Genomic DNA, 144,179 nt, shown 5'->3' with positions numbered 1-144,179 from the left:
CTATTACCGAGGTCTAAACGAAATCACGATTAAAGACAGTTACCCTTTGCCGTTAATCTCGGAACTGTTGACCGGCTGCAAGGGGCCAGATATTTTCAAAGCTTGACTGAAGGGGGCCTACAACCTCATTTGCATTCGGAGCGGTGATGAATGGGAAAACAGCCTTCAATACGCGAGACGGCCACTTTGAGTATCTGGTAATGCCCGTTCGGGTTGTGCAATTCACCTGCCATTTTCCAAAAATATGATGAACGACATCTTGCGGGATCTGCTGTACAAGAACGTTGTGGTCTACCTGGATGATATTCTCATCTTCTCCCAGGATTTAGATGCCCACATTGCAGACGTTAAACAAGTACTTCACCGTCTCCACGAACACCGACTGTACGCCAAACTCTAAGGCTTCCAAATGGACTCTCACAAACTTGAAAGTATCAAGAATTGGTCCCAATCTACCAGCCTGAAGGCTTTAAGGAGATTCCTGGAGTTCACCAACTATTATCGAAGCTTCATAAAGAACTACTCTTCCTTAACCGTACCCTTAACTGCAATGACCCCGCAAGGGTGCCAACACTTCAAAATGGTCAGCAGAGGCCATTTCCGCGTTCGAGAACTGAAGACTGCCTTCTCCACAGAACCATGCTTGCAGCATCCAGACCCCAATAAGCCCTTTATCATCGAAGTTAATGCTTTAGATGTGGGTGTAGGGGCTGTGTTAGCCAAACAGGAGACTTGAAAGCCTTATGTCCCTGTTCATTCTTCTCATGAAGATTTTCTCCTGCCGAGAAAAACTATGGGATCCGTGAAAAAGAGCTCTTGGCTATAAAGCTTGCATTTGAGGAATGGCGGCCTTGGCTCGAAGGCGCTCAACAATCAAATAACTGTATTCACGGATCACAAAAATCTAGAGTATCTCCGTCACACACAATGCCTGAATTATAGACTGGCCAGATGGTCCCTATTTTTTAATAGGTTCGTCTTTGTGCTCAAGTTTCACCCTGGAGATAGAAACACCAGAGCAGACGCTCTGCCATACTCTTTTCACTCGGAGGATGCGCCTGATGAGCCACAGCACATAATTGACCCAAAGAAAATCCTCTTGGCATTCACCCAGTTCTGTGCCCGCTGGTAAAACCATCATTCCAAAAAGTCTCAGGAAGAAACTGCTCTTTTGGGCGCATGATTCCAAGCTGGCTGACCATCCTGGCCACGCCGTACCCTGCTCAAGATACAGGAGCTATATTGGTGGCCTACTATCAAAAAGGATACCTATTCCTACGTGGCATCCTGCATCAATTGTGCTAAGAACAAACCTGCTTCTGGACAACCGTGGGGTCAGATGCAACCACTGCCAGTTCCAGATCGGCCCTGGTCGCACATCGCTACTGACTTTGTAGTCGATTACCTACTTCCGGGGGAATGAACACCATCTGGGTGAGAGTGGATCGAGTTAGCAAGATGGCACACTTCCTGGCACTTTCTTGGCATACCTTTAGCCTTGGAGCTTGCAAAGCTCTTCATGAAGTACATATTCCATATCCATGGCCTACCTTCACACATCATATCTGATCATGGGTCCCAATTCACTGCAACGATTCTGGAAGGCCTTGTGCAAGTTGTTCGACGTCACTCTAGACTACACTTCAGCCTACCATCCGCAGTCGAATGGCCAGACGGAACGGATGAATCATACAATGAAGCAGTTTATTTCGAGCCCTTGTCACGTCACAACAGAACAACTGGGCCGAATTGCTTCCATGGGCTGAATTCGCCAACAACTCTCATTCAGCATAAACCATTTGAAGTGGTTTATGGACGTTCCCCAACACTGCTGCTTCCACTGAAACTCTCAGTGACGTCCCCAGCAGCCCAATCCACTGCTGATGATATCCATAATCTGTGGGTTCAGACAAAGGACATGCTAATCAAAGCAAGTGACAGTGCTAAAAAGTACTATGATGCGCACCATTCGCAAGCTCCAGTCTCCAAGCAGTGACATAGGCTCAACCAACACCTCAGACTTAAACTACCCTCAGCTCGATTTGCTCTTCGCTACGTGGGACCATTCCCCGTCCTTCAACGTATTGGCAATGTCACCTACCGTCTGAAACTACTGCCCGGGCTCAACATTCATAACGCTTTCCATGTTTCACTTCTGAAACCACTCATACTCAGCGATTTTTCTTCCAGACATCAAGATCCTCCTGTCATCAATGCAGAAGACGACTTAGAATTCAAGGTTGAAGAGGTCCTGGATGTTCGTAAAAGAGGTAATAGTTTTGAATACCTTCTGAGTGGGAAGGTTTCGGCCCCGAAGAAAACTCTTGGGAGCCTCGGACCAATATTCTGGACAAAGAGATGCTTCGTCAGTTTCACCTCACGCATCTTTCAAAACCCCAGCGTGGTACCCACAGAGGAAATCGCCCTTTGAAGGGGGGTACAGTTGCGACCATCGCTGCCCAACATCTCCACTTTGCCAACTTACCGCTTTGGCGACTCCCTCTTTGCCTGTTGGATGTTTGGCCACCGCGGCGTCCTCCTGCCATCCTCCTCTAGCGTCCCCAGACTGCCTAGACGCTGCACACCACCATGTTTCCTCAGAACGTAAGGGCGTGCACGCGGTGCGGCCCCGACTGATGTACCAGTAGTGGCACGAACCTCAGGGACGTCCCCCTGAGGTGACGTCATCCGCACCGGATATATAAGGTCTCTGAAATCGCTAACTAATCGAGTTAGCAAAGGTTATGGTACACGGGTTACTCTACCTAAGCTACTCTGCCTCCACAAACTTACCAGGGGTACCTGCTCCTCGGGGGCCTCATTTCTCTTTTGCTTTTCAGATTGCAGTCTGGAACTGGTACTCGCTCCTCGAGGGCCCTCGTTCCCGGAATTGCTACTGAGTACCACTTCTGCCAGGAAGTCATCGCTGCCTCCAACATCAGTGAGTTACCTTCCCTCTCTCAGAGCGTTCCCTGGAACCAGGTACTCACTCCTCGAGGCCCTCTTCTCCCAGACCCTGGGCTGCTTCCAAGAAACTATTGTGTGAGTGTTACCATCAAGGTTCTGTTCCTGAACTCTGCATACCCTGCCTACTCACTATATTCAGTTTCTCTACAGCTCAGTTATCCAGGATCGCTGTTCCAGTATCTGAAGGACTACAGCCCAGCCGGGCACTTCAGCTCACTACTGCCACCTCTGGTGGTTCAATATACTGTTTAATAAAAGAACTAGTGTGTGTCTGTCTCCATACTCTGAGCCTGACCGGTGGTCCCTCTCGGGATTTTCCCCCGGGGGCGTGGTCATCTGCTACCGGCCCAAGGATCCACCCACAACTACCTCAAACACTAACACGAGCTTCCGATACTCGAACCGAGTAATCTTGGAAAAGGCATATCACGTGAGTCTCATAAATGACCTTTGGCTGTTTCCGAGAGGCAAGCCAAATTTTTTGTTTATGTTGATAATTTAAAAACTTAGCAATGACAAGCCTCAGTTTGTTCAGATTCACACGTTTGGCACCAGTTCGATGAGCCCTTTCAATGGTTACGCAGCCCTTTAAATCCGGAAGTTGTAGCGCATTGGGAAACCAAGTTTCTAATATATTCTTTAACTCTCTGTCTTCTAATGTCTTGGGGAACCCTAGGAACCGGATATTTGAGCGCCATTCTCTAAATCTTCCAGTTTATCCCGGAGTTCCCCTATTATTTTCTCATGCGCCACCATTTTCCCCATGCTAGCGAGGGAATCGTCTTCCAGGAGGTGTATTCTGCCTTCTGGTGCTCAAGTCGCAGGCTTAATTCAGCCAGTGTGTTTTTAACTTCGGTAATTTGGGTCGCAATGTGTGCTAAGTTTTCATCCAAAGCGGCGTGAATTACCTCTTTAATGTCGGCGGGTGTTGCAGCCGCATTCTGACTCCCCTTTGCCGAGTCAGTAGTAGGCGCCATCTTGGGCTTGGGTCCTCGCGATTTTTCTTTGTCTTTTTTATTTCCCTTGGTAGTGATAATGGGTGAAGTGCGCGGCATGTAGTTCCCTATGGACATATGACCCTTGATCTAGGATGTCCAAATTAAAAGATTCTGCACGAGAGACGTAGGATTTCTGGTGATTGTCGGAGCTGGCCCTCAGAGCTTGGAAAAATCCCACCTTCCCAGCTCACCACATCACGTGATCTCGAAGTCACCTTTTTATCATCCCCGCCACAGAGTCTGTTTCCAAAGGAGCAAAGTGGAACCCCGGCTACAGCTGAATTTAGGGGTTGGTAATGTCATGGACTCCCCCAAGAACATGGAAAGGGAAGGCAGGAGCTTCTGAGGGACATGTAGGGCGAGGCAGGTGTGAAATTTAAAATCCTGACTCCAGCCTGCAAGGCCTCTAAGGCGATGTCCCCACTCTGCCTCAGCAGTCACTTCATCCCACGTCTGCCTTCCTTCCCTCTGGTCTCACTGTCAAAAGCCCGGCTAGCTGCTCCAGCCCTCAAGGAACTACACTTCGTAAGCACCAGAAAGAGGACCTCTCTAATGTTCTCTGGGGCCCGGAGAGGTGTGCTCTCCCATTGGTCACCTGCCCCTGTCCTGAAAGCTGTTTCTGCTGTGGCCCCACCATTGACCGCTGCCACCAGCCCACCACTAGGGACCCAAGCTCTTTCAGCCTGTTCTCTCCACTTTGTTTCCTTCTTTTTTCATTATCATTTCTTCTACTTTCCATTCCATTTTCCTCTCTCCCGCACGTACTACTGCTTAACAATTCTGTAGCGCTACACAACATAGGCTGAGCTGGACAACCACACAAAAAAAAGACAGTCCCTGCTCATAGAGCTTACAGTCTAATAAGACAAACATATTGCACAAGAGACTTGGGGGCATTTCATAAAGTAAGACAATGATTGAAAAAGAAAAAGGAAGTTACTTAATGGGATTAAAAGCAGACAATCAGGCCTAAGATTTAAAATCTGCCTCAGAGCATAGAAGGAACAGTGCTTTCGAGGTTCAGTCCCAACCCTATGGAGCTCTCTACCAACAAATATCAGAACAAACCCCAGACTTACTAGCTTTCAGAAAACTATTAAAAACATGGTTCTTTCAAACAGCAGTCAGCTTACAGCCACAGCCTTAGTTGTAATCTAAACTCCCTGCTGACTACTGCTCCTGACCTGAGGATGACCTCTTTCCTCTTAATGTACTGATGCCCCCCCCCCCCCCCCCCCCGCTCCTGGAGATGTTGGAACTGTGTTTTTATCCGTTTATGAAACTGTACCGTCACTAGCTCACGAATACACCCATGCTATTAGAACCACGATCATTGTCCTATGCCTTCCCCAGCTATTTTGTGGAGCTCTAAATGTATTGATGCTCCCTCTGCCTTTCTTAACAAGGCTATTAGGATGGCTGCCAATATCCTGTGTCACACTGCACTGTGAATGCAAACATTAGCCTGCTGTAGCACGCCTCGAACACTTTGGCCGGAAAAGCGTGAAATAAGTGCAGGAGGCTGCTGCCACTGCTGATGGCAAATACTCCTTGTGCAGGTGGTTCAGGGTTAAACATAAGGTACATCAGGACCCTTTCAGCATACGCACATTTGGTTATTTATTTCAATGTTTACATGGCACCTTAACCAGGGCAGTAACAATTAATTTCACACAAGCACACTTAGTGCCTGCCCTGAAGAGTTTACAATCTAAATAGGCTCTTGGGGCAATAGAGAGGACATAAAAAAGGCAATTTTCAGAGCCATTTACTTGAGTAAAAAGCGATTTACCTGTGCAAATTGGCTGTTTGGAAATTGGAATAGGCAAATAACTTTCTTTTTGAAGGGAGAAGAGAGCGGTATACCTAAGGGCAGCCGAGGATATATATCTGCCAGTGTCCTCCCCGTGTGGGGTCTCAGAGTGCATATACTTTAAGACACATTTAGAAGACATGCTCCTGGTTGGAGAGGCATTGGGGGTGTGATGTGGTGTGAGGAAAAGCACACATGTAGGTCGGTCGCATTTTCAACTCTCCACTAAATTCCACCTGCACAAAAAACAGATAAAAGTGACCATGGCTACAAAGTACCTGTGGTAAGTTTCAAAGCACAAAGAATGGGTATACTTTTGCTTTGAAACGAGGCACAGTCCTTGGATAAAGCATACCCCATGGATTTTGTTGCAGAATGGATTGCTTTAAACTTGCCTGAGGTAGCAAGCGGTGTCAGTGGGAGAAACATGGACTGAACTCCGCCGTGCTGGATCTCCACTCCATTATGCTGACCACTAGGATCACTCTCTCCGCCTGACCTCTTTACCATCTTTCGGTGTGGTATGTGAATCTTTGGTAAATTGGTGCCTTCCCCAAGAATAAATGCCTTCTTTGCTTGGTCCATGTAGCTTATATCAAAAGGACCATGAAATAATACACAAACATGGCGTGCACTTACCGAGGTTCTTTCACTGAGACTGTCTCCGTCACAGCTCCCAGGGCTGTGTGATGGAACGGCTTGACCTAGCCCTGGATTGCAGAGGATATTCCAGCTCTGTGCAAACACGTTGGAGTAGAATTTCTGGTTCTTCCTAATCTCTTTCTCCTCCTTTGCTGGGAGATGCCCAGGAAGTGCCAGTAGTAGGCACACACCCAGCCACCAACCTAGCTCTCCTCTACTCCTAAATTAAAAAAAGACCATTTCCTGAACAGGAAACATGCACTGTCATGTAGCTTCCTCACGGGGAGAAGAGAAGGTTCTAGTGGGAATAATCCCTGAAGGTCTTTATCACCAACCAACAGAAATCAAATACTGTGAAAAATGTTTTCCTGGAAGGAGAAGCTTCTTACGTGCTACAGGGCTGTCTCTCACTCAATCTCTCTCTCATCCCCTCATTTCTTTGCTGTTTCCTCTTCTGTGGTTGACAACCTGATGAGGAACTTAGAGGATGATGACACACTTGTGATGCATATGAATTTTAAGTAATCAAGAAAAGCAAACTTTCCAAATTGAAAATAAAACAGAGCAGGAGAAGATGGAGGAAATCCTCCTGTTGTGTTCGGCAGTCCGCGGGCTAACCCAATGAACCGCCACCCTCACCTCTCCGGCCGGGCCCCCCAGACACATCAACGGCATTCTTTGCAGCAGGTCGCCACTCCTTTTCACGGCAACATGCTGCCAACTTATCTCATGGTCAGATGCCGCTGACTCCGTACCACCACGCTCTTCCTTAGGCATGTGCGTGCCAGACGCTGCAGAATTTAAAGGGCCCGACGGGAAAAGCCCAGCGCTGTATTCTGATGAGCTCACTGTTGCGACCGTCGCTGCCCGATGCCTTCACTCCGCCCTCTTTACATCTGTGGCGACTCCCTCCGGGGTTGAAGGACGGCTGGCTGCCGCGGTATCTCCCTGCCGGATTCCTTCGGCGTCCCCAGACCGGCTCGACACTGCAAATCCGCCATGTTGCCTGAAGCCTAGGGCGCGCGCGCTCCAATTGATGTACCAGCAAGGGCGCGAACCTCAGGGGCGTCCCCCTGAGATGACGTCATCCGCTTCCGATATTTAAAGGTCTCTGATATCGCTAACAATCTGAGTTAGCAAGGATTGGGATGGGATTGACTTCGGTCTCGCTTGTCTTTCTAATCTACTCTGCCTCCTCGGATTTACCAGAGGTACCCGCTCCTCGGGGGCCTCACTCTCTCTTTGCTTTTCAGGTTACAGACAGGAACCGGTACTTGCTCCTCGAGGGCCCTCATTCCTGACTTTCTGCTGTTTCTTTTCTGCCTGGAAGCCATCACTGTCTACATCATTGTGAGTTGCCATTGCTCTCTCAGAGCTTTCCCTGGAACCAAGTACTCGCTCCTCAAGGGCCTACCCTTTCCAGCTGCTGAGCTTCTCCGAGACCATTATTGTGAGTGTTGTCATCTAGTTCTGTTCATGAACTCTGCATACCCTGTCTACTCACTGTCTACAGTTTCTCAACAGTTCAGCCATCCTGGGATCGCAGTTCCAGTATCTGAGGGACTTCAGCCATGCTGGGCACTTCAGCTCACTACTGCCACCTCTGGTGGTTTCAAAAACCTGTTTAATAAAAGAACTAGTGTGTGTCTATCTCCATACTCTAAGCCTAGCCGGATCTTCCCCCGGGGGCGTGGTCATCTGCCACCGGCCCAAGGATCCACCCACAACTAGCATCAGAATTATTACAGAAATAACTCCTCTATCTGATTGCTTCTCCCATCAGCATAGCGGATTATTACACTCACACAGTTAGGCCTATAAAAGGCCCTCTTAACCTCTACTTCCTTGTCTCAGCAACAGGGCCATCTACTCCCATAGTAGTGCATGTTACTCCAGTTCTTCAGTTCCAGCATACTTATCTTCAGTTCTTTTGCTTCCTCCTCATTGCCCGCCTATTTTCTCCTCGCTTTCTTGCCCTTCCTCTGCGTCCCTCCTTTCCCTTCAGAAGGCTACCTGATTTGACCACTGCCTGCCATCGGATACGCTTGACCACTGCCTACCTTAGACAGCTGCCTGCCTCCAGATATGTTCCTGTGTTTGCATTTATACTTTTTCAAGTTACTTGTATATATGACCAGTTCCCTGTAAAGCGTTACTATGCCAAGTTCATGTTTTATGTAAACCGATGTGATACTCAAAGTGTATGTCAGTATATAAAAATCTTTAAGTAAATAAATAAATATGTCTGACCTCCGTTTGCCTCGATCCAGCTACCCTGTGACGACCTCCTCTGCCGTCAGCAGAGGGCCCTCACCTAAGACCTGCCGGCCAAGGCACCAAAAGGCTCAACCCGATGGGAATAAGGGCGGGTATGGGCGGCGCTTCAGCTGGGCCTGTGCTTCATCCTGCTCCACCTGCCAATGGTGGGAACCCGCAGGGCTCCTCCCTGCAGGTTGCGCCAATCCTGCCTCGGCCCAAGGATTCATGAATACAACACCTCCCTGCTGCATGATCTTGTCGAGAGTGCTCTGTGACTGCCTGCATCAGCTCCTTCCTGGAAAGGGACTAGATGAAGTGGGTCATATCTTTTTCTGAACTTTATTCACAAACAATAAGATGACAATGGATGTCAAAGGCTAAGATGTCCATGGGCATAAGGATGTACAAACAGCAAGATCAATGAGTGTCTGCAGCTCTCTAAGACAGGGGTTCCCAAACTTTGAGGGAACACAGACCCCTTTTCAGCGTCTAAAGGTTTCACAGAAACCCCCCCCCCCCCCTTACACTTTCATTTTTGCTTGCCATTCATAATGTTTAAAACTTTGATCTAAACTCTCATGAGAGGCTTCTACAAAAACTAAAAAGTCATGGGATAGGAGGCGATGTCCTTTCGTGGATTACAAACTGGTTAAAAGACAGGAAATAGAGAGTAGGATTAAATGGTCAATATTTTCAGTGGAAAAGGGTAAACAGTGGAGTGCCTCAGGGATCTGTACTTGGACCGGTGCTTTTCAATATATTTATAAATGATCTGGAAAGGAATACGACGAGCAAGGTTATCAAATTTGCAGATGATACAAAATTATTCAATGTAGTTAAATCACAAGCAGATTGTGATAGATTACAGGAGGACCTTGCAAGACTGGAAGATTGGGCATCCAAATGGCAGATGAAATTTAATGTGGACAAGTGCAAGGTGTTGCATATAGGGAAAAATAACCCTTGCTGTAGTTACACGATGTTAGGTTCCATATTAGGAGCTACCACCCAGGAAAAAGATCTAGGCATCATAGTGGATAATACTTTAAATTCATCAGCTCAGTGTGCTGCAGCAGTCAAAAAAGAAAACATAATGTTAGGAATAATTAGGAAGGGGGAATGGTTAATAAAACGGAAAATGTCATAATGCCTCTATATCGCTCCATGGTGAGACCGCACCTTGAATACTGTGTACAATTCTGGTCGCTACATCTCAAAAAAGATATAGTTGCATTGGAGAAGGTACAGAGAAGGGCAACCAAAATGATAAAGGGGATGGAATAGCTCCCCTATGAGGAAATCTGAAGAGGTTAGGGCTGTTCAGCTTAGAGAAGAGATGGCTGAGGGGGGATATGATAGAGGTCTTTAAGATCATGAGAGGTCTTGAATGAGTAGATGTGACTCGGTTATTTACACTTTCGAATAATAGAAGGACTAGGGGGCATTCCATGAAGTTAGCAAGTAGCACATTTAAGACTAATCGGAGAAAATTCTTTTTCACTCAACGCACAATAAAGCTCTGGAATTTGTTGGCAGAGGATGTGATTAGTGCAGTTAGTGTAGCTGGGTTCAAAAAAGGTTTGGATAAGTTCTTGGAGGAGAAGTCCATTAACGGCTATTAATCAAGTTTACATAGGGAATAGCTACTGCTATTAATTGCATCATTAGCATGGGATCTACTTAGTGTTTGGGTAATTGCCAGGTTCTTGTGGCCTGGTTTGGCCTCTGTTGGAAACAGGATGCTGGGCTTGATGGACCCTTGGTCTGACCCAGCATGGCAGTTTCTTATGTTCTTATGTTCATAGGGAGGGCAATTTCGAAAGCTATTTAAAAATTGCCCTAATAACTAAAGGTTGAGGCCATTTCACCTTCGAGTCCAGCTGCAATGGGGAAAAGGAAGCAAGTTAGTAAAGCCCCAGGTTGTTAACTTGGTGTGACCTAATGGAAAATCAGCAGACCTGCCATCTAATATTCAAAGGGAAATTGCTTGCGGAGTTTCCTTTTGAAAACTCAAGTCGATGAGTATTTATATCTCTTTAAAATGTAATAACTGATTATCATGATGAAATATGATTATGATACACTTAGGGGCGGATTTTCAGAGCCCTGCTCGTGTAAATCCGCCCAAAACCGGGCGGACTTACGCGAGCAGGGCCCTGCGCGCCGGGAAGCCTATTTTACATAGGCCTCCCGGCGCGCGCAGAGCCCCGGGACTCGCGTAAGTCCCGGGGTTCTCGGAGGGGGGCGTGTCGGGGGCGTGTCGGGGGCGGGCCCGGTCGTCGCAGCGTTTCGGGTGCGTGTCGGCAGCGTTTTGGGGGCGGGTACGGGGGCGTGGCTACGGCCCGGGGGCGTGGCCGCGCCCTCCGTACCCGCCCCCAGGTCACGGCCCAGCACGCAGGAGGCCCGCTGGCGCGCGGGGATTTACGCCTCCCTCTGGGAGGCGTAAATCCCCCGACAAAGGTAAGGGGGGGGTTTAGACAGGGCCGGGCGGGTGGCTTAGGTAGGGGAAGGGAGGGGAAGGTGAGGGGAGGGCAAAGGAAAGTTCCCTCCGAGGCCGCTCCGATTTCGGAGCGGCCTTGGAGGGAACGGGGTAGGCTGTGCGGCTCGGCGCACGCCGGCTATACAAAATTCATAGCCTTGCGCGCGCCGATCCAGGATTTTAGTGGATACGCGCGGCTCCGCGCGTATCTACTAAAATCCAGCGTACTTTTGTTTGCGCCTGGAGCGCAAACAAAAGTAGGCTATTCGCGCGCCTTTGAAAATCCGAATAGCCTACTTTTGTTTGCGCTCCAGGCGCAAACAAAAGTACGCTGGATTTTAGTAGATACGCGCGGAGCCGCGCGTATCCACTAAAATCCTGGATCGGCGCGCGCAAGGCTATGAATTTTGTATAGCCGGCGCGCGCCGAGCCGCGCAGCCTACCCCGTTCCCTCCAAGGCCGCTCCGAAATCGGAGCGGCCTCGGAGGGAACTTTCCTTTGCCCTCCCCTCACCTTCCCCTCCCTTCCCCTACCTAACCCACCCGCCCGGCCCTGTCTAAACCCCCCCCTTACCTTTGTCGGGGGATTTACGCCTCCCAGAGGGAGGCGTAAATCCCCGCGCGCCAGCGGGCCTCCTGCGCGCCGGGCCGCGACCTTGGGGCGGGTACGGAGGGCGTGGCCACGCCCCCCGGGCCGTAGCCACGCCCCCGTACCCGCCCCCAAAATGCTGCCGACACGCCCCCGAAACGCCGCGACGACCGGGCCCGCCCCCGACACGCCCCCCTCCGAGAACCCCGGGACTTACGCGAGTCCCGGGGCTCTGCGCGCGCCGGGAGGCCTATGTAAAATAGGCTTCCCGGCGCGCAGGGCCCTGCTCACGTAAATCCGCCCGGTTTTGGGCGGATTTGCGCGAGCAGGGCTCTGAAAATCCGCCCCTTAGTGAATACCTAGTCACACTGTTACTTGCAGATGCTATTATTTTGATTCTCACATTAATGATACAGTCTGAATTGATGCTGTTTTATTGCTCCATAGTTGCTGTTCTCTGTTTTTTATTTATTTAAAAACTTTAATATACCGTCATTCTAACAGTCAATCATGATGGTTTACAAAATGAACATTAAATAAACTTAAAGAGAATTACAATTCAAATATAAAAGTAATAGTAAAATCTTTCAGATTAATTATAAAATAAATCATAAAACAATAACTTTGCTTTAAAAATTGAATATAAAATAAATCATAAAACAATATCCTATAAGTAGGAGTGGGTAAAAAGAAGAAAACAGGAAAAAGAAAAGGAAAAAAAAAGAAGAAAAGAGAAAAGGAAAAAAAATAGATACCTTCATACCATCCTACCATATGTATTTGAACCGCTGATATACGTTGGTAATTTAATGGTCAACTAAGATCTTTAAATGCCTTCTCGAATAGCCATGTTTTTGTTTTCGAAAAACTTTAAAATCTACTTGCATTCTTAATTCTATAGGGATTGAGGTTCGCAATAGCACTTTCTCTGACCTCACTAATGGGGTTATTTTCTAAAGCTTTATCGCATGCATTAAGGCCCTAACGCATGTGATAAGGCCATATGGCAAATTATGGGGAGGGGATGAGTCTGGGCGGGGAAGGGCGGAGTCGTGGTGGCTTCGCTGCCAGCGATAATGTTACTAGCATTATTGTCGGCAGTAGCTCGCCAAATAGCACCACCTTTCACGGTGGCGCTATTCGGTGCAAAAGATGGCAGCCGGCGCACTGTGGCCGGCAAAATTGTACCGCCGTGGTACGAAGGCTGCAGGCTTTCGCAGGCCCCCCCCCCCCCCCGTTGTCGCAGGATTCTGCATAGAATGATGAATCCAGGTCTAAGATGGGCTGTACGTATATCATTCAGCCTGTTTTATCATTGTTCAAAACCTTATGTAACAAACACAAGACCTTAAACTCTATCCTTGATTTAATAGGTAGCCAATGTAGTGGGCTCAATATAGGCGTTATTTGATCGAATATTCTCGCTCCGGTTAACAATCTAGTGGTTGCGATTTGTAACAGTTGTAAAAGTCTTAGAGTACCTGTTGGGAGGCCTAGTAGCAAAAGATTACCATAATCCAGGCTAGAGAAAAGTCAGGTTTGGAAGACTTATGCAAAAGTGCTCCTGGTGGAGTAGAGGTTTTAAGCGCTTCAGTATGTGAAGTTTATTATAACCTTCCTTAATTTTTGTGTTGATGTGTGTCTTCTCATATTTAACTCATTATCTAATGTAATTCCTAAATCCCTAGCATGTGCTGATAATTTGATTTTTCCATGTGCGATGTGCAACGACAGATTGATAGGTTTTGAATTATTATTTAACAGAATGATTTCAGTTTTTTCAATATTGAGAATGAGTTTCATATGAACCAGTAGACTTTTTATTGCAGAAATCTATATTTCAACAAGTTTCATAGATTTATCTAAACATTCCTTAATAGGAACCAGAAATTGGATATCGTCAGCATACAAGTAATGAGCGATACCTAGGCCTGCCAGCAGGTGGCATAACAGTAACAGATATATATATTTATATATTAAAAAGAGTGGCTGATAATGAGGATCCTGTGGTACCCCTGAATTGAGTTTGCTTTTTTTCTGGGATAACATTGCCAACTTTCACTTGAAACGAGCGAACTTCTAAAAGTGATTTAAACCATTGTAGAGTAGTATTAGTCAAACCTATTTCTGCTAACCGCTGTAAAAGAATCTGATGATTAACTGTATCAAATGCTGCTGATAGGTCAAGTAAGATGAGTAGATAAGACTGGCCAGTGTCAAATCCTCTCAGTACTGTAGCAGTTAAGGCAAGTATGAGAGCTCAAACTCAAATTTACTGATAGGTTGTAAAAGTGAATTGATGGTTCTTAAAACCTGAATTGAAAATAGCAGCCAGCTGATTTTACAAGATGAATTTTAAATACATTTATGATCTTACTTCTACAGCAAACAATTCTTCTACTACTTTAGCCAATCCCTTTACTAATTTGACTCTACTTCTCCTCACTTCGGGGCCGATGCAGTAAGACGTGCGCTCAAAACCGGCACGCATATTGAGCGCCTGCTATCCTAACGCACGCACAGCCACATCCCCTGTGCACCCTATGGGGTATTTAAATGAGAGGGAAATTGGAGCATCATAAAAAAAGGGCACACTAAGGGGGAATTGTGCATTTGTAGCATCAAAAATTATATTGCATCGGGCAATTAATACAGCAATGGGCACTAAATATGAGCATCCGTTTTGATTGGGCTTGTTTTTGGTAATTTTGCTGAGGTGCGGAAGTTTATTATATCAGGCGCCCATTGCTCCGGGCATCTAAATTATACGGCCATAAGAAAAGTGCCTTTCTTTTTTATCACATCAATGTACATATATTTTTCTCCATTGCAAGCAGTAAATTCAAAAGTCAGAATGATACTAAGAAGGAGGATATATTTATCGCAACACAGAGAACCATATTTTATAATGTTTCTCGTGAGCCCTTGACTATGGGTTAACTTTATTCATGTCCAGAGCTGAAGTTAAATTCCCCATGTTAAAAAGTGTGCCTTGGGCATCCAGCCATTGGGCACGCTTTCCTGCCTTGGGCAGTAATAGCTAATTTCCTATTCTACATGGAATTTACATGTGATGGATGCTATCCAGTACATGTTTGTTAGAGCATGCATTTTGGATGCGTTAATCTCCTTACTGCAGCAGGTGCTAGTCTTGCACAACCAAAACGTATCTCCAACCATGAATAAACCCACGCACTAGGCTGGGCATACTTCATTGCATTGGCCGATTTGTCATTTAATCTCAGATCCTCCCATGGAAATGGGAAGGAAAAAATATATCCCAATTTACTTTCAGAAGTCACAGAAAGTCCCATTTCTCACACCTTTCCTGTTCTCTTCACTATTCTCCTTCTCAGCTTTATTTATTTATTTATTGGCTTTTATATACTGATAGCTGTTTGCACATTGTATCGGTTCATAGGTAACATTGCGCCACAAATGGCTTAACAAATACATGGAACGAATGGAAACAATAGCATAACCGGGGCATAACAAAACAGAGGCATAACAAGAACATGTAATGGATGGTGGCCATGCAGGGTAGAAGGTAATAAATGGAAAAAGATTAACGTATGCTAAGGGAGCGGGAATAACAGGGGATGTGAAGAACTATGTACAGGATGAGCAGAAATTATGGGGGAGAAGGAGTAGAGATAGGGTAAAGGAGCGTTAGAGGAAGGCCTGCTGGAACAACCATGTTTTTAGTTTCATTTTGAATTTCATAGTGCATGATTCTGTGCGGAGGTCGGGGGGCATGGTGTTCCACGTACTGAGACCTGCTTTCGAGAATGCTCTATTCTTTGTGGAGGAGAGGTGAGTTAGCTTGGGGGAAGGTATGTGGAGGGTTCCTTGGTACGCAGTTCTTGTGGGTCTGCTAGAGGAGTGGAAGAGGAATGAGTCGTGTGGCCATTGCATGCTTTCCTTGAGTAGGATTTGTGCATCAGGGAAAGGCTTTTGTATAGGATTCTCGAGGTGATAGGTAGCCAATGGAGGTCTCTCAGAATAGGAGTAATGTGGTCGTTCTTGCGAGTGTTGGTTAAGATATGAGCAGTGGCATTCTGTAAGAGTTGTAGGGGTTTGATGGTGGAAGCAAGGAGGCCTAGGAGGAGGGAGTTACAATAATCGATTTTGGAGAAAATGATGGTTTGGAGCACAGTGCGGAAGTCTGCGAGATGTAGGAGGGGTCTTAGTTTCTTTAGGACATGTAGCTTGAAATAGCAATCTTTTAAGGTGGATTTGATGTGTGGTTTTAGGGTCAGTTGGTTGTTGATTATGATACCTAAATTCCGTGTATGCAGGGAAATGGGTATGGGGAGGGGGTGGGTGGTTTGGAGAGGTATAGGCATTAAAGGAAATGACAAGCAGTTCCGTTTTGTGGGGGTTAAGGGCAAGGTTCATCTTAGTGAGGAGTTTGTTGATGGAAGTGAGGCAGTTGTCCCATGTTTGTAGAGCTTTATGTACCGAGTCTGTGGAAGGGATGAGGATTTGACTTCATCAGTGTAGATGTAGTGGGTGATGCCTATGTTTGAGAGGAGTTTGGAGAGGGGTAACATATAGATATTGAAGAGTGTGGAGGATAAAGAGGAGCCTTGGGGAACACCATGGTTGAGGTTAATGGGATCACATTCATGATTACCTAACAAGACCTTGTAGTGTCTGTTTTCTAGGTAGGATTTTAGCCAAAGGAGTGCTGATCCAGTGATGCCGATATCAGAGAGAAGGGTTAATGGAATGTTGTGGCTGATAGTATTGAAAGCAGATGAGATGATGTTGAGCAATGCATAGCCAGGAGAAAAGAGTGACCATTATCCATTCCTTTGAGTATGTTGTCAGTTAATGATATTAGGAGCGTTTCTGTACTGAGGTGTTTACGAAAGCTGAATTGGGCTGTAGATAGAATCTTGTGATGGTCTAGGTATTCAGAGAGACGGGTGTTGACTATTTTTTCTGTGATTTTAGCAAGAAAGGGGAGGTTAGAGATGGGTCCGAAGTTGAAGAGATCTGAGGGGTCAAGGTTGGGTTTCTTGAGAATGAGTTTGACAACTGCCTGTTTTAGAATGGCAGGAATGATACCTTGAGTTAGAGAGCAGTTGATTATTTCTGTGATGGGCTTGGCTATTATGTTGGGAATGGATAGGAGGAGTTTGTTGGGGATAGTTTCAGAGGGATGAGAGGACGGTTTAGTTTTTTTTAAAGTGGATTCTATTTCAGATGACGAGGTGGGTTCAAAGCAGTCGATTGATGTGATTGTCCTGATGGGGAAGAAGTTGGAGTAGGCGGAGTCAGGGGGAAATTTTTTGTAAGGGTGGAAATTTTGTTTTCGAAGAAGAGAGCTAGCTCGTTGCATTTATTTTTGGAGTAGAGGTCTAGTGTGTGGGTGGAGGGAGTTTGGTGAGGACAGATATGATGGAGAAGAGGGCTTTGGCATTATACTGGAAGTTGTGAATTTTGCGGTCGTAGAAATCCCGTTTTGTTTTTTGGATGGAGATCCTATAGGCATGCATGGAGGCACTGTAGGAGGAATTCAAAGGATACCTTATCGCACCTCTTTTCTCTGATGATTGTTACTGACATTCCTAAAAGTCTTGCACCATCTCCTGGACATGCATATGAGGCCATCTCTCCTTGATGACACCACTTCCTCTCAGTCCTTCTAGGGGAAAAGTACTGTATCCTCGCAACAGCAACATCTGAGCTTCTGGGCTCTAAGGTGCTCAGTGACACCAAAAGGAACAATCTTACTCAAATGGGAGCAACTAATATAGAGGCAGGAAGGGTGGAAAGAATTTCCTCCTGTAGCGACTAAAATGGTTACCAAAACATGGGCAAAATTACAGGGAACAGGAACTCTGTCTCCTTACTTTTCCCAGTCTCTGTTTAGAGAGACCCCAGAGTCCTAACCCAAGAAATTAATGAACTGGGAACTGCATATTGCATGCTGTGCTTCGAAGACTAACTCAAGAAATCCGACTCAAAAATCCATGTTCTGAGACAGTGGCAGGGGATTATAAAGGCTTTGAACACACCATCTGCTTCTGTCACATAGGGAAGTAAAACCCAAATCTCCCTCCCCAGGAATTTGGTTCAAAAACTGCAGACAAAAGACAAATGAGATTTCATTTCCACGACTCAAAGAACAGGTGTAAAAGCATTGTGTGGAAGTTGCACATTCATCGCCTACAAAATATTTATTTGTGCGCGTACTTCCAAACCCCACCCTGGAACACCCTCTTTCTTACATGTGTAATCCCTTTGCTGATTTATCCCGGATAGTGGATCCAGAGGCCATATCTCAAATGACAATATTTGGTGGTATACTTTCCTGGATAATAAATTACTTTAATCTGCAAGATTCTCTGAGCAAGGAGAAAGATAACCTTCAAGGCTCTGGGCATTGCAATCACTTAAATCCCAGGCCACAGTTCCCAAGTCTTGTATATGGCAGTGATGATAACAGCACTAATAAATGTCAAATGTCTCTAGGCAATAAAAAGCACACTGAAAGCTGACTTGGTTTCCAACACTACTTTTACTGAGATGTTTTTTAATGATGAAAATTGTCTTTACAGCTGTTTGATTCACTTATCAATGTTACAAGTGTTTCTAAATATATTTGTGACTTCTCAAAACCTTATTTAAAGTTTAAGATGATAAAGTCTTTAATCTGATTTTTTCCCATCCCATTGGCATAGGGCAAGTTTAGTGCTTCCCCCTCAATATAGGTGAAATATTAAGGATTAGAGATGTGCATCGGGTGCCCGATCGTTTCCGCTTTTGGGTTCGGGTGGCCGCGGGAAAATTTCGTATTCCCTCGAATCAGCATTTTCTTTTTCGCGATAAATCATTTTTCGGCTTAGTGCGTGCTAACAGGAGTTAGCGCACACTAACTCCCATTACTGCGCACTAACAAAAACTAACAAAAACTAACAAACACTAACGTTTTTTTGTTAGTGTGCACTAATGGGAGTTAGCGCGCACTAAGCCGAAAAACGATTTTTTACGAAAATTTGGGGAAAGTGCAATCGTTTTATCGGTTTCCTGATCCATGACGATTTAGCAAATATCGTACGAATTTCCTAATCGTCAAAAAATGATTGCACATCCCTATTAAGGATTGAATCCAGTTTTAGATGTTTAGTCAAATACACCGCCATGTATCTCCTATCTCTTCATGCTGTCTTCTCACACTCCATAGTCTCCTCACAGTACCTGAAAGGCACCAATTATTTTCCTCTTCTCCCTTTTAATATCAGAGTGATTATTATTATTCTTCTCCAGAAATCTCCTGTCCCACCCAGGCCCACCCGTGGCTACACCACTGAGCTCTGTCTGTCACTGTATGATGGTCTCAGGTGCAGTCACATCTCCTCTAGTGATGGATCTTGTGGTCTTCCTCTGTCAATGTCCACCTCCAAGCAGAGTACCTATTCCTATCTATAAGAAATCAATAATAAAAACTGTCTCCTGGCACCAAGTATCTTCTGCAGACCTAAGATCATTCTAGTTGGATGTCTGGCAGCTTGGTGGAACTGGGTATATCCCGCTATGGAAAACAAAATATAATATACAATTTCCTGCCTTTAATTTCAAGTAAACTGTATTTACTTTTTCAATCTTAAAATCTTCACACTCCCCTCTAATGTTACGGGACCAGGCCGTGCCCCGGTCCCTCCACTCACCTCGGGGCCGGCCTGGCCTGCGCGATGCCTTCTTAAGCCCCCTGGGCCTGCCCTGCTGCCTGCCGCGGCATCTCCACCGCAAGGGAGATGCCGCCGACTCCCATCGCTGGCCCCACCCCCCAGGCGCACGCAGGAAAAAAACAAGATTGCCGGCGGATGACGTCAGACGTTGCAGGGTATATCACCCTGCAGCTTAGGTAGGATCTTCGCCTTGCAACAAGGTTCCTGGTCTCCAGTCTGCTGTTGCTGCGTTCCTGGATTGCACTCGTTTTGACTCGGCTTGTCTCCTGACTCTCCTCCGCTTCATCCTTGGTTCTGGTTCTTCATCCCGCTTCTGCTGTGCCCTCCTTACCGGACTGATTCTTCTGGACCCCGACCTCTGGACTGGCTTTGGACCTCTCTCTGGACATCAACCCCTGGATTGGCTGTGGACTGCTCTCTGGACATTGACCCTTGGATTGGCTGCGGACCGCTCTCTGGACTTTGACCCTGGATTGGCTGCGGACCGCTCTTCGAACTCTGACTCCTGGACTGGTTTCTTGGATTTCCTTCAAAGACAGCATACGACCTGCTGGAGGCGCCAGCCATCTGGAACCTATGACCTGCAGGAGGCACCTGCATCCAGACCATCTTCAGTCTTCCGGGAGTCGCCTAAGTCCCAGCGGCCAGGTTCCTATGGGCTCCTCCTGGGGGGAATCCGGCTTCCAGGGTGAATCTCCAAAAGTCCCAGCGGCTGGACTCCTAAGGGCTTCTCCCTGGGGAGCACTGGTCTCCAGGGTGAAGACTCATCGATCACCAGGGTCCACCGTAGTCCTGTATCACAGCTTGCTCTGAGTTCCTCGAACCGCCTCCCGGTTGGGATACCTGCTGTGGTCTTCTACAGCACTCCATCCTTTGTGCCAACCAGTCCAAGGGTCCACGAACACAACATCTAACTAGACCAAGTTCTATTAAACCACATTCCTGTTCAACTTTATTACCATTAACTATCCTGTCCCTCTTGTCTTTACCTTGCAGGGCACAGCTGTCACTCTGGAATCTGGAATCAAACTTCCTTTTTTCATCTCCTTCTACTTCCAAATCTCTTAAGGTACACAGAAACAGCATTACTACTTGTTCCTGTAGCTGTTCCCCTCTGGTGCAGGATAGCTCCACCACAAATCTTTGGAAAAGACAGAGCTGGTTATCAGCACTTCTGCTTTTTTACAAAGTTTTTCTGCTCTCTCCTAAAGTCCCCATGTGCAGACCCTTTTTCTTCAAGGAGCAGATCCCTGCTCCTCTGATGTCACTCAAGTAGTGCTACTTTTAAAACCTCTTAATTCTCCTGATGCTGCCACTCTAAGCCTTCCTAAATAACAGGATACAGGTGCCTGTCACCTCTATATATTTTCCATAAACCTTTACAGTGAACATGCTATCCCAAATCAAGTCTCCAAGGGCTTGTCACCTTACTTTTAGTGTCCCTGCACTGGCAAAGCACCTCCAAAATCCACAAGGCTAGCCCTCCTGCTTTAGAGTCTATTACAGGGAATACACAGAGAGCTACAGGCAAAACCCAGGATGTATTCCTGCCTAGACTGTAGTCCCCAAATTAATATAAATTCTGCTATGATATGAAGCTTTTATCCAATCTCTTATTGAAAGTTTAATGCGACCATCATATAGTGTCACTCTGTGCTGACGGCTTACATGTGAAGCCTGTAGGGCATAAAGAGTTTCTAATCATAGGTTGCTTATACTAAAGTTCGTGTATTCTCCTAAACAGGAGCTATAAAGACAACAGAGAAGTGTACAACTTCTGAAAACTTAACGTGCACTTATTTCTGAGAACCACGGATGGCAGTCTCTTGCGCAATCCTGAAGTCCGTCCTCCGATATCTGTATTGGTTTTGTATTCATCCTCAATGACCACTATTTCTTCTTTTATTTCTTCTGTGACAATTTTAGTATATTCAATAATGAGAAGCATAACAGAAGACTGATTCCAGTTGTATGTCCTGCCCCCATCTGGAAGGAATAGCAGCTAGATAATAAAGAGCAGTCATCACTTTCAATTCAATAGCCAAATTATCAGGAAGGCTTACATAGGAAACCAGGCATCCACACAACTTATCACATATAATAGTTGGGAGATGAGAGCTCCAGTCAACCTCAGTTTACTCAGGCACTCTACCACAGTCCATCTCCTCTAAATCTGCCATGTGATGAAATATTCTGTTGTAAGAGGCTTAGCCTCACAGAGGAAATATTTATTTATTTAGACATTTTATATACTGTCGTTCCATATTAAGTTCACAATAGTGACATTCATGACTATAAATCAACAAATATTGAATGTTTACAGATATAGAATTCATAATCAGGAATTAACATATATCATATGAAATGTCCCATTACATATTACACCTCTTACTATAGATCAAAGACATAAGGCAATTAGTACAGTAAATGAATATAACAAATATCATATAATAGTCGGTAGATTATACTGAGATTATTTCAAATTCTCATTATGTTTTATGCCTCATGCTTCAATTAAAAGCTCTTCTCCTTCTTGTTATTATAGTTCTCTTTCATTCTGAAGTTTCTAAGTTAGGTTATATGCATTTGTGAATAGTCATGTTTTTAGTGCACATTTAAATCTCTTTCTGTCTGGTATCAAATGTAACATCTCAAGTAGAGAATTCTAAAGCTTTGGACCCACTATGGAGAACACATGATCTCTTACTTGAGACAGATGTGTACTCTGTATTGTAGGAAAAGTCAATAGCCTTTTATTTTGGGATCTTAGGGTTTGCTGAGGTGTGTATGGTTGTAATGTCACTCCGATCAGACCAATATTACCGGAATGAATGATTTTTAATGTTAACGATAACACTTTCTAATGGGTTCGAGATTGTACTGGCAGCCAGTGCAGTGAAATTATCGAGAGTGTAATGTGATCAAATTTCTTAGTTCCTAATAAGAGTCTAGCTGAGGTATTTTGCAATAATTGTAGTGGTTTTTAAGACACATGCGGGAAGACTGCATAATACAGAGTTACAGTAGTCTAGGTTTGAGAAAATGAAAGTTTGTAGTACAGTATGGAAGTCTTCAAAAGTTAATAGGGAGGAGGAATAGCCTAGTGGTTAGAGCAGTGGACTGTGAAACAGGAGACCAAGGTTTGAGTCCTGCTGTCGCTCCTTGTGACCTTGGGCAAGTCACTTTGCCTTAGGTACAAAAATTTAGGGCCGGATTTTATGTGCGTAACCCTCTTAAAAGGCCTCGGCGTGTAAGTCCCGGAGCTTTGCAAAGGGGGCGTTGGGTGGGCGGGGTGGGAGGCGTGTCAGGGCATGGTTGAGGCCTCTGGACCAGCCCCCAGGTCGAGTGATGGTGCGCACAGATTTACACCTGCCTCCGGCAGGCGTAAATCTGCCAACAATGGTAGGGGGGGGGAGGGGAAGGTGAGGGGAGGCGGAAGGAAAGTTCCCTCCGAGGCCGCTCCAATTTCCCCCTTGCGTGCCGACCCTGGATTTTATAAGATACGCACAGCTGTTTTTGAAAATGTACCCCTTAGATTGTAAGCCCTCTGGGGATAGAGAAATACCTACAGTACCTGAATGTAAACTGGTGTGATATCTCAATTGAGATCAAATGTCGGTATATAAAAATAATAAATAAATAAATAAAATAATAATAATAGAGCCACTGAGAAGTATCTCAAATTTATTTATTTATTTAGAATTTTCTATATACCGACATCCGTTTGCACATCGTATCAGTTTACAAATAACTTGGAATTTTTTAGGCATAGCCTTTACATGGAACAAAAACTATATGATAAAAGGAACAAAAACTATCTGACAAAGTATAAGAGAGAAATTAACTAGGTACAGATTAACTAGGTACAGGGTTTTAAAATTGTAGGTACAGGATTTTAAAATGTAAAGAGATATACTATGTAAAATTATTATAGTATATACAGTGTTTTTGAGAATGAAAATTGTGCAGAGAGTTAAGAGTGATTAAGGAGGAGCCTTGGGGGGTCATTTTCAAAGGAGTTACGCATGTAAATGTGACTTACTATCGTAGCAATTTTCAAAAGCTATTTACTCGAGTAAAGTGCATTTACTTGAGTAAATCCTATGGACAATTCAATGGCATATATTGTAGCAATTTTGAAAAGCCCACTTACTTGAGTAAAGTGTATTTACTCGAGCAAAAACCAGTTTTGCTCGAGTAAATGCTTTTTAAAATCCGCCCCTTGGTTGTAAGTTAAAAGTGATTAAGGAAGGGGCTTGGTTATAAGGTTAAAAGAGGTTGAGGGTAGGGGAAATGCTTATTCATCTTGGTTAGACCAAGTAGAAAGGAAAGCAACACCCTCTTTAAACCCCTTTTATACAGGCTGCCAGAAGTTGTGAGAAATGAGCCCAGAATATCTTTCAGCTGTGCCGAGCGACCATCTCCCTTCCTCCAGCTGGTCCTCTCAGACCAATACTGGCAGAGCTCCACAGTATGTTATCATCTTCCACCTGCCAGATCAGCTGGAATTGCGGTAGCAGCACCAACAATTCCAGGGCTAAAATGTCTGAATCCCTCTTAACATCAGCTCTATCCTTAGTCCCTGCACCTTAGTGATAATTTTGGAACAACCAGCTTAACAAAGTTTTCAAATCAAACTTAACTTTGCTTTGTAAATCATTCTGATAAAACTCCCGGCATTTGTGATGCCTGCCTATTTGTACAGGGAGATTTTCTAGCAAATCTTCCATGCATACTTTTCAATATTGAAAGCTATTTGCATAAATCCATCCCTGCCCAAACTCCCTGCCCGCCTTCTCCCCTGCCCCTGAACGTCTCTCTATTATGTGCGGAATTTTACACACATATCGGATGGGCAATTTTAAGAAGGGCCATTTCTGAAATAAAGCATTATTTTTCCCTCAGATACCCTTTTGAAAGTTACCCTCTGTTTAAAGCAGTTTACGCATTAGGGGCCGATGCAAGACAATGTGCTCAGCTGAGCGCACTGTTTAATCCGCAGTTGGACGCACGTTTTGTAGGCACGTCCACAGCCCTGTGTGCTATAAGGGGATTAGCGCCTCCACAAAGCGCCGCAAAACTAATTGAGCTCATCACATGCAAATGATTGTCATTGAGGCTATTAGTTATTCACCCCACATGCAAAAAAAATGTGCATCCAATCTGCACATTTTTAGCTTAGAAATGAATGCCTGCCTGGAGCAGGTGTTAATTTTTGAGCACCCCTAAAAGCAGGAAATACTGCTTTTCTGTACTTCCTCAGACTTGATATTGTAGCAATATTAAGTCGGAGGAACAAAAAGTTTAAAGATTTATAAAACAAATTAAACAACAAAAAAAGGTGCCAGTGGTCAGGTTAGAGAAACGGATGCTCAGTTAACCAATCTCTGTTTTCTGAACCCATGGCTATGCACCGGATAGGAAAACAGATGCCGATAAATTCAGCATCTGTTTTCTTAACCGGCGGACAGGAGCAGACAATCGACTTCTCCCGGATGCCCGCTGTCAAGGAGGTGCTAGGGGTGCATAATTGACCCTAGCACTTCCTTGTCAGCTCGACTCCTAATTAAAATATTGCATGGCACCCCCAGGAGAGGTGCCTAGGGGAGCATTAGAAAAGTGGACGCTGAACACTCCGCGTCCGCTTTCAGCGCTTTTTTTTTTTTTGCATCGACCCTAAAAGTGTGGGAGGGATGCAGAAAATTGTATGCTTGCCCCTAGTTGGTTTACCTTATCATCAGTTACAAGCTGCAGTATTGCCAATAGGAGATATTCCACTTATTCAATGGATCCCATTACAGTCTTCAGTGTTACCAGTAAGAGAGATTTCACAAATTTAATGCATCCCATCAGTTACAATCTTTGGTATTACTAGCAGGCGATATTCCATTTATTAAATAGATCCCATTAGTTGGAGACTGCAATGTCACTAAAGAGAGATATTCCAATGGGTATTGAATGGGTTTCATCAGTTACAGACTGTAGTGTTCTTGGCAAGCAAAATTCCAGTTCTTTTTACACTGATGTGCTGTTTTGATTGATTGATTGATTGATTGATTCCACTGGGGAAAGTCAATATCCACTTGGCTTTTACTTCAGATGACAATAAACAGACTGATCTTTGAACTGTAATTCCTGAAAATCAAATGGAGAAACATTCAAATATCTCTTTACAAGTCCTCAGTACCATTGTGCCACACTAGATTTGCCAATAAGCACAGCAAGACCTCTGCTCAGAGTGGCAAAAATCTGGAGGCAGTAGGACAGCTAGAGAGTTGCTGCCTTCCAGATGTGCTGAATCGCTTTCAGCAGAGAACAGCCCCCTGCTTCCTACTCCAGCCCCTTCTCACCCTTCCCACTCAGAGTGCAGGCAGCAGAAGAAGAGAGGATGACACTGGAGCAGAACAGCCAAGAAAAACAGCTTTTAGTGGATTGGTACCTGGTTAGAAAACAGGAAACAGAGAGTAGAACTAAATTGTCAGTTTTTAAAATGGAGAAAGGTAAACAGTGGCATGCTCCAGGGATCTGTAATTGGACAGGTTCTCTTTAATTTATTCATAAATGATCTGGAAAAGGGAGCAATGAGCGAGAGGGTGGCCAATGTAACCCCAATATTTAAAAAGGGTTCCAGGGGCGATCCAGGAAACTATAGAACAGTGAGCCTGACTTCAGTGCTAGGAAAAAGAGTGGAAACTATTTTAGAGATCAAAATCACAGAGCATATAGAAAGACATGGATTAATGGAACACAGTCAGCATGGACCAAGTAGAAAGTCTGGGAAGTCTTGCCTCACAAATCTGCTTCATTTTTTTGAAGGGGTTAATAAACATGTGGATAAAGTTGAACCAGTAGATGAAGTGTATTTGGATTTTCAGAAGGCGTCTGACAAAGTCCCTTCACTTGCTTCTAAGAAAACTAAAAAGTAATGGGATAGGAAGTGATGTCCTTTTCGTGGATTACAAACTGGTTAAAAGACAGGAAACAGAGAGTAGGATTAAATGGTCAGTTTTCAGTGGAAAAGGGTAAACAGTGGAGTGCCTCAGGGATCTGTATTTAGACTAGTGCTTTTCAATATATTTATAAATGATCTGGAAAGGAATATAACGAGTGAAGTTATCAGATTTGCAAATGATACAAAATTATTCAGAGTAGTTAAATCACAAGTGGATTGTGATACATTGCAGGAGGACCTTGCAAGACTGGAAGATTGGGTATCCAAATGGCAGATGAAATTTAATGTGGACAAGTGCAAGGTGTTGCATATAGGGAAAAATAACCCTTGCTGTAGTTACACGATGTTAGGAGCTATCACCCAGGAAAAAGATCTAAGCATCATAGTGGATAATACATTGAAATCATCGGCTCAGTGTGCTGCAAGCAGTCAAAAAAGCAAACAGGAATTATTAGGAAGGGAATGGTGAATAAAATGGAAAATGTCATAATGCCTCAAAGTGCAGTCTCAAAGTGAGACTGCACTTTGAGTACTGTGTACAGTTCTGGTCACCATATCTCAAAAAAGATATAATGGCACTGGAAAAGGTGCAGAGAAGGGTGACCAAAATGATAAAGGGGATGGAACAGTTCCCCTATGAGGAAAGGCTAAAGAGGTTAGGGCTGTTCAGCTTGGAGAAGAGACAGCTGATGGAGGATATGATAGAGGTCTTTTAAATCATGAGAGGTCTTGAATGACTAGATGTAAATCGGTTGTTTATACTTTCGGATTATAGAAGGACTAGGGGGCACTCCATGAAGTTAGCAAGTAGCACATTTAAGACTAATTGGAGAACATTCTTTTTCACTTAACGCATAATTAAGCTCTGGAATTGTTGTGAGAGGATGTGTTTAATGCAGTTAGTATAGCTGGGTTTACAAAGGGTTTGGGTAAGTTCTTTTAGGAGAAGTCCATTAACTGCAATTAAGCAAGTTGACTTAGTCAATGGCCTCTGCTATTACTGGCATCAGTAGCATGGGATCTTCTTGGTGTTTGGGTATTTGCCAGGTTCTTGTAGCCTGGTTTGCCCTCCGTTGGAAACAGGATGCTGGGCTTGATGGGCCCTTGGTCTGACCCAGCATGGCAATTTCTTATGTTTTTATATTCTTATGAGATGATCCAATTTGCAGATGACAAAATTATTTAAAGTAATTAAAACAAGAGCAGATTTTGAGGAACTGCAGAAGAACCTGTGAGACTGGGGGACTGGGAAACTAAATGGTAGATGCAATTTAATATGGAGAAGTGCAAAGTGATACACATGGGGGAACATTTTCAACTAGAGGTACCCAATGCTGGGTTCTGTATGAGGAGTCACCATCCAGGAAAAGGACCTCGGAGTCCTTTTGGACAATACATTGAAGTCGTCAGCTCAGTGTGCAGCAGTGATCAAAAAGGGAATGGAAGGTTAGGAATCGTTTGGAAAGGAATGGAGAAGAAAATGGAAAATATCATATTGCCTCTATGTAGAACAATGGTGCGACTGCAGCTTTAGTATTATGTGCAGTTCTGGTAGCCCCATCTCAAAAAAGATACAGTGAAAGTAGAAAAGATGCAGAGGAGAGCAACAAACATGATAAAAGGGATAGAAGGGCTCCCCTATGATGATGTCAAAAAATGCATACACTTTAAATATCTTTAAATGTGGACATCATATATAAGTGCATTTAAAATAGTAAGCATGAGCAATTGTCAAAAACCATATGAACTAACATCGATCATTCTCACCAATAATGCAGCTCTCACATGTAACCTTTTCAGATACATATGCAACTAAATAATGATTCAAAAAAGTTACATGAAATATTATTCTAACAAATTACACCAAAGTTTAAAAAAACAGTGTCTTAAATTTTGTTTGACATATGGAATAGTATATTCTTCATTAATGCTGCACTCAAAAGTGAAAGCCTGCCACTTCTCCAAAAGATTATCACTGAAGCTATCTTCCGCTGACTATGTTTAACCGTTGGCACATTGGTCACGTTTGGGAGAATTACTCTGCTGTGAGTCAGGTACAAAGTAACAATTTGAATATCATATGTAAGGATAGCTGCATCGAAGACCCGTTGATCACATACAAAAACGCTCTGATAACATAAGCTTTTTGTTATTCCCCCTGATGAAGCCTCATCTGAGACGTCTTTGTCGGGAATGATATTTTAAAGGCTTGACTTTGGTGATAAGTTCACCGTGGTCAGCGGAAGATAGCTTCACTGAGAATCTTTCGAAGAAGCAGCATCTATCCCATGGTGTTCATGAGAGGATACAGTAGACTGTATATGGGGGAAGATATCTTTATTCTATTTACAGCACAAATTCTCTTACCATATAAGCAGAGTCTAGCTTTGTGGCATTCAAGGTGTCAGCCTATAAAGGAGAGATATGGAATATTAATCACGGGAATTAACAGAAGAGGCAGAACGACCTTATCTGAGTGATAGAGTATCTGAAAAAGGTGGGGCCCGGGCTTCCCACCAGGAACGCCTCTCCACTTGCAAACCAGCAGCTATCTTGGAGAGCAGACTAGCATCTCTCTCTCCCCTCCTCCCCTCTGCTTTGTCAAACCAGCTACCGGCAGATCACGACCACAGACCACGATCCTCTGGGCCTCTTTCCTGACTGGGAAGTGCTAATCATTCCCCTTCCAAATGATGTTTTGGTCCTTGGATTTCTTTTTTTTTTTTTTTCAATATTTTAATTGAGTCTAATCTAATCCAGTATTGTAATTACATTCATTTTGTAGACCAGTCAACTTCAAATTGTTTCCAACAAATTATTTAACCTTGCCAGTACACACAATGAGGTAGATCTTCAAAAGATACGCGAGCGCGTACTTTTGTTCGCGCAGCAGGCGCGAACAAAAGTACGCTGGATTTTATAAGATACGCGCGTAGCTTATAAAATCCGGGGTCGGCGCGCGCAAGGGGGTGCACATTTGTGCAACCTGCGTGTGCCGAGCCCGGCGCGAGCTGCCTGTTCCCTCCGAGGCCGCTCCAATTTCGGAGCGGCCTCGGAGGGAACTTTCCTTCGCCCTCCTCCCACCTTCCCCTTCCTTCCCCTACCTATCCCACCCCCCTGGCCCTATCTAAACCCCCCCCCCCTACCTTTGTCGGCAAACTTTGCGGGGCTAAGTAACTTTGCGCGCGTCGGCCGGCAGCCCCGCTCCGTCCTCCGGTCCCGGGGGCTGGTCCTGAGGCCTCGACCACGCCCCTGGACCAGCGCCACGCCCCCGAAATGCTGCGGCATGCCCCCGAAATGCTGCGTCGTTTCGGGAACGCCCCCGGACACGCCCCCTCCTGCCCCTTTTCGAAAGCCCCGGGACTTATGCGCGTCCCAGGGCTTTGCACGCGCCGGCGGCCTATGCAAAATAGGCGCACCAGCACGCGTGGGCCTTTTAAAATCCGCCCCAATGTGTTGTGTAATGGGTGTTTAGTGTGCCCTTGGGCCTCAGCCCGACCCCAGGTGGATCCAGGACTGAACTGAGGATTGATGGCGTGCTTCGGCATGGCTGACGGTCTTACCCTCCGCCAGGCCTGCAAGCTCCCATGGCTAACAACATGATGTTGGAAGTTGAATGGTCCTCCGACCATTCCGAGCCCTTTCGGACCTGCTGCTTGGAACGGCATGGAGCAGCAGGCCTGGCCTGAGGATGAAGGCAGACGGCCTTGACACCAAGACATGACATTGAGGTTGATGCATCGGCATCACAGACGAGGGTGTAGAAGACATGACACAAGGCTGATGTGAAGACATCATAGAAACATAGAAACATAGAAATGACGGCAGAAGAAGACCAAATGGCCCATCCAGTCTGCCCAGCAAGCTACGCAGTTTATCTTTCCCCCCCCCCCCTTTTTCTCCCTCCCACCTGTTACTATTGGCTTCCAGTACCCTCCGGCCCTAATTCCCTTCCACCCCTCCACCAATGTAGAGAGCAGCGCCGTATCTGCATCCAAGTGAACATCCAGCTCAATTAGGGGTAGCAACCGCTGTAACAAGCAGGCCACACCCCTGCCCCATACTCTTACCCACCCCTGTTTTTTTGGAGATGGCAGCCCTCCATCCTTCCGCTCCGTGAAGGTGGAACACCAACCACTGGCCACTGGCATCCCGCTCCGTGAATGCCTCTGTGGCTACTGCCGCTCCGTGCAGTGTTTTTTTGGAGATGGCAGCCCTCCATCCTTCCGCTCCGTGAAGGTGGAACACCAACCACTGGCCACTGGCATCCCACTCCGTGAATGCCTCTGTGGCTACTGCCACTCCGTGCAGTGTTTTGCTGCCTCCTCTTTATTGACGCCCACTAGACTTATTTATTATTTATTTTATTTATTTGAGTTTTTTTCTATACCGGCATTCGCGATGGGAATCGCATCATGCTGGTTTACAATTAACAAGAGGTGAAGTAAGATAACAAATAATAAGAAACATTAACAGGTGCTCAAAAAAGATTGCAGTTACAATAAAACAAGGGAAATTACACAACTTGGAGCAGTGAAAAGGAGATAAGTATTTAACAGGGAGAACAAATTTACCAATTAATGGTGTGAACAGAGTTATGGAGTTTGCAGAGTTATTATTGAATTACCATGTTTAGGAACAGTTATTAATAACCATCTTATAAGCAGACTTGATGGATCCACAGTGTTTATCCCATGCCCCTTTGAAGTCACGGACCAGTGGTCGATGCAATGCCATCCCGGACCACTGGTTGATGTGGCGACAGGAGGAAATTGATACTGAAGAAGACGTGACACCAGGACTATAGAAGACTTGACAGCAGGGCTGATGTGAAGACATCACGGACCAGTGGTCGATGCGACGGCATCCCGGACCAGTGGTCGATGCGACGACATCAGGAACATGACCAGACGAGATGTGAGGCAGGGAGGAAGACATTGGCACTGTCTCACAGGGCGCCCTACTCAGCCCACCTTCAGGGGCGGACCCAATGAGCTGGTCGCGGACCACCCTGTCCCACTGCGCGCCCTACACAGCCTGAGGAGGCTGGTCACGGACCACACTGAGATCAGGACGAGCGCAGGGAAGAATCCAGCCAAGGCAGAACTTCGACGACGGAGCCATAAGTCGCCCGGAGCTCCACGAAGACTGGAAGGACATGATGGCTCAGGAGCACAGGACACCAGTCCACCTGCAGGCCACTCCAACCCGGGAAAGACGTCGTCCGAGGGAGTCTGGCCGACAGGACCAGAAAGCTCAGGAGCGCTGACGTGACACCAAGAAGGGCAGAACACCAGCAGGCAAACACCAGGAGACGAAACACCAGGATACCTGGATGAGGACCTCAGGCATGGAACATGACTTGACATGAAGAGACGAAGAATTCCATGGAGAAAGCAAAGAAGACCTGATGGAGCTCTGGCAGGCAGGAGCCTCCAGAGTGAAATAACTCCGATGCAAGGCGAAGACTGAATGATGGAGCAGCCCTTTTATAGGGCTAAGCAGAAAGTCCCATTAAAGGTGGGGCCAGCACACTTCCTGTGTCTGGCCCTTTAAATGTAGCAGAGAGGCGCGGCCACGCACCTAGAGGAAGCAGGAGAGCTGTGCAGGACCGCGGACAGCGGCCTGCATCAACGCACAGAGCCAGAGACGCAGGGCTGGGCCTGAAGAGCAGGCCCGATGAAGGCAGTGGCTCCAGCCGCTGCAGGAGACCCCCGGGGACGGCTCCAGCCGCTAATCTAGCTCGGGGATGTTGCCTTCGTGCCACGAAGAGGAGGTGACGTCAGCGGCGGCTGCGTGCCGCATGGGACGCTGAAAGTCTGCGGCTCCGGCCGTGGTGAAGACTACAACCAGGGGCGGCCTCTGGGCCGCGGGAGGAGCTCATGTCCGCGGCTCTGGCTGCGTTGAAGGCCCAACATCCGGCGGCGTCCGTGCCGCGTCGGGCAGAAGAAGGCAGCATGGGGTGAGTGGCTGCTCGCGGGGGGACCTGCGGGCAGAAGATTCATAACACAATGCAAGGCACATCATGTACTGGAAGGGATTTTACATTGCTTTCTTCCTGTTTTCCCTCCAAGATCATACAATACTCTTCGGGAAAAAAAAAACTTTCACATGCATTCATTGGTGTCCATCCCCATTCTTGACTGAAATGAAGCCTAGGATACGGCGCTCACAGAGCTTGAACCTGATTGTAGTCATGGGACACAGCATTTTTATAGTTTCTCCAAATAATCGTGTACTTTCCATCTTGACTCTATTTTTTGACGAATCCATTATTTTTTTACATACTTCCTATGAATTTTATATTTTCCCACCAAGTTACTTGCTCTCCAGTCCAACAGAGCAGAATACATTTTATTGGCTAATAAAACAGATATGAACAAATCTTTTCATCTTTTCCATGAATCCTATCATCAGCGATCTTGTCAGGATCCATACATATCCATTCACATCTCGGAGTCTGTACAATAAAATGAACTGGGCTGACCTTTCTGTAGTTTGTCTACTACTACTTACTACTACTACTCTACAGATACATGTAAAAGACAGTCCCCATTCCACGGAGCTTACAACTCAAACATACATGACAAGCACGAGCCTGTGAGAAGTGTGTATTATTGTAGAGAAGTTATCAGGATTAAAATTACTTTTTCCAAAGTTCTTTCAGCCTTTGGCAAGTGTACCGTTATAGATTTTACATTTATTACATAAATCATCATCCCATATCTTCATTTGACAACTTTTTTGCTCCTTCCCAACCAGCTAACGAATAAACCCTGCCTCATTCTGGCCTCCTCCCTGAAGAAAGCTAGCAAAGGCCTGGAATTAAATTTATAAAGTCCCCTAATATCAGGCCATAAGTAAATTCCCAAGTATTTTAGGAGTAAATTTGTAACGGCTCACAAATGAGCTGGGAAATATGTGCAGAAGGCACACCAATTTTATGCACATTGAAAATTATCCCACCAAATATCCTGCCACATGCTTACAACTGCTATTTAGTGCACACAAACGTTTCAGGAAGTATATATATGGTTGAATTTTCAAACGTATGCCTGTAAGGAGGACTCTACTGGCTGTGGTAATCTTTGTCCAGCTTGTCCAGTTTTCCATCTTTTTCTCAGATGGAAACTCCAGTGGAGTGGAAGTATAAACTGGAGCGCAAGATGACAGCTGGTCACAGAATACCAAAGCAGCAGAATCCTCACCTATCCCCACCTTCACTCGAGCTGAAGAACTGGTATGCAGCTCTGGAAGTGCAAGTGGAGGAACTGAAATTTGTAAGCCTCAAAACTTCAGACTCAGCAACCTCTGAGTGTAGGAAGCAAAGCCTATTAGTGGTTGATGACTCAGAGTCGACTGACTGCCGACTAGACATGCTATCCTGGAAGGTGTGCTTTCTAGGGATGTGAATCGTTTTTTGACGATTTAAAATATCGTCCGATATATTTTAAATCGTCAAAAACCGTTAGAGGCACGATACAATAGGAATTCCCCCGATTTATCGTCAAAAATCGTAAATCGGGGGAGGGGGGAGGGGAAGGGGGAGGGCGGGAAAACCGGCACACTAAAACAACCCTAAAACCCACCCCGACCCTTTAAAATAAATCCCCCACCCTCCCGAACCCCCCCAAAATGTTTTAAATTACCTGGGGTCCAGTGGGGAGGTCCCGGTGTGATCTTCCACTCTCGGGCCATGGCTGCGTTAATTGAAATGGCGCCGGCGCTACCTTTGCCCTGTCATTTTGGTTCCTGTCCCCCGACGTCACGAGCGCAGGAGATCGCTCCCGGACCCCGCTGGACCCCCAGGGACTTTTGGCCAGCTTGGGGGGGCCTCCTGACCCCCACAAGACTTGCCAAAAGTCCAGCGGGGGTCCGGGAACGACCTCTTGCACTCAAGCCATATTACAAAATGACGCCGGCCGTATGGCCGTATTGCCGTCTTGCAAAATGGCGCCGGCCGTATGGCCTGGATGAACAGGCACAGCAATCGAGGTCAAACACTGGTAGGAACCCAAGTCCTGGAGAACAGGCACAGCAATCGAAGTCAAAGACTTAGGAACACAAGGCCTGGATGAACAGGCATAGCAATCGAGGTCAAACACTGGTAGGAACCCAAGGCCTGGATGAACAGGCACAGCAATCGAGGACAAACAGGAACCCAAGGCCTGGATGAACAGGCACAGCAATCGAGGTCAAACAGGAACCCAAGGCCTGGATGAACAGGCACAGCAATGGAGGTCAAAGACTTTTAGGGACCCAAGGCCTGGATGAACAGGCACAGCAATGGAGGTCAAAGACTTTTAAGAACACAAGGCCTGGATGAACAGGCACAGCAATCGAGGTCAAACACTGGTAGGAACCCAAGGCCTGGATGAACAGGCACAGCAATGGAGGTCAAAGACTTGTAGGAACACAAGGCCTGGATGATCAGGCACAGCCATCAAGGTCAAAGACTTGTAGGAACACAAGGCCTGGATGAACAGGCACAGCAATCGAGGTCAAACACTGGTAGGAACCCAAGGCCTGGATGAACAGGCACAGCAATCGAGGTCAAACAGGAACCCAAGGCCTGGATGAACAGGCACAGCAATGGAGGTCAAACACTGGTAGGGACCCAAGGCCTGGATGAACAGGCACAGCAATGGAGGTCAAAGACTTGTAGGAACACAAGGCCTGGATGAACAGGCACAGCAATCGAGGTCAAACACTGGTAGGAACCCAAGGCTTGGATGAACAGGCACAGCAATCAAGGTCAAACAGGAACCCAAGGCCTGGATGAACAGGCACAGCAATGGAGGTCAAAGACTTGTAGGAACACAAGGCCTGGATGAACAGGCACAGCAATCGAGGTCAAAGACCTGTAGGAACACAAGGCCTGGATGAACAGGCACAGCAATCGAGGTCAAAGACTTGTAGGAACACAAGGCCTGGATGAACAGGCACAGCAATCGAGGTCAAACACTGGTAGGAACACAAGGCCTGGATGAACAGGCACAGCAATCGAGGTCAAACACTGGTAGGAACACAAGGCCTGGATGAACAGGCACAGCAATTGAGGTCAAACACTGGTAGGAACCCAAGTCCTGGAGAACAGGCACAGCAATCGAGGTCAAAGACTTTTAGGAACACAAGGCCTGGATGAACAGGCACAGCAATTGAGGTCAAACACTGGTAGGAACCCAAGTCCTGGAGAACAGGCACAGCAATCGAGGTCAAAGACTTTTAGGAACACAAGGCCTGGATGAACAGGCACAGCAATCGAGGTCAAAGACTTTTAGGAACACAAGGCCTGGATGAACAGGCACAGCAATCGAGGTCAAACACTGGTAGGAACACAAGGCCTGGATGAACAGGCACAGCAATCGAGGTCAAAGACTTGTAGGAACACAAGGCCTGGACAGTTGATGGTGAGGCACAGCGATTCATGTCAGGTACATATGCTGCAGTGCTTATATTATCTGGAGCATAGGAGGCAATTGGAGCTGCTGCAAGGCTTTGAATTGCTTTTATTCATCTTGACATTCACAGGGAAAATTTGGAAACCCAAGCAAAGGCAGGTTTACTTTCAAAAACACTAGCATTTCCATCAACTCTGGTGCCAGCCTTGAGCGGTGAGGGCTCATGATATCCCCTGTCATTGAAAAGACACGTTCACTGGGCACACTGGTTGGTGGACATGACAGATATCGCTGAGCCACTTTGGCTAGGTGTGGCCAGACAGTGGACTTGTGTGCCCAATATGCCAGCGGATCTGTCTGCATTTTCTCTATCGGCTCTGAGAGATACCGTTTCACAGACAGCTGTGCTGCTGACTCCTCCTGTGCTTGGGCGGGCTCTGAGTCACTCAATCCAGCTGCTTTCTCTCTCGCCCGTAGCACAACTGATGAATCTTTATGGCCAACATGCCTTGGGCGTTCTGACGTGGATGAAGAGGTACTATCTGTCACTGACACAGTGCTGCTCCTGCTTGGGCTAGCAGCACAACTTTCTGACATGCCTGCTGTTTCCACCTCTGCTTCAAGCCTAATCTGTCTCCGCCTATGGCGCTCCTGTTCACGAACCTTTGCTAACAGGAGCTCCTTCACAAATGACAGACAATTGGTCTGTAGGGCAAGTTTACCTTTCACACGGGGATCACAGACAGAGGCAAGCATGTATGTGCGGTCGTCTATTAAAGGCCTTAATCTGTCTTTCACCTGCTGCTGCAAAACGTCCAGACACTGCAGCACCTCAGCAGTCATTCCGTCTTCCCATTTAAAGGCCTCCAAATGTTCATCCAGGAAATTTACTATAGGGATGATGTCAGCCAAGGTGGCACTTCTGGAACTCAGCTCCTCCGTGACATCCTTGAAGGGCTGCAGGATTTTCACCAGCTGACTCATGACTAACCAATCATGATGCCCTAGGGGATTCTGCACACCAATGTCCATTCTACCAGAAAGTTCATGAAGGGGTGTCTCCAGCTCCAGTAACCTCTCCAGCATCATAAAGGTGGAATTCCACCGGGTGGCAATGTCTTGAATGAGATGCTTGTAAGGCATATCCAAATCAGTCTGCTTTTGTCGGAGAACCTGCCCCGCCTTGACACTTCTGTGGAAGTGTGCTGCTATGTTCCTGCACTTCTGTATTAACCTATGCAGGTATTCATTCTCCTTGTCATTGGACTCCAAGCCCAGAGCTGACTTCACTACCAGGTGCAGAGTGTGTGCAAAACAACGGATGTTCTTAAACCGCCCATTGGTTATTGCCTTAACCATGTTTGCACCATTGTCTGTGACAAAGATCCCTGCCTGCGTTTTCCTGTCTCGCTGGTGTAGTTGCCAGCCCTCCAGCATCTTTCTGATGCATGCTAGAGTATTGGCTGCAGTATGGGCCTGGTCCGTCAGGTGGGTGTGCAGTAAAGCTCACCTCCACCCTGATACTTCTTCAGTAATAGAGCTGCTGGCTGCCCCTGCCTCAGCCATGTCCCACCAGTGTGCTGTCAGAGAGAGGTAAGAGTGTGCAGCATTCATGGTGGTCCAGATATCGCAGATGAAATGCACTCCTCCGTCTGCCTTAGCTAGCAGTGCTTGAATGCGACTGCGACACTGCTTGTACAAGCAGGGGATGACCTTTCTACTAAATGTGGTTCTGCACGGGATTTTGTAATTTGGAAGTACGACCTTCAAAAAACGCTTGAAACCCACATTCTGCACTAGCTGCAAGGGCTAGTCATCAAGGGCAATCATTTCCCCAATGCTCCTGGTTACAACTTTTGAGGCTGCCTGCCTCCTACCCCGGGACAGCGTAACCACACTCCACCCCATTTCCTCCATGGTGGATTGTCACTTCTGCCACATGTCAGGGGGTTGCTGGCCTGCCGCCTGACTGCTAGAAGGGTATGAGGGCGTGGGCTGACTCTGATGCTTTCCTACCACTGCACACTGGTTGAAAGGGGTCCCCCGACTGGAACTGCCACCATCCCCAGATGGCAGTAATCTTGTTGGGTGTTGCTTCTTCATATTATGGTTCATGCCAAAATTAGATAGATGTCCCATTTGCTTGCCTCTGCTAATATCCCTGGCACAGTAATTACACCGAGCATAACGTGGGTCTTCCGTCACTTTAAAGTGTTTCCAGATCGGAGATGTCTTTCGTGATCCTCCCCTCCCTAACACCTTGGGGGTGGATGCTGGCACTGGAGTTGAGGTAGTGGGTGCACCCTGAGAAGCAATGCCAGAGGGGGCATCAGTCACCCTCTGTGCCTGTACTGACTGCTCTTCCTCCTCCTCGATATCACTGTGTTCTCTCCCCTGCTGCACATTTCTGGAGGCTAAGACAGAACTAACTGAAGATTCGTCAGCTATTACTTCTTCCGTTTCTGATGAGAATCCCACACAAGAAGATTCTTCATCTGAATCAGAAGCTAACAGTGACTGCGCTACCTTGTGAACGCTAAGTGTTAGTCGAGACTTCTGTCCCCCTGCTGCTTTTGGGTGTCTACATTTTGTCGGGCATGACTCTGCCTCCCCTTCCCTCTCCTCCAAAACTACAGGGCCAGAAACAAGTGGTGGCAATGGCGATGTATCATGGTCAGATTTTGGTTTTTTTGGCATGGAACTGCTATCCCCTACAACAGGGGTGGTCAAGTCCGGTCCTCGAGGGCTGCAAACCAGTCGGGTTTTCAGGATACCCCTAATGAATATGCATGAAATAGATTTGCATACAACGGAGGCAGTGTGTATGCATGTCTCTCTCATGCATATTCATTAAGGATATCCTGAAAACCCGACTGGTTTGCAGCCCTCAAGGACAGGAATTGCCCACCCCTGCCCTACAAAGAGTTTAGATTGCAACAGTTGCCTTTTTAGCTGTACTGGTGGTGTTGCACTAGTGTCTTTTGGGGTGCCTCCTCTGCCAGTCCCAATGACTCGATTGCATCTCTCTTTCCCTGACATTATGGATTTTATGTCACTGAGTAGTAACACTGCCCACTGTCCCACAATAATAAGGTTCAGTCTGTTTAAAATGCCCACTGCCCACTGTCACGCTGCCTGGCTGTGCACTAATGTGTGTAGCGTGCACACAGAAGCTGCTTGCTTGTAAGCACAAAAGAGGCAGACTCCTCGGGCACTTGACTGCACAGACCCACTGAATAATAATGTAAAATCTGTTTAAAATGCCCACTGCCCACTGTCACGCTGCCGGGCTGTGCACTAATGTGTGTGGCGTGCACACAGAAGCTGCTTGCTTGTAAGCACAAAAGAGGCAGACTCCCCGGGCGCTTGACTGCACAGACCCACTGAATAATAATGTAAAATCTGTTTAAAATGCCCACTGCCCACTGTCACGCTGCCTGGCTGTGCACTAATGTGTGTGGCATGCACACAGAAGCTGCTTGCTTGTAAGCACAAAGAGGCAGACTCCCCGGGCACTTGACTGCACAGACCCACTGAATAATAATGTAAAGTCTGTTTAAAATGCCCACTGCCCAATGTCACGCTGCCTGGCTGTGCACTAATGTGAGTGGCGTGCACACAGAAGCTGCTTGCTTGTAAGCACAAAAGAGGCAGACTCCCCGGGCACTTGACTGCACAGACCCACTGAATAATAATGCAAAGTCTGTTTAAAATGTCCACTGCCCACTGTCATGCTGCCTGGCTGTGCACTAATGTGTGTGGCGTGCACACAGAAGCTGCTTGCTTGTAAGCACAAAAGAGGCAGACTCCCCGGGCGCTTGACTGCACAGACCCACTGAATAATAATGTAAAGTCTGTTTAAAATGTCCACTGCCCACTGTCACGCTGCCGGGCTGTGCACTAATGTGTGTGGCGTGCACACAGAAGCTGCTTGCTTGTAAGCACAAAAGAGGCAGACTCCCCGGGCGCTTGACTGCACAGACCCACTGAATAATAATGTAAAGTCTGTTTAAAATGTCCACTGCCCACTGTCATGCTGCCTGGCTGTGCACTAATGTGTGTGGCGTGCACACAGAAGCTGTTTGCTTGTAAGCAGAAAAGAGGCAGACTCCCTGGGCACTTGACTGCACAGACTCAGCCTGTTAAACTTCCCAGTGAAGCCCAGTGCACTGAGAGACTAAGTAATTGGAATTAAAAAAAAGCAGGAATTTTTGTCACTCCAGAAAAATGGATGACATTGAAAATAATATCTCTCTCCAAGCCAGCCCAGCACCCTAAATGGTAAATGGTGGTCAGTGCTAGCTGACCTAACACAGCTTCTCTTCTCAGTCAGAGATGAGTCTGACCAAAATAAACAGCTTGAAAGAAACAGGAATAGTAGTGACTGTAGCTGACCCTGGCACTACAGCAAAACAAAGAATATTTTTCTTTCCTTAGCTAGCCTATCTCTTCTCTATAAGTTCTGCCTGCTCCCTCTTCCACCCAGCCCACCTGCCCACAGCATCCCTGGAAATAACTGCGTGGCTCCTCCTGCTGATGTTTATATACTGCTGGCTCGTCAGTAAAATCCACAGAGAGCACTGAATGACAGCGCGATTGGCTGCATTCAGTGCTGCTCAGAAAATGTCAGCGTGGATACGCTGCGTTCCGGTATCCATACCGACCTGTCCGACCCTTTCCTGTGAGTCACTGCGACTCACAGAAAAGGGTCAGACAGGTTGGCATGGTTACTGCAGCGGCGCCGCCATTTTGTGGTAATCCTGGGTAGCTCGCAGCTAATGGGGGCAAAGAAAAGTGTGCGTATCGCGGCGCGCCGAATAAAACATAAATCTGTTAAATACGTGGGGAGTCGTGATGCGTTTCGCCTCCCCACGTATTTAACAGATAGGACAAAATTAGTTGCGGATTACAAATACGTGAAAAACGGATGCACATCCCTAATACATATATGGTTGAATTTTCAAACGTATGCCTGTAAGGAGGACTCTACTGGCTGTGGTAATCTTTGTCCAGCTTGTCCAGTTTTCCATCTTTTTCACCGATGGAAACTCCAGTGGAGGGGAAGTAAAAACGGGAGCGCAAGATGACAGCTAGTCACAGAATACCAAAGCCAGCAGAATCCTCACCTAACCCCACCTTCACTCGAGCTGAAGAACTGGTATGCAGCTCTGGAAGTGCAAGTGGAGGAACTGAAACTTGTGAGCCTCGAAACTTCAGACTCAGCAACCACTGAGTGTAGGAAGCAAAGCCTAGTAGTGGTTGGTGACTCAGAGGCGACCGACTGCCAACTAGACATGCTATCCTGGAAGGTGTGCTTTCTGCCAGCTGCCAAGATCCAAAACAGCACAGAGAGATTGCCAAGGATCATTGGGGCCGATATTCAAAAGCCATTTAGATGGATAACTGAAAAGTTATTTGTCTAAATGGCCAAATCACAATTTTAAAACTTACCTGGCTATATTGTAGCTCGATAACACGTTATCTGGCTAAAATACATTCAGTTAAGTCAGGGGCATTCCGGGTATGGGCAATAGCTTTTCTGGGAGGAGCGGAGTTAGCCGATTAACCCAGCTTGCTAACTCTGGCCATGCTTTAGGGCAGGTCTAAAGTTAGCCAGATATACCTATCTGGCTAACTAATCGGGTCAGTCATCAAGATGTATGAGGACCCTATTGCATACGATAAATATCGCAATGCGCGTTAGTATGCAAATTTTACATTTACTATGAAAATAGGAGGCGTTAATGGAAATGAGGATCTGCTAGCACGGAATGCAATAGAGTAACTAACGCACGTTAGACTTGCGTTTGCATGGGGAAGAGAGAGAGTCATTGTGACATGCTATATATTTACCACTGTAAGAGAGGACACTTTCAACTCAGGGCGGGTTTGGGGGGTGGGGTGGATTTGGGGGAGTGGTTTTACATACACAATCAGAGGAATTAACTGCAAATTTGATATGACTGATGAATTTCTATTATTTGAATCGATGAAAGGTAACAACAAGAGGAGTTGATTTGTACAATGCAGAAGAGGTGAAATGTCTTCCAGTATAGCCTGGTAAACCTATAGAGGAGAACATAAACTAGAATACTGGAGGTTGGGTGGAAAAAGCCCTTGGGTACGTAAAACATGGGGACAAAAAACATCTGGAAAGTATGGGAATTAAAGTCCTGGATCTAGAGGCAGACATGGAAGAGACTGGCTTACATGAGGTAGCTGTCACAGAGATTTGGTACATGGAAAGCCCATGACTGGGAAATAGTTATACTAGACTACAGTCTATTCAAGGACAGGGTAGGAAGAATGGCACTATATATATAAGAAAATAATAATAAAGCAACAGAACTGCAGGCTTACAAGATAAGGAGGAGGCACTGTGGGTCACTCTGGAAAGAGGGAATGGAACATCTATTTATACTGGGGTAATATAGAGACTTCCATCACAGGCAGAAGAAATGGATAGAGATTTAATGCAGGATTTTCACAAAATTGCTATGAAAGAGGAGGTTCTGTTAGAAACATAGAAACATCACAGCTGAAAAAGATCATAAGGACTACCTAGTCTGCCCAGTCACACCAACTATTCAGCTTTACAATCCTTACCACTCCCCCCAGAGATCCCGTGTTTATCCTGTCTTTTCTCAAATTCAGATACTTTCCTTGTCTCTACCACCTTTATGGGAAGCTGTTCCATGAATTCACCACTCTCTTTTTAAAGAAATATTTCCTTAGATTACTCTTGAGTCTACTCCCTTTCACCCCGATGACCCCTTTATTTATTTATTTATTTATTTATTTATTTATTTATTTATTTATTTATTTATTTACTTACTTACTTACTTAAACCACTTTTATTCCGCCTATAGTGGTGATGCCATACTAAGCGGATTACAATAAACACATAAAACATTATTATAGAACAAACGAACAATAAGCAATCAGCAATAAAAATTACGTAAAAGCTCTCTGAATTAAATTCCCTTAACAGTTATACGAAACAGTTTTAAATCAGAAAGCTCCCTTAACTCCACAGGTAAATCATTCCTCAAAACAACACCCCCAAAAGAATGAGCCTTGCGTCATGTAAATGAACATCCTTAGCCGAAGGCAAATCTAAAGGCTTCTTGTTCTAGAGCCTCCTTTCCTTTGAAAGAGGCTCACCTCCTGTTTATGGAAACCTTAGAAATATTTATTTTATTTATTTATTTATTTATTTATTTAACATTTTTCTATACCGAACTTCATGACAAGCTTCATATCAGGCCGGTTTACATCGAACTTAGGGGTTAACCGAACAAAACCATATAACCGAGGTGATGTTTTGCTACGTGCCCCGGTATATAAAAATAAAAATTCTTTAAATAAAATATAACAGGAAGGCCGAAGCGCAGTTACAAATAACCGGGAGAAAGAACTTGGTGGCCAGAGTAGCCAGGAAATAAAGGACAGAAAAAACTGGAGCATAAGAACTTATGAATATATAGTGGCTGGGTCGGTCATTTAGTCTATTTGGCCTATTTAAATATCTATTTAAATATTATCATGCCTCTCCTATCTCTCCTTTCCTCTAGGGCAGTGGTCCCCAACCTTTTTTGCACCAGGGACCGGCTTCAAACAAGACCATTTTTCCATGGCCCAGCAGGGTGGGGCAGGGGGCGGGGCATTGGTCATATGGGGGCGGGGTTATGGAGGGGGTTGGATTTTAGTGCACACTTATCATTTAATTATGACATTTATAATGTGAATGTGACTCAACTCATCATAGGTTCTCACATGCATGGCACACTGACCCATGATCGTCACGGGGCTAGATGTAAAAGTACAATTTGTATCCACATGAACCCCCCTGACCCACAATAATGGATGTAAAGCAGAATTATGACATTCCCCATACAACTCACCCTACAAAAAAGATATTCTGGTTCTGGTGTCATCTCAGTAACAGCAACTCAAACTCCTTCTACTTCCAGGCTCAATAGCCCTACTTATGAAAAGACTGCAGTTTACCACCAATGCATTTCCTCTTGAGAAAACACAACAAATAAGACCGATACAAACGCTTACATGCTAGCAAAATATCTCATCTCGGTAACAGACACAGAACCGACCTAACATACTCCCAGGATCTGTAGTAATGCACATAAACTAATCCGCACACAGTTACACCTGTATTATGGAATACACTCAAACAGGAGCAACCCTATCTATGAAAAGGCAACACTACAAATATTAAATCAGGTCCTAAAAACCAATACACCTCTTATTAGGAAAACAGAACTAGCAAGCAGCTATAGATCCCCACACAGAAATAATTGTAAAACTATATTAATAAGCAGAATAAATGTTTCAAAACAGCTATGAACAGAATAACATCCAACAATTAAAAACTCATAAAAACTATTAAACATTCTCCAAACATCAATAAAATATTTCAAAAAAGCAGACATCACACAATTCAAATGGCAGTCAAGAAAATAAAATTAAAAAGCCACCTTTACTTACCCCCTCCAGCAGCTCTCCTACTCCCCTTCCCTGCAGGCCGTGGCACACACCAGAAGCAGCAGTAGAAGCTAAGCTCTATACTTATGGTCCTCTTCCTTAGTGCCCATGTCTCTCACACACACACCATACCAGTCATGCCCCCATGACCAGTTTCTGTCTCTCACACACCAATCATCTCCCAAACAGTCTTTGGCACACACACACCAGTCACCTTCCTGAACAGTTTCTCTCATGCCATACACACATACACAGGCTTCCCACTCCCGTGTTCTACTTACATATATGGGCTTCTCACTCTCATAATCACTTTCTCTGTCTCTCTCTCTCTCTCTCTCACACACACACACACACACACACTCACACTCACTCACCAGTCTCTCACTCCCATGCTTGTTCTCTCCACATGCACAGGCTTCTCATTCCCATAATCACTTTCTTTCTCTCTCTCACACACACACACACTCACCAGTGTCTCACTCCCATGTTCTCTTTCAGATATACAGGCTTCTCCCTCCCATGATGTGTCTAACACACACCCAGGTTTCTCACTCCCATGCTCACTCTTCACATGCACAGGCTTCTCATTCCCATAATCACTTTATTTCCCTCTCTCTCACACACACACACACACACACACACACACACACCAGTCACCTGATCTCGCTCATGCATACACACACACACACAGGCTTCCCACTCCCATGTTCTCTTTCAGATATACAGGCTTCTCCCTCCCATGCTGTGTCTCACACACACCCAGGTTTCTCACTCCCATGCTCACTCTCTTCACATGCACAGGCTTCTCATTCCCATAATCACTTTCTCTCTGTTACACACACACCCACCAGTCTCTCTCATTTCCATGCTCACTCTCCATGTGCGCAGGCTTCTCATTCCCTGAATCACATTCTCTCACATTCACACACACCAGTCTTTTTCTCTCACACACACCGTCACCTTATTAAGCAGTCTCTCTCTCTCATGCATGCACACTCACCCAGGTTTCTCACTCCCATGCTTTCTTTCACCCCCACAACACCAGGCTTCTTATGCCCATGCTTTCCCACATACCCAGACTTCTCACTTCCATGCTTTTTCTCTCTCACAAACACACACACATTAGTCACCTCCCTGACTGTCTCACACTCTCACATACACATCAGTCATCTCCCTGAGCAATCACTTTCATTGTCTCACACATACACACACACATCAGCTCTCTGACCAGTTAATCACACACAGGCTGGCTGGCTGCTTCTCTCTCTTTCTCTCACTCACTTCCTCTCCTTCCCACCCCCCCACCCGAGCACAAATGGGAGCTGCAGCAGCCCCCGCAGGCCAAGAAAGAAGAATCCCATCGACCACGGGAGGCTCATGCTGCTGACTCCTTTCTCGATTACCGGCTGCTTTAATTGCTCGGGGACCGATGCTGCAGCCGCCGCTGCTACTTTATCATGCGGCACGGCTCTTTCTCCTTCCCGCGCACCGTGCATCACTTCCTGTTCCGGGTCAAGAGGGGGGGCCGGCGCGGGGAAGAAGAAAAGGCGCAGCCGCAGGTGCCACAGCTTCCTCTAGCACCGCTGCCGTTCCCACTGGCTTGAACGTGCTGACAGCCCGGCGGCAACAGCAGCGGGAGAGACCGGGAGCGCGCGACACACCTGCCGGTGCTTGGCGGCGCCGCAGACCGGCAAAAAACTCCCACGGCTCGGTCCCGGTCCGCGGACCGGTGGTTGGGGACCCCTGCTCTAGGGTATAGATGTTTAGATCTTCGAATCCATCCTCATGTGCTTTAGAACAAAGGCCACTGATCATTTTAGTAACCACCCCCTGGACCGACTGCATCTGGTTTATATGAAGTCCGATATAGAAATATATATTAAATAAATAAATAAATAAATATCCTATTGAAGGTGCGGTCACCACAATTGTAGAAAGTATTCCAAATGAGGTCTTACCCAGGTCTTATACCAGGGGCCATATCCCTTTCTTTTTTCTGCTGACAATTTCTTTCCCTATGCAGCCAAGGTGATTTCAATGTGCCGGATGCTGACTGGGACATCCGAACTGCGGTGTCTTCTAGAAGCAGGGAGATCCTGGATTCTCTACAGGGAGAGCTGTTCTGTCAACCAGTAACAGAAACCACAGGGGCCTAGTGCTTACCAGTAGAGAAGTATTTCTGGTCATAGTGGATGATTATCTGGGATCCAGTGATCACCGTATGATGTGGTTCAGAATTAGAATGCAAGCAGTGATGGGTCAGTCAAAGGTGAGGGTTCTACATGTCAGGAAAACTAAAGGGGGGGGGAGGGTCATTCACTAAGAAGCAGATTTTAGAAGCCTGGCAGGCACATCAGTGAGGAGATGTGCGCACAAGTTGGGCTTGCGTGCAACGACCAGATTTTAAAAGGCGCCCAGATGCCATGCGTATCTCCCACAGCATGCAGGTCTCACTGAATTTAAATAAGAGGCGTGGTTGGGCATAGTCTGGTGGAGCGTGGCCGAGAGATGTGCACAGAAATACGTATGCACCTTGGTCGGCGTGCCCAGGCCCAGTGTCACGCAAGTTTAATTCTGATATGGAGGAGGTATAAGTTTAAAAAAAAACAAAACCCAGCCATGTTGGAGGGATTTAAAGGGTCTGGGGTAACTAGGGGGGGGGGGGGGGGCTTTGGAGGACCTAACTGTAGATTGGGTGAACTGGTTGATGAACTGGTGAAACTGTTTATGGCGTGGACGCGCGCCCATTTTAAAATACCCTGAGTTACACGGTAGAAACCCGATTTACATGGATGGACGCGTGCACCCTTAAAATTGGGCGCAAATGTGCATGCACCCTGGCTATTTTATAATGTGTGTGCACATTATAAAATGGCCTTGTATCTGGGCATGCGCTGACACATACATGTCAATGTTTGTCCACTCGCCGCTTTGAAAGTTACCATCCCTGGGTATACGACACAATGGATAATACGCTGAAGTCCTCAGCTCAGTGTGCAGTGGTGATCAAAAAAGCGAACGGAAGATTAGGAAAGGAATGGAGAAGAAAATGGAAAATATCATATTGCCTCTATGTAGTATTATGTGCAGTTCTGGTTGCCCCATCTCAAAAAAGATACAGTGAAAGTAGAAAAGGTGCAGAGAAGAGCAACAACATGATAAAAGGGATAGAAGGGCTCCCCTATGATGATGTCAAAAAAATGCATACACTTTAAATATCTTTAAATGTGGACATCATATCTAAGTGCATTTAAAATAGTAAGCATGAACAATTGTCAAAAACCATATGAACTAACATCGATCTTTCTCGCCAATAATGCAGCTCTCACATGTAACCTTTTCATATACATATGCAACTAAATAATGATTCAAAAACGTTACATGAAATATTATTCTAACAAATTACACCAAAGTTAAAAAAAACAAATAGTGTCTTAAATTGGTTTGATATATGGAATAGTATATTCTTCATTATGCTGCACTCAAAGTGAAAGCCTGCCGCTCTCCAAAAGATTATCACTGAAGCTATCTTCCGCTGACTATGTTGAACCGTTGATGCATTGGTCGCATTTGGGAGAATTACTCTGCTGCAAGTCAGATACAAGTAACAATTTCAATATCATATGTAAGGACAGCTGCATCGAAGACCCATTGATCACATACAAAAATGCTCTGATAACATAAGCTTTTCGTTATTGCCCCTGATGAAGCCTCATCTGAGACGTCTTTGTCGGGAATGATATTTTAAAGGCTTGACCTTGGTGACAAGTTCACCGTGGTCAGCGGAAGATAGCTTCACTGAGAATCTTTCGAAGAAGCAGCATCTACCCCATGGTGTACATGAGATGATACAGTAGACTGTATATGGGGGAAGATATCTTTCTTCTATTTACAGCACAGATTCTCTTACCATATAAGCAGAGTCTGGTATTGTGGCATTCAAGGTGTCAGCCTGTAAAGGAGAGATATGGAATATTAATCACGGGAATTAGCAGAAGAGGCAGAAAGACCTTATCTGAATGATAGAGTATCTGAAAAAGGTGGGGCCTGGGCTTCCCGCCAGGAACGCCTCTCCACTTGCAAACCAGCAGCTACCTTGGAGAGCAGGCTAGCATCTCTTTCTCCCCTCCTCCCCTCTGCTTTGTCAAACCAACTACGGGCAGGTCATCACAGACCACGACCACAGACCGCGATCCCCCGGGTCTCTTTCCTGTCTGGGAACTGCTAATAATTCCCCTCCCAAATGATGTTTTGGTCCTTGGACTTCTTTTTTTTTTTTTTCAATATATTAATTGAGTCTATTCTAATCCAGTATTGTAATTACATTCAGTTTTGTAGGCCATTCAACTTCAAATTGTTTCCAACAAATTATTTGCTAGTACATACAGTGCAAGGCCCATCATATACTGCAAGGGATTTTACTTTGCTTTCTTCCTGTTTTCCCTCCAAGATCATACAATACTCTTGGGAAAAAAAACTTTCACATGCATTCATTGGTGTCCATCCCCATTCTTGACTAGGAATGAAGCCTACGATATGGTGCTCACAGATGTTGAACCTGGTTGCAGTCATGGGACACAGTATTTTTATAGTTTCCCCACATAATCATGTACTTTCCATCTTGACTCTATTTTTTGACAAATCCATTATTTTTTTACATACTTCCTATTAATTTTATATTTATCCCCCAAGTTTCTTGCTCTCCAGTCCAACAGAGCAGAATATATTTTCTTGGCTAGTAAAACAGATACATGAACAAATCTTTTCCATGAATCCCATCATCTCGGAGTCTTTCCCCTTCCCCTTCCAATAAAATGAACTGGGCTGACCTTTCTGTAGTTTGCCTACTACTACTACTTACTACTCTACTCTACAGATACATGTAAAAGACAGTCCCCACTCCACGGAGCTTACAGCTCAAACATACATGACAAGCACGAGCCTGTGGCAAGTGTGTATTATTGTAGAGAAGTGTTCAGGACTTAAAATTACTTTTTCCAAAGTTCTTTCAGCCTATGGCAAGTGTACCAGTATAGATTTTACATTTATTACATAAATCATCAACCCATGTCTTCATTTGACAACTTTTTTGCTCCTTCCCAACCAGCTAACGAATAAACCCTGCCCCATTCTGGCCTCCTCCCTGAAGAAAGATAGCAAAGGCCTGGAATTAAATGTATAAAGTCCCCTAATATCGGGCCATAAATAAATTCCCAAGTATTTTAGGAGTAAATTTGTAATGGCTCACAAATGAGCTGGGAAATATGTGCAGAAGGCACACCAATTTTATGCACATAAGTCCATTTTGAAAATTATCCCACCAAATATCCTGCCACACGCTTACAACTGCTATTTAGTGCACAGAAATATTTCAGGAAAGTATATACATATATGGTTGAATTTTCAAACGTATGCCTGTAATAGGGATGTGCAGACAAAAAGTTTATGTTCATAAGTCCATAAGTCGAAAAGGGGGGTCAATTTCGGTCAATATGGACATATGGAGAATTCCATAAGTTGAGTCTATGTCCATACGTGCACCGGTTCCCTAAATAAAAATTTAAACCCCTCACCCTCCTTAATCCCCCCCCAAGACTTACCAAAATTCCCTGGTGGTCCAGCGGGGAGTCAGGAAGCCATTCCTCTATTCCTTTGTGAGGAGCACGTGACGTCCGCGTCACGTCGGAGTGACGCGGCCGTCACGTGGTCCACCGCGGTTCCGCTCCCGGACCCCTCGTTGGACACAAACGGAACTTTTGGCCAGCTTGGGGGGGCCTCCTGACCCCCCCCAAGCTGGCCGAAAGTTCTGTTTGTGTCCGGGAGCGGAACCGCGGTGGACCACGTGACGTCTGTGTCACTCCGACGTGACGCGGCCGTCACGTGGTCCACCGCGGTTCCGCTCCCGGACACAAACGGAACTTTTGGCCAGCTTGGGGGGGCCTCCTGACCCCCCCAAGCTGGCCAAAAGTTCCGTTTGTGTCCAACGAGGGGTCCGGGAGCGGAACCGCGGTGGACCACATGACGGCCGCCTCCCTCCGACGTGACGCGGACGTCACGTGCTCCTTGCAAAGGAATAGAGGAATGGCTTCCTGACTCCCCGCTGGCCACCAGGGAGTTTTGGTAAGTCTTGGGGGGGATTAAGGAGGGTGAGGGGTTTAAATTTTTATTTAGGATCAACGATCGCGATTTCCAACGTATTCAACATAGCTATGTTGAATAAGTTGGAAATCCGATCGTTTTCGCCTCATCACTTTTTTAAGTTAAAAAAAAAAAAAGTAGTGTTTTACATATAAGTTCAAAACGAATGCACACCCCTAGCCTGTAAGGAGGACTCTACTGGCTCTGGTAATCTTTGTCCAGCTTGCTAGTTTTCCATCTTTTTCTCAGATGGAAACTCCAGTGGAGCGGAAGCAAAAACTGGAGCGCAAGATGACAGCTGGTCACAGAATACCAAAGCCAGCAGAATCCTCACCTAACCCCACCTTCACTCGAGCTGAAGAACTGGTATGCAGCTCTGGAAGTGCAAGTGGAGGAACTGAAATTTGTGAGCCTCGAAACTTCAGACTCGGCAACCACTGAGTGAGGGAAGCAAAGCCTAGTAGTGGTTGGTGACTCAGAGGCAACCAACTGCTGACTAGACATGCTATCCTGGAAGGTGTGCTTTCTGCCAGCTGCCAAGATCCAAAACAGCACAGAGAGAGTGCCAAGGATCATTGGGGCCACTATTCAAAAGCTATTTAGATGGATAACTGAAAAGTTATCTGTCTAAATGGCCAAATCTCAATTTTAAAACTCTTACCTGGCTATATTCTAGCTAGATAACAAGTTATCTGGCTAAAATACATTTGGTTAAGTCAGGGGCATTCCAGGTGTGGGCAATAGCATTTCTGGGAGGAGCGGAGTTAGCCGATTAACCCAGCTTGCTAACTCTGGCCATGCTTTAGGGCAGGTCTAAAGTTAGGCAGATATACCTATCTGGCTAACTAATTGGGTCAATCATCAAAATGCGTTAGGACCCTAACGTGTACGATAAATATCATAATGCGTGTTAGTATGCAAATTTTACATTTACTATGTAAATAGGAGGAGTTAATGGAAATGAGGGTCTGCTAGCACGGAATGCAATAGAGTAACTAACGCACGTTAGCCTTGCGTTTGCATGGGAAAGAGAGAGAGGGAGAGAGAGTCATTGTGACATGCTATGTATTTACCACTGTAAGAGAGGACATTTTCAACTCGGGGCGGGTTTGGGGGGTGGGGTGGATTTGGGGGAGTGGTTTTACATACACAATCAGAGGAATTAACTAGAAATTTGATATGACTGATGAATTTCTATCATTTGAATCAATGAAAGGTACCAACAAGGGGAGTTTATTTGTACAATGCAGAAGAGGTGAAATGTCTTCCAGATTGCCTGGCAAACCTACAGAGGAGAACATAAACTAGAATAGTGGAGGTTGGGTGAAAAAAGCCCTTGGGTAAGTAAAACATGGGGAAAAAAAATCTGGAAAGTAGGGGAAATAAAGTCCTGGATCTAGAGGCAGTCATGGAAGAGGCTGTCACAGAGATTTGGTACATGGAAAGTCCATGACTGGGAAATAGTTATACTAGACTACAGTCTGTTCAAGAAGGACAGGGTGAGAAGAAAGGCACTATATATAAGAAAATAATAATAAAGCAACAGAACTGCAAGCTTACAAGGTAAGGAGGAGGCACTGTAGATCAATCTGGAAAGAGGGAATGGAACATCTATTTATATTGGGGTAATATAGAGACTTCCATCACAGGCAGAAGAAATGGATAGAGATTTAATGCAGGATTTTCACAAAATTGCTATGAAAGAGGAGGTTCTGTTAAAAACATAGAAACATTATAGCTGAAAAAGATCATAAGGACTACCTAGTCTGCCCAGTTACAATCCCTACTACTCCCCCCAGAGATCCCGTGTTTATCCCATGTTTTCTCAAATTCAGATACTGTCCTTGTCTCTACCACCTTTATAGGAAGCTGTTCCCGGAATTCACCTTCTCTGAAAAGAAATATTTCCTTAGATGAGTGGTTCTCAACCTTTTTTCAGCTGGGACACACCTGACAGATGATTCTCACATGCTTGACACACTGAAGACCGTCATGGGGCAAAATGTAAATATACATTCTGCATCCTCAGGAACCCCGTCAACCCCTAAAAATAGGTGCAGAGCAGAACTAGGGCATTACCAGTACAACTCACCATACAAAAAAAGATATTCTGGATCTGATGACATCTCAGTAAAATCAAAACAAACTCTCTTTACTGGCAAGCACAATACCCCTCCTTATGAAAAGACAGTAATTTACCACTATAAATATTTAACCAGGCCCTAAACACCAATACACCTCCTATTAGGAAAACAGAGCAAGCCAAGCTGCTATAGATAGATACCCACTTAGAAATAATTGTAAAACTATACTAATAAATGTTACAAAACACCTGATGAACAGAATAACATCCAACAATTAAAAACTCATACAAATTATTAAAAATTGTCCAAATATCAATAAAATATTTCAAAACAGCAGACACATCACATAATACCCAATAATTAAAATGGTAGTCAATCAAGAAAAATAAACTTAAAAAGCTGCCTTTACTTACCCTCTCCAGCAACTCTCCTACTCCTTTCCCTTGCAGACCAATAGCACTCACCAGAAGCTGCAGTGGCTGCTGAAGCTCTGTCCTCACAGTCCTCTTCCTTAGGGCCCACAACCAGTCACAACCAGTCTCTGTCTCACACAGACCAGTAACTTCCCTAACTAGTATCTCTTCCTCACACACACACACACACACCAGTCACCTCCCTGACCAGTGTCTGTCTCTCACACACACACCAGTCACCTCCCTGACCAGTCTCTGACACACACACACACACACACACACACACACACACGTCACTTCCCTTCCCTTCCCAGTCTCTGTCTCTCTCTCACACATACCAGTCATCTCCCTGACCAGTCTCTCTCAAACACATACATGCTCTGTCACTTACATACAAGCTCACACATACTCTGTCACTTACAACCACACACACACACACACACACACACACTGCCACTCATGTACCCATTGTACCACCACACACAAGCTCTCACTCATACACCCAGGTACCCATTCTACCAAACACACAAAAAGCTGCCACTCACGCATCCAGGCATTCATTCTACCACACACACACACAGCCACTCATGCACCCAGGCACCTATTCTACCACACACACACACACACACACACACACACACACTGCCACTCATGCACCCATTGTACCACACACACAAGCTCATACTCATGCACCCAGGCACCCATTCTACCACACACACACACACACACAAATCTGCTACTCAAGCACCCAGGCATGCATTCTAACACACACACACACACACACAAAGCTCCCACTCATGCACCCAGGTACCCATTCTACCACACACACACAAGCTCTCACTCATGCACCCAGGCAACCCATTCTACCACAAGCACACAAGCTCTCACTCATGCACCCATGCACCCATTCTACCACAGGCACACAAGCTCTCACTCATGCACCCAGGCACCCATTCTACCACAGACACACACACACACACACACAAGCTTTCACTCATGCACCCAGGCACCCATTCTACCACACACACACAAGCTCACATGGAGCCTCTTCTCATTGTTTGACCCAATAAGCCTAGCCTCCATTTCTCAGCCACCTCTGGCCTGACCTCCGGCGGCGTGCAATGTCTCTCCAGCCGCCTCCCACGGTGCACAGGGTCTCTACGCTCTTCAGCCGCCAGCAGCGGTGCACAGCATCTCTCCATTCTTCGGACCCGCCGGTGGCGGCGCGCAGGTTTCTGAACTCTTCAGCCGCCGGCAGCGACGTGCAGCATCTCTTCATTCTTCGGCCCCGCTGGTGGCGGCGTGCAGGTCTCTCCATTCTTCAGCCACCGGCAGCGGCGCACAGCATCTCTTCATTCCTCGGCCCCTCTGCCGGCGGCTCACAGGTCTCTCTACTCTTCGGCCCTGCCGGCCTGGCCTCCAACGGTGGCGTGCAACGTCTCTCCATTCTTCAGCCCCACACCTAGGAAGAAGGGAAGCACAAGAGGGGCAGTGGAACACCTGGAGCCCCGACACACCTGCCGGTGCTTGGCGACACAATGATGTGTCAAGACACACCGGTTGAGAACCGCTGTTCTAGAAGAAGGGAGATCCTGGATTCTCTACAGGGAGAGCTGTTCTGTCAACCAGTAACAGAAACCACAGGGGCCTAGTGCTTACCAGTGGAGAAGTATTTCTGGTCATAGTGGATGATCATCTGGGATCCAGTGATCACCGTATGATGTGGTTCAGAATTAGAATGCAAGCAGTGATGGGTCATTCAAAGGTGAGGGTTCTACACGTCAGGAAAACTAAAGGGGGGGGGAGGGTCATTCACTAAGATGTAGATTTTAGAAGCCTGGCAGGCGCATTAGTGAGGAGATGTGTGCACAAGTTGGGCTTGCGTGCAACGACCAGATTTTAAAAGGCGCCCACTTGCCATGCGTATCTCCCACAGCATGCAGGTCTCACTGAATTTAAATAAGAGGCGTGTGTGGGCATAGTCTGGGTGGAGCGTGGAGCGTGGAGCGTGGCCGAGAGATGTGCACAGAAATACGTATGTACCCTGGTCGGCGTGCCCAGGCCCAGTGCCACACAAGTTTACTTCTGCTATGGAGGAGGTGTAAGTTTTAAAAAAAACAAAACCCAGCCATTTTGGGGGGATTTAAAGGGTCTGGGGTAACTAGGGGGGGGGGGGGGGGCTTTGGAGGACCTAACTGTAGATTGGGTGAACTGGTGGATGAACTGGTGAAACTGTTTATGGCTTGGACGCGCGCCCATTTTAAAATACCCTGAGTTACAAGGTAGAAACCCGATTTACATGGATGGACACATGCACCCTTAAAACTGGGCGCACATGTGCATGCACCCTGGCTATTTTATAATGTGTGTGCACATTATAAAATGGCCTTGTATCTGGGCATGCGCTGACATATACACGTCAATGTGTGTCCACTCGCCGCTTTGAAAGTTTCCATCCCTGGGTATACCACACAATGGACAATACGCTGAAGTCCTCAGCTAAGTGTGCAGCGGTGATTAAAAAAGCAAACAGAAGGTTAGGAATGGTTTGCCTCTATGTAGAACTATGTTGTGACTAGTGCTTTAGTATTATGTGCAGTTCTGGTTGCCCCATCTCAAAAAAGATACAGTGAAAGTAGAAAAGGTGCAGAAGAGAGCAACAAACATGATAAAAGGGATAGAAGGGCTCCCCTATGATGATGTCAAAAAATGCATACACTTTAAATATCTTTAAATGTGGACATCATATATAAGTGCATTTAAAATAGTAAGCATGAACAATTGTCAAAAACCATATGAACTAACATCGATCATTCTCACCAATAATGCAGCTCTCACATGTAACCTTTTCAGATACATAAGCAACTAAATAATGATTCAAAAATGTTACAAATTACACCAAAGTTTAAAAAAACAGTGTCTTAAATTGTGTTTGACATATTGAATAGTATATTCTTCATTAATGCTGCACTCAAAAGTGAAAGCCTGCCACTTCTCCAAAAGGTTATCACTGAAGCTATCTTCCACTGACTATATTGAACCGTTGACACATTGGTCGCGTTTGGGAGAATTACTCTGCTGCGAGTCAGATACAAAGTAACAATTTCAATATCATATGTAAGGACAGCTGCATCGAAGACCCATTGATCACATACAAAAACGCTCTGATAACATAAGCTTTTCTTATTCCCCCTGATGAAGCCTCATCTGAGACGTCTTTGTCGGGAATGATATTTTAAAGGCTTGACCTTGGTGACAAGTTCACCGTGGTCAGCAGAAGATAGCTTCACTGAGAATCTTTCGAAGAAGTGGCATCTATCCCATGGTGTACATGAGAGGATACAGTAGACTGTATATGGGGGAAGATATCTTTCTTCTATTTATATCACAAATTCTCTTACCATATAAGCAGAGTCTGGTGTTTTGGCATTCAAGGTGTCAGCCTGTAAAGGAGAGATATGGAATATTAATCACGGGAATTAACAGAAGAGGCAGAACGACAATATCTAAGTGATAGAGTATCTGAAAAAGGTGGGGCCTGGGCTTCCCACCAGGAACGCCTCTTCACGTGGAAACCAGCAGCTATCTTGGAGAGCAGGCTAGCATCTCTCTCTCCTCTCCTCCCCTCTGCTTTGTCAAACCAACTACTGGCAGGTGATCACAGACCACAATCCCTGGGGACTCTTTCCTGTCTGGGAACTGCTAATCATTCCCCTCCCAAATGATGTTTTGGTCCTTGGATTTCTTTTTCTTTTTTTTTTTCAATATTTTAATTGAGTCTAATCTAATCCACTATTGTAATTACATTCAGTTTTGTAGGCCACTCAACTTCAAATTGTTTCCAACAAATTGTTTAACCTTGCCAATACATACAATGCAAGGCCCATCATATACTGGAAGGGATTTTCCTTTGCTTTCTTCCTGTTTTCCCCTCCAAGATCATACAATACTCTTGGGGAAAAAAAACCTTTCACATGTATTCATTGTGTCCATCCCCATTCTTGACTGGAATGAAGCCAAGGATAAGGCGCTCACACATCTTGAACCTGGTTGCAGTCATGGGACACAGCATAATTGTGTACTTTCCATCTTGACTCTATTTTTTGACGAATCCATTATTTTTTTTACATACTTCCTATTAATTTTATATTTTTCCCCCAAGTTATTTGCTCTCCAGTCCAACCGAGCAGAATACATTTTCTTGGCTAGTAAAACAGATACATGAACAAATCTTTTCATCTTTTCCATGAATCCCATCATCTCGGAGTCTTTCCTTTCCCCTTCCAATAAAATGAACTGGGCTGACCTTTCTGTAGTTTGTCTACTACTACTTACTACTACTACTCTACAGATACATGTAAAAGACAGTCCCCTTTCCACGGAGCTTACAACTCAAACATACATGACAAGCATGAGCCTGTGGGAAGTGTATTATTGTAGAGAAGTGTTCAGGACTTAAAATGAATTTTTCCAAAGTTCTTTCAGCCTATGGCAAGTGTACCAGTATAGATTTTACATTTATTACATAAATCATCTTCCCATATCTTCATTTGACAACTTTTTTGCTCCTTCCAAACCAGCTAACGAATAAACCCTGCTCCATTCTGGCCTCCTCCCTGAAGAAAGCTAGCAAAGGCCTGGAATAAAGACCCCTAATATCAGGTCATAAATAAATTCCCAAGTATTTTAGGAGTAAATTTGTAACGACTCATAAATGAGCTGGGAAATATGTGCAGAAGGCACACCAATGTTATGCACACAAGTCCATTTCGAAAATTATCCCACCATATATCCTGCCACACGCTTACAACTGCTATTTAGTGCACAGAAATATTTCAGGAAAGTATATACATATATGATTGAATTTTCAAACGTATGCCTGTAAGGAGGATTCTACTGGCTGTGGTAATCTGTGTCCAGCTTGCCAGTTTTCCCATCTTTTTCTCAGATGGAAACTCCAGTGGGGGGAAGTAAAAACTGGAGCGCAAGATGACAGCTGGTCACAGAATACCAAAACCAGCAGAATCCTCACCTAACCCCACCTTCACTCGAGCTGAAGAACTGGTATGCAGCTCTGGAAGTGCAAGTGGAGGAACTGAAACTTGTGAGCCTCGAAACTTCAGACTCAGCAACCACTGAGTGTAGGAAGCAAAGCCTAGTAGTGGTTGGTGACTCAGAGGCGACCGACTGCCAACTAGACATGCTATCCTGGAAGGTGTGCATTCTGCCAGCTGCCAAGATCCAAGACCTCACAGAGAGATTGCCAAGGATCATTGGGGCCGATATTTAAAAGCCATTTATTTATTATTTTTATTTATTTTTAGATTTTTATATACCATTGTTTGGTACTGGCCTTCACAACGGTTTACAGGTATAACAACAATACTTATAAAGGTTTATTTATTTATTTAAAATCTTTTCTATACCGTCGCTAAGTTATCTACCATTGCAACGGTTTACATGTAGGCACGTAAGTTAATGTGTGAAAACGTGTACTATAGTACATTCTAACAGGTGTCGTTAAAGGTTTGGTTACAATAAATCATTAACTACAAACAAATGTTTAGTGAAGTAGGTCGTGACTGAGTGTACCAGGAAGGTACTGTTTGCTGGAAAAATTCACTCTTTATGGTTATACAGTTAAGTTTATAGTGATGTAGAGTTTACAGGTATAACGATAAAACATATAAAAGTTTACAATCTGTGACCAATACAGTGGTTTACAGTTATCCGTGTAAATGGCCAAATCTCAATTTTAAAACTCTTACCTGGCTATATTCTAGCTGGATAACAATTTATCTGGCTAAAATACATTCGGTTAAGTCAGGGGCATTCCGGGTGTGGGCAATAGCATTTCTGGGAGGAGCGGAGTTAGCCAATTAACCCAACTGGCTAACTCTGGCCATGCTTTAGGGCAGGTCTAAAGTTAGGCAGATATACCTATCTGACTAACTAATCGGGTCAGTCATCAAAATGCATTAGGACCCTATCACATACGATAAATATTGCAATATATTATGCAAATTTTACATTTACTATGTAAATAGGAGGAGTTAATGGAAATGAGGATCTGCTAGCATGGAATGCGATAGAGTAACTAATGTACGTTAGCCTTGCAATTGCATGGGGGAGGGAGAGAGAGAGTCATTGTGACATGCTATATATTTACCACTGTAAGAGAGGACACTTTCAACTCGGGGCGGGTTTGGGGGCTGGGGTGGATTTGGGGGAGTGGTTTTCCATACACAGTCAGAGGAATTAACTGCAAATTTGATATGACTGATGAATTTCTATCATTTAAATCGATGAAAGGTACCAACAAGAGGAGATGATTTGTACAATACAGAAGAGGTGAAATGTCTTCCAGAATAGCCTGGTAAACCTACAGAGGAGAACATAAACTAGAATAGTGGAGGTTGTGTTACTGTCCCGGTCGTGAGTGCCGCGACCAGGCCCTTACCTCCGGGTTCCTGGACTCGTTTCCGCTTCTCCTGGCTCAGTTCCCGGCCTGTTCGGCGGCGTCCCCGCAGGGGCAACGCTACCGATTACTCTCCAAAGGACGCCCTGCCTCTAGGCGCGCGCGCTTTTCTAGGCCCATTCCCGCCATTGGTGGCTCCGCCCAGTTCCTGACGTCAGACGCCGTGGCCTAGATAAGCTGGCCGCGGACATCCAGACTTTGCTTTGCAACGGGGGTACCTTGCGGTTCCCAGTTGCTTTGAGCCCCGGAGTGGGTTGCCTTGTCTCGTATTCGCTCCTTTCCTGCCTGCTTGCCTATAGTACCTTCCTGGTTCCTGCCTGCTTGCCACAGTGCCTGCCTGCCTGCCTGCTACTGTGCCTGCTTGCCACAGTTCTTGCCTGGTTCCAGTACCCGAGTCTTACTACAGTTCCTGCCTGGTTCCTGTACCCGAGTCTTGCTACAGTTCCTGCCTGGTTCCTGTACCCGAGTCTTGCTACAGTTTGTGCCTGGTTCCAGTTCCCGAGTCCTGCTACTGTTTCAGCCTGGTTCCAGTTCTTCAGCCTGCCTGTGCCTGTCTCTGCTCTGCTACACGCCTATGTCCCAGCGCCTGGGTCCCTACTGGCTCCTCCCGGGGGGGCTTCGGTCTCCAAGGGTGAAACCTCGCCTAAGTCCCAGCGGCTGGGCTCCTACAGGCTCCTCCCGGGGGAGCTCCAGCTTCCAGGGTGAAGAGCATTGTCCACAGCCTGCTTGACATCTGCCTCCCAACCTGCTTATTATCAGAGACACTAGAACACCTACTCCCAGTCTCTGGCAGGCCGGCCCAAGGGTCCACTAAACAGAGACTTCATAACAGATTGCAAGGCCATGGACTCGGCGGATGTGCCTGGTCCCCCGGATCTTTCTGGGATGACCCAGCAGATGCTACAGCACCAGAATTGTATAGATACACTAGCTGCTACGCTGGAGCAGTTGTCCATCTGCCTCAATTCACTGCCTGCCGATGGCCTGGCACCCGAGGGAGAAGCCTCTTCAGTAACTCAGCTACCTGCACCCTCTCGCTACGCTGGAGATAATTGGATCTGCCGCGGCTTCCTGAACCAATGTTTCATACGGTTCTCCCTGCTGCCCCGGCAGTTCCCCACAGATTCGGTTAAAGTAACCTATCTCCTGTCCCTGCTTGATGGGAAGGCCTTGATATGGGCCTCTCCCCTTTGGGAAAAGAATGATTCCTCACTTGTGGACTTACAACAGTTCATCTCGAACTTCCGACAGGCTTTTGATGAGCCAGCCCGAGTAGCTACGGCTATGTCTGAGCTTCTACAGCTCCGCCAGGGGACCCGCTCCTTAGCGGACTATGCTATGGAATTCCAGACCTTGGCCCAGGAAGTAGGTTGGCAAGATGGTAGCCTTAAGGCCATCTTTCTGGATGGTCTATCCGGATGAATTAAAGATGAAATTGCTGCCTGAGATCTTCCAGAGGACCTCAATGCCCTGATAGAGATGGTTGCCTGTATAGACCGCCGCCTACAACAGAGGGCCAAGGAGCAACATTCGTCCCGACACAGTCCAGCCTCTGCCAGACCCGCGTCTTCTCCGAAGACTTCCAGTCCAGACGTCCCTACCTGCGAACCAATGCAGCGGGGGCGTGCCCCGCTCTCTGCTGAAGAGAGACAACGTCGTCACTCGTTGCGACTGTGCTTGTATTGTGGCCAAAAGGGCCATTACTTGGCATGCTGCCAGGAGCATGCGGAAAACGCCAAAGCCTAGGAGGTCGAGAGGAGCTCCTCCTAGGTTGTGCCACTGCTCCTCAATGTACTGTGCCTATTACCCTTGAGTACCCCGGAGGGTCCATTGAGACCATTGCATTCTTGGATTTGGTAACAGGGGGTAATTTCATCCTGCAGGACCTAGTCTCTCAACTGCAGATTCCTACACTGAGACGGGAGGTCCCCTCGTGAATTACCTCCATCCAAGGAATGCTCCTTCCTGGACCCATCATGATGACCACGGCACCCATCACTTTCCGCACTGGGGCGATCCATTCGGAGGAGATAGCCTTCTTAGTGTTGGAGAAGGCCGTCCACCCCGTGGTGCTAGGGCTGCCATGGCTACAGAAGCACTCGCCCACGATCCAGTGGGATACTCTACAGATTGTTAAGTTGAGCCCCTTCTGTCTTGCAAATTGTATGAAGGTGCCTAAGGCTCCACGACTTCCGTTGATGCACTCTGTCCTTAGTCCTCCTGCACTCTACGAGGACTTTACTGATGTCTTCTCAAAGACCAAGGCGGAGATCCTTCCGCAGCACCACCCGTATGACTGCGCCATAGATCTGCTACCCGGAACTATGCCCCCTCGAGGAAGGGTATACCCGCTCTCGTTACCTGAAACCTGGGCCATGTCCGTGTACATTTCGGAGAACCTGGCCAAGGGGTTTATTTGCCCGTCCAAGTCGCCTACAGGGGCAGGCTTTTTCTTTGCTAGCAAGAAGGACGGCTCGCTGAGACCGTGTATTGACTATCGAGGGCTTAATTCAATTACTAATTGGGATCGTTGTCCACTGCCGCTTATCCCGGAACTCCTCGATAGGCTCCAGGGAGCAAAGATTTTTACAAAGTTGGACTTGCGAGGTGCTTACAATCTAGTCAGAATCCGACCCGGAGACGAGTGGAAAACCGCTCTTAATACCAGAGACGGACATTATGAATATCTTGTGATGCCTTTCGGCCTATGTAATGCCCTGGCGGTATTCCAGTACCTGATGAATGAAGTGCTGCAGGATCTTCTGAACACCTGCGTAATTGTCTACCTTGACGTTCTAATCTACTCCCAGGGTATTAGGCACCCTAGGCAAACCTTACAGTCTGGCGCCCCTCCCCATACAGTCTGGCGCCCCTCCCCATACACAATTTTAAATTATGCATTTATAACATATTTTACATGAAAAATGACATTCTGAGGTAAAATTTATATACAAGTTGCTGTGATAATTTCATGCACTGTTGTGATGCCAACAAGAAAACTTTGCATCTTGGAATTCATATGGCATCATACCTATTGTGATATGTTTTGGCATGGTCCTCCCATATCAACACAGTACTATCTGCCAACACTCAAAGAATTACAACCCTACCCATGAAAAAGAATACCAAAAATATTACACCAGAATCTAAAATATCAATACACCTCCTATCAGGAAAACAGAACAGGCCAAGCTACTACAGATCCCTACAGAAAACCACATGCTAAAAGAATGCTTCATCTCAGTCTTTGCATGCACAACACAAACCCTCACCAAATACAGAATAAAGCCACATAAAGTATAAATAGAAATGTGCAGACAAAAACTAAACTGTAAAATGCATCACGCCAGACTCTATACAGTGTAACAATGGAAAAACAAAAATTTCACCATTCCTTGTGAAACAAATCAATAAAATAAAGATATAAATCATTAATCATACAAATAAAATAATTTCAAAACAGCTGATGAATAGAATATCTAATAATTAAAGACTCATGCAAATTTTGAAAGCTTTACCAAACACCAATAAAATATTTCAAACAGCAGACACATCACATACTACCCAATAATTAAAATGGTAGTCAATCAAGAAAAATGAACTTAAAAAGCCACCTTTACTTACCCTCTCCAGCAGTTCTCCTACTCCTTTCCCTTGCAGGCCATACCAGAAGCAGCAGTAGCTGCTGAAGCTGTCCTCACAGTCCTCTTCCTTAGAGACCACAACCAGTCTCTTCTCTCTCTCACATACACACACCAGTCACACACTCAGGACCAGTTTCTGTCTCTCACACACCAATCATCTCCCCAACCAGTCAGTCAGTCAGTCTCTCTCTCTCTCTCTCACACACACACACACACACACACGCATACACGTCATCTCCCTGATCAGTCTTTCTCACATATATACATGTCACCTCTCTGGCCAGTCTCTCTCAATCACACAATGCTCTTGCTCTCTCTTACTTACATACAGGCTTTCAATCACATACATGCTCTATTTCACTTACACACAAGCTCTCAATCACACACATGTTCTATCTCACTTACAAACAGGCTCAATCACACACATGCCCTCTCTCTCACAGCCACAAGCCAGCCAAAAACATGCTCCATCTCTCTCGCACACACATATTGACGCACAGAAGCACCCTCCCTGACTCACATACACATTACATGCTCACAGAAGCACCTTGCTTTCATACTTGCAGCATTTTTCACTTTTACTAAAAGTGAAAGAGATGCTCCAAACCGTTAAATAAGAAAACCACATTCCTATCAAAAGGCGAAATGACACCCTTCCTTCAGGTTCTGTCCTCCCAAGGGACAGCCACCCACACCGTACAGCTTCTCTTCAAACTATCAGTTGTATGATTATTCATGTGGGAGATATGTAACTGAAAGACATCCTAAGTCGGCTTCCCTTTTAAATGGGAAGATTCCAGTCTTAGTCATTTAAAAATATACATCTTCTAAAGGCTTTAAAAAAAAAAAAGAAAAACCATTTCAGATTCTATTCTAGTCTTCATGCTTAAATTATGCTTCAAAAAAAACCAAAAACCAAACCCCACCTGGCATCAGTATCTTAAATTTGTGATTTTGCTGAGATGAACATTTTAAATACTTTAATTTTTTTATGCTTTAGTATTTGTCTCTACCCACTTTAAGTTAAATTTTATTTTCCAGAAGAGGGATGCTTAAAATTCAGTAATTTCATCTTTCATCCAACTTTTCAAATGTTCAGGTATATATATTATCACATTTCATTTTTTTAAACTGGCAGATTCCTTTCTCACATACACACACACTCACAGAAAGAAGATTGGCTCCGAGACATAGGGGGCGCCGCTGCAGGCAGCCAGCTCCCGACTCGCCCTGCCTCCCCCCTGAGTGCCACCCTCCTGACACCCCCCTAGTGATCCAGCAGAGGTCCTGGGAGCGATCTGCCACTCCCGGGGCCTCGGCTGCCACTAAGCAAAATGGCGCCAGTTGCCTTCAGCCCCTACCATGTGACAGGGGCCAACCAATGGCACCAGTAGCCCCTGTCACATGGTAGGGGCTGAAGGCTATCGGCACCATTTGGCTTAGTGGCAGCCGAGGCCCCGGGAGCGGCAGATCGCTCCCGGGACCTCCACTGGACCACTAGGAGGGTGTCGGGAGGGTGGCACTGGGGGGAGGCAGGGTGAGTCAGGAGCTGGCTGCCTGCCGCGGCGCCCCCTAAGTCTCGGCGCTTGGTCTCCACCTAAGCGAGTCGGAGGCTAGCAGAATTTTGAAAAGGCACTGTTTGCCCTTTCAAAATTCTGCTGCCTGCCGCGGCGCCCCCTAAGTCTCGGCGCCTTAGGCACAGGCCTAGCTCGCCTAGTGGTTCCTCTGGCCCTGCTCCCAGGACCTGCCTTCACATCATCAGCAAGTCCGTCAAGTGCTCAAAAAACTTAGGGAGCATGGCCTGTATGCAAAGCTAGAGAAGTGTAGTTTTGAAAAGACCTCCCTGCCGTTCCTGGGCTACATCGTCTCTGCAGCCGGCTTTCAAATGGATCCCGAGAAAGTGGCTGCGATTAAGAACTGGCCCAGTCCAAGAGCCCTTAAAGCGTTGCAATGCTTCCTCGGCTTTGCTAATTTCTACAGACATTTCCTTCCTAACTACTCTCGCATTGTGGCCCCTTTGACTGCCCTCACCCGGAAGGGAGCCAATGTGGTGGAGTGGCCTGAAACCACCTGCCAAGCCTTTGAGCAGCTGAAAGAATCCTTCCTACTAGACACCTGCCTTCGCCATCCTGACCCTAGCCGGCCATTTGTGGTGGAAGTCGATACTTCCAATGTGGCCATAGGGGCCGTAATAAGCCAGTACTCCGATTCTGGGCAACTGATGCCGTGTTCATATTTCTCAAGGAAATTTTCACCGGCGGAAAGCAACTATTGTATTGGCGATAAAGAGTTGCTGGCCGTGAAACTCGCTCTGGAGGAATAGAAACAGTGGTTGGAGGGGGCCAACCACCCAGTCACCGTTTACACCGACCACAAGAACTTGGCATTTCTGAGTCAAGCCCAGCACCTGAACTCAAGACAAGCCCGGTGGTCATTGTTCTTTGATCGGTTAAACTTTATTTTACCGACCCGGCTCTAAGAATGTCCGAGCTGACGTGCTCTCGCGCTCCACCGAAGTCGAAGAGACTCCTGATATTCCACAGTACATTCTGGACCCTACAAAGGTGAGCCTCACGACAACTCTAATCTCTTCTCAAGGGAAAACTGTCGTCCCTCGTCACTCCTATTGAGCAGTCCTTGCCTGGGCCCAGGACTCCCTAACCAGGGGCCATACCGGCCGTAGAGGGACTCTCGACCTGCTGAACAGATTCTATTGGTGGCTGACGGTGAGACAGAACGTCCAAGCCTTTGTGGGCTCTTCCCCTACTTGCGCCGTTCAGAAGCCACTCATCAGGCAGCCTAGAGGTCTGTTACAACCACTGCCCATTCCGGTGGAGCCCTGGACGCATATCTCCACCGACTTTGTGGTGGACCTCCCTGTGTCAGAAGGAAACTCGGTCATTCGGGTGACCGTAGACCAATTCTCCAAGATGGTGCACTTTGTCCCTCTGCCAAAGTTGCCTTCAGCCCCTGATTTAGCCAGCCTCTTTGCACAACATATCTTCAGACTTCATGGCCTTCCATAGGACATAGTCTCAGATCGAGGTCCACAGTTCACTGCTCGATATTGGAAGGCACTCTGTAAACGCTTCAGTGTGCAACTCAGACTTTCGTCTGCGTTCCACCCCCAGAGTAATGGACAGACGGAACGAACTAACCTTACATTAAAGACTTTCCTCCGTTCATTTGTGAATGAACGACAAGATAATTGGGCCAAATTACTCCTGTGGGCGGAGTTCTTGTATAACAATCACACGCATGCCACTACTGGAAGTTCACCTTTTCTTGTGGTATACGGGAAGCAACTTCGTCCGCCTTTACGTTTGCTTGAACCCAGTGCACTCCCTGCAGTGCAACTCTCTGCCCGCCAGCTCCTTACTTTATGGACTTCCATCCAGGGGAAGTTGCATAAGGCCGCCAGGACCGCCAAGAAGTGGGCGGACAAGCATCGCCAGCCAGCGCCTGTCTTTCTCCCAGGGGATCGCGTCTAGCTTAGTACTAAGAATCTCCAGTTACGGAACCCGTTCTGAAGATTAGCCCCGAGATTCTGTGGGCTATTTCGAGTCGCCGAATGAGTGGGAGCAGTCTCGTACCGATTACGCCTACCTTCCTCCATGCATGTACATAACGTCTTCCACGTGTCATTGTTGAAGCCTCTTGTTCTTTCCAGATATCACTCCTGGGCTCCTGAACCTACGGATCCTTCTGTACCAGATGACACCACTTATCAAGTTCGGGAGATCCTTGATGTGCGCTTCCACCAACGTCACTGGGAGTACCTGCTTGCCTGGGAGGGATGCGGTCCCGAGGACAACTCATGGGAACCTGCCCGTAACATCCTTTACAAGGACTTACTACGGCAGTTCCATCAGGACCACCCAGGTAAACCCGGACCTGCTAAGAGGGGGCGTAAGAGGGGAGGCACTGTTATGGTCCCGGTCGCGAGTGCTGCGACCAGGCCCTTAGCTCCGGGTTCCTGGACTCGTTTCCGCTTCTCCTGGCTCAGTTCCCGGCCTGTTCGGCGGCATCCCCGCGGGGGCAACGCCGCCAATGACTCTCAGAAGAATGTCCTGCCTCTAGGCGCACGTGCGCGCAACTTGGGCGCTTTTCTAGGCCCGTTCCCGCCATTGGTGGCTCTGCCCAGTTCCTGACGTCAGACGCCACGGCCTAGATAAGCCGGCCGCGGACATCCAGACTTTGCCTTGCAACGGTGCTCCTTGCGGTTCCCAGTTGCTTCGAGCCCCGGAGTGGGTTGCCTTGTCTCGTACTCGCTCCGTTCCTGCCTGCTTGCTACAGTACCTGCCTGGTTCCTGCCTGCTTGCTACAGTGCCTGCCTGCCTGCTACTGTGCCTGCTTGCCACAGTTCTTGCCTGGTTCCAGTACCTGAGTCTTGCTACAGTTCCTGCCTGGTTCCTGTACCCGAGTCTTGCTACAGTTCCTGCCTGGTTCCAGTACCTGAGTCTTGCTACAGTTCCTGCCTGGTTCCTGTACCCGAGTCTTGCTACAGTTCCTGCCTGGTTCCAGTACCTGAGTCTTGCTACAGTTTGTGCCTGGTTCCAGTTCCCGAGTCCTGCTACTATTTCAGCCTGGTTCCAGTTCTTCAGCCTGCCTGTGCCTGTCTCTGCTCTGCTACTTGCCTAAGTCCCAGCGGCCGGTTCCCTACGGGCTCCTCCCAGGGGGCTTCGGTCTCCAAGAGTGAAACCTCGCCTAAGTCCCAGCGGCTGGGCTCCTACGGGCTCCTCCCGGGGGAGCTCCAGCTTCCAGGGTGAAGAGCATTGTCCACAGCCTGCTTGACATCTGCCTCCCGACCTGCTTATTATCAGAGACACTAGAACACCTTCTCCCAGTCTCTGGCAGGCCGGCCCAAGGGTCCACTAAACAGAGACATCATAACAGGTTGGGTGTTAAAAGTCCTTGGGTAAGTAAAACATGGGGAAAAAAACATCTGGAAAGTATGGGAAATAAAGTCCTGGATCTAGAGGCAGTCATGGAAGAGGCTGGCTTGGATTTGGTACATGGAAAGCCCATGACTGGGAAATAGTTATACTAGACTACAGTCTATTCAAGGACAGGGTAGGAAGAATGGCACTATATATATAAGAAAATAATAATAAAGCAACAGAACTGCAGGCTTACAAGGTAAGGAGGAGGCACTGTGGGTCACTCTGGAAAGAGGGAATGGAACATCTATTTATACTGGGGTAATATAGAGACTTCCATCACAGGCAGAAGAAATGGATAGAGATTTAATGCAGGATTTTCACAAAATTGCTATGAAAGAGGTGATTCTGTTAGAAACATAGAAATATCATAGCTGAAAAAGATCATAAGGACTACCTAGTCTGCCCAGTTACAATCCCTACCACTCCCCCCAGAGATCCCGTGTTTATCCCATGTTTTCTCAAATTCAGATACTGTCCTTGTCTCTACCACCTTTATGGGAAGCTGTTCCATGAATTCACCACCCTCTCTGTAAAGAAATATTTCCTTAGACTACTCATGAGCCTACTCCCTTTCACCCCAATGACCCCTTTATTTATTTATTTACTTACTTACTTAAAACACTTTTATTCCGCCTATAGTGGTGATGCCATACTAAGCAGATTACAATAAACACATAAAACATTATTATAGAACAAACGAACAATAAGCAATCAGAAATAAAAATTACGTAAAACCTCTCTGAATAAAATTCCCTTAACAGTTTTACAAAAGTTTTAAATCAGTAAGCTCCCTTAACTCCTCAGGTAAATCATTCAACAAAACAACACCCCCAAAAGAATGAGCCTTGCGACATGTAAATGAACATTCTTAGCCGAAGGCAAATCTAAAGGTTTCTTGTTCTAGAGCCTCCTTTCCTTTGAAAGAGGCTCACCTCCTGTTCATGGAAACCTTAGAAATATTTAAATGTTATCATGTCTCTCCTATCTCTCCTTTCCTCTAGGGTATAGATGTTTAGATCTTCGAATCCATCCTCATGTGCTTTAGAACAAAGGCCACTGATCATTTTAGTTACCACCCCCTGGACCGACTCCATCTGGTTTATATCCTGTTGAAGACTTGTAGAAGAATTGTAGAAAGTATTCCAAATGACGTCTTAGCCAGGCCTTATACCAGGAGCAATATCCTCTTCTTTTTTCTGCTGACAATTTCTCTCCCTATACAGCCAAGGTGATTTCAATGTGCCGGATGCTGACCGGGACATCCGAACTGCGGTGTCTTCTAGAAGCAGGGAGATCCTGGATTATCTACAGGGAGAGCTGTTCTGTCAACTGGTAACAGAAACCACAGGGGCCTAGTGCTTACCAGTGGAGAAGTATTTCTGGTCATAGTGGATGATCATCTGGGATCCAGTGATCACCGTATGATGTGGGTCAGAATTAGAATGCAAGCAGTGATGGGTCATTCAAAGGTGAGGGTTCTACACGTCAGGAAAACTAAAGAAGGGGAGGGTCATTCACTAAGAAGCAGATTTTAAAAGCCCAGCAGGCGCATCAGTGAGGAGATGTGCGCACAAGTTGGGCTTGCGTGCAACGACCAGATTTTAAAAGGCGCCCACTTGCCATGCGTATCTCCCACAGCATGCAGGTCTCACTGAATTTAAATAAGAGGCGTGGTGTGGGCATAGTCTGGGTGGAGCGTGGCAGAGAGATATGCACAGAAATACGTATGCACCTCGGTCGGCGTGCCCAGGCCCAGTGCCACGCAAGTTTACTTCTGCTATGGAGGAGGTGTAAGTTTAAAAAAAAACAAAACAACCCAGCCATTTTGGAGGGATTTAAAGGGTCTGAGGTAACTAGGGGGGGCTTTGGAGGACCTAACTGTAGATTGGGTGAACTGGTGGATGAACTGGTGAAACTGTTTATGGCGTGGACACGCGCCCATTTTAAAATACCCTGAGTTACATGGTAGAAACCCGATTTACATGGATGGACACATGCACCCTTAAATCTGGGCGCACATGTGCATGCACCCTGGCTATTTTAGAATGTGTGTGCACATTATAATATGGCCTTGTATCTGGGCATGCGCTGACACATACACGTCAATGTTTGTTCACTCGCCGCTTTGAAAGTTACCATCCCTGGGTATACCCCACAATAAACACTATTATTGTGTCGATATCATATAATATCGTGCGTGTTATTGAGAAAGAACACTTCTATTGAAATTAGCTGCTTTTCTTGCATTTGCATGCATAAAATTTTCTAATGCATGCAAAGCAGCTAATGCATAGGAAATGATATACAAAGACAATAACGCGGCTTGCCAAAAATCTGGCAAGCCACGTTCAGCCCTAAGAAGGCCCCCCTGAAGAAGAAAATGATGCTGGGGGTCTGGATAGACCCCTGTCCCATTTGCACTGGGAAGTGGCCACAGTGCCCAGAAAGAAAAAGGAAATTGAAAAAAATGGGTGGGAGCCCTATCTCCCACCCCAACCCTCCCCTTTAGTGCAGAATTCTGCCCCCTGGAGGATAGGACCCCTTCTCTCCACATTAACCCAGCTCATGGACCACCCTTTGTAAAAAATAGAGTCCTGGTGGTCCAGTGGACTGTCCACTCCTAGAAATCTCCCTAGTGACCTTAGTAGACCCCCAGACCTCACACCTAGTCCAAGCCCACCCCTGCTCCCCCCTCTAACCTGGAAAATATCATTATTTGCACAGTGGGGGCCTGGAGGGCGCCCTAGGCTCTGGGCCCATGGTGGCCTTTTCCCAAAACATGGCCATTTGCCTCATCAAGGCATTCACAAAGCTGAAGGGTCATTCTCCGTCGGGGAAAAATACTGCAGTTTAGCAAATGACTCTGTAACTCTGTTAAACAGGGGAAATAGCTCGAAGAGTTGTTAGCTGGATGGGAAAATCTAGGGGAAGCAGAGCTGCTGTGGGCAAAAGTAAAAGGAGATATTGTAAGGGCAGCTAACCTTTTTGTTAGAAAAATAAAAGATGAAAAAAGAGCCCGCTATGTTTTTCTAAAGCAGTCACTGAAAAGGTAAGGGAAAAAAGGTTGTCGTTAATAAACTAGAAGAGATCACAGGAAAAGGAAGACAGGCGACATTATCTGGAAAAGATAAGAGAAGCTGGGAAAGTAGTCAGGAGAGTGAAGCTGCAAATGGAAATAAAAGGGGGGGGAACAAGATTTTTTTTTATATGTTTGCCATAGGAGAACATGCAAAAGAGGTACTTTGAGGTGCAGAGTAGGGATGTGCAGAGCAAAAGTTTATGTCCATATGTCCATATGTCCAAAGGGGGTCCCATTTGCGGTCAATATGGACATAAACAGAATTAAATGAGTTGAGTATATGTCCATATGTGCAAATAAAAATTTAAACCCCTCACCCTCCTTAATCCCCCCCCCCCCCAAGACTTACCACAACTCCCTGGTGATCCAGCGGGGTCAGGACACCATTTCTGACCAACTTTGCAAGGAGCACGTGACGTCGGCGTCACGTCGGAGTGACGCGGCGTCACGTGATTCCCCGCGGGGTCGCTTCCGGGATCCTCGTTCGGCCCAAAAGGAACTTTTGGCCAGCTTGGGGGTGTCAGGAGGCCCCCCCAAGCTGGCCAAAAGTTCCTTTTGGGCCGAACGAGGATCCCAGAAGCGACCCCGCGGGGAATCAAGTGACGCCGCATCACTCCGACGTGACGCCGACGTGACGTGCTCCTTGCAAAGTTGGTCAGAAATGGCGTCCTCACTCCTCGCTGGATCACCAGGGAGTTGTGGTAAGTCTTTGGGGGGGGATTAAGGAAGGTGAGGGGTTTAAATTTTTATTTTGGATCAACAATCGCGATTTCCAACATATTCAACATAGCTATGTTGAATATGTTGGAAATCCGATCGTTTATGTCTCATCACTTTTTTAAGTTAAAAAAAAAAAAAAAGTAGCGTTTTACATTTATGTTCAATACGAATGCACACCCCTAGTGCAGAGGTAAAGGAGAGGAATTTGTAGAGTCTGGCAAGGAAAAAGTGGATTGCTTAACAAATATTTCTTTTCGGTCTTCACTGAGGAAAGTCCTGGAGTAGGACCACAGAAAATGGACACAAATAGGATCGGAAGAGAGGTAAACCTCTATTTTCAGAAGACTGGGTTCATGAGGAGCTAGCTAGGTAAAGTGATGGGGTTGGACAAGATACATCTGAGGGTTATAAGGGAACTTTTTACTGCTTCTTAGAGTCAGGAGTAGTTCTGAAGAACTGGAGACCGGTGGATGTGGTGCCTTTTCACAAAAATGGAATTAAGGAGGAGGCTGGAAACTACAGGCTGGTTAGTCTGGCCTCTGTGGTGAGAATCACTGCTAATAGTGCAGTTTCTCCAATGAATTGCAGAATCGGAGACAGCATGGTTTTACAAGAGGTAAATCATGTGAAACAAATCGGATCAATTTCTTTGACTGGGGGACACAGGGCCAGTGCAAGGGGATTAGGCGCCCTAGGCACTTTCTGCCTTGCGCCTGCAGTCCCCTGGTCACGCCGCCACCCCGATTTCGGCCCCAATTGCGCTGGGCCGCGAGCAGCTGAAACTCTTCTCCTCCTCCTTGCCAGTGCTCTCGGCCAGTGGCCCCACAAGGCTTTCGCCCCCTAATGAACAGCACGTTAGGCTCAGGCCTAGTTTGCCTAGTGGTTCCACTGGCCCTAGGGGGACGAGAGAGTTGGATCAGGGAAGTGCATTAGATGTAGTGTTCTTGGATTTCAGTAAGGCCTTTGATACAGGGGACTACTTATGAATAATAGGGATGTGAATCGTTTTTTGACGATTTAAAATATCGTCCGATATATTTTAAATCGTCAAAAATCGTTAGGGCCACAATACAATACCAATTCCCCCGATTTATCGTCAAAAAATCGTAAATCGGGGGAAGGGGGAGGGCAGGAAAACCGGCACACTAAAACACCCTAAAACCCACCCCCGACCCTTTAAATTAAATCCCCCACCCTCCCGAACCCCCCCCCCCCCCAAATGCCTTAAAATACCTGGGGGTCCAGCGGCGGTCCGAAATGGCCTCCTGCAATTGAATCGTGTTGTCTTCAGCCGGCGCCATTTTGCGCCGCCATTTTGCAAAATGGCGGCGCAAAATGGCGGCGGCCATAGACCAACACGATTCGACTGCAGGAGGTTGTTCCGGACCCCCGCTGGACTTTTGGCAAGTCTTGTGGGGGTCAGGAGGCCCCCCCAAGCTGGCCAAAAGTCCCTGGGGGTCCAGCAGGGGTCCGGGAGCGATTTCCTGCCGCGAATCGTTTTCCGTATGGAAAATAGCGCCGGCAGGAGATGGACTGCAGGAGGTCGTTCAGCGGGGGTTCCGGACCCCCGCTGAACGACCTCCTGCAGTCGATCTCCCGTACGGAAAATGGCGCCGGCCATACGCGTATGGCCGGCACCATTTTCCATACAGAAAACGATTCGCGGCAGGAAATCGCTCCCGGACGGGGGCGGGGGTCCGGAACGACCTCCTGCAGTCGAATCGTGTTGGTCTATGGCCGCCGCCATTTTGCAAAATGGCGGCGCAAAATGGCGCCAGCTGAAGACAACACGATTCAATTGCAGGAGGCCGTTTTGGACCGCCGCTGGACCCCCAGGTAATTTAAGGCATTTGAGGGGGGGGATTTAATTTAAAGGGTCGGGGTGTGGGTTTTAGGGTGTTTTAGTGTGCCGGTTTTCCTGCCCTCCCCCTTCCCCCGATTTAGCTACGGACCGCCGCTGGACCCCCAGGTAATTTAAGGCATTTGTGGGGGGTTCGGGAGGGTGGGGGATTTAATTTAAAGGGTCGGGGGTGGGTTTTAGGGTGTTTTAGTGTGCCGGTTTTCCTGCCCTCCCCCTTCCCCCGATTTAGCTACGGACCGCCGCTGGACCCCCAGGTAATTTAAGGCATTGGGGGGGGGGGTTCGGGAGGGTGGGAGATTTAATTTAAAGGGTCGGGGGTGGGTTTTAGGGGGTTTTAGTGTGCCGGTTCACGATTTTAACGATTTTCACGATACTCTAAACACCCAAATGGCGACGATACGATTCCCTCCCCCTCCCAGCCGAAATCGATCGTTAAGACGATCGAGGACACGATTCACATCTCTAATGAATAAACTGAGTGCCCTAAAGTGACCAACTAGATTAGAATCTGGTAAAGTAGGAGGCAACAAAGGGAGGTAGGAAATAGAGTTTACTCCAAGGAGAGTGATGTTTCTAGTAATGTGCTGTAGGGATCAATCCTTGGACCTGCTCCTTCTTTAAGTTTAGTGAGCTCTTCACAAATACCCTGCACTGAAAATCGATTGAGGTTTTCCTCACTTCCAATCTTATTTATGTTCGTTTAGTGTGATCCTGCTGCAGGCCCTTTCCACAGTGAACTCAAACATAAATATTTGTTAAGCAATTTTTCTTTTTCCACATCAGCCTCGACATATTCCTCCCCTTCACCTTTGAGTCTCACAATACCACTTCTGCACTTCCTTCTATCACTAACATATCTAAAAAAAAAAAGGTCTCGTCCCCTCGTTTTACCGTATTTGCTATTTTTTCTTCTATTGAAATTTTTGCATTCTGACTACTTTCCCAGCTTTTGTTATTTTTTCCAGATATTGTTGCCTGTCTTCCACTTTCTGTGATCTCTTGTAGTTCATGAATGCAAACCTTTTCTCCCTTACCTTTTCAGTTACTTCTTTAGAAAACCATAATGGCCGTTTTTCCTCTTTTCTTTATTTACTTTCCTAATAAAAAGGTTAGTTGCCCTCATAATATATATTTTTAGTTTTGTCCACTGCTGTTTTACAGACATTTAAATACTTCCAAGATATCGAGGCACAGGAAATGGGCTTCTTTGAATAGAATGAGGGAGTCATGGAATGAGGGTGAAAGGTGGTAGACTAAGGAATAATCTAAGGAAATCTTTCTTTACAGAAAGGGTGTTGAATAAGAATTGCCATACATAAGAACATAAGAATTGCCATATTGGGTCACACCAAGGGTCCATGAAGCCCTGTATTCTGTCCTCAACAGTGGTCAATCCAACTCGCAAATACCTGGCAGGATCCCAAACAATAAACAAACCTTTTTTTAAACCCAGCTATACTAACTGCCTTAACCACATCCTCCAGCAATAAATTCCAGAGCTTAATAGTGCCTTGAGTGAAAACTAATTTTTTCCCATTTGTTTTAAATGTGCATGTGATGATGCAGTACAATATATCTTAGTCCTTGCACTAAACAAGGGAGAACAAAACAATAAGACAGGACATTTTGGGAGTAAACCAGATCTAATAAAATCTAAGATGGCTGCTATGGAAACTACAATGCCCATACTCCCTTGCAAAAAGGGTTGAAAGAGCAGAGCAAGAAAATTCTGGGCCACAGTGACTCATTAGAATTAAAGTAGTTGGCTGTCAGCTGCTTAAAAGAGGAGTGGTTTAGACAACAAGAGGAGTTGTGAGAGCTGGAGAAACAGCAGCATCAGAACTCCTGAGTCTTCCCAACACCAAACCATGGAAGAGCCTCTGAGGAAGAGGAATCAGAGCCAGCTTTATAGGAGCTTCAGCACTAAAGTTAAGTCCTCTTCCTTTTGAAAAGCCATTAGGGATTAAAACCCATTAGTTATTGAGGATCTTAGAAAATCAAGCAAGGACCAGACAAGGGTTTCAGAGACATAGAGCCTTGGGAGAATATCTGGATGCAGGAAGAGTGGAAATTGTGTGAGGCTGAAGTGTTGCTGCACTTTGTGGGGGGGGTTTTTCACTGCTGCAAGAGTTCTAAGTGATTGTAACCCAGAAAGCCATTGTGTTAAAATAGAGCCGGCTTCCTGATTTAGGGAGATTTTTTATTTGTTATTACTGTCTTAAATTAAAAGGGGAATTTTGGAATTGCCTGCTGGGTGTCTTCCGTGGTTTTCCCTGCAGTAGTGTATTCTGCATTCTCTTTGTTAAAAGACAGTGATCCTGTCTGATGAGCAACTGAAAAGTGATAGAGAAAATGCATTAAGGAAACTTAAGAGCCCTGAAGCTGTTCAAATAGCAGTTAATTTTGTACTTTTCAAACCTAAATACTGAAAGAATTTGTGCGTAAAATGTGATAGAGAAAATGTATGGGGAAATTGAATTGTGAACAATAAATATTGCTATGGAGAAATTTAAGAGAAACATAAGGAGAGTTTGGGTTTTTTTTGAGGTGCTTCCGTTTTTGGTGTTGGTTTGTAACTGGAACAAGCCCAAGGTAAATCATGATTGTGAAAGGTAAAACTCCCAGATTTATAGGCCAGTATCCCAGCTATTGAGGACCGTTTAATAGCAGCCCTAGACCATGTCCACCTGTTTCACTGAAGGGATAGAGGGTGACTGCAGGCTTAAAACATGGGGTCTTTAATGAGATTGAGTAGAGACAGCTGTTGGCACCAGGAGAGCTACTTATGATAGTCTCTTAGGCTCAGAAGTATGGAGAGGAGGCCTCTGGTAGAGGCCTGAGGACAGAGAGAGGTAGTGAGCCCTGACTTGAGGCTTTGATGGAAGTAGACTAACTGTTTGTTCTGGCATAGGCTATCCTCCACTTGAGCCAAGACTCCTGAACTGCCCGTCAGAGAGACCACAATGTGCCTTTGCACCTGGAGTCGCATTACAGTGCTACTTGTTTTCATGGAGTGTCCCTTAGTCTTTGTATTTTTTTGAAAGAGTAAATAACTGATTCACATTTACTCATTCTAGTCTTCTTATGATTTTATAGACCTCTATCATATTCCCCCTCAGCTGCTGCTTCTCCAGCTGAACAGCCCTAATGTCTTTATCCTTTCCGCAGAGGGGAGTCGTTCCATCCCCTTTATCATTTTGGTTCTCTTCTCTGCACCTTTTCCAGGGTAACTATATCTTTTTTGAGATGCAGTGACCAGAGCTGCACACAGTAGTCTAGGTGCAGTCTCACCATGGTGCAATACAGGGGTATTATGACTTTCCTCATTTTATTCTCCATTCCTTTCCTACTAATCCCTAGCATTCTGTTTGCAGAGGATTTCAAAATATTATTCATGATGATGCTGTGAAGGGTAGTAGGTATCTGAGTTCTTGCGGCGTAGTTGACGCAGCTTCGAGGGTGAACCCCCGAGGCTTACGCTGGCAGCTGGTGAACATGCCCTGTAGTGGGACAGTCTGTATCTTCACTTTACCAGTCACTTTCCTCTGGGGATGGGTTCTGGCAGCTGGCAAGTGGGTCCCTAGGGCAGTGAAGATAACTGAAGTCCAAAAGCACACCGGGGTCAGGAAGGGCAGGCAGGAGTCAGTCAGCCCAAGGTCAGGGCAGGCAGCTAGCAAGAGTGGTCAGGTCTAGATGGCAGGCCAATCATGGTCAGGACCAAGCAAAATATCAAGATCTGGAGAGTCAGGCCAAGAGTGAATGGAGACACACTGAAGACACTGGACAAGACAGATAAGAAAAAGTGAGGCTGGAGAAGACAAAACTGGAGAAGACAAGGCTGGAACATAGGAATCAGGAATGCTATGCAACACACACTGCAAGGCAGAAAAGCCATTGCTGAGGCAAGACAATGCTGCAGGACCTTTGCTTAAATAGCCCAATAAGCCTGAAATCAGGAGGCTTCGCTCTGTGTTTCCCACCACGGGCCCTATCTTATGTGTGCACATGCATGCTCGCGCACCTAAAGAGAAGCAGCGGACTGGTTGGGATGGCAGTACAGTGGCAGTCAGCGGTGTGCAGCAATGGTGTAATCCTACTGCAACAGGATTGGACAGCAGCTGGGGTGAGTGCAGCAGCTCGCAGGGCAGTTCCATGAGCCACCGAACATGACAGATACTCGGATCCTTTTCCTGAGTGGTAACGCCTAATATGGAACCTAACATTGTTTAAGTACAGTATGAGGGCCTCACTCTACACTTTTCTACATTAAATTTCATCTGACATTTAGATGCCCAGTCTCACAAGGTCCTTCTGCAATTTCTCACAATCTGCTTGTGATTTAGCACTCGAAATTTTGTGTCATTGCTCGGAATTCCTCTCTCCTGATTATTTATAAATATATCAAAAAGCACCAGTCCCAGTACAGATCCTTGAGGCACACTACTGTTTATCCTTCTCCACTGAGAAAACTGACCATTCTCTGTTTTCTGTCTTTTAACCAGTCTCTCATGGGGCACTTCGTCAAATGCAAATGCCTTCTGAAAATTCAAATGCACTACACCCACTGGCTCACCATTTATGCACGTTTATTAACCCCTTCAAAAAAAGTAGCAGATTGCTGAGGCAAGATTTCCCTTGTGTAAATCCATGCTGTCTGTGTCCCATTAAATCTGTTCTGTAATGGAACAGCCTCTCTCTGGAGGTGAAAGAGGCAAAGGACAGTACCTGAATTCAAGAAAACGTGAAATAAGCTGAGGGGATATCTGAGGTAGTGGTAGGGACTGTAGAGCTGAGCAATAGGTATGGCTGTTTTTTGTTTTTTTTTTTTCTCTGCAGTCATGTTTCTTTGTAAGTGCAAAGCAAAACTGTCTCCAGCTCCACCGTCTGGAATTCTTCTGCTCAGTCCAGATAAACTTGTGTGAACAGGACCTACACAGTTGTGTGGATGAGTAGGTATGCTTACTTATAACAGCTTGGTAGTATTATGTTGTCTTGGTTTTTGTTTTCCTGTTTGGTAATGTGTCAATTTTATGAAATTTGAATATATTATTTTATATTTTACATTTATTCTGTATCAGTTTAGCATGGTAATCCTTTATAGACAGAATATAAATATATTTAAATTCATGTTTACCCACATTTTGGATGAGCAATTTTTAAAAAGCCCCTTTCTGCAGGTAAAATACTGTTTTACCTGTGGAATTTACCCTCTCAGAGGGTAATTTTCAAATGCACTTCTGCAGGCAAAGTAGTGCTTTGTACTTAGAAATGGTTCTTTACAAAACTGCACAATTGATATGTGTGTAAAATTATGCACATACACACTGTCTGCACATACGTTTATGCATGTAGGGGAGAAGCAACCCTATGTACTGTGGATGGGATCGGGTCTTATGTGCATAGTTTTGTAGTTAAAATAGCATGCACATAGTCCTCTCTGCAAAATATTGCACAGCAAATAACAATTGTAATTGTGTGCACAGCAGAGATGGACTGGAGTTTCACTGTTACCAGCTGCTTTCCCTGCAGGTTGAGCCCCTGGGTTTCGGGGGCAGCAGCTCTTAGGAGAACATCTCTGAGGAAGAGGACTAACTGGAGGTGAAGTGAACCAATGGCGAGGTGGTCGCTGCACATTGTAGCTGATGAAGATTGAAGACAGGCTGAGGCTGAAGATGAAGACAGAACTCCGGTAGTGACAACAAATCTACCAATGAGGTAGACGACCTGGGGCCGAGGCAAGGAGGTGCTGCTGAGGGATTCTTTTATAGGCAGGAGCACCACATCATCAGGAGGCATCGTGGGGAGGTTTCCTGCCACAGGCCCTTTAAATCAGGGCAGTTTGGGGATGCACATGCCTAGGAGCTGGGCAGAAGGAGAGAGCGACAGCTGTGCCTTTGCTGCCAAAGGAGAAAGTGCTGCACTAGAGCAGGCACTGGAAAGTGAAAGGAGGAGAGTGTAATTCTGAACATTGGCCCGAGGCGCAGAAGAAGCTTGTCCCAGCAATGGTGACAGCATTGACCCAGCTTGGAAAGAAAAGCTTCAGTGTGCAGGGTGTTGACTATACCCGGGTTCAATTCCCGGCATCTCCACCATTGCTGAACGTACTGATGGTATTTCTGCTGAAGAAAAAATACCAGAGACCTTGAATGCCAGACTCTAAAGGAAAAGTTATAAACAACTCTTGCAGGACTTCAAAGATAACAACAGAATCAACAAAGTGAGACACAGGATGAAGCAGGAGACGGCACTGAAGGGTACGAAGCAGATAATCTGTGGGAAGGAATTCTAAGGGAGAGATGATAAGGGGGAGACGAAGCAGACAAAGCAATAAATTTTGTGGTGTGAAACATGCAAGCAGAAACCAGATGGCTTGCTGACTTTGCTAGTTTAACCTATATAAGCAGTAGGGCTCTAAGCAAGGGGAGGTTCAAAAGCCAGCGCTGTGCTATTTACTATAATGTAAGTACATTGTTTTATTTTCCCGTATGTATCGCTCTCTGTTTGTTTATACACAGTATATGATTTACATTAAAGACTAATAAGGAAAAATAGAATCAGAGTTGTTCTTTTAAACAATTTTAACTTTGCATTGGATCTTTTAAACAATTTGGTGGAGAATGCGGGCACCTTCCGCATATGTTTGTGGGAGCAACTCTGATTGTTTCTAGTGCAGTGTAGAAGATTCACGTTCTTTGGTGATTCCCTTGACTCGGAATGATCAGCCGTGGTCAGGGAGTAATCAGTTTAAAGCCAAGTCCTGTGTGAATCTTGCTGAAAGGTGCACCTAAGGGGTTTAGATTCACGTTCTCAGCAGAGGCTGAGTCCTGTGTGAATCGTGGTGATTATTTTAGATTCACGTTCTAAGCAGAGGCTGGGTCCTGTGTGAATCGTGGTGATAGTTTTGAGAAAAGGCGCCAAAGGTTTTAACGCTGCAGCAATTGTTGTTTTTCTTGTATTTTTTTGTCTGGTTTGCTATTAGCGTGTATATATTTATTAAGATAAGAAGTTGTGAGTTATTACAGAAGGGCAGGCTTTCTGCCCCATCCTTTGCAATCCCGGAGTATGCCAGCACTCCGGTAACGTACATAATTGGTTACCCGAGACGTGTTTACTCGCAATGAAGGATCTCGAGCTGGCCCTGGATAAGGATCCCTTCCATCTGACAGTGGAAGATGTCTATGACATCTCCTCCGTGATCGGCAGGGATCTGCTGAAGTGCGGAGGCAACTCACAGGGGCAAGCAGCCAGAATCTCTGAGCTGCAGTTTAAAATCATCCGCATCCTGGAACTGTTAGAAGCCCTGGTGAATCGGTGCAGCCAGAGCAAGGAGGGGGAGCTGAGACTGGAAAGAGATAATCTGAAGTTGGAGCGACTGTCGGAGGACGGTGCGAGAGGTAATACGGGGCAGCCAAGCCTTGTAATAGATATGGAGATGGTTTTGGTTCAGGCACAGACAGAAATGCTTACACCAGTTGCAGAAAAGCAGAGTAGGAATTCTGACAACGTATGCCAGTCTCCACAGAAAGTTAGTGACCAGCCTTTAAAGGCAGCTGGATATCAGCCTACAGGGAACCCCGCTAGGACTGATATCACGAACAGAGTTCATTGTACTCCCGTTATAGAATTAGATTCCCCAGCCCGTGAACAGATTAATGAAACAGTTGGAGCCTGTGGCTATCAGCATAATGACCCAGCCTCTTTAAGACCTTTAGACAAGTGTTTAAGAACATTTGAGGGACAGAATGAAAATTGTCCTGAGACGACAGCAGATAGGGTAGATGCCCCAGTGGCACACAATACCAGGTTTAGGAAAAGGGGAGTGCCTGACAACACTCCGTTACGTTTTATTGCCCCTATCATTCCTTTCTTTGCAGTAGTAGAACACTTTTTTGTTCTGTCGCTCTTACACAAATGTGTCATGATTATGTATCCCATTCTGTGTGTAGTTCACTTTAGCATTATGTGACAAAGACTGATTTAAGTGACCTAATGAAAAGCTTGTCATATTTTAATTGTGCAGCTATAGATTTAGCTAAAAGATTTTCAGAAGCAGGGAGAGACTAACCTTTTTTCTCTCTCCCATCTATCCCACATGACTAAACTTGAAGGAATGTAAACAATTCTGGTTTCCTGATTTGGCAATTAGAATCTTTTAGTTTGATTATCTTCTAAGTAGTGATTTTTAACTTAACGATGCTGCTCAGTTACTTATAGCTAGCCGTTTAAAAATTTGTAATGTGATTTAAAAGATTACAATTAACCTCTCTTTGTATATGAGATTGTTCTTTTACAGATTTACAAGAATAAAAGCTGCCGTACAGGAAGCTGAGGGTTTTTCTTTCTCCTAGATTTTGTTTTGTTTCTGAACAGATCTGTTTTAAAATTTTGATTTTTGCTTAATTTTGGATCCAAAGATTTTTGTTTTTACTTTTAAAAGGCCTACTTTTTGGACTTTAATGTTCGATAATTGTTTTCTGTCTGTGGTTCTCTGTCATTATGTGTTCTGTTTGTGTGTCATTGTGTGTAGATGAAGACAGAGTTTACTGACTAGAAAAGTGCACTGAATACATAATAGCTTCTGACGTCATTTAAGTAAAGTAAAGTTTTATTGACAAAATGTTTTAATAATGTTTTAGAGTATATTATGCTGAGGGGCGACTTTTTGATTACTTGCCAGTACAGTTTTACTCAAGAGAACGGAATGTATTTGTCTTCCCTACTACGAAAACATAACTTTGAGTCAGCGCAGCTGCAGTTTGTAGGAGAGCTGTCTCCAGCTCAAGGCCTACCAGATAACAGTACATTCCCATCATTTGTTTAGGTACAGGTTCAAGTGATGCTGTTAGTAATTCTCCACTCCAAGAAGGGGGGCCTTTCCCCGTAGACACTGTCAGCAAATCTTTTAAAAAAAAAAGCTAAGCAGGCTTGAAGAGGGGTCTAGCCAGTACGGCAACCCCATAAGCTTTTCCTTGCAAATTCCAATTGCATTTATTATGTTTCACAGAAGTACAGGTTTTGTTTTTTTTTCCTCTTCTCTTCAGCAATGAGGGCAGAGATATCCTTGTAGCTCAGAGTTCCTGCTGACTAACTAAAATTGGTATTATTCCACAGTGGCTCCTAAGGCAAAGAAGAAAGCTGTCCCTGCTAAGATCGAGGCCCAGTTAGAGTGCCTTGTCGTAGCGCCTCCTTGAGGCTTAACAGAAATATGAAATAATTTGACTGTAATCATTCTTATAATAATTTTGTTGTATGCCAGATTTTATTTTTCAGGTCGACAGCCTTCCTGCCATGAAAAAAGTGAGACTGATATCTTTAATTTTTCCAGATTTTTCCAGGTTATTTTCTTTTAAACAGAATTCTGATTTTTGTTTTACCCTGGCCAAGTCAAACATTTTCCAGTTTTTTTCTGGTTTAACTTTACTTTTTTATTTGATTTTTGAGCTCACAATATGTGTTAATTGTTGTTTTGTCTTTTGTGCAATGAATAGATGTGTGACAGTTTGAATGAAAGGATGTCTAAGCAAAATGTTTGACAACATCAGAAGTACTGCGATACTTCTTTGCATGGCATGCAACCATGCATCTGTCTGCCACTGCATTATTAGCTGGCATACAAAGTAATCATTGGAACCAGAATCTATATGCTTTAGCTGTACAGATAATTCATAACTGTCTAGTTTGTTCTACTCATATAGCTCGTCGAGGCCCAGCCGTGAGTCCCGGTAGCTTGCCTATTCCCCAGGGACCAGGTTTGGAATGGCACATTGATTACACTGACATGATTGAAGCAATTAAAGGAAAACGGTGATCAGGTACTACGGAAAAATTATACACATAAGACTTGGAAAGATCCGATCTACGTTGGACCATTCACAATTACAGATTTGAGCCACACTGCTGCTAAATTGACAGGACATTCTACTTGGGTACACCTATCGGATATTCGAACATTTAATCCAATTCCCAAAAGCTTACAGAAGTTAAAACATTGCAATATGCACTCTCAAATGCATATAATAGAACTATTAGTACAGAAGACAATGTCACGTGTAAATCATCCCCATGTGCAAGTCATTTGAACATTTCTATCAATGAAGGAGCAATTTGGCGAATTGTTCTGGGAGAGCGAATGATTTCAAAAACTCCTTATATACGTCCAATAATAGTAGGAACCGAACATGTAAATTTTACAATGGTATGGACAATGAAAATAAGGACATGCCAATATCCGCTATGGCACATTTTAAGTATTTGGCCCCATATGACTGCAGATAAATTAGTGCAGAAGTTGTCCTGTAATAGCTCTGATAATCTTACTATTTCTAAGATGTCTAATGTATATAATACTTCTTTTGATGTAATCATGCTTAATGCTTCTTCTATTAACAATCGCAGTACATGGTGGGTAGATCAGTTTTCAGTTTTTATCTGTAATGAACAGTTACATAAAGCTCCAATATCGAGTAATGACATTGTAAGAATACCAGATTCTTGTGTTAATGTATCATTTGAGCACCAAAAAACAGTATTAACCTATAATATTACATTTCCAGTTATGCCACGATGTACTCGACAACGACGCGAATGGTATGATACCCTCTTAGGGGGTGTAGGGAGTGGTTTAGGCATTCTCAATACGGTAGACACAGAGACTCTATATAATAAGTTAAACAGTTTAGAAAACCAACTATATAATCAGCAAATAATAATGGGACAATGGTTGCCTGTTATCCCAGATTTACATTTACGGAATGTACAGACGAAAAAATTAATAAATGAAATGGAAGATTTATTGATATCTTTTGCTAATCAAACATCCATAAATTTAACCAAAGTAATAAATAATACACGATGTAATATCCAAATAATTTATAATATACATCAGAAAGACAAGGTTCAGACAGCAATACAAGCCGGAATTATAGATCAAATATGTGATTTATTCCAGCGTCTCATATCCAAGGACGACTGGATAGTCCCGAAACGTGGCCATTGTACTGAATTTTATTGTTTAGGACAGATTGACATTTATAAAATAAGAAAGGCCAGCATGGTATGTCAATATTTTATTTCCCCAATTGTACATGATTTTAATGACAATATTACATTCTGGCAACCCAAATTACTAGGTGAATGGGTAAATGAGCAAAACCAATGGTGTACCGAAGTCCCTGAAGGTAAAATATGTCCTTTAGAATCCCCATTATCTGAACCGTGCTTACAGGTACATGACATCTGCATTTTTGATGTACGGTCTTCACGGTATGAATATTTTGTAGAAATTGGAGCCCAACATATTTGTGTGATTACAGCCAATAGAACTACTATAAAAAACAATCCCTGGATGGGAAATCACACAATCATTAGTAAATGCTATAACAATGTAAATGAACTATGGTGGAAGGATCAATCTTTCCTCTTATTCCCGGATTTAAGGAAAAATGTAACCAAAATACAAAGCTTTACATATGTTGAATGGCCCTTATGGCAAATTAATTATACTTTACTGAGGAAAGCAATCAACACCTCTAAGGTAATTAAAAAAGAACTAGAACAGGTTAAACAAGGTATTGAACAAATTATTGTTCAAGCTAGATTTGACAAACAAGAACTAAATCGACTTGCTGTAAAGATTAGAAATGATCTTTCCCATCATTGGTGGGATATTTTCACTGGAAAATCACCCTCAGCTGACAAATACGTAAAATGGCTTACTCATCCATTATTATTAACTCTGCTTAGTAGCATCGCATTAGTTATTTGGAATTGTTGTTTGACTTGTAAGATCTGGAAACGACCAGAAACCATACAGAACAGTATGATAGCCTATAGCAATATTAACCTGGACACTGCTCGCATAGTGCATACCACAAATCATGTCAGAGATAGAAGGGTTGAGGAAAGTAAGAGTAGTTAAAAGGGAGGTGTTAAGGAAAGATTCTTCCCCAGATTCAGAAGAACGGCCCTCATCTCTTTACTAGTCCCCTGTGTGAAGAATTGAACACCAGTATGAGCCAGGAGCTCTCCTGACTCAAGGGAGGATTGTTGACTATACCCGGGTTCAATTCCCGGCATCTCCACCATTGCTGAACGTACTGATGGTATTTCTGCTGAAGAAAAAATACCAGAGACCTTGAATGCCAGACTCTAAAGGAAAAGTTATAAACAACTCTTGCAGGACTTCAAAGATAACAACAGAATCAACAAAGTGAGACACAGGATGAAGCAGGAGACGGCACTGAAGGGTACGAAGCAGATAATCTGTGGGAAGGAATTCTAAGGGAGAGAAGATAAGGGGGAGACGAAGCAGACAAAGCAATAAATTTTGTGGTGTGAAACATGCAAGCAGAAACCAGATGGCTTGCTGACTTTGCTAGTTTAACCTATATAAGCAGTAGGGCTCTAAGCAAGGGGAGGTTCAAAAACCAGCACTGTGCTATTTACTATAATGTAAGTATATTGTTTTATTTTCCCGTATGTATCGCTCTCTGTTTGTTTATACACAGTATATGATTTACATTAAAGACTAATAAGGAAAAATAGAATCAGAGTTGTTCTTTTAAATAATTTTAACTTTGCATTGGATCTTTTAAACAAGGGTTGCTGCATTGTCCCACACAGCCTGGGTAGAGGAGGGAGCAGTGGGTTTGATCATTGTTCCTTTGATGGGGCGAGAGCTGGAGGGGAGTCAGCTTGGGATAAGGGGGAGGGAGAGGAGGGCTGGAGTGATGGGCTTGAGCCAGGGGAAAGGAAGAGAAAACTGGGTGGAGGGGTGGAGGAAATAGGAGGGGTAGAGCTGGATTGGGGGGGGGGGGGATGGGACAGATACATAGTGACATATTATGTCGTTTGATTTATCTTGGGTTTTTATCCCTTCAAGGTTTGGATAAGTTCTTGGAGGAGAAGTCCATTAACTGCTATTAATCAGCTTTACTTAGGGAATAGCCACTGCAATTAATTGCATCAGTAGCATGGGATCTTATTGATAATTGCCAGGTTCTTGTGGCCTGGTCTTGGCCTCTGTTGGAAACAGGATGCTGGGCTTGATGGACCCTTGGTCTGACCCAGCATGGCAATTTCTTATGTTCTTACCTTGATTGCCTGACATGTTTTTTGTTGGGGGGGAGACTTTTTGATGTATCCCCACCCTCCACTTATTTTAAATGCTGGTTTAAGTAAGACTTGAAACAACAGTTAGGGACTAAAATGCCCTTCTTGGATAGACACAAACCATCCCATCTGTAAAGATCTTTGTCCTCACAGGTACATCCCCAATGCACCCAATACCTTCTTTCCTGCACACAGGGGTAGATTTTCAAAGGGGTACACGCGTACCCCCCGAAAACCTACCCCAACCCCCCCCCCCTGCGCACTCCGAGCCTATTTCGCATAGGCTCGGCGGCATGCGCAAGCCCCGGGAAGCGCGTAAGTCCCGAAGCTTGCATGGGGGGGGGGGGGCGTTTCGGGGGCGTGGTCGAGGCCTCCGGACCATCCCCCGGGTCGGGTGATGGCGTGCCAGCAGCACGCTGGCGCGCGCAGATTTACGTCTGCTTTCTGCAGGCGTAAATCTGCCAACAAAGGTAGGGGGGGTTAGATAGGGCCGGGGGGGGGTAGGTTAGGGAGGGGAAGGTGAGGGGAGGTGGAAGGAAAGTTCCCTCCAAGGCCGCTCAGATTTCGGAGCGGCCTCTGTGGGAACAGGCAGCGCGTGCCGTCCCCGGATTTTATAAGATACGCACGTATCTTATAAAATTCAGCTTACTTTTGTTCGCGTCTGGTGCACGAACAAAAGTACGCCCACATGTACGTTTATAAAATCTACCCCATTTTTTTCATCCATGAATTAGTTCTATGTGAGGATAATTCCTTCTTCTGTAGCCAGGCTGCATTTCTGAGAAAGCAATGGATTTGTCCAGTGCTCTTCTCTACTTCTCAAATTTCTGTTGAAAGTTTACCAAATCATAATTTTGCATATTCTTTGTTCTTTGGTGCACAATGATCTCAAGTTCACATGCCTTTCTCATTTCTCCACAGAAAAATACATGTGCAACTCACATGGCATTCCTTCAGGAGACCCACTTGGATGAGAATGAGCACAAGAAACTGCAAAGTGACTGGGTTGAGCACTGTTTACTTGACAGGTTTTAATGATCCAAACATAAGAACATGCCATACTGGGTCAGACCAAGGGTCCATCAAGCCCAGCATCCTGTTTCCAACAGTGGCCAATCCAGGTCATAAGAACCTGGAAAGTACCCAAAAACTAAGTCTATTCCATAGGGATGTGCAGAGGGACGTCATACGTTGCATTCGTGATTCGGATTTGTCGGGGAACAAATGCGTTGCATTCGGCCGCATGGCGCCCCGATGCATTATTACGGCGAGTTATATTCGTGTCCCAGCTAAAATTAAAATTAACTACAACCCCCCACCCTCCTGACCCCCCCCCCCCCCAAGACTTACCAAAACTCCCTGGTGGACCAGCGGGGAGTCCAGAAGCCAGCCCCTGCACTCTCACACCCTCGTTTACCGGTTTCATCATGGCGCTGATAGCCTGTGTCACAGGGGCTACTGGTGCCATTGGTCAGCCCCTGTCACATGGTCACCGGCGCCATCTTGTGCTCCTACCATGTGACGGGCTGACCAATGGCACCGGTAGCCCCTGTGACAAAGGCTATCGGCGCCATGATGAAACCAGCACCGAGGGTGTGAGTGCAGGGGATAGTTCCCGGACCCCCTGCTGGACCACCAGGGAGTTTTGGTAAGTCTTGGGGGGGTTCAGGAGGGTTTGTTTAAATTTTTATTTAGGTGGCCGAATAAAACAGAAATCCGTTAAATACGTGGGGAGTCGCGATGCATTTCGCCTCCCCACGTATTTAACAGATAGGACAAAATTCGTTGCGGATCACAAATACGTGGAAAACGGATGCACACCCCTACTATTCCATGTTACTGTTGTAATGGCAGTGGCTAATTTCTAAGTCAACTTAATTAATAGCAGGTAATGGACTTCTCCTCCAAGTACTTATCCAATCTTTTTTTAAACACAGTTATACTAACTGCACTAACCACATCCTCTGGCAACAAATTCCAGAGTTCAGTTGTGCGTTGAGTGAAAAAGAACTTTCTCCGATTAGCTTTAAATGTGCCCCATGCTAACTTCATGGACTACCCCCTAGTCTTGCTATTATCCGAAAGAGTAAATAACCGATTCACATCTACCCGTTCTACACCTCTCATGATTTTAAAGACCTCTATCATGTCCCCCCTCAGCCGTCTCTTCTCCAAGCTGAAAAGTCCTAACCTCTTTAGTCTTTCCTCATAGGGGAGTTGTTCCATTCCCCTTATCATTTTGGTAGCCCTTCTCTGTACCTTCTCCATCGCAATTATATCTTTTTTGAGATGCGGCGACCAGAATTGTACACAATATTCAAGGTGCGGTCTCACCATGGAGCAATACAGAGGCATTATGACATTTTCCATTTTATTCACCATTCTCTTTCTAATAATTCCCAACATTCTGTTTGCTTTTTTGACTGCTGCAGCACATTGAACCGACGATTTCAATGTGTTATCCACTATGACACCTAGATCTCTTTCTTGGGTTGTAGTACCTAATATGGAACCTAATATTGTGTAACTATAGCATGAGTTATTTTTCCCTATATGCATCACCTTGCACTTATCCACATTAAATTTCATCTGCCATTTTGATGCCCAATTTTCCAGTCTCACAAGGTCTTCCTGCAATTTATCACAATCTGCTTGTGATTTAACTACTCTGAACAATTTTGTATCATCTGCAAATTTGATTATCTCACTCGTCACATTTCTTTCCAGATCATTTATAAATATATTGAAAAGTAAGGGTCTCATTACAGATCCCTGAGGCACTCCACTGCCTACTCCCTTCCACTGAGAAAATTGTCCATTTAATCCTACTCTCTGTTTCCTGTCTTTTAGCCAGTTTGCAATCCACGAAAGGATATTGCCAACTATCCCATTACTTTTTACTTTTCCTAGAAGCCTCTCATGAGGGACTTTGTCAAACGCCTTCTGAAAATCCAAGTGTACTACATCTACCGGTTCACCTTTATCCACATGTTTATTAACTCCTTCAAAAAAGTGAAGCAGATTTGTGAGGCAAGACTTGCCTTGGGTAAAGCCATGCTGACTTTGTTCCATTAAACCATGTCTTTCTATATGTTCTGTGATTTTGATGTTTAGAACACTTTCTACTATTTTTCCTGGCACTGAAGTCCGGCTAACCGGTCTGTAGTTTCCCGGATCACCCCTGGAACCCTTTTTAAATATTGGGGTTACATTTGCTATCCTCCAGTCTTCAGGTACAATGGATGATTTTAATGATAGGTTACAAAATTTTACTAATAAGTCTGAAATTTCATTTTTTAGTTCCTTCAGAACTCTGGGGTATATACCATCTGGTTGGGTGATTTACTACTCTTCAGTTTGTCAATCAGGCCTACCACATCTTCTAGGTTCACCGTGATTTGATTCAGTCCATCTGAATCATTGCCCATGAAAACCTTCTCCATTATGGGTATCTCCCTAACATCCTCTTCAGTAAACACCAAAGCAAAGAAATCATTTAATCTTTCCATGATGGCCTTATCTTCTTTAAGTGCCCCTTTAACCCCTCGCTCATCTAACGGTCCAACTGACTCCCTCACAGGCTTTCTGTTTTGGATATATTTTAAAAAGTTTTTACTGTGTTTTACCTCTAAGGCCAACTTCTTTTCAAATTCTCTCTTAGCCTCTCTTATCAATGTCTTTCATTTAACTTGCCAACTTTTATGCATTATCCTATTTTCTTCTGTTGGATCTTTCTTCAATTTTTGAATGAAGATCTTTTGACTAAAATAGCTTCTTTCACCTCCCCTTTTAACCATGCTGGTAATCGTTTTGCCTTCTTTCCACCTTTCTTAATGTGTGGAATACATCTGGACTGTGCTTCTAGAATGGTATTTTTTAACAATGACCACGCCTCTTGGACATTTTTTACTTTTGTAGCTGCTCCTTTCAGTTTTTTTTCTAACAATTTTTCTCATTTTATCAAAGTTTTCCTTTTGAAAGTTTAGCACAAGAGCCGTGGATTTGCATACTGTTCCTCTTCCAGTCATTAATTCAAATTTGATCATATTATGATCACTATTGCCAAGTGGCCCCACCACTGTTACCTCTCTCACTAAATCTTGTTGGGAAAAAAAATCAGCAGAACCAGGGGTCACAATTTAAAACTCTGGGAGGAAGATTCAGAACCAATGTCAGGAAGTATTTCTTCATAGAGAGGGTGGTGGATGCCTGGAATGTCCTTCCTGAGGAAATGGTGAAGACTGAAACCATGAAGGATTTCAAAGGGGCGTGGGATAAACTCTGTAGATCCATAAAACCTGGAGGATGGGAATGAAGAGAAGAGGTATGGGGGTGGCTTGTGGAATGACGGATACTACCTGGTGATTAATACCCTTATTCAATAAATATTCACATGGTTAATGAGACTCTAACATTGCTCTATGCTTCAACGGCAAGAGGAAATGTGGAATGAGGAGTTCAGTCAGGCAACAACCAACAAGGTAGCACAGTCCGAGTAAACAAGCGTGGGAGTAGCTTGCTTGTTGCGGCGGTTTTACCCCAAACCAATTAAGCCTGATACTTCACTTTCAATGCTTTTCCAGGGTAAATCTCTGCTTCAATGTTATCTCTGCTTCAAAGAGGGAATGAAAAAAGATTTATATTCAGATAAAAAGAACTGAATTGCACAGTCTGGGTAAGCAAATAAGCAAATTAAGCCTGATACTTCACTTTGAATGCATATCCAGTGCAGCTCACTGCTTCAACGGCAGGGCGAATGAAGAAATAGGATTTACATCCAGCCAACATCTAACAAGGCATTGATCTGAGGGTATGTGTATATAAACATCGGGGTAACTTGCTCAATACGACGGTTACTACCCTCAAACATTAAGCCTTATACTTCACTTTGATACAGATCCAACACTGCTCTCTGCAACAATGGTGGGGGTGGAAGGAAATTAGAATAAAAAGCCACCAATAAGGGCCCTGGACTCAGCGGTCGGAGTAACAGATAAATATGAGAAAATGTGTGAAAGCTTGCTGGGCAGACTGGATGGGTCTATTGGTCTTCTTCTGCTGTCATTTCTATGTTTCTATGTGTATATTGGATACCGTGCAAGAGACACAAAAAGGGGTTGACTTAGCAATAGTTTGAAACTTGTGAGCAGTAGCGCCAGTCATCAAAGCTTCAACATTTCTCCACCTAACTTGTGGATTTCCCACCATCCCTACAAGTTGAGTCAAATGGAAAGGACAGGACTTGCCTTCCTTTCTTTCACAGTTAGCTCCATACGGCCCTCACTATGGAGTCCCCTTCTAGAATGTATTTATCTTCTTTTGGGTGTCTCTGCTCTCTCTTGTAAATTCATTACTACAGCAGACTCCCTCATTAACTTTAATCCCTATTCCAGGTGTCTCTGGAGGCTTCTCCTTCATGTGCCACAACAGATACCTTTGAGCCACAGTCCGAGTTTTCCCTAAGCCTGTAGTAAGATAGACTCTTCTCCTCCTTCTAGAAGAAGTCTGTGCCAGTGGCATGGGGTAGAGCAGTCTCTAGGGTTGTTCTTTGAATGAGTTGTACTCACCCCTTAGGCTAGTAAGTTTCCTTTTTAACAGATTCTCTACAGATACCTAAATGCTCTATGCAATACCCTTCAGCAGAGCATTTATGTACCTCTTATACATGGAGGGGATCACATGCACCTGTCTCTCCTTGCATGGGTTTTACTATGGAAATATTTGGTGATAACTCACAGAAGCTCCTCCTGGATTCTGAGGTATAATGTTCTCATACGGGGCTGGAGATGCTTTGCTCACATCATGGACCTCAAACATGTTCTCTTTGTCACCTGGAGCATGAGATGGAAAAAACATAAGGTTTGGCCTCCGATTCTCACTCTGTGATAAAACTGTTTACCAAAGCTGGGGAGGCACTTACTAGTTTTTCCTCTCTGGTAGTTGCTGCATTTCTTGTAAAAAAGAACAGCCGCAGTGATCAGTAGAACAGCACCAAGGCCAGTACCACAGCTGACTCCTACTTCAATCTTCCAAGTCCAGTCAGGCTGTACTGAGAAAATACGGGCCTCACGGTTACAGGACTCCAGAACCTAGGACAGTACCAAGAGCTGCCAGAAACATAAGCAGTGTTTCCCCCAACAAAGACTGTCCCACAGATTCTACGCCCATGTATCCCCCGTTCCTTGCTTCCTCCATAATTCCTTCTAAATTTAGTTCCTAAATATTATCCATACTATTCTCCCATGACTCTCCCTTAACATTAGTATTAATAATTATGTGTACAGTTTATACCAGATGTATGCAGCACTGTACAGATACACATAATGGATGGTCCCTACTCCTTGGAGTCAAGACCAACAATAAAAAAACATGGACGAGATGTGTGGGGGGCAATAGATCCTAGCTTGATGTCAAATGAGGTAACAATGGCAAGGTACCCTGAGGCATAAGGGTCAGAAGGATCATCAATGTGGAAATAAAAATCCCCTAAATACTGTTTTCCTTGGCTGTGAACCATGTGAAGTTTCACCCTTTGTCACAGATTGGTGATGGTCTGCATGGGGTTTGGACACTGACATGGGCAGAAAGTACACACAAAATAGGACCATGAAACTATAAAAAAAATCTGTGGTAGTGCTGGCGTGTCTGCCCCAGCACCCCCCCCCCCTTACTGTAAAGATTCAGAGGTCCTCCATATACACCCCAAAAATCAGACTTAAGTGGACAAACAGCTGGGCATTGAGAATTCCCAATGGCTGACCAGCCCCGAGATAGCTAGATACCTTTTTTATCTGGCTAAAAAGTTATCCGGCTAGCTCAGGGGCAGGACAGGACATTTGAGGGCGGAGTCAGCTACCCAGCTTGAGTTGCTGGATCACCCCAATTTTTATAGTTATCCAGCTAACATAGGCCTGGATTCTCTAAGGTCGCAGACCTTAGAGAATCTGGCAGTAAAGGGGGCGGGGGCAAAGCGGGGGGCGGTCCTGCAATAGCCGGCAGCAATCGCACTTCCGTGGTGTGATCGCTGCCAGCTGTCGCGCCGAATAACTACACCATAAAAGGTGTGGTTATTCAGTGCAAAACTGGCGGCGATAAGGAATCTTACCTTTCACTGCCAGTGATGAGTGCACAGCGTCGGCCCCGATGCCGCCCCGACTCCTACTCTTCCGGGGCCGACTCCACCTCGACTCTGCCCCGAGCTAGCTATTACACGCAAAAAGGGATTTTTTGCATGCAAAACGTCCCTTTTCACGTGCGATAGCGTTAGAGAATGACCCTCATAGCTGGCTAACTTTAGCACAGCCTGGGAAACTGGATACTTATCCAGTTAACTGTGACACAGCCAGATAAATTCAGCAGCATGGCCACTCAATACCGAAGCATAGTTATCCAGATAAGTTTACCTGGTTAACTTTGGTCACTGGCTGTTGGCTGAAAATGTACGGCGTGAGGTTCTGAATTCTTGTAGATGGAGCTGATGAGTGGGGGTCATGGCATGCCTATATATTTTCCTCTATAAAGAAAACATTACCCCTGGGAAACCTCAGAGCAAGTGTTCTGTACAAGCAGAAAGTCTGCATTATGTTTTGCTACTTGAAGACTCAATAGGAAACAAGGACAGGGGCTCATATCCAACACAACACATAGAGCGAAACTGATTGTTTTATTTACACAACATCAGTGATGTTTCAATTTTAAAAGAAATTTTGTCAGGGCTACGTGGGTAAAATCAACTTTCTCCCCATCGGTGGTAGGTTAGATGAGAGTGCCTGGCCTCGTTTCCTTGAGCTTCTTTAGGTTTGCTTAGCATTCCCTGCTGGTTTCTTTCTATGCTAATCGTTTTGCCTCAGCTTTTGTTTGACACTTAGTTTGCTTTTTCCTCAGAGACCCTCAATAAGGCCATAGATTTGCGACATGCTTCACATTCCTTGTGCATGTTCTATGAAAGGATAATTGGAGGAGATGGAAGAAACTCAAGGGATTTTTCAATTGATATATGAATTTAAGTCAAATGCTCAGGCCAGAATTGAAAGACTTGCGTGCTCACTGAGGCAGTGAAAAGCGGCGTGCAAATCAAGTCAGAGTGTAAAGTCAGGCCGGTGCTGGAAGCACAGCTTGGGAGTTGTTTGCCACTACTGCAGGTGCTAAACTCCAGTTATACTGTGCTGCCACGGAGAGGGCTGCATCAGTAGCATGGGATCTTCTTAGTGTTTGGGTAATTGCCAGGTTCTTGTGGCCTGGTTTGGCCTCTGTTGGAAACAGGATGCTGGGCTTGATGGACCCTTGGTCTGACCCAGCATGGCAAGTTCTTATGTTCTTAGAGGTAGAAATTCAGCGGGCCATTGAGCAGAAAAGTTACTCAGGAGACGTTACCTGGATACCATGAGTCTGCCACTGCATACACCTGCCTAAAGTTAAAAAGAACAACACACTTTGGCTTAGGAGTGAGGTTTCTTTCTGCAATGGTGTTCACAAACTGAATTTGGAGAGACTCCCCACTCCAAAAGAACCCCGAGACCAGTCAGGATACTCCTCCCCTCAAAGGGAAATTTAGAGTACCATTTACAGTCCAAATATAATGTGAGGCTGGGATAAATTCAGTCACTCAGTCTAAACCTAGCTGTGACGATAGAGGTTTGCTTATGGCTCCCTGAGGGTTAATTTATACATTTTTAGGTCCATCTATGAGAAAAGAAAAATATAAAGTTGAACTGAAGCAAAGTCAGTGAGAGAGCAAGAATAAATACTTACAGTAAACGGTCAGGGTGTACGGGTCACTCATGTTGCTGCTAATAAGGTTAATGACCTCGCATTGATAACTGCCTGAGTCGGCGATGGAGACACTGGATATGGTTAGAGTTCTGTTATCTGGGGACAGGCTCATCCTGTCATTAGATGGGAGACTCTGTCTCTCTTTGTACCACAGGATTGTTTGGATAGTGCTGGAGGTGCCACATGTTAATGTTACAGAGTCTCTGTGCTCCACAGGCTGGGAGAGGCTGGCTGTGAGACTGGGTTTACCCAGAATTTCTGTAATCAAAGGAGAAGGAAGATAGTTACATCTTTACTAATTTAGGGGTGGATTTATCAAAATGCGGTAAGTACCGCATGCGATAGCAAAAGGGGCATGTTTTACGCTAATTACCTGTGCGAAGAGCTAAGCTAGTGCAAATTGCGATACCATTTCAGATTCTGCGATAAGTGCCAGACCTGTTGTATTACCTGCATTCAACCACTGGGGGACCATGTTTAAGGATCCCAGATGAGAGAGAGAGAGACTGGCCATAATATCATGGCCCATAGGCAGGTATTTGTATCCCTATGGTAGGCCCACCTAGTAACTCGAGGTGGGGATTAGGTAAGAGTGTAGGGGGTTAGGGGCCACTTTGACATTCTACGTGACACCTACGAACAGAACTGTGGTCTCTTGTGAAGATTTGCTGGCCTTCGGAGTGAGGAAACTCACTCCAAGATGAGATTTGGGCAAATTCCATCTTGGAGTGAGTTTCCTCACTCCGAAGGCCAGCAAATCTTCTCAAGAGACCACGGTTCTGTTCGTAGGTGTCACGTAGAATGTCAAAATAGGGATACAAATACCTGCCTATGGGCCATGATATTATGTCCAGTCTCTCTCTCTCTCTCTCTCTCTCAATTCAGCTGAACTTGGACTTACGGGAGACATGGCAATGAAACCTTACTGCACAGCCTAACGCATTTGAAAGAGGTGTAGTTACAGCTGTGCGATAGCTCAGGCTAACCCAGCCCATTCTCCATCCCTAGCTCCTCCTATTTTCGGAATTTGCATCGCACCATACAATATGGTGCGATCACATGCGATAAGCCCTTTAACGCATGCGAAAACACCTTATCGCATTTTGAAAAATGACCCCCTTAGTTTGAGAGATGGACAGACAATGATGGGGATGAAAGCAAAAGAGAGAGAAAAAAGCCTTCAGTTATCCATGAAGGAAGGGATTGAGACAGTGATAGGGATGAATGTTCAATCTCTATATATATAAAAAAAAAAAAGATACCACAGATAAATGACCTACTAGAGGAACTAAATCCCACTATATTCTGCATTACTGGAACATGGCTGAAAGACAGTGATAATGTCCTCCTAAACCAAATGGATAACCCAACCTAGGATATCTTTCACTTCCCCAGACACAAATGAAAAGGTGGGGGTCTCTTAATAATCTGCCAAAAGGACTCAAACTTAAACCCTACAAAATTGAGATAAACCCACCAAACGAGGTTGCAATACTAATCTCCACTTCTAAATATTGGTTTGATCTATAGCCCATCCGGAACACTCCAAAAAGACTGCTCACTTCTAATCAAAATCTTCACTAAAATGTTTCCAGGTCCACAATTATTGTAAACCGCTTTGTTCAATTGGTAAAACGGTACATAAATAAATAATTGTAGGAGACTTTAACCTACATGTAGACAACTCACCTAAATCTACATAAGAACATAAGAAAATGCCATACTGGGTCAGACCAAGGGTCCATCAAGCCCAGCATCCTGTTTCCAACAGTGGCCAATCCAGGCCATAAGAACCTGGCAAGTACCCAAAAACTAAGTCTATTCCATGTAACCATTGCTAATGGCAGTGGCTATTCTCTAAGTGAACTTAATAGCAAGTAATGGACTTCTCCTCCAAGAACTTATCCAATCCTTTTTTAAACACAGCTATACTAACTGCACTAACCACATTCGCTGGCAACAAATTCCAGAGTTTAATTGTGCGTTGAGTAAAAAAGAACTTTCTCCGATTAGTTTTAAATGTACCCCATGCTAACTTCATGGAGTGCCCCCTAGTCTTTCTACTATCCGAAAGAGTAAATAACCAATTCACATCTACCCGTTCTAGACCTCTCATGATTTTAAACACCTCTATCATATCCCCCCTCAGTCGTCTCTTCTCCAAGCTGAAAAGTCCTAACCTCTTTAGTCTTTCCTCATAGGGGAGTTGTTCCATTCCCCTTATCATTTTGGTAGCCCTTCTCTGTACCTTCTCCATCGCAATTATATCTTTTTTGAGATGCGGTGACCAGAATTGTACACAGTATTCAAGGTGCGGTCTCACCATGGAGCGATACAGAGGCATTATGACATTTTCCGTTTTATTCACCATTCCTTTTCTAATAATTCCCAACATTCTGTTTGCTTTTTTGACTGCCGCAGCACACTGCACCGACGATTTCAGTGTGTTATCCACTATGACACCTAGATCTCTTTCTTGGGTTATAGCACCTAATATGGAACCCAACATTGTGTAATTATAGCATGGGTTATTTTTCCCTATATGCATCACCTTGCACTTATCCACATTAAATTTCATCTGCCATTTGGATGCCCAATTTTCCAGTCTCACAAGGTCTTCCTGCAATTTATCACAATCTGCTTGTGATTTAACTACTCTGAACAATTTTGTGTCATCTGCAAATTTGATTATCTCACTCGTCGTATTTCTTTCCAAATCATTTATAAATATATTGAACAGTAAGGGTCCCAATACAGATCCCTGAGGCACTCCACTGTCCACTCCCTTCCACTGAGAAAATTGCCCATTTAATCCTACTCTCTGTTTCCTGTCTTTTAGCCAGTTTGCAATCCACGAAAGGACATCGCCACCTATCCCATGACTTTTTACTTTTCCTAGAAGCCTCTCATGAGGAACTTTGTCAAACGCCTTCTGAAAATCCAAGTATACTATATCTACCGGTTTACCCTTATCCACATGTTTATTAACTCCTTCAAAAAAGTGAAGCAGATTTGTGAGGCAAGACTTGCCCTGGGTAAAGCCATGCTGACTTTGTTCCATTAAACCATGTCTTTCTATATGTTCTGTGATTTTGATGTTTAGAACACTTTCCACTATTTTTCCTGGCACTGAAGTCAGGCTAACCGGTCTGTAGTTTCCCGGATCGCCCCTTGAGCCCTTTTTAAATATTGGGGTTACATTTGCTATCCTCCAGTCTTCAGGTACAATGGATGATTTTTCTAGATACTATGGAAGTCATGGGTTGGTCACAATTTGTATCCAACCCCACCCATAAAGTGGGAGACATCCTCGACCTAATTTTTGCCAATCTCAATAACCGCGTAATCAATTCTTCTCACAAAATATTGCCCTGGTCTGATCACCAGTTAATAAAGGCAGAGATAACACTCCTTACCACACAACAAACAAACAAACTCACATAGCAATCAATGCTTCATTTACAGAGAAAAGAAATATAGAACCTGAAACATTTGAAGAAACTATTAAAAATAAAATAACTGAGTTTGATCACGATAATGCCTCCTCCTCTTTTGACTCCTGGGATAAAATCATCAATGAAATCGCGGACACCCTATGCTTAATCCAGACAAAAACGTTTCAAAATGAAGGGAACACAACTAAACAAAAGAAACCTTGGTATAACAAAGAACTAAGTCACGCTAAACAGACCCTGAGAAAATCTGAAAAACAATGGAGAAAATTCCAATCTACAGAATCCCTAGAAAACCACAAATCCTTTTTCTCATCCACCTTTCTGATCGCTGACTCCTTGTGTTACTGGCTCAGACCTGCCGGGGTCCAAAGGAGTGCTCCCCCTGGAGCCACGCGGCCATCACCGGATTCGCCCTGCCTGCCTGCAAGCGACTCTAAAACCCGCCCACCCGATCGCATCAAATCCGGGGGCTGAAGGGATTCAAATAGTGGCGCCAAACGCAGGTACCTTCTTTTCTGATCCGCCTTTCTGACCGCTGACTCCTTGTGCTACCGGTTCAGACCCGCCGGGGTCCAAAGGAGTGCTCCCCCCAGAGACAAGCGGCCATCACCGGATTCGCCCTGCCTGCCTGCCTACAAGCGACTCTAAAACCCGCCCACCCGATCGCATCACATCTGGGGGCTGAAGGGATTCAAATCGCGGCGCCCAGCTCAGGCATTGCGCGGTGAAGGAGCGCGACTAAGGGGCATGCCCCTTAGTGTGCCCCTTTGTGCCAGCTTTGTGCCACTTTACAACCACCTCCCCCCACCCCCCGCTATCCTTGACTTCCTTGTACTTATGCAAATTTTTTCACGTATGCTAAGCTACCCTGTTCTGGAGTGCCCCCCACCCACGAGACACTGCTCCTTTTCCTCTGCTCTCTAATAGTACTCTTAATACAGTCCAGCAACCTTCTAGTAGAAATACTGTCCAGTCAAACTTATTTAAGGTATGCTTTCAGCATCCCCGCAGCCTTTAAAGCCTTCCATCGTCTGGCACACTCTCCCTCAACCTGTGTCCTTATTGGTTTTAGTCCTATTAATCTATAGTATTTCACGCCGGTTGATCCTCTACCTAAGCTCTCCCTCCCTACCCCCACATCCAGTACCATCCTCAGTGAAATGTGCCGTTTGTCCATACCCATTGTGCACCACATCCGCCTGCACAAAACTAACCCAACACACACACATCCCTCTACCTCCCGTAAATCATTAGTGCCCATTATGATCTCTCCTCTCATCCAATTTCTAGGCCTAGCCACACTAGCCATATCCTTCTTCAACATACAATCCATCCTCAAAAAAGCACCCATCCTCCATGACCTACTCACAGATGACAATCCAGACATATATGCCATTACTGAAACGTGGCTAAAAGACACTGATCATGTTTTCCTTAACCAACTCCCCCTATAGACCTATGACATTTTCTCTATCCCGCGATACAAAAAAAAGAGGTGGAGGATTACTCCTGGCTGCCAAGAAATACCTCAACCTTAAACTTCAACCCTCCCACCTCCCCCCACCCCAGATTAGAAATTAGTGTCTTTAAATCTAATACCCTTCAGCTCTGCCTCACCTATGCGCCCCCCCCCCCCCCCCCAGGTCTACTCGAACATGACCCATCTCCCACTGTTGAATTTATCGCAGACAACCTCAAGCCAGACACCCCTGCAATCATTCTCGGAGACTTTAATCTCCATGTGGACATCAGCCCTGCCACACCTGCTTCAGTTTGTCAATCAGGCCTACCACATCTTCTAGGTTCACCGTGATTTGATTCAGTCCATCTGAATCATTGCCCATGAAAACCTTCTCCATTATGGGTACCTCCCCAACATCCTCTTCAGTAAACACCGAAGCAAAGAAATCATTTAATCTTTCCGTGATGGCCTTATCTTCTCTAAACACGTGGACAATATGTCTTATTGCTAAAAAATGCATCTTGTTACGATGGATAGAGCCCATCCCCCCCTCCCCCACCAGGAGCCAGTGGGCTACTCTCATGACTGAGCTATTTCAGTTGGAATATGGTTCTATGTACAAACGCTTCTCCTCCAACAAGAAATACATTTTCCAACTCTCTACCACCTTCAATTAAGGTTCCTTCCCCATTTGATGGTCCTTGATTCTTCAGGACGAAGTATTTCTGTACCATGCCGTTTGGTACCCCACTTACTAGCAGCTGTTGGTTTGTTTTGCAAATAATCACAATTGTCTTTATACTTGTCTATATATGTCTGCATGTTTCCAGGTTACATCTTGGTTTGATATGATAGAGATTCTCTGTACGGGGGGGGGGGGGGGGGGGGGGACGAGTCTCAGTGTCAGCTCAAGGGTCAGGTTCAATCTGATCCCGTCTTTACTTTGATTCAAAGTGTATTCGAGGTGGATTGGATATGAATAAGCGGGAGGGTAACACTTAAAATATGTTGAAGTGTAAGTTTTACATTCATGGTTATGTTCATGGAATATGTATGTTTCTTCTTTTTATGCCTCAATAAAAGATAATTGTTATGAATGGGCACTGGTAGGTGTAGTGGACACCACCTACAGAGGTGTCTTAGGATGGAGAGTGTGGGAAATATAAGCTTTGCCAGCAGACCAATTTGGGGTTTAAACACTAACTTCCCTGACCTTTGCCTGAATAAAAGCATCACTTGTGCTTAAGTCTCTGCCTAGGAAAGGATACCTGACTGTCATGTATAATTAATCCTGTTAGCCTGAAAGTAGGGCTGGGTGTTCCCTGTAGCGTGTGGAGGCAAAGAACACACTTGAGGCAGCTCTCATAGCAGTCAGGTCAAAAGGACTTGAGCACAGTGTAGCACTCTCTTTTATTGTACATTCATACAAAGGCAGATGATGTGTCATTACATGATTGGCTATTTTCCCATAGCAACAGACGAGTCCCTACACTATTGGCTTTGGCTCAGGGGGTGTGCACGGATCATTTCATTGGCTGCTGAAATCTATACCTCCTGACTTTGTCCTGCCTCTGACTAAGGAACACCCAGCCCTACTTTCAGGCTATCAGGAATAATTATAAGCCAGAGAAATACATGAAGTCAGGTATCCTTTCCTAGGCAGAGACTTAAGCACAAGTGATGCTTTTATTCAGGCAAATGTCAGGGAGAAGGGAAGTTAAGTGTTTAAACCCTGATGAAATGGCTTGCTGGCAAGCGCATATTTCCCACATCTCACCCTTTCTGTTTTTGTTTAGGAAGCTCAATAAAGCTTTAGACCCTTACTGAAATCTGCTACGTCTTGGTATGGGCTGGAAATAGGGAAAGGGGGATTATGGAGAGAAGAAAGCTTATTCGGCGTGGTGTGCCAGCCACCGATGAGCTCCTGAATCTCCATATCACCCAGAGCTGGTGCAGGTGGTGTGCCAATGCTGCATGGCTCAGGATTCCCTATTAGGCATCTTACAAGACATCTTTATATCCGGGCTGAGAGCAAGGTTTCAATATGGATATGAGGTTGGGTATGCACTGAATACAGCATCACAGGCAAATAATTAAGATAATTACAGTAATTATAATAGAAATCACCCCTTTGAGACCAGAAATATCAGGGAGCCAGGACCATAGCCAGTCCCATGGAGAAGTTGGTATTCTGTCTGAAAATGGTTTCTATCTGCTCTATGGTATGTGTGAGGTTTGCTTTATAGTCTGATATGTACACACAGCAATGAGATCCAATTAATGCACAAACACCACCCTTTAAGGCTAAAATGTTGTCTAAGGTATAGCTGTTCTGTAATGCTACTTCTCTAATCTGAGAGACTTTTGTTGTGAGTAGTTTTAATGCATGGACTGTCTGATTAAATATGGCAGTCGTCCAGTTAGCTAGGATGTGTAAGTCTCTGTAATTCATATCTGTCCCCATTGGAGGAAACAGGCTTCTAGCTATCTGAGTTTCTGTATACTTTTCTATGGGATTATTTATCGCCTTCCTTTTGTTACGGAGCCTTGCTTTGGGTAAATTTTTGACTGCATAGTATGAGGGAAGGATGTAGCCTAAAGTGCATCTGTCTCTCCATCTTGGGGAAATGTACATATATGCTCTACGCCCACATAACATCCATATGTTTCCTAACAGATTAGTGGACATGTCATAGGTTATCATTTGGGCTATATAACTACAAAAGGTAAATCCTTCATCCTCTCTATACTTTCTGTACCTGCTTGGGTCTCCCACTGCACATCCTGAAATCTGCCAATTGCATACATATGTGGTATAACTATGCAAGTGTTCAGTGATTAATACAAAGGTTCGGTTACAATATGGATATTTCCCACCTGAATTCCCTTTCCATCCCCTGTATCATAGTCCCAACAAAGAGCGGCAGTCTCTTGAATACGGCTACCAATGTGTAGTATGGTATTATTAACCGGAGAGTTAATGAAAACACCTCTCTGTAAAGGATAATTAGTCCATACTGTAAGGTTAAATGGTACAGCATGCATCAGTAGTTCTCCGTAGGCTTGGGTTGGCATGTGTGCGCAGATCCAACAGTCTGTTCGATTCAACAGGTGTGAAAAGTTCTGTGCAGAGGATGTACATGTTGTCCTGTCAGAGTCCTTGTTCTGAAATCGCCATAGCTGGAGAAATAAGGCAAAGGATGAGGATGCAGAACACAATTGTTAATGAGTTGGCATTCAGGCAAGAAAAAGCGGCTAATAAGTTCTCTGGAGTTTTCTCAAGGCCTTGCTGTTCTAAGAGTTGTGCAGATTGGTTGGATATGGCCTTGATCTGTCCCCAGGTCATGTGGTGCTGCTTTTTGCAAGGAGTCCGATCTCTGTCCTTCTGAGGGCTGTGGAGGCTCAGGGAGAAGTTGGGATCGGGTCCTGTAGACCTGGACACCTTTCCATCTTTCCACGGCTTGATATACCTGTGGAAGCAAGCAGAGAAACATATCCTCGTTCCCCATTTTAAGGGAACGGGACTGTACCAGACATTAAATATTCTATACAAAACTGATGGCTTTGGGTGACTAACCCTAGTCCCATAATGATTACTCATGGCTGTGGTCTTAAATTTATTTAAAGTGATTTAAAACAATACTTTGTTCAGCCAGTCCTGTTTAGGGGAAAATCCAGGGGCAATCCCCCCTTTTTCTTTTTGTTTGGTCCAGAGCTCTTAAGGGTATGATTTGCTCTCTCCACAATGGCTTGCCCTGTGGTGTTGTAGGGGATGCCAAATAAGTATTTAATGTTCAATTATTGACAAAATTCATGCAAAGAAATGGCTGCAGTAAGCAGAGCCATTATTAGTTTTCAGGACAGAGGGTAGCCCCATTATCAAGAAAGTTTTTATGCAGTGATCAATTTTCATTCAGTAAAATAGCAATAAATGTAAATTAATCATTTAAAGGAAAAGTCATTTGCAGTAAGCTGAATCAGAAATGACAAGTATATTAGACATTACATTAAACATATGTTACACAAGACTGACACATATTCATTCATCTTGCAAATATTCATTTACACAAAACTGACACATATTCATCCATCCTGCAAATATTTCTTGCATCAAGACAGACAACAGATAACACATAATATGAGCTAAAAATCTTATCAAAAAGTTATCAAAAACAAAATTAGATCAAGGATCAAAAATCAAAAGTCAAAAGGTGTTAGAAAAATGTTAAAATAAACTGCAAAGTGTTCATCTTCACATCTCCTCATGGCAGTGTCAATCTGGAAAATATTAAAAACTGGCATACAGCAAAAAATTTACTAAGGTAAGGATAAAAGTGAAATTCTTACTTTTTTAACCTTGGAGAATCAATTCTATCATTCAATTTAATAAAATCAATTTGGATTTGCAAGAAAAGGTTTGGGAGGGATTGCTTTATATGTAGCAACCTCTGTCAGTAAAAATTTCAAGGTTCAGAATTCTGTATAAAATTTGTGAAAAAGAAAATAAAACTGAAGTGTCCTTAAGACATGAGGACCGCAGATCTGAAAAATAGAAACTATTATACAACAGAATTATTAAAACAATAATATAAATATAATATAACTTGTAGAATAACATAGCGCCTCCTAGTGGAGACCCCATCATTACTTTATAGAATGCAACTATTGTTCCAGGTTGCAATCAATAATACTCTGAGCTTAAATTCAATGTGGAATATCAGAATAGAATTTCTTCATATAATTATTAGAATAGGACATTAAACACGCTGTTTGCTCAGCTCTGTCTGCTGCATGCTAAAGTGACTGTAACTACTATTAATCTGTCTGAGTTATAACATATATAAACTAGAGAGAGAAACTGCAGTACTAAGTCCAGTTTTTTTTTCTCTTCAAAAGTTCTCCCTCCCTCCCCCATGAGTGGCAAGCAAGAGTTACAGTAAAGGGGGGGGGAGGAGCAGTGTTTCTCAAAAGAAAAGAACTGCACCCAAGGAGTTAATCCTTCAGTCAATAGGAACTTAAAGATAGCATTGTTTAACAAATCAACCAGAGACAATGGCTTGGCAAGTTCTTGTTGATTTCTTGCAGACATGCTGATTCCTTGCAGACAGGTACTATTTTTCTCCTGTAGGGCAAATTACAATAAAAATAGAAGTTCTGTGCACTGGCAATACAAGCTATAAACTTAAATCTCAGAGAAATGGAGTCATTTTAAATGTGAGCCAAATAAACTTTGCAAAAGGGAAACTTTCACATGTAATTTACACAGAATATTATTTAAATCTCAGTACAGTTTTAACATAAGCTCTGCATACACTTTGTGGGGGAAAATACTCTCAAAGTATGCAGATTTTTTGTAACTGAATTCAAATAGAAATAACCTCCAAATCCCATTTAAAAAACATACCTCCATCAGACCTATCAGAGAGTCCTACAGAGACTCATTACAGGTGCCTCCTGCAAAAACCTTTAACCATAGGACTCTCAGAGACAGGGCTTTCTCTACAGCAGGACCTACCTTGTGGAATTCTATCCCACCAGAACTGAGACAGGAACCTTGCCTCCCCACTTTCAGAAAAAGACTTAAAACCTGGCTATTCTTGAAAGCCTTTCCAGACACCAACTGAACCCACTCTCAACTCAAGCAACTAAGAACTCCCGTCAGGGTAATCAACAACCTTTGACAACTCAATAATGTTCTCTCTTTTTTTTTTTTTTTTTTTTAATGAGGCAGGTTTTATTTACCTTGGTTTTATTTACCTTGGTCATTCTTTTGTTATCTCAGTGTTAATCTCTCTTTTGCCTTCTCTTCATTCCAAGTTGCATTTTATCCCTGTTTTATTGTAACTGCTACCTTATTCTTCTATCACATGTTAATGTTTTTAAGTTATTAAGTATTTATTCTGTTGTCACACCTTGTTATTTGTAAACCGGCATGATGCGACTCCCATCGCGAATGCCGGTATATAAGAAATTTAAATAAATAAATAAAATAAATACTCCTTAAGCATGCAGTCCCTCTGCAACTGAACATCGAAGACCAGGAGAAACCATTTTTTCCAAATTTGTACTGTTTGTTAAGAGAAACCATTTTTTCCAAATTTGTACTGTCTGTAAAGAGAAACCATTTTTTTTTTCATAGTGATATTTTCTTTGCTTGTAACGCAGGAGTCTAATTAAATCCTTTTTTTCATATTGATATTTTCTTTGCTTGTAACGCAGGAGTGCAGCTGTCTGGCCCAAGGTCTTATATGCTGATTTCTTTGAAGACCTGGGGGCATAGCCACTGCTCATGGCACTCAACTCTATTGCTGCCACACCTAGTTCTTTGTTTCTTTCTGTAATGGGAAAGGCTTGAATCCCTTTCAATAATTCCTCCCTTGTGAGATTTCCATGTTCTAGGTGGAATCCCATGCTGACCGCGGCACATAAATTGTTACCGGGAGCAGTGGTCTGAGATGGTAATTTACCTGCACAAATTGATGATGCAGAATTAATGACTGTCTCAGGCAATGACAAATGGGTATACAGGGAGTGGTTGGTGGGGGAAGGGGGTTGCAGGCAAGATGGAGGAAGGCTAGTTTTTCTGACCTCAGTGTTTTCTATTTCCTGGGGCCTTTTCTCTGAGATGGACGCAGAGGAAGCCACAGGAGCCATGTGAGTGTGTGTCCCCAGATGTTCTATCTCATTTTCTGTCCCCCTTTGTTCATGGTTCTTTTCTGTGATGGGGAAGGCTTGAAGTCCTTCTAATAATTCTTCTTCTGTAAAGTTTTCTTTCTGCGGTTTCTGCTGAAATTCAATGCTAATCGCCCCACCCAGGCCAGGTCTTGGCTCTATTGTTCTCAAGGGTTGCTTTTCTAAAGAAATGGGGAAGGTGTGAATGGGCTTGGGTGTGGGCATGGAGAGCTGATACAAAGAATTTGCTGTCTCTGAGGGAGACTGAGCATAAGATGGGGGAAGGGTATTCTGATTAAGCCTGCCTGCTTCTAAAAGCACATGGTTTGAAACTGCTGTCTTGGAACCTTTTTTTTCCATGTGTTCGATGGCCTCTGTACATTTTTGCCAGATTAATCTTTGCTTTATGGGAGCTCTGGGAGCCGTATGAAGACAATTGCCGATTAGAATCCATTCCTGGGTATTTAGAGTTCCAGCCTCCGAATACCAAGGGCAACGGCAAGCTATTTCACTTATTAATTTTTCTAAGTCCCCCAGGCTGACTTGCGCTATTTTTCTTCTGGTGATGAAATAATGATTATTGATGATTTGCTGCAGCTCCCTGGCATGTAGCCTCTGCTGTACAGTCAAATCACTGCCCATGCTTACGAGTGTGGGGAACAAACTTGCTGAGAAATACTTTAAAAATACTAAGAAGTACTTTTTTTAAATTATTACGATTGCAAATCTGTTGAACGGTACGTACCTTTAAGCTATGACCAGCCGAAATAAGCATGGAGTTTATCATCACGGTCGGGGTTCACCAGATGTAGCGTGTGGAGGCAAAGAACACACTTGAGGCAGCTCTCATGGCAGTCAGGTCAAAAGGACTTGAGCACAGTGTAGCACTCTCTTTTATTGTACATTCATACAAAGGCAGATGATGTGTCATTACATGATTGGCTACTTTCCCATAGCAACAGACGAGTCCCTACACTATTGGCTTTGGCTCAGGGGGTGTGCACGGATCATTTCATTGGCTGCTGAAATCTATACCTCCTGACTTTGTCCTGCCTCTGACTAAGGAACACCCAGCCCTACTTTCAGGCTATCAGGAATAATTATAAGCCAGAGAAATACATGAAGTCAGGTATCCTTTCCTAGGCAGAGACTTAAGCACAAGTGATGCTTTTATTCAGGCAAATGTCAGGGAGAAGGGAAGTTAAGTGTTTAAACCCTGATGAAATGGCTTGCTGGCAAGCGCATATTTCCCACAGTTCCCTAGTCAGAGGCAGGACAAAGTCAGGAGGTATAGAATTCAGCAGCCAATGAGATGATCCGTGCACACCCCCTGAGCCAAAGCCAATAGTGTAGAGACTCGTCTGTTGCTATGGGGAAAGTAGCCAATCATGTAATGACACATCATCTGCCTTTGTATGAATGTACAATAAAAGAGGGTGCTGAATTGTGTTCAACTCCTTTTGACCTGCCTGCCATGAAAGCTGCCTGAAGTGTCTTCTTTGCCACCATATTCAACACCTGGTGACCCTGACGTGATGGTATACTCCCTGCTCATTCGGCTGGTCAAAGCCTAGGTACGTACCGTTCAACAGATTTGCAATCGTAATATTTTTAAAAAGTACTTTTTAGTAATTTTTAAGTATTTTTCAGCAAGTTTGTTCCCCACATTCGTGAGCATGGGAAGTGATTTGACTGTACAGCAAAGGCTACATGCCAAGGAGCTGCAGAAAATAATCAATAATCATTATTTCATCACCAGAAGGAAAAAAGCACAAATCAGCCTGGGGGACTTAGAAAAATTAATAAGTGAAATAGCTTGCCGTTGCCCTTGGTATTCAATGGAGGCGGGAACTCCGAATATCCAGGACTGGATTTTAATAGGCAATTGTCTTCATACGGCTCCAAGGTCCCCAATCAGGCAGTTATTGTTATGGCAAAAATGTACAGAGGCCATAGAGCACATGGGGATAAAAAGTCTCAAACAATCTTCAAACCATGTGCTTTTAGAAGCAGGCAGACATACCCTTCCCCCATCTTATGCTCAGTCTCCCTCAGAGACAGCAAATTCTTTGTATCAGCTCTCCATACCCAAGCCCATTCACACCTTCCCCACTTCTTTAGAAAAGCAACCCTTGAGAACAATTGAACCACAACCTGGCCTGGGTGGGGCGATTAGCATTGAATTTCAGCAGAAACAGCAAAAAGAAAGCCTTACAGAAAAAGAGTTGTTGGAAGGACTTCAAGCCTTCCCCATCACAGAAAAGAACCATGAACAAAGGGGGACAGAAAATGAAATAGAACATCTGGGGACACACACTCACATGGCTCCTGTGGCTTCCTCTGCGTCCACCTCAGAGAAAAGGCCCCAGGAAACTGAAAACACTGAGGTCAGAAAAACTAGCCTTCCTCCATCTTGCCTGCAACCCCCTTCCCCCACCAACCACTCCCTGTACCCTCATTTGCCATTGCCTGAGACAGTCATTGATTCTGCATCATCAATTTGTCCAGGTAAATTACCATCTCAAACCACTGCTCCCGGTAACAATTTATGTGCCGCGGTCAGCATGGGATTTCATCTAGAACATGGAAATCTCACAAGAGAGGAATTATTGAAAGGGATTCAAGCCTCTCCTATTACAAAAGGGATTAAAGAGCTGGGTGTGGCAGCAATAGAGTTGAGTGCCGCCCGGAGTGCCATGAGCAGTGGCTATGCCCACAGGTCTTCAAAGAAATCAGCGTATAAGACCTTGGGCCAGGCAGCTGCACTCCTGCGTTACAAGCAAAGAAAATATCAATATGAAAAAAATGATTTAATTAGACTCCTGCGTTACAAGCAAAGAAAAAATCACTATGAAAAAAATGATTTAATTATACACTTCAATGACCTATTGCAGTCCAGATTAAACAGAGTAATTGCACAGACAGTACAGATTTGGAAAAAATGGTTTCTCTTGGTCTTCGATGTTCAGTTGCAGAGGGACTGCATGCTTAAGGAGTAGTTTCTCTTTGAATTCAGTTACAAAAAATCTGCATACTTTGAGAGTATTTTCCCCCACAAAGTGTATGCAGAGCCTTATGTTAAAACTGTACTGAAATTTGAACAATTGCTGTGTGAATTTCATGTGAAATGTTCACTTCTTGCAAAGTTAATTTGGCTCACATTTAAAATGACTCCATTTCTCTGAGATTTAAGTTTATAGTTTGAATTGCCAGCGCACAGAACTTGGATTTTTACTGTGATTCTCCCTAAAGTAAATTAAGATAGAATCTGTCTGCAAGAAATCAGCAAGCCCTTGCCAGCCATTGTTCCTGGTTGATGTTATAAACAATGCTATCTTTCAGTTCCTATTGACTGAAGGATTAACTCCTTGGGTGCAGTTCTTTTCTTTTGAGAAACACTGCTCCTCCCCCCCCCTTTACTGTCTTTCTGTTAACTCTTGCTTGCAACTCATGGGGGAGGGAGGGAGAACTTTTGAAAGGAAAAAAAAACTGGACTTAGTCCTGCAGTTTCTCTCTCTAGTTTCTATATGTTATAACTCAGACAGACCTGCTGATCCAAATCTTTTCCCTCAACTTTCAATGCATTCCTGCACTAGCCCTTCCTCGTCTCACTCTCTTTCTGTTAATCTTTTAATACTTTCAAACATACTTTCAAACTTCGTTAATACTGAACTGAGATTACTGTACAGCGTGTTTAATTTCCTATTCTAATAATTATAAGAAGAAATTCTATTCTGATATTCCACATTGAAAGTAAGCTCAGAGTATTATTGATTGCAACCTGGAACAATAGTTGCATTCAATAAAGTAATGATGGGGTCTCCACTAGGAGGCACTATGTTATTCTACAAGTTATATTATATTATTGTTTTAATAATTCTGTTGTATAATACTTTTTATTTTTCAGGCCTACAGACCTTCTGTCTTAAGGAAACTTCAGTTTTATTTTCTTTTTCACAAAATTTTTACAGAATTCTGAACCTTAAAATTTTTACTAACAGAGTTTGCTACATATAAAGCAATCCCTCCCAAGCCTTTCTTGCAAATCCAAATTGATTTTATTAAATTGAATGATAGAATTGATTCTCCAAGGTTAAAAAAGTAAGAATTTCACTTTAATCCTTACCTTAGTAATTTTTTGCAGTATGCCAGTTTTTGATATTTTCCAGATTTACAGCCTTCCTGCCATGAGGAGATGTGAAGGTGAACACTTTGCAGTTTATTTTAACATTTTTCTAACACCTTTTGACTTTTGATCCTTGATCTAATTTTGTTTTTGATAACTTTTTGATAAGATTTTTAGCTCATATTATGTGTTATCTGTTGTCTGTCTTGATGCCAAGAAGACTATGAATGAATATTTGCAGGATGGAAGAATGTGTCAGTTTTGTGTAAATTAATATTTGCAGGATGAATGAATATATGTCAGTCTTGTGTAACATATGTTTAATGTAATGTCTAATATACTTGTCATTTCTGATTCAGCTTACTACAAATGACTTTTCCTTTAAACGATTACTTTACATTTATTGCTATTTTACTGAATGAAAATTGATCACTGCATAAAAACTTTCTTTATAATGGGATTACCCTCTGTTCTGAAAAATGGCTCTATTTACTGCAGCCATTCCTTTGCATGAATTTTGTCAATAATTGAACATTAAGGGGCGGATTTTCAGAGCCCTGCTCGCGTAAATCCGCCCAAAACCGGGCGGATTTACGCGAGCAGGGCCCTGCGCGCCGGTAAGCCTATTTTACATAGGCCTACCGGCGCACGCAGAGCCCCGGGACTCGCGTAAGTCCCGGGGTTTTCGGAGGGGGCGTGTCGGGGGGCGTGTCGGGGGCGGGTCCGAATCGCGCAGCGTTTTCGGGGCGTGTCGGGAGCGTTCCTGGGGCGTGGCTACGGCCCGGGGGTAGGCAGCGCGGCTCGGCGCGCGCCGGCTATACAAAATCCATAGCCTTGTGTGCGCCGATCCAGGATTTTAGTGGATATGCGCGGCTCCGCGCGTATCTACTAAAATCCAGCGTACTTTTGTTTGCGCCTGGAGCGCAAACAAAAGTAGGCTATTCGCGCTCCTTTTAAAATCCACCCCTAAATACTTATTTGGCATCCCCTACAACACCACAGGGCAAGCCATTGTGGAGAGAGCCAACCATACCCTTAAGAGCTCTTGACCAAAAAACAAAAAGGAGGGATTGCCCCTGGACTTCCCACTAAGAAGGACTGGCTGAACAAAGTATTGTTTAAATCATCTAAACATATCAGGTTCACATAAGACCACAGCCATGAGTAATCATTATGGGACTAGGGTTAGTCACCCACAGCCATGAGTAATCATTATGGGACTAGGGTTAGTCACCCACAGCCATCAGTTTTGTATAGAATATTTAATGTCTGGTACGGTCCTGTCCCCTTATCATAGGGACGAGGATATGTTTCTGTGCTTGTTTCCACAGGTATCAAGCTATGGAGAGATGGAAAGGTGTCCAGGTCTACAGGACCCGATCCCAAACTTCTCCCTGAGCCTCCACAGCCCTCAGAAGGACAGAAACCGGACTCCTCACAAAAAGCAGCACCACATGACCTGGAGACAGATCAAGGCCCTATCCAACCAATCTGCACAACTCTTAGAACAGCAAGGCCTTGAGAAAACTCCAGAGAACTTATTAGCCGCCTTTTCTTGCCTGAATGCCAACTCATTAACAATTGTGTTCTGCACCCTCATCTTTTGCCTTATTTCTCCAGCTATGGCGATTTCAGAACAAGGACTCTGACAGGACAACATGTACATCCTCGATGCACAGAACTTTTCACACCTGTTGAATCGAACAGACTGTTGGATCTGCACAAACATGCCAACCCAAGCCTGCGGAGAACTACTGATGCATGCTGTACCATTTAACCTTACAGTATGGACTAATTATCCTTTACAGAGAGGTGTTTTCATTAACTCTCCAGTTAATAATACCATACTACACATTGGTAGCCGTATTCAAGAGACTGCCGCTCTTTGTTAGGACTATGATATAGGGGATGGAAAGGGAATTCAGGTGGGAAATATCCATATTGTAACTGAACCTTTGTATTAATCACTGAACACTTACATAATTATACCACATATATGTATGCAATTGGCAGATTTCAGGATGTGCAGTGGGAGACCCAAGCAAGTACAGAAAGTATAGAGGGGATGAGGGATTTACCCTTTGTAGTTATATAACCCAAATGATATGAATTACAGAGACTTACACATTCTAGCTAACTGGACGACTGCCATATTTAATCAGACAGTCCATGCATTAAAACTACTCACAACAGAAGTCTCTCAGATTAGAGAAGTAGCATTACAGAACAGCTATACCTTAGAAACCATTTTAGCCTTAAAGGGTGGTGTTTGTGCATTAATTGGATCTCATTGCTGTGTGTACATATCAGACTATAAAGCAAACCTCACACATACCATAAAGCAGATAGAAACCATGGTTGCTGATGCACCACTTTCAGACAGAATACCAACTTCTCCTTGGGACTGGCTATGGTCCTTGCTCCCTGATATTTCGGGTCTCAAAAGGGTGATTTCTATTATAATTACTGTAATTATCTTAATTATTTGCCTGTGATGCTGTATTCAGTGCATACCCAACCTCATATCCATATTGAAACCTTGCTCTCAGCCCGGATACAAAGATGTCTTGTAAGATGCCTAATAGGGAATCATGAGCCCTGCAGCGTTGGCACACCACACTGCACCAGCTCTGGGTGATATGGAGATTCAGGAGCTCATCGGCAGCTGGCACACCACGTCGAATCAGCTTTCTTCTCTCCATAATCCCCCTTCCCCTATCTCCAGCCCATACCAAGACATAACAGATTTCAGTAAGGGTCTAAAGCTTTATTGAGCTGCCTAAACAAAAACAAAAAGGGTGAGATGTGGGAAATATAAGCTTTGCCAGCAGACCAATTTGGGGTTTAAACACTAACTTCCCTGACCTTTGCCTGAATAAAAGCATCACTTGTGCTTAAGTCTCTGCCTAGGAAAGGATACCTGACTGTCATGTATAATTAATCCTGTTAGCCTGAAAGTAGGGCTGGGTGTTCCCTAGTCAGAGGCAGGACAAAGTCAGGAGGTATAGAATTCAGCAGCCAATGAGATGATCCGTGCACACCCCCTGAGCCAAAGCCAATAGTGTAGAGACTCGTCTGTTGCTATGGGGAAAGTAGCCAATCATGTAATGACACATCATCTGCCTTTGTATGAATGTACAATAAAAGAGGGTGCTGAATTGTGTTCAACTCCTTTTGACCTGCCTGCCATGAAAGCTGCCTGAAGTGTCTTCTTTGCCACCATATTCAACAGAGAGAAACAGGAATGCAGTAGTGTCTAGTTGCCAGCTGGGGCAGGCAGGAAGTGGATTCTAATGGGAACTGTGAAGGTGGGAACTGGCTAGAGGGAGTCTAATACAGGCTGGAGGAATCTGATACAAGGTGCATGGAGGTAAGGGTGAACTTGAAATACTGGAACAGCATGGAGGTATGTATGAAAGTGAATGCAGGTAAAGGTGAACAGAAAACTGGAACTGGGTGCTGGTAAGGATGAATTCAAGAAGCGTGCAGGTAAGAGTGATACTGACTGGAGGTATAAGTGACTGGACTGAGGGATCCCAGGGAAACAAGACTGACAAAGAACTAGACAGACAAACCAGGACAGCACTAACACTGAACATGAAACATATAAGCCCGAAGGCAGCAGAACAAGGCACAAGCCAGAAGGCAGTAAGGTAAGACAGGGGGCCCGAAGACAGCAGGGCGAGACAGGGGGTCCGTAGGCAGCAGGGCACGACAGGGAGCCCGAAGGCAGCAGGGCAAGGCAGAAGCCCCGAAGGCCACTAAGCAAGGCAGAAGACCCGAAGGCCACACACAGGCAGGCAGAGGGCCCGAAGGCTACACACAGCAAGGAGGCTAGAGTAGGGAGCCCAGACGAGCTCGATGCCGAAGCACCGAGGTAACTGCTAGGCAGGGTTATAAAGGAAGTCTGGGATATAGAGTAGACAGGGCGGGAGGACTGGGCCAGCCAGGAGAGCATGCTCGTGGGGGACCTCTGGTGGTGATGTGGCTGCGTAGCAGCCATGGTCGTAACACTACCCCCCTCTTTAAGGCCTCCTCTTCCTCCTGGGTCCCAACTCTGCAGGGGACACTTCGTGATAGCAAATCCAAACTCCTCTGAAGATGGTGTGACAAATACAACCCCCTTCCCGGGATGGCAGAACAGTCCTAAACCCTTTCAGGGGTGAGTGGGCAGGGTCAAACCCCTCCTGGGGTGACAAGGCAGACCATTACCCCTCCTGGGGTGGCAAGGCAGTCCATAACCCCTCCTGGGGCAGCAAAGCAGTCCATAAACCCTTCTGGGGTGACCAAACAGTCTCGGACCCCTCCTGGGGCAAAGTGGAAGGCTCAGATCTCTCCTGGGGCAAAGCGGCAGGCTCAGACCCCCTCCTGGGGCAAAGCGGCAGGCTCAGACCCCTCCTGGCACGACAGGGCAGGCTCAAACCCCGCCTGGGGTGACGAGGCTGTCTCAGACCCTGCCTGGGGCAGTCGGGCAGGCTCAAACCCCGCCTGGGGTGACAAAACAGTCTCAAGCCTCTCCTGGGGCGACCAAACAGGTGCAGATCCCTCCTGGGGCAGCAAAGCAGCAGGCTCAGACCCCTCCTGGGGTGGCAGGGCCAGTTCGGACCCCTCCTGGGGCGGCAAGGCTGGTTCAGACCTCAGGAAAATGGAGTCTGTTATGGGTTGTTCATCAGTTGTGGGAGTAATAGTGCTGGATCGAAAGGAGGATAAAGATGGAACAGCTGAGGACCTTGTAAACAGAGATGGATTCTTGAAACCTGGATCATGGTTCCCTGGTTCTGTGGTATGGACTCGCAGCTTATTGAAGGAACAAGCAGCTCTGGATCTTCTTGGAACACAGGTCGTTAATAGTGAGTGAGCTGCAGCTGTGGGAAGCAAAGTTCTACTAAGGTTAATTAGTTCCCTCTGCTTTTGTTTCTGAGACTCTAGAGTGGAAGTCCTAGAAGTCTTCTTGACCAGGTGAGTTTTAGGATTTTCTGAAATATAAGTTGCTTTTTCGTAAGAAGTTTTATGAAATGATGTGCTGGAATTCTCTGTTTGCAAACTGCCAATGGTGAAAACATTCTTAGTTGGGCCAGAAGCAGGACATAGTGTAATAAAACTGGCTGAGTTTTCTAGAGAAACAGATGGCCCGTTAGCTGTGCAGCGGGGGCAGGGTTTGCCTGGAGGCAAAAGGCATGGAATACAAGAGCAGGTCCACCATCCTGGTCTAGGAGTATAAAAGAAACGTTCTTCTTGTGATAGCTGCTGCATGCTCATTGTTCCTGATCTGGGAGCTGACAAGCAAGACAGTTCTGGTAAGTAAGAAAATTCAGGGTTTGACAAGATGGACAGGTAAAAACCCGTGGAGACTCACCGGACGGATATACAGTCCTTTCTCTCCGTCTGGAGGTGGATGGCTTCGGCATGCTGTTACAAATGGGCACTGGTAGGTGTAGTGGACACCACCTACAGGGGTGTCTCAGGGTGGAGAGAGACAGGAATGCAGTAGTGTCTATTTGCTGGCTGGGGCAGGCAGGAAGTGGATACTAACGGGAACTATGAAGGTGGGAACTGGCTAGAGGGAGTCTAATACAGGCTGGAGGAATCTGATACAAGGTGCATGGAGGTAAGGGTGAACTTGAAATACTGGAACAGCATGGAGGTACGTATGAAAGTGAATGCAGGTAAAGGTGAACAGAAAACTGGAACTGGGTGCTGGTAAGGATGAATTCAGGAAGTGTGCAGGTAAGAGTGATACTGACTGGAGGTATAAGTGACTGGACTGAGGGAACCCAGGGAAACAAGACTGACAAAGAACTAGACAGACAAACCAGGACAGCACTAACACTGAACATTCTTTTCTTTCTTTTAATTCTTTTAATATACTGATGCTCAAGACAAAGTCTTATCTTACCGGTTTACAGTATAACCAGGGGAAAACCAATAACAAGAAAAGAGAAAGTTACAATGAACAGGGATTACAATACAGGACAATTGAAAGAGAATTAGTTTAACAAAGCTCTCCTAAGAGTAAAGTGAACTAGTAAACAATTGATTTTCATGGGCAATTAATTTGGTGGCTAAATTAACTGAGTGGTTCAAGCATAACAGTTCCTTTCTATGATAGGTGGAGGAGGCAAAGGGATATAGCTTGTTGGGGAGTGCATTTGTCAGGGGAAGGCTTGAGAGAACAGCCAGGTTTTCAGTTTCTTTCTAAAGGAGAGCAGACATTGTTCCTGGCGAAGCTCTGCGGGAAGTGTGTTCCATAGCTGTGGTCCCGTGGTGGACAGTGCTCGTTTTTGGAAGGACTTGTGAATGAAAGATTTGTAAGGGGGTGCCTGGAGAGTTCCTTTGTGTGCGGATCTAATCAGCCTGTTGGAAGTATGGAGTTGGAGTGAGATTATGAGTTGGAGTGAGGTATGCTGGTAGATGGTTTTATGGATGATGGTCAAAGTCTTGAACAGTATTCTATAGTGGATGGGGAGCCAATGTAGGTTTTTCAGTATTGGTGTGATGTGGTCTTTACGTCGAGAATTAGTGAGGATCCTGGCTGCGGCATTTTGTAGCACCTGTAGCGGTTTAGTTGTGGAGGCGGGGAGGCCGAGCAGTAGCGTGTTGCAGTAGTCAGTCTTTGAAAATAGTATGGCTTGGAGGACTGAATGGTAATCATGAAAGTGCAGGAGAGGTCTTAGCTGTTTTAGAACATGTAGCTTATAGAAGCATTCCTTTGTGGTGTTGTGGATGAATTTTTTGAAGTTCATTCTGGTGTCCAGAATAGCACCGAGGTCTCTCTCTTGAGTTGTTGATGGTAAGATTGGGTTGCAGGCGAGGGGGTTGTTCTCGTTAGGAGTGATGACGAGGAGTTCAGTTTTGGAAGTATTAAGAACCAGGTTGAGACTAGAGAGTAGGAGGTTGATGGAGTGAGGCAGCTGTTCCAGAAGTTTAGGGTGCTGGAGAGGGGGTCCGTGATGGGGATTAAGATCTGGACATCGTCGGCGTAGATAAAGTGTGTAAGGTTGAGACTTTCTAGTAGCTGGCCTGGCATAGAGGTCGCAGATAGATATTAAATAGGGTAGGGGATAAAGAGGAGCCCTGGGGAACTCCTTGATTGGAGTGGACGGGGTGGGATTCTTTCTCATTTATTCTGACTTTGTAGTGCCGATTGTGGAGGAAGGATTTGAACCAGATGAGTGCAGATCCTGTGATACCGATTTCTGCTAGCCGGTTGATGAGGATTGAATGATTTACTGTATCAAACGCTGCTGAGATGCGAGAAGAGCCAGAAGGTAAGATTGGCCTTTGTCAAAACCCATCAGGATTTTGTCAGTTAGCGAGAGTAAGAGTGATTCCTTGTTTAAGCGTTTCCGGAAACCGAATTGAGAGGGATAAAGAATGTTATGGGAGTCAAGTTAATCTATGAGTCGGTTGTTGACCAGTTTTTCCATTAGCTTGGTGATAAATGGTAAGTTGGCAATGGCAATGGGGCAGAAGTTTACCAGGTTGGCTGGATCCAAGTTAGGTTTTTTTAATAGTGGTTTTAGAGAAGCTGTTTTTAAAGCATCCGGGATGGCTCCTTGGGTAAGGGAGCAATTTATAATGTTGTCCGGAGGTTTGGCTATGGTGTTAGGGATGGTCAATAGGAGTTTGGTAGGTATCTGGTCTGATGGATGAGACGAAGGCTTCATTTTCTTGATTATAGATTTGATCTCCATTGAGGATGTGAGTTCGAATGATTCTAGTATCGGTTTATTGGTGGATAGGGAAGGGTTTAGAGCAGGAGGAAGCTGGATGTTTGATGTGGTTATAGTAGTGGTCATTTTGCGAGTACATTTTTTTGATCTTGTTGTCTAAGAATAAGGCCAATTCCGTAGATTTGTTTTGGGCTTCTTTTTCTGGGATGATTGGAGGAACAGGTGTAGTGAGGGCTGCGACATATGAGAATAGAGTCTTAGGGTCATACAGAAAGCTATGAATTTTTTTGGCGTAAAAGTCTCTCTTGATGTGAAGAATGGTGATCCTGTAAAGGTTCATAGCAGTTTTATAGACGGCCTGGGAGGTAGGGGAGGGGTCCTTACGCCAGCGTTGTTCTTTATGTTGTAGGTCTTGTTTGAGCTTTTTCAATTCTAAAGAGAACCAGGGTTTTTTGTTGTGCCTGGCTGGATTGATGTCTTTAGAAGCCATGGGGAAAATTTTATCTGCTACGGAGTGAGTGATGTTTAGCCACGAGGTCATAGCAGAGTCGGCATTGGAGAGATCCAGTTCAGTTAGGTCCTTGGAAAGGCTGGTGCTGAGGACATCCAAGGAGCAAGGTTTTCTGAACTTGATAGTAGATTTAGGGATGACAGGTGTTGGTTTTTTCCTGATTGCTAATTCCGTATAAATCGGCGAGTGATCTGACCATGGGATGGGCGTACAGGTTGGGGGGGGGGGGGGGGTGCAAAATGGGTTCATTTATGAATATGAGGTCCAGAGTGTGGCCTGCTTTATGAGTGGGTTTGTTTATGATTTGTTTGAATCTCATGGCCTGGAAAGATGATAGGAGGGCTTCACAATTTGAAGTGGGCGAAGGGGAGTCAACATGGATGTTGAAGTCTCCTAAAATGATGGCTGGGGAGTCCGTATTGATGTGTTTAGCTATGATTTCAATGAGAGGAGAAGGGTCCGATTCTAGGATCCCCGGAGGGGCGTATATTAAACAAATTTGTAACTGATTAGATTTGAATAATCCAATTTCTAGTTTGGTCGTCGATTTACAGACTTGTTGGGAAAGTCTCAGCTCTTTTTTTGCGGCTAGTAGAATTCCTCCCCCTCTTTTTTAAGTCTAGGTAAAGAGAAGAAGTCGTAGAGTTGTATTGGTAATTGGTTGATTAGAGCAGTATCTGTGTTTTGCAGCCAAGTTTCAGTTAATGCTCAGATATCAGGTTGGGTATCTAAGAGGTGGTCATTGAGCAAGTGAGTTTTGTTTTTTTTAGAGGATTGGGTGTTGAGAAGAGTAAGGGTGATTAATGAGAGACTTAGGAATTGGGTTAGAGGAGAGATCATGATGGGAATCAGTGATCTCTTTGAGCGTTGAATAATGTGCGTGGGTGGTTTGTTTCTGTTAAGGAATGGGAGTGAGATTATTGGGATGGGGTATGATTGTGTCATGGTGACTTTTGAGTAAATATGGAAGATTTCTGGAGTAGATGGGTGCTAGATGGTGGTTGTTGGTAGAGATTCGTGTTTGCTGGTTGTTGGACGAGATGAGTGCTGGATGATTGCTGGTGGAGATGAATGTTGGTTGTATGCTAGAAGAGATGGGTGCTGGGTGATTGCTGGCAGAGAAGAATTTAGGATGATTGCTGGAAACGATGAGAACTGGGTGATTGCTGGAAGAGATGAAAAGCTGGGTGATTGTAGGGAGCGGTGCGTGCCGGATGATTGCAGGGAAGGATGAGTGCTAGACGCTAGCTGTCCGAGGTGAGTGCTGGATGGAAGCTGTAGGAGATGAGGTCTGGAAGATTCCTGTAAGAGAGTTGCTAAAGGAGGCTAAAGGAGAGCGTTGTAAAGCTGGATGCCTGGGAGGATCCTGTATACTGGGGAAGGATTTTTCTTTCGAGGTAGTAATAGGCTTGGAGGCCCTGTCTTGAGGATCACACCGGGTCACACTGAAAGGTCAGGCCCCTCAGAACGCAATCCGTCAGGTGTAAAGCATGAAACACATAAGCCTGAAGGCAGCAGGACAAGACAGGGGGCCCGAAGGCAGCAGGACAAGACAGGGGGCCTGAAGGCAGTAGGACAAGACAGGGGGCCTGAAGGCAACAGGGCAAGACAGGGGGCCCGAAGGCAACAGGGCAAGACAGGGGGCCCGAAGGCAGCAGGGCAAGGCAGAAGCCCCGAAGGCCACTAAGCAAGGTAGAAGGCCCGAAGGCCACACACAGGCAGGCATAGGGCCCGAAGGCCATACACAGCAAGGAGACTAGAGCAGGGAGCCCAGACGAGCTCGATGCCGAAGCACCGAGGGAACTGCTAGGCAGGGTTATAAAGGAAGTCTGGGATATAGAGTAGACAGGGAGGGAGAACTGGGCCAGCCAGAAGAGCATGCTCGTGGGGGACCTCTGGTGGTGAGGCGGCTGCGTAGCAGCCATGGTCGTAACAATAATTTTAAAAAAACAAAACACGTGGACAAAGGTGAACTGGTAGATGTAATGTATTTGGATTTCCAGAAGGCATTCGACAAAGTCCCGCATGAGAAGCTTCTAAGAAAACAAAAAAGTCATAGACTAGGAGATGATGTCCTTTTGTGAATTGCAAGTTAATTAAAAGTCAGACAGGAAACAGAGTACATCAGGGAACTGTACTTGGACCGGTGCTTTTTAATATATTTATAAATGATCTGGAAAGGGGTATGATGACTGAGGTGATCAAATTTGTGGACTACACAAAATTATGCAGCGTAGTTAAATCTCAAGCAGATTGTGATGAATTGCAGGAGGATCTTATGAGACTGGAAGATTGGGCTTCCAAATGGCAGATGAAGTTTAACAAGGACAAGTGCAAAGTGATGCATATATGGAAAAATAACCCTTGCTGTAGTTAAACAATTTTAGGTTCTATCTTAGGAATTACCACCCAAGAAAGAGATCTAGGTGTCATAGTGGATAATACATTGAAATAGTCTGCCCAGTGTGCTGTCGTGATCAAAAAAGCAAACGGAATGTTAGGAGTTATTGGGAGAGGAATGGAGAGTGGAACGGAGGATGTTGTGATGCCCCCGACTGCATGGTGGGACCGCACCTTGGGTGCTGTGTGCAGTTTTGGTTGCCGCATCTCAAGGAGGATGTAGCTGCACTGGAGAGGGTGCAGAAAAGGGTGCCCAAAATGATATGGGGCATAGAATGGCTACCCTATGAGGAAAGGCTAAGGAGGTTGGGGCTGTTCAGTTTGGAGAGGAGACGACTGACGGGGGATATGATAGAAGTCTATAAAATCATGAAAGGACTTGAACAAGTTAATGTAAATCAGTTATTTACTCTCAGATAGTAGAAGGACCGGGGGGCACTCCATGAAGTTAGCAAGTAGTTCATTTAAAACAAATTGAAGAAAATTCTTTTTCACTCAGCGCACACTTAAACTCTGGAATTCATTGCCAGGGGATGTGGTTTCAGCAGTTAGTGTTACTGGCCTGGGTTTAAAAGAGGTTTAGATAAGTTCCTAGAGGTTAAATCCATAAACTGCTATTATGGAAATTAATAAGCAGTAGTAACTTGTGATCTATCTAATGTTTGGGTACTTGCTAGGTACATGTGACTTAGATTGGCCACTGTTGGAAACAGGATACTGAGATTGAGGGAACCTTGGTCTGACTCTTATGAAAGTCAATGAGGAAAAAGAACTGAACTCTGGCACTCCTCCACATTGGGTCACTGACCGGTCTATCCTCTGGAGGTGAGATAGAGAGCAGCAAAATCTTCCCTACCCCTTGATCTAACCTTACACAGAGACTCCCTAAATCCTCTGTGAAGGGGCACCAAGTCTCTCACAGGGAAGATCTCTAAAAAGTGGCTCAAAAGAGTAAATGAGACAAAAATAGATCAGACAAAAGAATGATCCCCACAAGCATAACTAGAAGAATCCTCTAAACTAAATTAGCAAAAACAATTAACAGGAGTCAGGAACAGCCTGCCTGCTGAGATATTAACCAAAAATCCAAACAAGAATCCATACCCTAAGATGGTGGCAGGGGTTTATATACTGCTAGAGCACACTATCTGCAGCTCCCTCTTGGGGGGGGGTCAAACTCAAACCTCTCCTCACTACATCACTCTGAACCACCCAAGATAATTAGTACATTCCTTCTGGTAAGGAAACTAGAGATTCCTTACAAGTGCAACAATGAAAACAAAGAGCCATCACCTTTCCTCAAACATCAAACAATAAAACCAAGAAATAAAATAAATACATATTCATAATAGTCAAAACATACTAATAAAATTTCAAAAACAGCTGATAAAACAAAGAGCGAATAATTTAAAAACTCATACAAATTTTTTTAAATGTCCCAAACACCGATAAAAGATTTCGAAACAGCAGACACATCAAATAACACCTGAAAATTTTTAAAATTCATGTTCTCCATACCCGGGAGCTTTTGATTTTCAGGCACCCTGAGATTGTTATAGATTAGTGGGAGTGGGGTGCACAAACTATTTCCTCTATCCTCAGCGGGATCCAACATCAATGCTTACTGCGATGCACTCAAAACTCTTCTCGACGCAGCCAACACACAAGCATTGGCGTGGCTTGGGTGGGAGATCTCAGGACCCCCAGAGGGTCTCCACAAGAGAGGAGATGCATGGGATGGGATTCTCAGACATTATATCACTGTCGGATTACCTGGACTCTGAGGTCTGTTCCTTCTCATCACTCCATGTGTACTCAGACATCTCCTCCATATCCAAACATAAGAAGAGGTCCTCACAATTGCAGGTGCCGCTTACAAAACAAAACCAGCTCCCGCAGGTGATACCCCACTGGCCAAACAGCCCCAGGGGCCAGCTTGGGGGGGCCTCCTGACCCCCACAAGACTTGCCAAACGTCCAGCGGGGGTCCGGGAGCGACCTCCTGCCCATGGGCCGTATTGCCAATATTCAAAATGGCGCCGGCGCTATCTTTGCCCTGTCACATGATAAGGGCAAAGGGCCACCAGCGCCATTTCTCTTAACGCAGCCGTGGCCAGAGAGCGGAAGATCGCGCCGGGACCCCCCCACTGGACCCCAGGTAATTTAAAACATTTTTGGGGGGTTCGCGAGGGTGGGGGATTTGTTTTAAAGGGTCGGGGTGGGTTTTAGGGTTGTTTTGGTGTGCCGGTTTTCCCGCCCTCCCCCAAATAATTCCCGTGCCCTATTTAACGATACAATACAAATGCCCCTGACGATAAATCGGGGGCATTTGTATTGTATCGTGCACTCTAACGATTTTGGACGATTTTAAAATTATCTGACGATAATTTTAATCGTTCAAAAACGATTCACATCCCTACATAAGCGATGTAGACTCCAAGGTACGTTTGTTTTCTAGATCACCACTGATTAAACCTGCCATGATTACCTTGGATTCACTATGGAAGGCCCTTGTTTCTTTGAAATCTGCGATTTCTTTTTTTTTTTTAAATTTTTAATTCTGGATTTTCAATACAAAATAAAGTATTTGTTTACAATAGAAACTTGAATAGTCATTAAAGATAATATTGTTACAAAGCATATAAACCATAATAAAGGACCGACAAGCGCCTGCGGGGAGGGCCCCCTTAACAGGGTGCTTGCCGGCGGGTTGACCCCCCCCCCCCCTTCCCCGGAGTCAGCTTACCTCAGCGGCCGGGCTGGGGGGCAGCCCGAAGGGGAGGACGGGGCGCCAAGGCAAGGCGGGCGGCATTTGCGGGTGCCACAGGTGCCTGCGCATCGAGGCGCGATGATGCGCCAATCCCGGCCCGAGGTCTCGTGAGACCTCGGGACTCAAATACGGGGCGAGCACCGGGCCAAGCCTCTTTATGTTGGCCGGCACTCGCATTTTGTGCATCGCAGGTTCGGGCCAAGAGCAGGCCCCAGGACACGGAGGGAAGCGGAAGCAGCAGATAGTATCGCGAACACCCGGAAAGGGTCCCGGAGGCCGGGGGGCATTTAAAGGTACAGGCGGCTTCAAACAAAAAAAATAAATAAATAAATAAAAAGGTTTTAAGACTTCGGAAGTGCGGCGACCTGGTGGCCACGTGTTGAGGCCATGAGGGGGGACTTAAAGGGCCCAGCAAACGGGGAAAGCCCTCGTGGGATCCCACACTGTGGATCACTGCCCAGCGGTTTCTGCAGGAAAGCCCGACCCTCCGGGACCCGTAGCAGCCGCATTTAGGCCCTCCTGTGGGGGCCAAAAAGCTTTCCTCGCTGTCTGGAGCGGAACAGAAATTTTGAGAAGGTCCGGGGGGCGAATTAAAGCTCCTGATCAGAAAACAAGCAGCAGGTCTGACCCTGCTTTGCAGGACAACTACATCTGCTGATGGCGGCAGCGCAGTGGATGTCCACGGAGTGCAGACGGGATTCTAGAGGGCCCAGCAGCTGGTGACCTACCATATCCGAACTGTGAGTACGAAACTTTGTTTTCTCCGCTGATCGGGGTCCGGCTTACCTGTCACGGGCAGGGGAAGCCGCGGGAGTATATGGAACTGGGAGTTTGCTAGAGCTTGAGAGCGGAGAGAGGCTTTTACCCCGCGACATTGCGAACATGGCCGGTAAAAGATCAAATGCAGGTCCGAAGACGAGGCAGACCAGGGGGCCGAGCCGACAACCGAAGGCGGCTGAGCCAAGGCCAGAGACGCCAAAGAGACCTGATCGTGTGGGAGAGAGAGGCGCAGACCACGGAAAACGCCCCAGGACAGACAGCGCTAAGGCACGAGGAAGGGGGCAAACTCAGGCCGGCAAGGGAGACAAGAAGCAGGCGGGGAGGAACCCGAAGGGACGGACACCGGCGGCGGAAGGCGACATGACGACTGGGAAGGGTGGAGGATCGACCGGAACGCAGCCAGAGACAGGGCGATACAGTGCACCACCGTGGGGCTGACCCGCATGGCCTCCGATGGGGCCGTCTGGAGTGGAGGCGTCATCGTCAGCACAGTGAGTGCAGGAGGGAAACCCCTATGTCCACAACGCATGGCAAGCGCCGATGTACCCTCCATGGTGGCAGGTTCCGCCGCCATGGTACACAGCACCAACAAGCAGCGCAGGTGGACAGACATCGGATGTAGGAGTAAGAGAGGAGACGGCGAAAGACCTCGAGGGGAGGAGAAACACAAGCGTGACACCGGAGGGGGAGTCACCCCTTGGCGAGGTCAGCAACGTCATTTGTCAGACACTTGGGGCACCACGTGAAACGGAGGACATCCGGGAAGTGCGCGATGAGGAGGCCGGAAGCCGGGAAGGAAGGACGGCATCGGCCGGAGACACAAAAGGCAAGAGGGCTAAAAGAAAGAGACACGAAAGTGATTCCATGGGGGGATCCTCGGGGGAGGAATCAGATGGGAGCATGGTGTCAGCTGGCTCCGCGGTCTCTGCAGCGTGAGACAGGGCGGCCGCCAACGCGGCCGCAGCAGCTCTTCCGAACCTAGCTGAGTTGTGGGAAAGCGTGCCAAAGGCACTATGGAGCAAGATTAGAAAGCGTGAATATATTGATATATTCACGATATTAGAGGGAAGGAAAGGGGCAGCTGAGAAAAGGAAGGGAAAGAAGAAGGAAGAGCAGAAAGGGGCGGAGGTAAAGGTGGCCAGGAACATTACCAATTGGACAAGGGCATTTCTGAAAGTTGATCAGTGTCATCGGGAGGGAGGACCCTTCGCAATACGCCCCCATGCTGAGTTATGCTGACTCTATTTTGGAGGCGTACAAGGAATATCAAGGGTGGTGTTGGTTGAATTATGATGAGAAGTTCAGGGATAGAATGGAGGATAATAGGAACCTGTCCTGGGAAGCTCAAGATGTGGGATTGTGGCTACGTCAGATGACTAGCAAGGTCATGGAGTCAGGTGCAGCGCGCAAACCTTTGAGGTCATCCGGCAGACAGGCCGGTATGGGTAGTTCTCAGTGGGGGGATAACGGTAACAACAGGGTATGCTGGCGTTTTAACAAGGCAGGATGTACGTTTCAGGATTGTTGGTTCAAGCACATATGCGCAGTATGTGCGGCCCCACACCCGGCAACAAAATGCACAAAGAAAGGCCAGGGGTCTTTAGCCGGGAGTAATGGAAAAGGAAAACAGTAAAGCGGGGGGCAAGGCGCCGTCCCCAGTACGGCTATCGGCCATTGGGGAATGGCTGGAGATATACACAAGGCAAAGGGAGGCCAAACATTTGAGGGACGGTTTCAAGTATGGTTTTAGGATACCTTTTCAGGGCAGGGTCACGGGTACGGGTTACACGAATTCATCTTCGGTTGTTAAACACGCAGACATATTGCAGAAAAAGGTGGATAGGGAGATTGAATTGGGTAGGATGGCGGGACCCTTCGCGGACCCTCCATTTAATGACATGATGTTGTCACCGCTGGCAGTAGTTCCAAAAAAGGAAAGGGGCGAGTTCAGGCTAATACAAACTTATCGTACCCACCGGGGCGCTCAGTGAATGATGGTCTGCCGGAGGAGGCGTGTACGGTGCAATATGCCTCATTTGACCAGGCAGTAGCATTGGTGAGGCGTTGCGGGGAAGGCGCGCTGATGGCAAAGGCAGACATCAAATCGGCCTTTAGATTGCTCCCAGTACACCCCGACAATTTTCCCATTTTAGGTTTTCACTTTCGCGGGTCTTACTACTTTGACAAATGCATGCCGATGGGGTGCTCCGTTTCTTGTGAATACTTTGAAATGTTTAGTACGTTCTTGCATTGGGCGTTACAACAGAGGGCGGGGAATATGAATGTGGCGCATTACCTAGACGATTTTTTATTCGTGGGGCCAGCACATGCGGACACTTGTGCAAAAACGCTGTCGGCATTTCAGGAGATGGCTGAGGAGTTCGGGGTTCTGTTGGCCGACGAGAAAACGGAGGGCCCAGCGACCACATTATCGTTCTTAGGGATCGAGCTAGACACGCAGGCCATGACATCACTGCTGCCACTGGAGAAGTTGCACAAGTTGCGAAGCATGCTTAGGCGGGCATTGTCATGCAATAAACTAAAGTTGGTGGCTGTTATGCAGTGGACCCTTGGCCCGTAACGAGAGAACACCCACCTGAGGAAACGGGATGTCATTCGCCTCCGGGAGGTGGATGCCAGGAGAACAACCCCTCAGTACCCTTAGCGATGGTCAAGGCTACAAGGTACAGGCCAGGGAGCCCAACTTAAGGTCCTACAGAGGCAGGGGTCGATGAAGATCAAGTCCAATCTGGGTCGAGACAGGCAGCAGGCAGCAGGCAGAGCAAAGTAAGTCCAATCCGGGTCGAGACAGGCGGCAAGGCAGAGCGAGGTAATAGTCCAATCCGGGTCGAGGCAGGCAGCAAGCAGAGCAATGTGAAGTCCAATCTGGGTCAAGGCAGGCGGAAAGGCAAGGCAAGGTCAAGTCCAGTCCAGGTCGAGGCAGGCGGCAGGGCAAAGCAAGGTAATAGTCCAATCCGGGTCGAGGCAGGCGGCAAGGCAAAGCAAGGTGATAGTCCAGTCCGGGTCAAGACAGGCAGCAAGGTAATGGTCCAATCCGGGTCGAGACAGGCGGCAAGGCAAAGCAAGGTAATAGTCCAATCCGGGTCAAGACAGGCAGCAAGGCAAAGCAAGGTAATGGTCCAATCCGGGTCGAGACAGGCGGCAAGGCAAAGCAAGGTCAGGCAAGGCAAAATCACACCGAGAAGCACAGCAAGGCACGGGACCTATTGTGAAGGCGTCTGAAACCTGCACTGACCAAGTTTAAATCCCCCTCACTGCTGACGTCAGTTTCCAGGGCCGGCCTCGGCCTCGCGATCCGGCCCCTTTAAGAGGCGGAGCTAGGCGCGTCGCACCCGATGCCGTCCTGCGACGGCAAGACGACTCCACGCTGCGTGCCGTGCTCCGCGGACCCCGAAGGATGGCGCGCCGTCCCGCCGGCTGGGAAGAGGTAGGGAGGCCCGATCGCATGCGATCGCGATCGGGCCTCACAACAGTGGCCATTCAGTCCATAATAGGACGTTTGAACTTCGCATGCCGGGTGATTCCAATGGGGAGGGCATTTCTGAGGCGTTTGGCTGATGTGACCAAGGGAGTCAAAAACCCACGGCACCACATTAGAATCACACGCCCAATAAAGAAAGATATGGTAATGTGGTTGGAATTCCTGGATAGCTTTAATGGGGTTTCAATGTGGCAGGAAGATGCGGTGTCCAATCAGGATTTGGACATACATACAGACGCGTCGGGAGGATGGGGCTTCGGGGCTTACTGCCAGGGTGCATGGTGCGCAGCACCATGGCCGGCAGAATGGATAAAAAACGGGTTGGTGAAGAACATCACATTCCTCGAGCTCTTATCGATATTGGTGGCCATTACAGTTTGGGCGCACAAGTTGCGCAACAAAAAGATAGTATTCTGGTCAGACAATTTGGTGGTCATGACAGTCATTAACAGGCAAGCAGCGCACTGCTCTAAAGTGGCGGAATTGCTAAGGGAGGTAGTATTGCAGGGTTTGCGACACAACACGACGATACGAGCCAAACACGTGCCAGGCATTCATAATCAGGTGGCGGACGCGCTATCCCGAGCTAAGTGGGATCTCTTTCATCAACAGGTGCCAGAGGCAGACGAGAAAGGAGCCACCATACCGAACCGGCTATGGCTGATTGGAATGTAACAGAATGGGGGCTGCTGAAGGTATCTGTTGCTCCGGCGACATGGAAAGCCTACTGCAAGGGATTTACCAGGCATTCTTACGGGGCCAGGGATGGCAAGGGGGGAAGGATAGAGGGTAGGCACATAGAACGGTTCGTGGCATGGGGAAAGGAGGAGGGTTTATCCAGGGGATCGACAGTAAACCAACTGGCGGGTTTCGCTTTCTTCAAGAAAGCGCAAGGCCTAGGCGACCCACTGGATAACTTCATGGTCAAAAAGTTGCTAGCAGGCTGGGCCAGGACGGTAGCTTGGAGAGGGGACAAGAGGCGGCCAATAACCCACGAGATATTGGTACGATTATGGTACGCGGCCGCCCAAGTTTGTTCAGATAGATTCGAGGTTACGTTGTTAAGGGCCGCTTTCTGCGTGGCTTTTTTCGCGGCATTAAGAGTTAGCGAATTGGTGGCGGCAGGTTTATCTATAGAGGTCATACAAAAGATTGGCAGGTGGCAATTGGCGGTGGCCAATAGGTACGTACGGCCGGGGGCTGTCCAAATGGGTCATTAACCATGCAATTCATATTTCACCTGCAGGTACGTGCCCACGAAGGAAGATAGTATGGGTGTTGGGCCATTCCTTCGTATATTGGGTGGCCAGGAGGGCTCAGGAGAGAACATACGGAGCACACTTGGGTTTGGCACCACGGGGAATCTCCTTGGCATGCATGGGAATCCGTGGAATGAGATGGGAACAACTGATCCCGGAGGTGCAAAACAGTATGCGTACCCACCAAAAGCCGGATATCATAGTTATACATTGAGGGGCGGATTTTAAGAGCCCTGCTCGCATAAATCCGCCCGGATTTACGCGAGCAGGGCCCTGCGCGCCGGTGAGCCTATTTTACATAGGCCTACCGGCGCGCGCAGACCCCGGGACTCGCGTACGTCCCGGGGTTTTCGGAGGGGGGCGTGTCGGGGGCGGGCCCGGTCGTCGCGGCGTTTCGGGGGCGTGTCGGCAGCGTTTTGGGGGCGGGTATGGGGGCGTGGCTACGGCCCGGGGCGGCCCGGGGGTGTGGCCGCGCCCTCCGTACCCGCCCCCAGGTCGCGGCCCGGCGCACAGCAGGCCCGCTGGCGCGCGGGGATTTACGTCTCCCTCCGGGAGGCGTAAATCCCCCGACAAAGGTAAGGGGGGGGTGTAGACAGGGCCGGGCGGGTGGGTTAGGTAGGGGAAGGGAGGGTAAGGTGAGGGGAGGGCAAAGGAAAGTTCCCTCCGAGGCTGCTCCGATTTCGGAGCGGCCTTGGAGGGAACGGGGGTAGGCTGCGCGGCTCGGCGCGTGCCGGCTATACGAAATCGATAGCCTTGCGCGCGCCGATCCAGGATTTTAGTGGATACGCGCGGCTCCGCGCGTATCTACTAAAATCCAGCGTACTTTTGCTTGAGTCTGATGCGCAAGCAAAAGTAGGCTATTCGCGCTCCTTTTAAAATCCGCCCCTTAGGGGGCAACGACCTGGGAGGGAAGACAGCTAAGCAGCTAATAGACAGTATAAAAAGGGATCTGGAGGAGATCAAGGAATTAGTACAGAGCGCAACCATAATATGGTCAGAAATCATACCCAGGCTAAAATGGCAGGGTGACAAATTATGGTCCAGAGGGCGGAAGAAGGTGAACAGGCAGATAGAGTTATGGGCTAGGACAACTGCCATAGTAACTATACGGCACGAGTGGGCAGATGAGCCCTGCTTAGGTCTGTATAGGCCAGACCTGATACACCTATCAGATGTCGGGTACGACCTGTTTAATAACGTAATACAGGAGGCGCTGGAGCGTGTGTTGACCGAGGTTGGGCTGCAGTAGTGGTGTTGGGGGGCCCGGGACAAGTGTAACACTATCCCGGTCTGGTGGCGGGGGGTACCCGAGTTAGTGGGCCAGGAGGGGCCTGGAGGACACGGTGGACAAACCGTGGTCATAGGTGAAGGAGAAGTGCGTAGAGGTGGGCGTGGGCTGCCCGGGGGATGGCCCCATGGCTTGGACATGGCGGGGGGCCGGTCAGATCGTGTGGCGGACTGGCTAAAATGGCGGACGCCGGTACGAAGCTCGGTATGGTAATATTTAATGGACGCACTAATACTCGGGTATCGAAAGTTTGGTTTTATGTTAATAATTAATAAAAGCTGCGGCCTGTTTTCACCAATCCTGGTGTACGTGTGGTAAATGGCAACATGAAATTTGCACCTTAGGAAACTGTCTCCTGCCTCATACTTAAAAAGGCTTTCTACCTTTCTTGAGTGATCTTTGAGATGTCTGGGAACATGTGAATAATTATACTATGAAAGGGGGGTGTTTAAATGCTGAAAATACTTAGACATAATTTTGCTAACATTCTGTTCTGCAATTAATGTAACAATCAATGTAGCACATTCAATAATTTTTATTGCAGAGGATTCAAGGAACATTTTAAGTTTATCTACATCAAATTGATTTTGATCTTGCGGAACATTTTCCCCTCTTTCAGCACTGGTTCTAGGAATGAAGTAAACCTTATTTATCACAGGCATATCAGAGTCCAACATTTGAAGAGTCTCCCGGAGATATCTTTTGAAAGTTATTATGGGGAGCTCACCCATAATTTTAGGAAATTTGATCAGTCTCACATTAAATCTCTGGTTCCAGTTTTCTAGTAATTCCAATCTTCTGGACAATGCAGTTCTATCTTTTATTGTTGCCTGGTTGAAAACTTGTATATTTCCTATTTCTGTTTCCATTCCATCCACTTTTCCTTTCATTACTTGCAGTGACAGATTTTGCTCAGAAATATTATTGTTTAGAGAAGAGGCTATTTGTTCCATTCTCTGGTTGCTAGCTCTTACAGCAACTGTGAGATTAGCAGAAAGCTCCCATATGTCGCCATAGTTACCACTGCTGGTCTTATAGGGGTTTCTATATGCTCACCAGATGAAACTGATGTTCCGGTGGCTGTTGCACTGGCTGCCCCTCAGCCAAACGTCTCTGAAAGTCCCCCAAAAGGATTCCTCATCGGCTCTGGCCTCATTCAGCATCTCTAGCAGAGTCTCTGATGAGCTCCCCTCTCAGATGGTGGTTGAATCATGGGAGGGCTGAGGAAAACCTCTGCCTCTGGCGGTGTCGAATTTCCTCCCTTCAGCACTGCAGCAAGGCTACTTCCCCCCTCCCCCGTTGTCGCTGCTCCCGGAGTTGTGAAAGTAGTTATAAGCCTCTGTTCAGATAGCTGTGTCAAAATTGAGGGAAAAACCCTTATCTTCCCTTTACGTTTTGCTGGCATTGTTTAAATGTATTTATTTCTCAAAGTAACAAAGTTCCAAGGAATATAGAACGCCGTACAAAATGAAACTGCTCAGCAACTCACTCACACAGCTCTGCTCAGGGCGCGGTTTTGCCCCCCAATTAACCTGCAATTTCTACTTTAACAAATATCACTCTTGACACTAACCATCAGGTTCTTGCCATGGAGAATATGATTGTTGCTCATGGTGTAAAACTGGAACAGTTGGAATCTCGCATAAGAACTGTAGAGAATCTTCAACAAAAATTGGTTCAATCAGAACTTGTGCATTCAAAAAAATTGGAGAATGTGGAGAATGCTTTGAGAACTTTGAACTTACGAGTTCTTAATTTTCCATATGTCAAGCTCTTTCCACCATATGAAATATTTAAGTCCTACCTCACTCAAGCTCTGAAAATTCCACTTGAAGCTATGCCGGTCATTTCCAAAATTTATTTGCCTTTAAACGAGGATGGTTTATCCGAAATCAACTAAATGATAAAGGGGATGGAACAGCTCCACTACGAGGAAAGGCTGAAGAGGTTAGGGCTGTTTAGCTTGGAGAAGAGACGGCTGAGGGGTCTTAAGCACTAAATCACGCTTAAAGGAGCTTCTCTATGAAAACAAGGTTACCATACCAAATTTAGTAGAAACAAATATCAATTTTTTATTGCATATCAATAAGCAATGCAAGTACCCTTGGGTGATACAGAGTCACAGCAGTTCTCTCTGTCTAGATGCCCAGGAGAAGTACTACAAGGTCTCTCTCTTTGTATGTCAGTGAGTGCTCCTTTTTATAGGTAAAACATGCAATAATCCCTAAGTTGCATGAACCTATGGGAGTATCATGTACATAATTTCTCATATTAAAACACAATGAATTAAACCTAAGTTATCCTGATCCCCCTCCTAAATTGGGGCCTATTTGCCTAATGTTCACATCAATCTTCTGTTAGTCTTTTGTCCTGTCAGGTTTTCACCCTCAGGGAGGTTTCCAAGATTCTGGTTTCGCTGGAGCTACTTTAGTTGAAATGTTAGCCTGTGAGATTCTGACCTTTTCCTTCTGCTTTTTTGTGACCTCATGACCCTCCATCATAAGTGTTTGACATCTCCTGCTGCTGTCCATATGTCTCCTGTAAATTTCTCCAAATTAGAGTCAATAGGGCATTTAAGGTTCCCATGGCCAGAATTGCAAACAGGCCAAGGCAGCAGAGGATTCTGGGTGAGTCATAGTCTCCATGTTGGTCTCAGACTCAGGCACACATATCAGGGGGGATATGATAGAGATCTTTAAAATTATGAGAGGTCTTGAATGAGTAGATGTGAATCAGTTATTTACAGGTTTGGATAATAGAAGGACTAGGGGACACTCCATGAAGTTAGCAAGTAGCACCTTTAAGACTAATTGGAGAAAATTCTTTTTCACTCAATGCACAATTAAGCTCTGGAATTTCTTGCCAGAGGATGTGGTTAGTGCAGTTAGTGTAGCTGGGTTCAAAAAAGGTTTGGATAGGTTCTTGGAGGAGAAGTCCATTAACTGCTATTAATCAAGTTTACTTAAGGAATAGCCTCTGCTATTACTGGCATCGGTAGCATGGGATCTTCTTGGTGTTTGGGTACTTGCCAGGTTCTTGTGGCCTGGTTTGGCCTCTGTTGGAAACAGGATGCTGGGCTTGATGGACCCTTGGTCCAAACCAGCATGGCATTTTCTTATGTTCTTATGTTCTATCTTATAGATATATATATGTATATATATATATACATGCACACACACATGCATGCTGTCTCATACACACTCGGACATCTCCAGTTCTTCTTTGGTTGGGATCTGCCAGCAACACCTGGCCCTCTTCTTCACTTCAGCTCTTGGTAGGTTGGGATCTGCTGCAGCCTCATTCTCTCATATACACACACTCAAACCATGCAGGCTCCTGTTCTCTCACACATACAACCCAGACAGCTTCCACTCACACTCTCTCTCACACACTCATAGACATACAACTCAGACAGGCTCCCATTCTCTCTCTGTCTTTCTCTCACACACACACACACACACACACACATAATCCATCTAGGTTCCCATGCATATCCACCCCAACCCATCCATCCATCTCAGGCAGGCTCCCATTCAAACCCACCCATCCCAGGCAGGCTTTCATTCACACACACACACATGCAACGCAGGCAGGCAGGGTCCAAGAGGCTTTTTACTCCTCCACTGCTGCTGCCATCCAATTCCTCCTTCATTGGGGGAGTAGGAGCTAGAGCTGTAGCCTGTAGGAGCCCGTTCTGTGGCTCCTATTCTGTGTAGGCCCCATACTATTTACTCGCGGTGTTAGCACATCCTTTATGCTCATCTTGTGCATCGCAAGGAGAAGCTGCGGAACGGGCCCCTCTTCTTTGGCTCCCATCGTCCGCATGAGCCTCTTCCTGCTCCTTTTAGTGGGTCCCTTCTTCAATTCCATCACCAACAACGCCCCCCCGTGGGTATGCTGCCTCATGGAATTGCACGGTTTGCACACCGAATGGCGCCGTCCTATAGAAACGTATTTTTATACATTGTATTTGATTTTCGACTTTTCCTTTGGTTTTATCCCCTCAGGGGTTTCTCCATTGCTTTATCCAGTTTCATCTTTCTCTAAAATTTGGGATCTTGTGTCAGACATTCAAGCTGTGCCCAGGATCTTCTGAGCCAGGGGGTAATACTCTTCATCTGGGTCTTGTGTCCTCTACACCTAGGATAACTCCCTATGTCTGCAATGCTAAGGCTAGGCCAAGATATTAGAAATCCCGCCTCAGGGTCAAGAAGACCCAGCATTCTGAAACGGGACTGGGAATTATTAGAATAATCACTTTACTCAACAATGGTTGGGGCCAGGACTGAGAAGACAAACATTTCTTGCCTTGATCAGCCATGGCACAGGGAGCAGGAGTAGTGCTGGATATTACTGATTTGATGGGGCTTTATTTCCCTCATTAGTAATTTTACTTTGCTACCTGGAAGGTTTTACAGATTTGGGGCCCTCCTTAGCCTCCATGAGCCCTCCATTCCCTTGTTGGGATGGGCTCAGGGAGCCTTCTTATGCTCTGTGAGGATGTCTACTGGAAACTCACTCAGACCATTTTAAGGGAACGGCCATAACTCTCTGGCCCTCCTTAAGTCCCAACCTAACAAGGGATTCTGGGCCCAGGGAGGATGCCTTTAGCCTAGCATAAGAAGGCAAGGTCCAGAAGGGTTAGAGGGGCCCCGGGGAGCATGCAAGAAGCCAGACTAAGATAAAACCTGCCATGTTTAATGTGAATGCTATGATCAGTATTGACACATAGAACAGGTGTCAGTGCCTGGAGTTACTATGATCAGTAATGACAAGGGGAGCAGGTGTCAGTACCGGGTATTACTATGATCAGTAATGGCAAGTGGAGCAGGTATCAGTGCTGGGTGTTACTATGATCAGTAATGACACGGGGAGCAGGTGTCAGTGCCGGGTGTTACTATGATCAGTAATGGCACAGGGAGCAGGTGTCAGTGCTGGGTGTTACTATGATCAGTAATGACACAGGGAGCAGGTGTCAGTGCCGGGTGTTACTATGATCAGTAATGACACAGGGAGCAGGTGTCAGTGCCGGGTGTTACTATGATCAGTAATGACACAGGGAGCAGGTGTCAGTGCCGGGTGTTACTATGATCAGTAATGGCACAGGGAGCAGGTGTCAGTGCCGGGTGTTACTATGATCAGTAATGGCACAGGGAGCAGGTGTCAGTGCCGGGTGTTACTATGATCAGTAATGACACAGGGAGCAGGTGTCAGTGCCGGGTGTTACTATGATCAGTAATGGCACAGGGAGCAGGTGTCAGTGCCGGGTGTTACTATGATCAGTAATGGCACAGGGAGCAGGTGTCAGTGCCGGGTGTTACTATGATCAGTAATGACACAGGGAGCAGGTGTCAGTGCTGGTGTTACTATGATCAGTAATGGCACAGGGAGCAGGTGTCAGTGCCGGGTGTTACTATGATCAGTAATGCACAGGGAGCAGGTGTCAGTGCCGGGTGTTACTATGATCAGTAATGCACAGGGAGCAGGTGTCAGTGCCGGGTGTTACTATGATCAGTAATGGCACAGGGAGCAGGTGTCAGTGCCGGGTGTTACTATGATCAGTAATGACACAGGGAGCAGGTGTCAGTGCCGGGTGTTACTATGATCAGTAATGACACAGGGAGCAGGTGTCAGTGCCGGGTGTTACTATGATCAGTAATGACACAGGGAGCAGGTGTCAGTGCCGGATGCTACTATGATCAGTAATGACACAGGGAGCAGGTGTCAGTGCTGGGTGTTACTATGATCAGTAATGACACAGGGAGCAGGTGTCAGTGCCTGGGTGTTACTATGATCAGTAATGGCACAGGGAGCAGGTGTCAGTGCCGGGTGTTACTATGATCAGTAATGACACAGGGAGCAGGTGTCAGTGCCGGGTGTTACTATGATCAGTAATGACACAGGGAGCAGGTGTCAGTGCCGGGTGTTACTATGATCAGTAATGGCACAGGGAGCAGGTGTCAGTGCCGGGTGTTACTATGATCAGTAATGACACAGGGAGCAGGTGTCAGTGCCGGGTGTTACTATGATCAGTAATGGCACAGGGAGCAGGTGTCAGTGCCGGGTGTTACTATGATCAGTAATGACACAGGGAGCAGGTGTCAGTGCCTGGGTGTTACTATGATCAGTAATGGCACAGGGAGCAGGTGTCAGTGCCGGGTGTTACTATGATCAGTAATGACACTGGGAGCAGGTGTCAGTGCCGGGTGTTACTATGATCAGTAATGACACAGGGAGCAGGTGTCAGTGCCGGGTGTTACTATGATCAGTAATGACACAGGGAGCAGGTGTCAGTGCCGGGTGTTACTATGATCAGTAATGACACAGGGAGCAGGTGTCAGTGCCGGAGTGTTACTATGATCAGTAATGACACAGGGAGCAGGTGTCAGTGCCGAGTGTTACTATGATCAGTGATGGCACAGTGGAGCAGGTGTCAGTGCCGGGTGTTACTATGGTCAGTGATGACACAGGGAGCAGGTGTCAGTGCTGGGTGTCACTATGATCAGTAATGGCACAGGGAGCAGGTGTCAGTGCCGGGTGTTACTATGATCAGTAATGACACTGGGAGCAGATGTCAGTGCCGAGTGTTACTATGATCAGTGATGACACAGGGAGCAGGTGTCAGTGCCGGGTGTTACTATGATCAGTAATGACACGGGGAGCAGGTGTCAGTGCCGAGTGTTACTATGATCAGTAATGGCACGGGGAGCAGGTGTCAGTGCCGGGTGTTACTATGGTCAGTGATGACACGGGGAGCAGGTGTCAGTGCTGGGTGTTACTATGATCAGTGATGGCACAGGGAGCAGGTGTCAGTGCCGGGTGTTACTATGATCAGTAATGACACAGGGAGCAGGTGTCAGTGCCGGGTGTTACTATGATCAGTAATGACACAGGGAGCAGGTGTCAGTGCCGGGTGTTACTATGATCAGTAATGACACAGGGAGCAGGTGTCAGTGCCGGGTGTTACTATGATCAGTAATGACACAGGGAGCAGGTGTCAGTGCCGGGTGTTACTATGATCAGTAATGACACAGGGAGCAGGTGTCAGTGCCGGGTGTTACTATGATCAGTAATGACACAGGGAGCAGGTGTCAGTGCCGGGTGTTACTATGATCAGTAATGGACACAGGGAGCAGGTGTCAGTGCCGGGTGTTACTATGATCAGTAATGACACAGGGAGCAGGTGTCAGTGCTGGGTGTTACTATGATCAGTAATGACACAGGGAGCAGGTGTCAGTGCCTGGGTGTTACTATGATCAGTAATGACACAGGGAGCAGGTGTCAGTGCTGGGTGTTACTATGATCAGTAATGACACAGGGAGCAGGTGTCAGTGCCGGGTGTTACTATGATCAGTAATGACACAGGGAGCAGGTGTCAGTGCTGGGTGTTACTATGATCAGTAATGGCACAGGGAGCAGGTGTCAGTGCCAAGTGTTACTATGATCAGTAATGACACAGGGAGCAGGTGTCAGTGCCGGGTGTTACTATGATCAGTAATGACACAGGGAGCAGGTGTCAGTGCCGGGTGTTACTATGATCAGTAATGGCACAGGGAGCAGGTGTCAGTGCCAAGTGTTACTATGATCAGTAATGACACAGGGAGCAGGTGTCAGTGCCGGGTGTTACTGTGATCAGTAATGACACAGGGAGCAGGTGTCAGTGCCGGGTGTTACTATGATCAGTAATGACACAGGGAGCAGGTGTCAGTGCCGGGTGTTACTATGATCAGTAATGACACAGGGAGCAGGTGTCAGTGCCGGGTGTTACTATGATCAGTAATGACACAGGGAGCAGGTGTCAGTGCCGGGTGTTACTGTGATCAGTAATGGCACAGGGAGCAGGTGTCAGTGCCAAGTGTTACTGTGATCAGTAATGACACAGGGATCAGGTGTCAGTGCCGGGTGTTACTAGGATCAGTAATGACACAGGGATCAGGTGTCAGTGCTGGGTGTTACTAGGATCAGTAATGACACAGGGAGTAGGTGTCAGTGCCGGGTGTTACTAGGATCAGTAATGACACAGGGAGTAGGTGTCAGTGCTGGGTGTTACTATGATGAGTAATGACACAGGGAGTAGGTGTCAGTGCCGGGTGTTACTAGGATCAGTAATGACACAGGGAGTAGGTGTCAGTGCCGGGTGTTACTATGATCAGTAATGGCACAGGGAGCAGGTGTCAGTGCCGGGTGTTACTATGATCAGTAATGACACAGGGAGCAGGTGTCAGTGCCGGGTGTTACTATGATCAGTAATGGCACAGGGAGTAGGTGTCAGTGCCGGGTGTTACTAGGATCAGTAATGACACAGGGAGTAGGTGTCAGTGCCGGGTGTTACTATGATCAGTAATGGCACAGGGAGCAGGTGTCAGTGCCGGGTGTTACTATGATCAGTAATGACACAGGGAGCAGGTGTCAGTGCCGGGTGTTACTATGATCAGTAATGGCACAGGGAGCAGGTGTCAGTGCCAAGTGTTACTATGATCAGTAATGAGACAGGGAGCAGGTGTCAGTGCCGGGTGTTACTATGATCAGTAATGACACAGGGAGCAGGTGTCAGTGCCGGTGTTACTATGATCAGTAATGGCACAGGGAGCAGGTGTCAGTGCCAGGTGTTACTATGATCAGTAATGGCACAGGGAGCAGGTGTCAGTGCCAAGTGTTACTATGATCAGTAATGGCACAGGGAGCAGGTGTCAGTGCCAGGTGTTACTATGATCAGTAATGACACAGGGAGCAGGTGTCAGTGCCGGGTGTTACTATGATCAGTAATGACATAGGGAGCAGGTGTCAGTGCTGGGTGTTACTATGATCAGTAATGACACAGGGAGCAGGTGTCAGTGCTGGCTATTACTAGGATCAGTAATGGCACAGGGAGCAGGTGTCAGTGCCGGGTGTTACTATGATCAGTAATGGCACAGGGAGCAGGTGTCAGTGCCGGGTGTTACTATGATCAGTAATGGCACAGGGAGCAGGTGTCAGTGCCGGGTGTTACTATGATCAGTAATGGCACAGGGAGCAGGTGTCAGTGCCGGGTATTACTATGATCAGTAATGACACAGGGAGCAGGTGTCAGTGCCGGGTGTTACTATGATCAGTAATGGCACAGGGAGCAGGTGTCAGTGCCGGGTGTTACTATGATCAGTAATGGCACAGGGAGCAGGTGTCAGGTGCCGGGTGTTACTATGATCAGTAATGGCACAGGGAGCAGGTGTCAGTGCCTGGTGTTACTATGATCAGTAATGACACAGGGAGCAGGTGTCAGTGCCGGGTGTTACTATGATCAGTAATGACACAGGGAGCAGGTGTCAGTGCCGGGTGTTACTATGATCAGTAATGACACAGGGAGCAGGTGTCAGTGCCGGGTGTTACTATGATCAGTAATGACACAGGGAGCAGGTGTCAGTGCCGGGTGTTACTATGATCAGTAATGACACAGGGAGCAGGTGTCAGTGCTGGGTGTTACTATGATCAGTAATGACACAGGGAGCAGGTGTCAGTGCCGGGTGTTACTAGTGATCAGTAATGGCACAGGGAGCAGGTGTCAGTGCCAGGTGTTACTATGATCAGTAATGACACAGGGAGCAGGTGTCAGTGCTGGGTGTTACTATGATCAGTAATGGCACAGGGAGCAGGTGTCAGTGCCAAGTGTTACTATGATCAGTAATGACACAGGGAGCAGGTGTCAGTGCCAAGTGTTACTATGATCAGTAATGACACAGGGAGCAGGTGTCAGTGCCGGGTGTTACTATGATCAGTAATGACACAGGGAGCAGGTGTCAGTGCTGGGTGTTACTATGATCAGTAATGGCACAGGGAGCAGGTGTCAGTGCCAGGTGTTACTATGATCAGTAATGACACAGGGAGCAGGTGTCAGTGCCAGGTGTTACTATGATCAGTAATGACACAGGGAGCAGGTGTCAGTGCCGGGTGTTACTATGATCAGTAATGACACAGGGAGCAGGTGTCAGTGCTGGGTGTTACTATGATCAGTAATGGCACAGGGAGCAGGTGTCAGTGCCGGGTGTTACTATGATCAGTAATGGCACAGGGAGCAGGTGTCAGTGCCAAGTGTTACTATGATCAGTAATGACACAGGGAGCAGGTGTCAGTGCCGGGTGTTACTATGATCAGTAATGACACAGGGAGCAGGTGTCAGTGCCGGGTGTTACTATGATCAGTAATGGCACAGGGAGCAGGTGTCAGTGCCAAGGTGTTACTATGATCAGTAATGACACAGGGAGCAGGTGTCAGTGCCGGGTGTTACTATGATCAGTAATGACACAGGGAGCAGGTGTCAGTGCTGGGTGTTACTATGATCAGTAATGACACAGGGAGCAGGTGTCAGTGCCGGGTGTTACTGTGATCAGTAATGACACAGGGAGCAGGTGTCAGTGCCGGGTGTTACTATGATCAGTAATGACACAGGGAGCAGGTGTCAGTGCCGGGTGTTACTATGATCAGTAATGACACAGGGAGCAGGTGTCAGTGCCGGGTGTTACTATGATCAGTAATGACACAGGGAGCAGGTGTCAGTGCCGGGTGTTACTGTGATCAGTAATGGCACAGGGAGCAGGTGTCAGTGCCAAGTGTTACTATGATCAGTAATGACACAGGGATCAGGTGTCAGTGCCAAGTGTTACTATGATCAGTAATGACACAGGGATCAGGTGTCAGTGCTGGGTGTTACTATGATCAGTAATGACACAGGGAGCAGGTGTCAGTGCCAAGTGTTACTATGATCAGTAATGACACAGGGATCAGGTGTCAGTGCCGGGTGTTACTAGGATCAGTAATGACACAGGGAGCAGGTGTCAGTGCTGGGTGTTACTATGATCAGTAATGGCACAGGGAGCAGGTGTCAGTGCCGGGTGTTACTATGATCAGTAATGACACTGGGAGCAGGTGTCAGTGCCGGGTGTTACTATGATCAGTAATGACACAGGGAGCAGGTGTCAGTGCCGGGTGTTACTATGATCAGTAATGACACAGGGAGCAGGTGTCAGTGCCGGGTGTTACTATGATCAGTAATGACACAGGGAGCAGGTGTCAGTGCCGGGTGTTACTATGATCAGTAATGACACAGGGAGCAGGTGTCAGTGCCGGGTGTTACTATGATCAGTAATGGCACAGGGAGCAGGTGTCAGTGCCGGGTGTTACTATGATCAGTAATGACACAGGGAGCAGGTGTCAGTGCTGGGTGTTACTATGATCAGTAATGGCACAGGGAGCAGGTGTCAGTGCCGGGTGTTACTATGATCAGTAATGACACAGGGAGCAGGTGTCAGTGCCGGTGTTACTATGATCAGTAATGACACAGGGAGCAGGTGTCAGTGCCGGGTGTTACTATGATCAGTAATGACACAGGGAGCAGGTGTCAGTGCCGAGTGTTACTATGATCAGTGATGGCACGGGGAGCAGGTGTCAGTGCCGGGTGTTACTATGGTCAGTGATGACACAGGGGAGCAGGTGTCAGTGCCGGGTGTTACTATGATCAGTAATGGCACAGGGAGCAGGTGTCAGTGCCGGGTGTCACTATGATCAGTAATGACACAGGGAGCAGGTGTCAGTGCCGGGTGTTACTATGATCAGTAATGACACAGGGAGCAGGTGTCAGTGCCGGATATTACTATGATCAGTAATGACACAGGGAGCAGGTGTCAGTGCCGGGATATTACTATGATCAGTAATGACACAGGGAGCAGGTGTCAGTGCCGGGTATTACTATGATCAGTAATGACACAGGGAGCAGGTGTCAGTGCCGGGTGTTACTATGATCAGTAATGACACAGGGAGCAGGTGTCAGTGCCAAGTGTTACTATGATCAGTAATGACACAGGGATCAGGTGTCAGTGCCAAGTGTTACTATGATCAGTAATGACACAGGGAGCAGGTGTCAGTGCTGGGTGTTACTATGATCAGTAATGACACAGGGAGCAGGTGTCAGTGCCAGGTGTTACTATGATCAGTAATGACACAGGGAGCAGGTGTCAGTGCCGGGTGTTACTATGATCAGTAATGACACAGGGAGCAGGTGTCAGTGCTGGGTGTTACTATGATCAGTAATGGCACAGGGAGCAGGTGTCAGTGCCGGGTGTTACTATGATCAGTAATGACACAGGGAGCAGGTGTCAGTGCCGGGTGTTACTATGATCAGTAATGACACAGGGAGCAGGTGTCAGTGCCGGGTGTTACTATGATCAGTAATGACACTGGGAGCAGGTGTCAGTGACGGGTATTACTATGATCAGTAATGACACTGGGAGCAGGTGTCAGTGCCGAGTGTTACTATGGTCAGTGATGACACAGGGAGCAGGTGTCAGTGCCGAGTGTTACTATGATCAGTGATGGCACGTGGAGCAGGTGTCAGTGCCGGGTGTTACTATGATCAGTAATGACACAGGGAGCAGGTGTCAGTGCTGGGTGTCACTATGATCAGTAATGGCACAGGGAGCAGGTGTCAGTGCCGGGTGTTACTATGATCAGTAATGACACTGGGAGCAGGTGTCAGTGCCGAGTGTTACTATGATCAGTAATGACACAGGGAGCAGGTGTCAGTGCCGGGTGTTACTATGATCAGTAATGACACGGGAGCAGGTGTCAGTGCCGAGTGTTACTATGATCAGTGATGGCACGGGGAGCAGGTGTCAGTGCCGGGTGTTACTATGGTCAGTGATGACACAGGGAGCAGGTGTCAGTGCCGGGTGTTACTATGATCAGTGATGGCACAGGGAGCAGGTGTCAG

General features: G+C 45.8%; 1 protein-coding gene across 1 annotated transcript; it reads right to left on the bottom strand.

The window, feature by feature from the left end:
• Positions 1–25,096: 25,096 nt before the first annotated feature.
• On the bottom strand, positions 25,097–95,801 carry LOC115082239 (carcinoembryonic antigen-related cell adhesion molecule 1-like; the record flags this gene model as incomplete). The annotated part of the gene is made up of 7 exons (XM_029586488.1): positions 25,097–25,581; positions 28,766–28,807; positions 48,212–48,253; positions 56,338–56,379; positions 92,508–92,602; positions 92,692–92,820; positions 95,523–95,801. Coding segments are annotated over 7 exons (674 nt in total), but the record flags the coding sequence as incomplete, so codon positions are not given.
• Positions 95,802–144,179: the final 48,378 nt, after the last annotated feature.

Source organism: Rhinatrema bivittatum, unplaced genomic scaffold (assembly GCF_901001135.1).
Source record: "Rhinatrema bivittatum unplaced genomic scaffold, aRhiBiv1.1, whole genome shotgun sequence".
Taxonomy (NCBI): Eukaryota; Metazoa; Chordata; class Amphibia; order Gymnophiona; family Rhinatrematidae; genus Rhinatrema; species Rhinatrema bivittatum.
The sequence above is the reverse complement of the archived record's forward strand: the minus strand, read 5'-3'. Positions and strand labels throughout refer to the sequence as shown.